The following is a 143,128-nucleotide window of genomic DNA, read 5'->3' on the forward strand; positions in this document are numbered from 1 at the left end:
CCCTCCCTCTCACAAACGTCAGGCTCTGCAGACACCCACCGCAAGAGGCAGTGGCTGGCGGCGGCATGAATAGAATTCATGTGTGAGCACCAATCTGTATCAGCCTGCCTCAGCACAGGGCTCAGCCCCCTGGCTGGATGCCTTAGGAATCCTGCTTTGCTGCCTGTCCTAGAACTTTCTGTGCTCCCAGCAGGATTGCTCCAGGTCTGGCCAGACGAGCACATTACGTGGGGAGTCCCCTTAAAGGGTCATCCTCTCGCCCAGCCTCCCTGCACTCTCAAGCCAACCCAGGAACTTCCTAACTGCATTGTCTCAGACAAGGGTGCCCCACGTCTGGTTGGCCCTGCAGATGTTCAGCAGCTGGTAGAGTCCCTGCCAAACACAAGAAGTCCCGGCTGCCTTTCCTGTCAGGGAGGAGCACTCAGCTCACAGTGACTGTCTGGCTGCCCTGCAGGCACTCCATTCCTCCACCTAGAAGACTGGGGAGGAGCCATGTTGGCACCCGCACCCACACGTGCAAGGCTGGCATATGGCAGAGGTATGCACGCCACCGCGGGTGGGTAGGTGATACAGCTAGTGTTTCCTCGACACCTCGGGAGGTGGGTTGCACACTGCTGTCTGACGGCGGTGAGCCTCACCACCTGCTGCACACAGGGACCATATCCAGTGCTACAGAGGCTTTTTGTTGTATCACCCTGAGTAGACTTAAAGCATTGTTCCATTCTCAGGAAGAAAGAACTACCATCCCCGTTTCCGGATCACAGGACTGAACTCTGAGAAATTGAGGAACTTGTCCAGCCACATGGCTAGTAACCAGACACAGGCAGAGACATCACTCCTAACTTGGATGAGGAACCATCTGTCTTCCAGAGGAAGTCGATTTCCCATGTGTCCGCTAAGAGCCAAACAGAAAGACCCCCCTCCCAGACAAACCCAGAGAGCCAGACAGGCAATCACATGTGGTTCTGTGTGTTAAGAGTTGTCCCAACTGGGCCATCCTTCTCTGATGTGAAATGCCTGGGGCGTGGCCACACGTCAGGCCACCAGCTCCTGATGCAGAGACATCTTCCAAAACTGTAGGGCTACAACAATCTGAACGTCCTGGACCCTAAAGTTCATATAAGTTCCTAAATAAACCTCGTCCATGAGCCACGCCAGTGGCCAACCCAGCCATGTGGGTGGACACCTTCATCCTTGAGCCCCAGTTTCTTTTTGTTAAAATTTTGATTTATTTTTATTTTTATGACTATGAGTGTTTGCTTGCATGTATGCATGTATACCACATGCATGCAGTGTTTGAAGAGGCCAGAAGGGGGCATCAGATCCCCTAAAACTGGAGTTAATAGATGGTTGTGGGTGCTGGGAACTAAGTGAGTCATCTGCAAGAGCACTGAGCTCTCTCTCCAGCTCCAAGTCCCAGCTTCTTGCTTCCAAAGGGAAGGGGTTGGACTAGGTGGTTCCTGTCCTCCTGCTCACCTCTGCTGCTAGGATTCCAGAAAGGATTATCCTGCTCAGCAGTTCCATCTCGGATGAAGATGCAGCGGCTTCCACACAGTCATCTTAGTCTCCCCAAGTACTTCTCTCTGTAGCTGGTGCCTCTGTTCCTCCCTGGTGGTATCACTCCCACTGAATGTGCAGTATCAGGAGACGTTTCACAGACCTGAGTGGGGTAGAGGGAAGCCTGTGGATCAGTAGCATGAACATAACTAGTCTCCAGGTTAGTAGGGCTACTGCAGTTGGCAGAAGCAGTGGCGAGGGGCTACCTGCCACTCAGGGAGCCTTGTTGTAATGCTGGAAGCCACAGCCTTCTAGATAAGAACACGGAAGGGTATATTTGCAGTGAACCCAGAGGTAAGGTCCAACATTTGGGAGAGGAGAAGGTAGTCAAACAGTGGGCACCCATCATATAGACTTATAAGGGACAGAGACACAAATGACAGGCCCATGAGCACTAGAAGACCTTCTAAGTCAAGGCAAAGGAAAGTTGCAAACCATTAAGGCTAAAAACAAAATGCAAAAGCTGATCCACCTCCTTGCCAAGCCGTCTCTATGTCAAGAGACCATGGCCAGCCCAAGGGAGTCCACACTGTAGCCCATGGCTATACCCTCAAGATGGTCCTGAGCAGAGAGAACATTCCACACTAATGTGAAGACTCAGGATCCAAAAAACCTGGGCAGTGTGGTTCTCCCGTGATAGCAGACAAAGGGGAGGAGATAATGTCACTCAGAGTCATATTTTAGCTTCATGGGTACAGAACAGAGCAGAACTCATCTCTCAGAGGCATGTGAAAAATAGATTCAAGATGTTGTTGAAAACTAACTTGACCTAAGAAGCTAATGAGGCCACTAGTGACTAGACAGGAGTACCTGGGCCTGGGCAGTACCAACAGAGGGACAGTCTCCCAGTAGAGGGGGGGTCAAAGTCTTAAGCTCTGAAGCTTTCTACTCAGTGCTGGGTCTGCCATCATAAAGTAGATAATGACAAGAAAGGCTGCTCGCTGCTCGGGAGAACCATCAGCATCTCTGGGGAGGCACTAAAGGCGCTGCACGCGAGCATTTACTATTGCAAATACATTTACTGCAGCCTCCGCAGCCTCCAGCATGGCTGCTCACACACTCCATCCTCCTGATGATGCTGCGAGGCCGCCACTGTCATCAGCCCCTTGAGATGGGGGTAGGAACGAGAATATCACAGTGCAGAAGCTTAAAGTTCTTGTTCAAGGTCACCTCCACTAGCAAACTGTGCAATCACACACACACACACACACACACACACACACACACACACACACACATCCTCCCCCATAGTGCTGTCTCCAGACCTCTCTGCTCTCCTACTGTCCACACTCCTCTTCCACATCCTCTTGCATTTGTGCTAACCCTTCATTCTTTTTAGAAATTTCCTCTGTACCTGTTTTTATCTCCCCAATCAAACTGTATATATTCCACAGCCAGAGAGTGCCTACCATGTCTCTCCAGAACCTGCTACTGTCTATTTCCCCTGTGGGCACTTGATTGAATTAAGGGATAGAATTGTATGATTGGAAAAGACATCCTTTAAAAAAAGAAGAAGAAAAGAAAAGAAGCTTCAAGTTCTGGGAGAGACCCTGCCACAAAAGGAATAAGGATAGAAGAAGATACCCAAAACTCTCCTCAGGCCTCTGCATATGCAAACATGGATGCATATAACTGCACACACAAACATGGATGCATATACCTGCACACAGATGTGTATATGCCATACATGCATACAAAACACACACACACACACACACACACACACACACACACACACATGCACACACAGGAATATGTATGAGCCCTGGTCACCCTCAGTGATGGAGAACTCAGTACTACTCCAAGTACTTGTTCTATCCATGAGTGGGCAGTTCTATTAGAATGAGAGCTTCCCGATATTTTAGGGCACACTGGGGGAGCGGGTAGGGGGGGTGTTACAAAGCAGCGTGCAGGGTCATATAGGCTGAGATCTGTTATGCAAAAGAAATATAGCACCTTCTATTTGTGGGAAAGCTGAGATAACAGGTTAGAGCCTTCTGGTGTTATAGAGAAAGGAAGCAAAATAATCCCCTCTCCATAGAGGAACAGACCACAGAAGCAATGAGGACCAGTCTCCGCTGATGGCCACAGCAGGAGGCACAGGCAGGATGGAGCACGAATCTGGGTGTTGGCTCCCCGAGCTCTCTTACCTACTGACACAGCACAGGGGCATGCAGTGGCACTTTCTGTCCCAGGTACTGGCTGCTATACTCTACCATATGTTGGTGGGGCAGGTGCCTTGAGTGGCATAGAGTTCTCCTCTGCTGCAAGGAACCCAGGCTCACATCTGCTCAGTACTGAGGCTGTTTAAATGCACTGTGCAGCCCACATAGACACCTGGGGCTCTCTGAGAGGAGAGGACTTGTCACAAGTGTATGATGCACCATGGGTCTGTCAAGACTACCAATGTCTCATTCAGAAGTTTTAATATTTAACATACAGTGGCTATTTTGAATATTTGAGGTTAAGTCTAATATACTGTAAATGTTTTAAAAAACTTTAAAGTATGGTGTGTTGGTCAGCAAACTGATAAGATAAAATACCTAGGAGTAGCGAAGTTAAAGGAAGAAAAGTTGGTTTGCGCTCACAGCTTCGGAGGTTTCACTCCCTGGTTACCTCAGTCACCCAGAATTCATTGCTTCTGGGTGTTGTGGTGAAGGCAGAACATCATGGCAGGAAGCATGTGGTAGGGCCTTCTGGGGGACAGGAGAGAGAGGAGAAGGGAGAGAAAAAGAGAGTAGAAGAGATAGGCTGAGAAAAAGAAAAAAAAAGAGGAAGAAGGAGGAGAGGAAGGGAAGGGGGAGGGGAGAGGAGATCCTTCAAGGGCACACCCGATGGTCCACTTCCTCCAAACATTCCCCACCACTTCCTACAATTCCCACCATCTCCCCATAGCCCATTCAGTTTTGGGGCCACCGGTGGATTAATCTATTGATGAAGTCAGAGCCTTCACGATCTGATTGCCTCCCCAAAGTCCCACCTCTGGGCACTGCTGCACTGGGTACCAAGCCTTTGACCCATGAGTTTTTGATGGACACTTCAGAATTGTACCGGAATACAAGGTCCCCAACATAGAACTGAGACACACATATGTACACCTCACGATGCCTCTTAGCGCTGGGGTTCGAGGAGCCAGCACTCTGGGAATTTAGGATAGAAGTGCTCACTGCAGTGGGGGTGGGGGGGAGTGGCCTCAGGAAAGCCTTGAAGGATGGACTAGTAGGAGGTCAGGAAAGGAGCACACACAATGCGGGTAGGGGTGAGGTGCACGGAGGATGCAACCTTGGCTGGGGAAGAAGGTTCCTGTAAGAAGGGGATGGTAGCGGGGAGACAGCTACCAGCCGAGGCCCTGGCTTTGCCCCGTCTAGTTCTGATACAAACTTCCCTCTCTGTGGCTATCTCCTCGGCCCTAACCAATAATTAACTATCAGGGACACTCAACCAGGGCCAGGTACTTTCTTAGTGTTGAGACCTCCCCAGTTCCTGTCCTCAAGAAACTCAGAGAGGGGAAAACCAAGAGCAAAAGACCCGAGTGGGGCTCACTGACCCCATGACAGTCCCAGCTGTTCCCACCCTGGGTCCTTCCTGAGGGACCACTCTGGTCCCGGGCCCCTTCCTGTTCACTAGTCAATCCCAGTCAAGTCTGAGCCCTTCACGAAATTCCTCTCTACCTAGCAGCCTGGGGCCCATCCCCTTAAATACCTCCCCCAAGCCCCAGAGTTTCTGGGCAGCTCTGAACTTTACACCCGTGTGGGCCTGGTGGTGGCACCAAAGGGCATGATGGGCCTCTCTCCCTTCTTAGGCCTGGCCTGGGCTCTGTCCAGGGTGCTGAAATTACTGCTCTGCCTGCCTAAGAGAACAGATTGCCTGCTCACACCCAGCCGTAAACTCAACATGGCCATGATCTTTCCCTGCATTCTCAGACCTGCCTGACATGTTTTCTGGAATCATATCTTCTGTTCCTGCTTCCCCCCTATTCAAAATCTCTGAAGGACCAAGTTATAGAGGGCAGAAAAAACAGGGTTGTGAGAGTCCCTTCCTAACCTCCCACCTTGGACTAGAGTCAGTCATCAGAGACAGAAAAATACCCCCGAGGCCCCTGATTTGGACTCTGTCACCCACTTATATGACTCTTGGGTGTCCTTGCAATATGAGATCAGATGAAGAGCCTGAGCTGTGTACCACAGGTCAGAAACTGAGCACCAAGCTCTGAGTGGGCATAAGCATGACAGCCATGTTCACTCTGCAGTCCTCCCCCATGCCACGCACACACGTGTACATGGAACAGTGAAGTGAATGTCCATCGTGCAGCATTGCCTTCCTGTCAGAAGCTCTGACTGTGCTAGTCACTGCGGCTGCAGGCTCCATCTCTCTCCGTAGGGAAGCTGGGCAGAGCTGCTCACAAGTGGCTGATGGGAGAATCCATCTTACGGTTGAAGCCTCTGTTTCTCTAAAGAGCTGACCAGCAGCCCTGCCTCTGCTCTGGAAGAAGGGAGAAAGTACATCAGGGGACCAGGAGCTGGATGTGAAAGTGACCTCAAGGAGGGAGCTGGAGAGACCAGCTGTGGGTGACCTTGAGGGAGTCATTTCCAGGCATGTCCTCAGCTTTCCAGTTAAGTGAGTGATGGTCAAGGTCTCCAACACTCATCTTCATGAGCTAAGCATGCTGGCAGCATGCACATTGGAAGTACAGGAGCCACATATATGTCTGCCTGCAGGAAACCAGCCTGGCACTGCCCTCTATGGGGACATGGAAAGAACACAGTCCAGTCCCCCTGCATCCCAGAACACCCCTCAGCCTCTCTCTATATGCGCCGGCAAATAAGAATAAATAAAAGAGCCTGGCACAGTGCCTGGCCCACAGCAGCTACCCCATAGAGCCTGATTCCTTCCCCCCGCCCTTGCCCTTGAACATTTATCTCTCTCCTTAGGGAATGATGGAGACAGGCAACCAGTAAGAGGAGGGGCAGAACAAGGTCAGGGAGGCTGGGAGAGTGCGAGGGACCACAGCTGCCATCATTAATCACCTTCCCTGGCAACCTGCATCTTGTGAATCAGCATCTGTGATACTGACAAGGGATGCCTGGGGGATGGAGATGGTACCGTCTTGGGTAGGATGTGATGGTGGGAGGGAGGAGTGGGCAAGGGTAAGTCCTGCATTCAGGACTAATCTCAGTTGGATACACACACTCACAGACTCATAAACATACACACTCACACGTGGGCAGACACACACCAACATTGCCATAGTGCAGATTGTGGAGCCCCTCCTCCTGCTGTCACCCCATCTGTGCCCACACTGCAGCCCCCTCTGCCTCGTCCCCAGAGCCAACCAGGACAGGCAAGGCAACTGCTGATTTACACATTAAGAGGGCTGCGAAGCCGGTCCCATTAGAGGGGCAGGGACTCTGTAATGAGGCAAAATGGTATCACAGAAAGTGCAGGAAAGGGTCTAGGTTCCATCTGCTCCTCCCAGTCCTCACCCAAGACCTGCTTGCAGGCAGGTGGGCTGGTTTCAGTAAACCTTACTATCAACCAACTGTGTGACCTTGCACAGCTCCCACGCCCTCTCTGAGTCTCGGATCTGTCATCTGTGCAATGCCTGGATTAGATTACAGTATCCCCAAAGCCCCTTCTGGCTCCAAAGTCTGTGGCTTTCTGATTCTATAAGCTATTTGCATGTCCCAGCAGATGGCTAACAGCAACAGTCATTGGCTGAGCGAGTTCCCACCAATTCTCTGTAAGAAATGAGCACATACAGCAAATGCTCTTTTTGGTTCTGATCCATGCTACAGTCACTGTTTATAATGAAAACTCTGAATTATCAACTGTTGTCATTATAAGCAAGGAAGGGAGAGCAGAGCAGAGCAGAATCCCAGGTGGCTCTTCATGACTCTGGTTCCACTAACAGGAACTAGCCCCAACTGTCCCTTCACCTCTAAATACCCAAGCATCTCTCTGTCTCTGTCTGTCTGTCTGTCGTCTGTCTGTCTTTCTGTGTGTCTGTGTCTTTCTCTGTGTCTCTCTCTGTCTCTGTCTCTGTCTCTGTCTGTCTGTCTGTCTGTCTCTCTCTCTCTCTCTCTCTCTCTCTCTCTCTCTCTCTGTGCATGAAATTAAATGTTGCAATATCAGAACTCTAAGCCAGCCCCCAAGTCCACTGTTTTCTCATGTTTCCACAAATAGATATGAATATATACTGATATATGTTACATATAATATGTATTACCTTTCTTGTATGTAGTGCAGGACAGGAATTTTTAACTATTACAATGAGGTCTCAAATCAAATTGACTTTGAGTCAATTGACTGAAGATTATTCTTGGTGGGCCTGTTTAATCAGGTGATGTCTCTAAAACCAGAAGCGGATTTTCCTGAGGATGAAGCCAAGTTCTCCCAGTTACTGTGATGAAATGAGCTGCCATGTGACAGTGCTCATGGGAGCTGAGCAGCAGGAAGCTGTTGATCACCACTGGGACTGAGAAAGGCCCTGGGGCAGTGGCCATTGTGAGGGGGAGACCTCCATCCTTCACAATAGGGCATGAATCCTGCCAACAACTGGATGTCATGGAAGGTGGATCCTGGATACAGATTGGACCCAAGGCTATCCAAGGCTGTAGAGACAGCAGCTTCGTAACACCATGAGCAGACATCCCCTCTAATTTAAGCTCAGGCTTGTGAGCAGGTTCTGTGGAGTGGTAAGATCCATGTTGTTTAAGTTGCTGTATTCCTTCTGTGGTCACTTGTGACAGTGCTATAAACACAACTACATCTACCAACCAAATAAAATTGCACACAAAGAGCATCTTCTAATAAAAATGTGCCTTTGTCCCTCTCTGATGCCACACACAGGTAGCCTGCCTCCTCTGCCATCTGGGAGCTATCTGAGACCCCTTTCTCTGAGTCCCTCATAGAGACTATGGCACAAAATAAGGAGCCACTGTACCGAGGAGAATTTCCTCTTTCAACATGAGGGCAGTGACATCTGTCCAGCTCGGTACCAACACAGGATGGTGGAGACCACCCCAGGGGACAAGTGCCCTTCCATTTGTCCTGGCCAATGTGGTAATGACAGGCAAATGACTCCATCAGCTTCCAGGCCAGTTGACAGCCGAGCCATGCATTCTGTCACTTGATTCTGGGCGGGGGCCCATCCCTAGCCCCACAGCAGGGCACCTTGGCACCTAGTTCAGAAACCCACCTCTTCCTTCCCATGTCCTTCTTCCTGCCCTCCCTCTCTGCCTGCCCTACAGGACACCAGTCCTTGCTTCCTCTGCTGCCACATCCTCCTTACTACAGCAGAAGCCTTATCCAGGGTGACACTGTGGGCGGGGAGGGCAGCCACCAGCTGAGGCTTCGGAACTCACAGTACCAGGCCCCTGGGGACAAGAAAGAGCTGAGTCCTGTGTCTTGCTCAAATGCCTCCCCCGAATGCCTCCCAACTCCATCCCAGACATCCCAGCTCTTTCGTAGCTCCATCCCTGATTTGCGCAATGGAGAGTGAACGGGGACTGTCTGCAGAGAAGGGTAAATCCAACGGCAATTTCCAGGACCTCAAGTTTCTCTGCCTTCTCCTCTGAATATACTAAGAGGGATGCTGTGCCCAGTCCCTGAGAGACACAGACACAGGCCATGCCTCTACCCTGGATATAACTCAGCATCTCTCCTTACCTGCTTCCTGCACATCTGCCCCACCTTCCCATAGAGCCAGACAGGAAATGAGAAATGGAGCTAGTAAGGTTTCTCAGACCTTCTCCAAGGAAATCCCTAAAACCTCTGCAGTTTGTGTATTGTGTTGAGAAACTCCACTAGTCACTTGGAAACACAACACAGAAGGCAAGAGACGTGGTTCATAAGCTGTTGACCTTACGCACAACTTGCCTTAGGGATTCTGATCTGTGCGCACGTGTCTGCACGCGGCCCATCCTCAGGACTGGTGTTCTGATGACTCAGATCTCACCCCTCCCTCCAGTGTTTCCAGGTCCCTTTGAACCAGATGTCACATCCCTATGTTTGCACAGGCTGAGTCAGGCATCTCCATGCACCTCGTGAAGATTACATCAAAATCCCTCAAGGAGCTTGTGCAAGGCAGGATGCCTGGCTCCTTTGGTAAGTTCTCCAAGTGAGTCTCATCCACACGACAGCTTGAGATTCCTGTCTAGTTTCTCTGCTGTATTAATCTTTTACTGTCCTATCAAATAAATACTAGCCGTAGAAAACCTATGTAATGGGTTGGGGAGATGGCCCAGTGGGAAAAGTGCTCCCTGAGCAAGGATGAGGACCTGAGTCTGCATCTCTAGCTCCCCAGTCAAAGCCCACACAACAGCAGGCATTTGTAACCTCAGAGCCAGAGAACAGAGACAGGGGAATTCCTGGAGCTTGCCAGCCAGCTCGTCTAGCCGAATCGGTGAGTTTCGGATTCATTGAGGGACCGCGTCTCATGTTTACACACATATACCCACCTAGATCATGTACTTGACCCACCCACTAGATTATGAAGTACTGGGAGGTTTGCTTCACCTCTCTAAGCCTCAGTTGTCATGGGTATAAAATGGGAACATTATGTCACAGTATTCTTCTATGGTTGTTTTCTTGTTGTTGTTTATTTGTCTGTTGGAGTCAGAATCTTGCTATGTTGTCCAGTCTAACCTCAAGAAACAGTCCTCCTGCATCAGTCTGCTCAGTGCTTGGGTTACAGGTATGCAACACCATACCCAGCATGTTGTAATATTCTTGTAAAGATTAAGATAACATCTAGGGCTGAGGATATAGCTCAGATGCAGAGCCATTATTAACAACATCATATTTAATGATGAAATTCTGATCGCTCTTCGCCTAAGATCAGAAATCAGGCAAGAATCTCTGCTTTCATCACCTCTGTCTGACATTGTCCCTGGACGTTCAAGACAATGCAATAAGGCAAGAAAAAAAAAAGAAAGAAAGGTAATTGGGAGTAGGAAAAATGGAGTAAACTCATATTTATTCATAGATGAGAGGATCATCTACACAGAGAATCTAATAGAATCTATAAAAACTAATAAGCAAGTCAGGTAATGTTATGGGCTACAAGATGAGAATACAGAAATCAAATGCATTTTTTTATCAACCAGTTGGAAACTAAAACCTTAAAAAATAATATGTTTTGCGATATATGAAATATTAATTAGGGATAAATCTGACCCACAGTGTGCAAGAAGGATGCATTGAGAGCTATAAACATTGCTAAAAGAAATGGAAGAAAACTTAAATAAATGTGGAGATATAATGTGTCAATAAATCAAAAGGCTCATTATTACTAGGACATCAATTCTACCCACGTTGATCTATCAGTTCAATATAATCCTGATCAAAATCCCAGCAGCCCTTCTTAAAAGCAAAATCATTATGCACATTCTAAGATTTATTAGGAAATACAAAAGATCTAGAAGAACCAAAAAGTTTGAAAATGAATAAAATTGAAGGATTCACATGATCAGACTATAAGGCTTATCATAAAGCCACAGTTGCTGTGACATTGTGGTTCCTGTACCAAGAAAAACAAATAGGTCACTGAACAGAATAAATAGAACAGAACAGAACACCCATGTCCCCAGTCTGGTCAGCTGCTATTTTTATAGGTTAAAAAAATGTGAACACCTATCCATATTACAAACTGTATACTCAAAATGCAAAATCATTTGAAAACTAAGTGAAAAACAGTAAACTAACTCAAAATACATCATAAGGCAAAATGTAAAATTAGACAGTTCCTAGGAGAAAATCTTTATGACCAATCTATTTCTTAGATATAGCACCAAGGATATAATCATGAAAGAAGAAAGTGGTCAGTTAGGCCTTAACAAAATTTGGAATTTCTGGAGTAGGAAAGACACTATGAAGAGAATGGAAAGGCGAGCAGACACAGGAAGGAAAGATTTGCAAATCACAAAGCTGATGTGAAAGGACTTGTATCCAGAAAAGAAACAAGCACTCAATGGCAAGAAGATAACCCAATTAAAATGGAAGACACAAAATATTTGAACAGCTCACCAAAGAAGCTATATGGGAAAAAAAGAGAGAGAGAAAGCATGAAAAGATCCTCAGCATTATTAGTCACCAGGGGACTGCAAATTAAAATCATAATGAGGAACCATGACACAGTTATTAGAATCACTAAAACTAAAAAGAGTGACTATGTTGATTCTAGTTGAGGCTGGGACAGAACAGGAATTCTCATATATATATGGATGCTGAGGGGAACATAAAATAATACAGTCAGTAGGAAAAGAATCTGGGCTGTTTCTTTTTCACACTGTTGGAAGTTTTGGCGGTGGTGGTGGTGGATTTTTTTTTTTTTTTTTTTTTTGACACAGAGTCTCAGTATGTAGACCAGGTTGGTCTCAAAATAACAAAGATTTGCCTCTCAGGGTCAGTGCTGGGATTAAATGCATGCACCATCACATCTTAGAAAATAAATAAATAAATAAAACAGAAAGTTGTGGTTTTGTGTGGTTTTGCCTTTGTTTCTGGGCTGGGGATTGCAGCCAGGGCTTCACACATACTAGATAAGTGCCAGCTACTGAGTGTAGAAAGGAACCAAACGTACGTGAGAAGACATTTTTCTTTGGGGGGGCAGGGTATGTGTGTGTGTGTGTGTGTGTGTGTGTGTTTTCACATGCACACAAGTGGGCTACAAATGGAACCTAAGGCTGCATGATCTCCAACCTCTTCATACACTGCCTTGATTATGGTTATGGTTTCACACAGTACATGTATGTCAAAACATACCCAAATGAAGATGTGATGTATGTGTGGTTTCTAATGTCAGTTATATCTCAATAAAGCTATTTTTGTTCAGTGTCATGACAGAAGAGTGTCTTATGGCTGCTTCAGGTTAGCACCAGGGAAGGCCTCTCTAAGCAAGCCATCTCTTCCTTGAATCTGAAATGACCCCCATTGCTTGTGTTTTAACTGCTTAGTTCCCAGCTTGCAGAGCTGTTTCAAAAGCTACCTGGAAGAAGCAGGTTACTAGGGTCTAGCCTTTGAAGATTATACTTACGCCCTGGTTCCTACCTAGTTTTCTGTCCCCAGTCCACCAAGATACAAGACATTTCTGTTGAAGAATATTAGTTTAAGATGTGTTACTTTTGCTCTTGCTGTGGAACATTTATTTATTGATACAAAGATGGGTTGCATTCTTTTCAGTTTCATTTGTTTAACTCTGTGAAGCTGTGTTACTGTGCATGTCTAAAACACCTGATTGGTCTAATAAAGAGCAGAATGGCCAATAGCAAGGCAGGAGAGGGATAGGCGGGGCTGGCAGGCAGAGAGGATAAATAGGAGAAGACAAGGAGCTCTAGGAGTGAAAGAAGGAGAAGGAGGAGAACTCCAGAGGCCAGCCACCCAGCTACTCAGCAAGGCACAGAATAAGAAGCTACAAAAGCTATAAAGAGATAGAGAAAGATAAAAGTGCAGAGGCAAAAGATAGATGGGATAATTTAAGTTAAGAAAAGCTGGCTAAAAATAAGCCAAGCTAAGGCCAGGCATTCATAAGAAAGAATAAGCCTCCATGTGCATTTATTTGGGAGCTGGGTGGCGGCCCCCCAAAGAGCAAAGAGTAAAGAGTAAAAAAAAAACCAACAACACACCTCCACTGCGTACTTCCACCAGCACAGATCTACTCAACCAATGCATCCCCTGCTCTGACATACTAAAATCCCTCAGAAACTGTGAGCCGAAATAAACCCTTCCTTCTTCTTAGTTGCTTCTGCTGAGCGTTTTGTCATAGCAACCAGAAAAATAACTACTATCAGGACATTAAGCTGGATCTGGTTGACAGGATGCAGCTCAGCCGAAGTCTGGGAGCAGCATCCCAAGCAGAAGCAACTGTAAATACAGGGCCCTTGTGGACAAGAAAGAGAATGTCCTATCTAAGAGGCACATGGTACTGGGAGGCTGCTGTGGGTCACAGAAGCCACAGATGCAAACTGACTTCAGGTCAGGGAGGGATCTGCGGCCTGGCAGGGAGTCTGGGCTTTACTCCAAGTAGGTGGGAAGTCATTTACTTGCAAGTCATTTACTCCGAGTAGGTGGGTAGATGTCATTCAACAGAGAGACACAATCTGATTCCTGTTGATTTGTTGTTCCTAATCATTCAACTCTGTACCGAGGGCATGCATTATCTGTTGGAAATAAAATGTATATTGAAAACAAGATTAGCTTCACGGTCATGTGGAGACTAGGTTCTAAATGAGTGAGAGTGGGAGCAGGAAGCCCTGACAGGTACCTGCAGCCGGGTACTGTAATCCCAGAACTCAGAAGGCTAAGGCAAGACAAGCATCAGATCAAGGCTAGTCAGGGCTTCATAGTGGCCTGAGAAGACTTTAACAGTGAGGAAGGTGAGGAGGAGGAGAAGGAGGAGAAGGATGAGGATGAGGAGGAGGAGGAGGAGGAGGAGAAGGAGGAAGAAGAGAAGAACAAAAGTGATGATTAATGACTGGGTAGAACTCTTGCCTAGCATGCCTAAGGGCCTGAGTTTGATCCATAACATCATGGGGTCAGGGGCTTAGGGACTACTGTGATCACTAGGTATGATGTTGGGACCATAAAGGCAGCAGCAGAGTGGAAGGACGCCTTTACAACTGATCTAGAGGTGGGGTCAAGAGTACACATGATAAGTGGGGTGCTTGTGAGCAGAAATTGGGCTGCTGAATTTACACAAGCACCTGCCCCTCAGGACCTCCATTGTCCCCTCCTCTGGGTACCCTAGAGCATCCAGTCACCACCCGGAGTCACTTTGGCTGGTTTTGCTATGGTTGGCTGTATCTCTGTCTCCTTCTCTAGACACAGATCTCTTCTTCCTATCCCAGCACCTAGAACAGCAGCTGCTATTTTCTGAATAAAGAAGTAAGAGGGAATGCCAATCGTGGTGGTGCACGCCTTTAATCCCAGTACTCGGGAGGCAATGGCAGGTGGATCTCTGTGAGCTTGAGGCCAGCTGGACAGTGTAGTGAGTTGTAGCCATAGGTTTCTCTAGTCCCACCTGGCCCCATGGTCCAATGTTTCTCCGGTCCTATCCAACCCCACAGTCCCACAACCACTTATGAAATAATCACTCAGAGGCTTAATATTAATTGCAAATTATATGGCCTATGGCTCAGGCTTCTTACTAACTAGCTCTTATAACTTAACTCAATATTAATCTATGTATCACCACGTGTTCTGTGGCTTTACCTGCGTCCCATTACATGTTGCTCCTTTGACAGTGGTTTGGCATCTCCCCTTACTCTCCTTTCTCCTTTTACTATCTCTCTTGAATTTTCCCACCTGGCTCCATCCCGCCCTGCCATAGGCCAATGCAGCTTTATTTATTAGCCAATGGGAGCAACACATATTCACAGCATACAGAAAGACATCCCACAGTAGTGAGTTCCAGGACAGCCAGGGCTATGTAGAGAAGACCTTGTCTCAAAAACAAGGAGGGGGAAAAAAGAGATCTGCAGAGATGGTTCAGTCAGTAAAGCTCCTGCCACATCAGCATGAGGACCTGAATTCAGCTCCCCAGAACCCATATGAAAGCCAGGCATGGTAGTGAGCATCTGTAACCCTAGAAGATGGGGGTGGGCAAAGGCAGTATCTGGAGCTCATGGAGCAATCAATCCTGCTGAATCCAGTGACCTCCAGGGTTAGTGAGAGACCCTGCCTCAAAGAATAAGGTCTCAGAGAGTGATAAAGAAAGATACCCCTGGCCTCCACATCCGTACACACACACACACACACACACACACACACACACACACACGTGTATGAGCACCAGCATGTACACATGCACATATACACACACACACATGTGCATACACACATGCAAAGAAACAGATGAACAGCCAAGTAGCTTACAAGCACTGGACAAGGGAAGCCTCTCACCCTGCCTTGACCCTGGCATCAGGCCTTCTGCGCCACCCTACATCTCCCTCCCCTCACTACTACACCCCACTCTAGCAGTCTCCCGACTGTCACTACCAAAAACTGCAACTGCATGGTCAGCATGCTGGGCAGTCAGTGCTAGCTGCCCCTGCCAGCAAGCCCTGACCTACTTTGATGCTGGTAGAGGCTGATGATGTCATCGTCAATGAGGTTCCTCAGACTGGGGCTTGTGCATCGGACTTTGAGGCTGGCTTCAGTTCTGAATGCCAGGAACCTGGGCAGAGTGCTATCCAGGCATGTCACAGAGTGGTGGGGACAGAGCACAGGGCTAGGAGTGGACAACAGCTCCCTGGAGACCCCACTCTCCTGCTGGGAAGCTGGCATCAGTTTCCAAATTCCTTTTGGGGGATCCTGGGTTATATGGTCTGAACCTCAAATGCCCCATCACACAAGGGATGGGGGTTAGGTAGGAACAGGGGACAGGAAGGATTCCAGAAGCACCTGTCCAATGTTCCTAGTCTTTGATGAGTGTGTTCATTTGAGCAGTTTCCAATCATCTATTAAGTATCAACCATGCTGACAGGGCACAGAGCTGTTGGTGAGGGTACAGGTGATTAAGATATTGTCTCAACGCTCAGCGGCTCCCTGTCAGGAGTCTGAGAGAAACATCAAGCAACCAAAACACTATGAATAATTGTGAACACGGAAACACAGCTGTGACCAATTGTGTGGCGAGCTCATTGGGCTCAGAAACCAGCCGAGGTTTCACAGAGGGGGTGTATCTTGAAAGATGAAGCATGGTAGGACTTTTCACGTGCAAATAGATTGCCATCAATCCCAGCAGAGGCATCAGCTCAGGCCAACACTGTATATCTGAGGTTGCTGGGTCCATAGCCCTAACATGGGAATGGGCAGGTGCAGAAGACAAGGGCTAAACCTGACCCATATGGGCTACAATGCTGTGCTCACAGGCTAAGATGTCATTCTGTCAGTGGTGAGGACCTAGTGAGGAATTTGAAGCAGGGGAAGGTTTGGACAACATTTTAGGGTGTCAGTACCCTGTTAGGTGCAATGGTGGTGGGGGGGGGTTCAGGCTGGAGACAGGAGAACACTGGGAACACTGACACTTTGGCGACAATGTTGAGGGCTGGGGTCCTTGCCAGATCCAGAGGGGCTAGCTGGGAACCTCATCAGGAGGGTGGGTATAGTGATCAGATGACAGCAAAGGCCATCTGCCCCCACCCCATGCCTCCACTCATCGCTGGGCACTCTAAGATGTGACCCACCCCCAACCAATGGCTTTTTTCCTTGCATGTGGCTCTGTGTATCTGTATGCTCATCTCGCCCTGACATTCCCACCTAACAATGTCTACAGAGGAAATAGGGAGACACAGACAGGCTGCAGGTAAATGAGGTGGGGCAGGGGATCATAAGCAACACAGGCAGTCTCCTCTTTAGGCAGGAGAGCCTGAAGCTTTCATCCACTCTTCACCAACCCTTCCAATGGACAGTGTCTGTGAGATGAGCCCATAGGAAGAAGGATCAAGTCCCTAAGCCCTGAGTGCTCCACCAACCACAAAGTGACAGCCTGGTCCCTGAGAAGCCAGATGAGACTGTCAGGGAATCAAGATGTCCCCAAGTTGGGCACTCAGCTGCTATAAAGTGGCCCTGACTGTCTCCCTAGGGTCAAGAGTGCCACTGAGCATGGGATTGAATGGGACAAGGGGAGGGCTAGCCAGCTGATCTCTTGGCTGGAAGGAGAAGGCCCTGAGTGCCATTTAATGCAGTGTGACACGAGGGCCCCCTGGCAGCACAATATTCCATGTCATGGTAATGAAGTCTGACATCTCCTCCCCAGTACCCCAGCATGTGTCTTCCCAGCCATCCCTACTGCAGAACCCCAGGGTCAGGGCCAAGCAAGGGAGGTCCCCAAAGCCCCACCCTCATCACCATGGGCTAGGTAGCAGGAGCCAGCTGCAATGTAGCGTCTTGGGTGGGCAGAAGGGCATTCCTGGAGGGGCAAGGAGGAGACAGATTCATGGGGAAACCAGAAGCAAATGAAGAAAGACAGTCAAGTGTCTACAGAAAACCCTGGAAGTAAAGAGATCACATCCTAGCTGGGCATGGTGGCTTGTACTGATTGTCCCAGCACTTCTGGGGGGCAAAGGCAGGAAAATTACCATGAGGTTGAGGCCAGTCTGAGCTACAGATTGAGACCTTTCCCTGGGACGGGGAGGGAGCGGTATGCTGGGACACTCTCTTTGAGTAAGTGACTTTACCTCTCTGAAAGTCAATATCTAAAAAAAATCAGGGAAGTGGCTACCATTCCTGTCAATATGGAGTTTGTTTAGGTTTTGGTGGCAGTGGGTTTTGTTTTGTTTTATTTTGTTTAGAAAGCAGGGTGTTCGTTGGAAAGAAAATGCCAAACAAAGACCCATAAAGGTTCCGGGAAGATGAAGCCAGGTCTTACACCAGTACAGGCCACTAGGGAATGAGAAGGTAGTGAGGCTAAGCAGCGAGGCTGGGCCTGCCCTTCTGGTGGGCAGACACGACAGGGAAGGCTTGCCCATTTTATCCTGCTCCAGGGGATGTCTGGGGATCAGAACTCTGGCAGTGCGCCCACCCTAATCCTTCCCCACCTTGCTCAGGCCTCCCAGCTGGAGAAGACAGAGTAGTTACGTTACCTAGGGCCACAAACACCTGTGATCCCACTCACCCTGTGACTCTCAAGGAGTGAACTGTCCTTATGGGAAACACCTTACCAGCTACAGCAGAACTAACAGCAGAACAGAGCTCCCTTATCTCCCACAGGAACAGCCCCTACAGCTGCCAGCATCTGAACCATGCTGCACACTGCCCAAAGGGCCTCTCATTAATGATCTCTTTTAGCTTTCCCCGGGACCCTATGAAGGAGGTACGGAACCACTCTCCATCTGCGTCAGGGGCAGGAACAAAGACTCTGGGAGTTCAGTTACTTTTATAATCTCACGGAGCCCAGCTCTGGGTGCTCCCTCCTCCCCCACACCCTTGAAGGTCCTCACAGAGCCCTGCACATGCCTCACTCACTACAGGCCAGAAAGCATGAAGGTGGTAGACTAGGAACAGGTGGAGTCTTCAGGAATGGGTATCACCTGTTAGAGTTCTGAGGCATCAAGGATGACCACACTCTGACATCAACAGTCAGCATCTGCTGAGCACCTGCTGTATACAGGGCTGGGGATGCTGATCTCCTGAGCACCTGCTGTATACAGGGCTGGGGATACTCATCTCCTGAGCACCTGCTGTATACAGGGCTGGGGATACTCATCTCCTGAGCACCTGCTGTATACAGGGCTTGGTATGCTGATGCTGGAGGAAGAACACAGTGAGGACCCTAGAAGATGAAGACAGAACTCCTTTGTCTTCACTGTGGTACCAAACTTAGATTCCATCTCACAGGTGAGGAAGCTGAGCTGCAGACAGGATTCTGGAGCAGAGGAGGCAAACATTTTCTGTGATGGCTTAAGCTTTGCAGGCCATGTCTATCTCTACAGTATGTTACTAGTCTTTAGTGGGTTTTGTTGTTGTTTTGTTTTGTGTAAGGATTTCTTTTCTGTTCTTTTTTAAATATGTACTGTGTTTATTTGGAGGTAGGAGGCATATGTCATGGAGTTGATGCAGAAAGCAGAGGACAACTTACAGGAGTCGGTTCTCTCCCTCTACCATGTGGGTCCTGGGATCAGTCTGAGCCAACAGCCTGGCAGCGAGTGCCTTTACCTGCTAAGGAATCTTGCTGGCCCTCTTTCATTTTTTTTTTCTCACTACAGCTCTTTCAAAACATAGACACTCCCAATGAATACATGTATCAAAACATCGCGTTGTACCCCCTGTGTATGTACAATTATTACCTGTCAATTAAGAGCTTGCTTTAAATGAAGCTGGGGAGAGAGCTCAGTAAAGTGCTCACTTTGAGTTGGATCCCCAGAACTCATGTAAGAAAGCCAGGTGTGTGTTTGTAATCCCAGTCCTGGGGGTCACGGATAGGCGGGTCCCTGAGCCCTGCCCACATTCTGACAGACATTCTGGCCCACTTGGTGAGTCCCAGCCAAGTAAAGTGGACAGCACCTAAGGAATGACAGCTAGGGTTGTCCTCTGACCTCCACATGTACATGCACACATGGGTACTCACAGCTGCACACACACAAACCCACATGCACACACACACACACCTATACACAAACGCACGCACACAAACATGTATGCGCACACACGTGCACACGTGCACACACATTTAAGTATTCTCAGTTTGAGGACCAGGTGAGACAGACAGGCTGGCCTACAGGTGGAATTTGGTCCCCAGCTACAGTCTGTTGGACCCTGTTCTGGAGAGTCAAGCAACCAATTGCTTCCTGAGCTGAGGTCCATCCAACCAACCAAGATTCCAGAGCTACTCTGCTCTGAGCCTATGCCCAGACCTGGAGGTGCTTTCATAGTTCATGTCCTGGGGGAGGTGCCTACAGCACCGGGAAGACTGATGGGGTAAGGAAATGCGGTCAGCTCAGTGCATGCTGGGAGGTGACTCAGGACAGGGCAACCAGAGACAGGAAGGGAAAGTTTTTCTGGGGGTCTCCTATGTGCCCAGGGTGGGGATGAAGAGGGGCATTTTAATCTTTCCCTGCTTACTTACATCTGCCCCTCCCACAATGGGTGTGGTCCATGAGGGCGATGACATGTGACCCTTTTTTTTTTTTTTTTTTTTTTTTTTTTTTGGTTTTTCGAGACAGGGTTTCTCTGTGTAGCTTTGTGCCTTTCCTGGAACTCACTCTGTAGCCCAGGCTGGCCTCGAACTCACAGAGATCCGCCTGGTTCTGCCTCCCGAGTGCTGGGATTAAAGGCATGTGCCACCACCGCCCGGCTGTGACCCTTTTTTTATTATTCCACCCAGGCACCTATGGTACCTATCCAGGACAAGTGCTGTCACAGCAGGAGAGGAGGGGCATCTGGTGAGAACCACTGAAGGAACAGGACAGTAAAGGGCTGCTCACCCTCCCTGTTCCAGGGTGGACAAAGCGGACGTGTTGTACCCAGGCCATTGCCACCCCAATCCCCTCATCCCCACCCTGGCCACTCTGCTGACTCACCCAGCACTGATAATCACACCTCAGTCAAGCATGCCTAATGAAGCCCCAGTTACCCACAGCCTCTGAGCGAGAGGAAAAGATGGTGCTCGATTTTCCCACGGAGCCGGAGCCAGAAGGAACTGAGTGGGCTTCGAATCTGCAAGGAGATGCACACATGGTGAGCACTTGCTGGGAACCTTCAAGAAAGAAAAGTCATAGGTTCTCAGAGCTCACAGCTCGACAATCCAGGCCAGGCCCTGTTCAAAGCCTTTTGTTTATCAACTTAAACCTCCTTGTACTAAACATGTGCTACCTCCCTTTTGCAAATGAGGACACGGATACTCAGAGAGGCTGTGACTTGGTCACACAGCTAGGGAGAAAGATTGAAGGACTCTGCTCTTTCTGTTTTGCTTTGCCATTAGGAAGAGGAAGAAGAAGGGAAGTCTGCCCTGAGGCCTGACCGCCCTGCCCTGTAACCTAGGCTACTCCAGGTAGCAAATCCCATCCTCATCCACACCCAGAGGTACCACAGCATTGTCATGGCGACTCCTCTTTATATTGTATCTCTATGTGCCAGGCCCTGGAGACATGAGTTAGAGAGTCCCTCTCGACAGACCAGGGGACAAAGGAGCACATACTCTGGGCTGTTAAGACACACTGGTACCCTGGAGAAGTAGTGTATGTTGTACCTACATGAAGCAGCTGCCAGGGGCTCCATGCCTTTGGCTTCCCCTGCATGTGCTTGTTGCTGTGCCTGACTGCTCAGCACACACTAGATTGTGCACTCCAGACTGTAACTAAGCAGATGTGGTGACTGGTGTAAAGTTAGGGCTTAAGCAATAGTCTGGAGTGAGTGAGTGAAAAAACGAATGAATGAATGAATAAATGAATGAATGAATGGTTGAACCATAATTCCTACTTGCCAAAAGCCTGACATTTAGGAGGGAGAATTAAGATATGCATGGACTCTTATACTATGCTATGTTGAATACCACAGCAACAAAGGAATAGATGATGTATAGGTCAAGGGAAAGATACCAGTCCCACCCAGGGAGGCTGAGCAAGGCATCTTGAAGACGGAGATGCTGTGGCCATGCCTTGAGAGTATCCTACGGCAGTGCAGAAGGGGATCCCTGAGCGGAGAGGACAGCCTTCACAATGATAAGGTTACAGGACCCCACCCTGGCTTTCTGAGCTCTGTTGGAGAGGCTCTATGTGGTTTTATGAGGCTGGGTTACAGGGGAGGGTGTGAAGGAGAAGCAAGGAGCCACAGTGAGAGATGGTGGTGGGGAGGAGCTGGGACAGATCCCAGAAGGCCTTCCTGCGGTGTCAGAGGACACAACTTACTCCCAGACAATGGGAGTTACTGGAGGGGCTTAAGCAAAGAGATATGTATGTTTCATTTGTGTGTTGGAAAACAGCCCTGCAAGGGTGAGAAAGACAGGGAGCTGAGAGAAGGGCTGAGAGAAGGGGAGCTCTGGCAGGCAGGCCATCAGGAGGCTGGAGGAGAGTGGGGACTGTGAAGAGCAGCCAACATCAGAGAGAGGGACAGGGCAGAAGCAAGCGGCCATTTGGCTGTGAATGAGGAAAGAGGTCACTTAGGCTCTCAGAGCCTCAGTCTGCTCTATGAAATGAGGATAAGATGAACTACCCAGCAGCGTCGTTGTGAGCATTCATGGAGGGAGACTGAAAAGCCAGGACAGGGTCTGGCAGGCGGAGGCGGCTTTTCCTCGCTGCACCTTGCTGTGCCTTTGTGCCACATCTTATACTATTGGGCTTTTAATTTTATATATATATATATATTACTATATACGCTATACCACAAAAATACACAGGACATACAACTTACCACCGTCAAGTGCAGTTCCACAGGACTCAATACATGAGGCTGTTCAGTCACCACCGTCCATTGCCATAATTGCGTTCATGTTACAATCTGAACGTCTGTACCCAGCAAACAGACTCCCACCTCCCCTTCCCCTAGCCGCGGCAACCACAGTTCTGTTTCCTGTCTCTATGATTTTTGACTCCTGACGTATCTCACATGAGTGGAATCATACAGAATTTGTCCTTTCGTGCCTGGCTTGTTTTACTTAGCAAAATGTCCTGCAGCTTATCCCTGTTGTAGCCTCCGCCATATTCCCATTCTTTGCCAGGTATGGTGGGTTACACCTATAATCCCAACACAGGAAGTTGAGGCAGGAGGACTGCTGTAAATACAAGGCCAGCTTGGGCTTTAGAGTATCCTATCTCAGATAGATAGATAGATAGATAGATAGATAGATAGATAGATAGATAGATAGATAGATAGATAGATGGATGGATGGATGGATGGATGGATGGATGGATGGATGGATGGATAGATACATAGACAGGTAAAAAATACTTTTTAAAGTTTAAATAGTATTCTTTTGATACCCACCACATTTTGCATGTCTATTTATCTCATAGCGGTGGTGAAATATGGATCACTTCCACATTTTAGCTACTGTACCTACTAAGGACATGAGTGTACAATAAGTTCTGATGACTCTGTTTTCAGTTTTTTTTAAATCTGTACTCAGAAGTGGAATTGCAGGATCACGTGATGATTCTGTTTGCCTTTTTGAGGCTCCACCATAGTGTTTTCTAGCTGCACCATTTCCCATCCCCATCACCAGCTGTGGAAAGGCTTCGTTAACACTTACTGTGGTCTGACTTCTTGCTAGAGGTTATCCCCCTGGGTGTGAGATGGACCAGCTTACAGTTTTTCACCAGTGAGCGGAGCCAGGCTCACTGGGGATGAATGAGCTGTCCCCAGATGGGAAGGCAAGATCCCCGGGGCTGGAGCATCACCACTTGCCAGAGGCCTGTGTTCTAGTCGTGAATCAGGGCTCCCACCAGGACAAGCTGCCACATCAGAAGGGTTCCATGTCCCCAGCAGATCCAGCGTACTCAAAGCTGGAAGCTCATGTGGAGTCTGTTTCTGAAGGGGTCACACAGTGTGCTCATTCACTCACCCCACCAAGTCCGCTGAGAAATCAGAAACCACTCCAGGCTTTCAAACAGAGGGATCTAACTGATGGGCTCAATTACTTCTTATGACAGAAGAGGTAGGGAGCCCACATTAGCAACACAGGAAGCTGTTCCCTTCATGGGGCTGGAGTTAAGGCCGTGTTCTAAGAGCTCAACCCAGACATCACCAGACAGGACATGGAGCCACTGTAATCAACCAGAGGGACCTGGGCTGTGAGAGAAGGGGCTTGTTCATGGAAGCCAAGGAAGAGAGGCAGATGCTGTAGAAATATGGCCCCACAGAGACGGAGAAAGATCTTGGCGTCTCTCTCCACCTACCTCCTTCCGGTGTCTTGGACTCATCCAGACGCCAGAAGGTAAGCGAGTCTGGGAAGTGTGGTTTCCTTGGGATATACAAACCAAAGCTGGGAACAGCAGGAAATGGTCAAGAAGCAACAACGGGCAAATGATGGGCACATTCATTCCTTCTTCCATCCATTCACTTGTTCATGTGTATTGAGCATCAACAGGCAGGGAGATGTAAATGAAGAATGCTGGGGCCTGTCCTCAAAGTGCTTAGGATTCAGCAGTACCAGGGCTGTATCCTGCATCATACCCTCAAAGCCGGCCAGAGACTTCTGTTCACCCATCCTGGAGCAGGATGTAGAAGAACGAGCAGGGGGCGGGCCAGGGGCTGGAAGCTTGCAGGGTACCAAGAGGCTGGGGCTGAGTTCCTCCTAGGCTGGGGATTAGGAAGGGCAAGTTGCTCAGGTGCTGTGTGTGCCTCCTCCCCAGCTGAAAGCTCAGCTCAGAATGAAATGTCTCTAAAAAGGAAAGAAAACCCTTAAATCCCACTGTTTGTCTTTGGAACCTGGGAAGTGAGGGTGTAATGAACATGAAACGCGCAGGCTGCTCAGAAGTTGCCTTTGAAACCTTGCAGGGCTGCTTTGTCAGGGAGCAGCCCTCCTTTTCAAAGCCTCCAGGCTCTGAGCTGCCCTCTCCTCCCTCATCCCTGGCAGGCACTGGTTAATTAGCTGGAGATGTTAGACGTTCCCTGGCTTTATGAGATAGAAGTCTCTGGTTTTCCGGGGACCTGGTAGCAGGGCTGACAGGCTGAGTGCCGCTACTACACTGTACCCCATGCCCGCCTCCCCTCTTCACCGTGCTCACACTAGGTTTCTCTCCATGCCCAGCTGGCCCCGGCACCCCCTCTCACTGGCTGTGCTAAAACACACTTCTGTTTCCTCAAATTTTATCTTCTCCTAAACACACCTCTTCCCAGAAGCCTTCCAAGAATTATCACATGGGTAACGACAAGCCACATTCTAAGACTTGGGCTCTTGTATATATACACCCCTCCTTAAATGACCAGGCCTGAAAGTATCCCTCATCAACCCCCATTCAGCCTAACTAAAGCAAAATGTCTCCAAACACAACAGGTGCTGAATATTCATGCCAACTCGGGGGGGGGGGGGCGGTGCACAGACAGGCGGATGACCCCCGGCCTCACCACTCATGTGTCACAAGTGGGCAACCTGGCAATATAGACTGTCCATGCATGCTGCATGATAATCCTGAGCAAGGCATGCCTCACTCCCTAGGTTTCTGGTCTCATCTGTATAGGGAAGGGGAGGAAGTGCTGTACCGACCAAGCCCATTGGCTCTCAAATGGGCCTATCCCCACCACTCTGATTCAACAGGTCTGGATGGGGACCTGAAATCTGGATCCTGTCTCCACCTCATATGTAGTCCTGGCTGGCCTAGAACTTACAGCAACCCTTCTGCCCATCTCCCAATGCTAGGATCACAGCCTTCCATCTATCACACTCTCATACACATTTTACACCTAAAAATCTGCATTTCTACCATGTCTCCAGGTGCTGAGGCTCCTGCTGAGGGAACTATGATGAAGAGCCTGGGGGAGGAGGGTGGACGGGGTTGGTAGATGGGTTTGACTATTTTGTCAGAATAAGGCTGTATTTGTAGGACAGTCAAGCAGGGGCATGTAGGCATGCAGATGGGAGAGACTGGGCAGGACCCACCTTACCACAAGCATCATGGCTTTTTGTGGGGTTTGCTTGCCTACGTGTCTAAGCAAGACTTAATCAGCATTGAGGGTTCAAGCTGGAAAAAGTTTGGAAGGCTGCCAACTAAAGGAGAGGTCAGGGAAGTCCCTTGCTGATGGCATTCTAGAATCCTGTGGTCCCTGCACGCCCTTCCCAGGCTCCCCCAGCCTGCCTGTGCTCACAACCAATGGGTGTAGGAAGCAAGGATGGGTGTTGAATTGTACGGGAGAGAGAGGACACAGGGAGGGGAGAGGAAACTGGTGAGCTCCAGACCATTGTCATCCCAGGGCATATTTCAACAGGGATGCACCATGAAGTAATGTGGATTATAAACACTCAGACACAGACACAGACCACATACACACACACACACACACACACACACACACACACACACACACAGCCTCCTTCCTCTGCTCAAACATCCCCTCCAGAAACAGTCTGGGGTCCAGCTGGGTTAGGCAATTCCTGCAAAGCATGACAAGGTTAAGCAGCATGTAGACATGCAAGGGAGTAAGCATGTACACATGTGTGACATCTGTGTGTGCAAAAAAGTCACCATGAAAGTTTTGATTGGAGTGATCAGGATACAGATAAATTTTAATGACAGGAGCCTCCTGGAAGCTGAGTACAGTGGAGCACGTCTTCAGTCCCAGCACTTGGGAGGCAGAAGCAGGCAGATATCAGGGTCAGCTAGTCTAGATGGTAAGTTCCAGGACAGCCAGAGCTGTATAATGAAACCCTGTCTAAAAGAAGAGGGGGAAGAGAAGGAAGAGGAAGAGGAGAAGGGGGAGGAAGAGGAAGAAGAGGAGAAGGGGGAGGAAGAGGAAGAAGAGGAGAAGTTGGAGGAAGAGGAGGAGAAGGAGGAAGAAGAGAAGGAGTTGGAGGAGGAAGAGGAGGGAGAAGATGAATTCTCCCCAGCTCTCAAAGTTTCACAGCTCAAGACCCCCAATTCCAAGCCTCTAGACTCTAAGCCTCTAGAGGATCTGATAAGAAGACAGATGTGCCTCTGCAACTGGAACCAGGGTTTCCTGCGGCCTGGGTCAGGGATCTGCCTTAGCTCTACCCAGATGTCAAAGGCGCTCCCACACACCACAGTGACATCAGCTGAAATGAATGGAGCATCATGGCAAAGAGACAAACATTTCACAGAAAAGAATCCAAAGCAGACAAATCCCTTCCAGCCATGCGGTCCCCACCCACGTCGCCATACCCTATCCAGCTGCTCCTAGAGACGCCACTTCCAGGAAGGAACCTGCCCTGCTTGCAGCCAGGCTAGAGAGTGGCCAGAGAGTTACAAGGACTTCAAGGTGAACAGCAGGCCTGACAGCCCCTTACAGTCTGCGCCCATGGGAAATCTGGAGACAGGCGGTCACAGAAAGAGAAACAACAGAGAAAACACCCAGGCCCTTAAGGTGGATGGGGTTCTCCAGAACCCAGAGCTCTGTGTGAATTGAACAGAAAGAGTGGCAGACAAGAGCTAAGAAACTGTGTGTGTGGGGGGGGGGGGGGAGATGTGGGTGCGCGCGCGTGCATTTATCAAATTGTATAAAATGTTTGTGCAAACTCAAAAGGGGCTAGCAGAGAATTGTGCAGGCCAAGGAAAAACACACAAACTAGGTGTGCACATACACATACATGTGCTCACACATGTGTACATACACATACACACACAGGGGCATACACATATACACATATGCACTCATACAGACACACACACACACACACACACACACACACACACACACACAGGCTGCGTGTAGGTGGTACCAGGAACGGGAGAGCCAAGAGTTGAACTGCTCTCAGAGTAAGCCAAGAGCAGACTTGTTTGTGTCTGTGACAGCAGGCTGTGACAGAAGAGGACAGAGCATGCCTGCGCATGTGGGCCACATGGGTGTGTGCCTCAGGAACCTGTGCTTGTCCCTGCAGTCAACAGTCCACAATGTGCTCTCACACTTTTAGGGGATCAGACACTTCCAGGGTCCCCTTCCCTGGGGTCTTCGCTCACAGCCCCCATCAGTTCCTACTCAGAATCTCTCTTGCCTTCAACCCCAAGATGCTCCCCTGCCTCTCTACTTCTTCCTCCATAGGGACTAATATGGCAGTCCTCAACTCTGGGACAAGCCCCTCTGTTCTGGGCACGGCAATGGCATCCCAGCCAGTACAATAAACATCAAATGCCTGTTCCGATCCTGTCTCATCCTCCTCATCTGACTCTGAATCTAAATAACAGACCTAATAAACACAGACCTTGAGTCACAGCCCCAGCTTCAGGGTTTGGCTCTTAAACCCTGTGACCTTGTGCAAGTTACTTAGGCCTTCCCAAGCCCTTCTTTCTCCTTTTTCTTCTTCTTTTGTTTTTTAAAGAAGAATAGAATTCTTGTAGGGGATTAAATGAGATAATGAGATAAAGAATGTGAAGCCCCTGGCATTGCACCAGCTACAAAGCAAACACTTCCTTTTCGGCCTCTAATTCAGTCTCCCGGGAACAGAGTGGTTCAAGCTCCCAGGGGCTTCCCAAGTCACACCTCCTGCCTGAAACTGGAGGTGACCTTAGAAGTCATGTGTTCTAGGCCCCACCTCACCGAGTTGTAAAAGAAGACTCTGGTTCCTGGAGAGGCTTGAGTATTGATAACGGAGCCGGAGCCGAGATGAGCATACAGATTCTGTCCTCACCTCGGCAGGCAGCCTTAGCATTCAGCCTTCAGCCAAAGGCAGAGAAGAATCACTCATAGGAGTGAGCTTCCAGGGTTAGCTCCCTTTGGCTTGGAGGTGACACTGAGCCACTCCCCCCCCCCCAACCCAGGGCGGGGGAGAGCAGAATCCTGCCCCTCTCAGGAGTTTTGATCAGTTCTGCTCTAGCCCAAACTTGCACGGCCTAAGTCAGATCCCCTCCGTTTCCTGCCCCTGCCTTGCCCTCACCTCAGCTGTGACCCACAGTGCTAAGGATAGCAGGTCTATGCTGGGACTTGTCCTTGCCTTGAGCAAGAGTCCCAGGAAGGAGGAATGCTGTGAGGACAACAGAGGTCATGTTCCTTCCTGAGTTTGTCACAACCCGCACGGGAGGTTTCTGAGAGAGGAGTCGGTGTGTGAGGCAGGGGTGATGAGGCAGGAAGCGATCTGGCTGGAAGAGAGAGCGCAGTCGGGGTACAGAGGTTGGATATGGTAGGAACCTAACTGCCTACTTCGAATTCCAGCCCCATTGCCTGGTGGCTGTGTAGCTTAGACAAGTCATGCAACCTTTCTGTGTTTCCATTTTCTGGTCCCGCAGCCATCAATTGCGTTAATAGATACTTCGTAGACAAACTGTGATTTTTATTTTGGTTTTGTTTTGAGAAATGGTCTCTGAACTTCACACTAGCCTAGAACTCACTATGTAGCCCAGACTGGCATCAAACATGCAGCAACCCTCCCATCTCAGGCTCCCAAGTGCAGGGATTATAGGCATAAACCATCACACATTGTGGCATAGTATGAGGTTTAATTTGATAGAGACCTATGAACACTTAGAATAACAGACGACACATAATAAAAGTTAAGTAAGTACTAGCTGTGATTATTATTTATTTAGCTATTAAAAAAAAAAACCCACCACCAACAAAAAAGGATTGAGTTCATCCGCCGGAGTTGTTGCCATAGGTGAAATGCTGAGGAAGGAACCCAGGACCTCCAGCATGGCATGCTAGGTAAGCACTATGACTGACCTCCATCCCTACAACCTTTCAATAATCATGTAAAAACTACATATTTAACAAATTGCTATGAAGATGAAGAATAGAGGACTGTGACGGTTTGAAAGAAAATGTCCCCCAAAGGGAATGGCACTGGCAGGTGTGGCCTTGTTGGAGGAAGTGTGTCACTGTGGGGGAGGGCTTTGAGGTCTCCCGTGATCAAGCTACATTCAGTGTTGACACACAGATGCTTCTTGTTGCCTGTGCATCAAGATGTAGGACTCTCAGCTCCTTCCCCAGCACCATGCCTGCCTGCACACCACCAGGTCCCGCTGTGAAGATAATGGACTAAACCTCTGAGATTATAATTAAATGTTTTCCTTTATAAGAGTTGTCATGGTCATGGTGTCTCTTCACAGCCATAGAAACCCTAACTAAGACAAGTACTCTGCGGGCCTTTAACTTAAGACCAAATGAGCCTGGAAGGTCAGATCAGGCTCTCTGGAAGGGGATAAGTCCCACAAACCCCCACTGTGTCTGCACATCTGTATGCACATCAGCATCCATAGGCACATGAGGTAGACAAAACCAGCTGTGCCCTGCTGGTCTAGCCAAGATGCATTCGAAGAACTGAGACCCTCTCACCTCAGCTGCTACTACTTCTCTTCTGAATCCCAGGGTAGCAGGGTTGGGGTTGGGATGAGGCAGAATCAGACTTTCTACTCCAAGGCTTCCTTCCCATTGTTGAGTTGTAAGCAAGTCCTCTTCCTGCAGACTTCCTGCACCAACTGGCCTCCTTATGGGTCACAGCTGTCTGTTCACTGCCCACTGTCCCCGGCCAATGCCCATCAGGAGGAAAAAAATCAGTGTGTTCTGCAAGGTGTGTTACTGTTTATCATTACAATTACTGTCTCCACCAATGGAAAAATGAACTCAGAACAGTGAAACCACTTCACCAAGATCACAGCTGATAGGGGAAACTCCTAAGTCTACAGCAAACCCTGCTTGCCTGGAAACTCTGCAATCTTCCTTTTCAAAAAAAATGTTTAAAATATATTCTTTGACAATTTCATACATGCACATAATGTATTTTGATTATATTCATTCCCCTATCTCCCTCCCCCAGACTTTGTGATCTTAAGCCAACATAATGTGTTTTTCTTTTTTCTGTTTTTTTTTTTTTTAATCTTTATTTTTATTTGTTTTGTTTTGTTTTCCGAGACAGGCTTTCTCTGTAGCTTTGGAGCCTATCCTAAAACTCACTCTGTAGACCAGGCTGGCCTTGAACTCACAGAAACCCGCCTGCCTCTGCCTCCTGAGTGCTGGGATTAAAGGCGTGCGCCGCCGCCGCCGCCGCCGCCGCCGCCGCCGCCGCCACCACCACCACCACCACCACCCGGCTTTTTTTTTTTTTTTTATTTAATTTGTGTGTGCATGCAAGTACCACAGTGTGTGTGTGTGTGTGTGTGTGTGTGTGTGTGTGTGTGTGTGTGCACATCGGGAGACAACTTGGGGAGTCCATTCTCTCCCCTCCCACACCATAGGTTCTAGGGGTTGAACTCAGGCTTAGGTTTATATGGGAAAGAGCCTTTACCCCCGAACCATCTCCCTGGCCTCATAATATGGTCGTTTAAATAGTCTGAGTAATAACTGTTATCACAGCTAATACTTTCATAGCACTTTCCTTTTTACATGTTGTCCATACTTAAATTACTTAATCTCCATCATAACCTGGGAGACAAGTGCTCATTTTGATACACAGAAAGGTCAAGCCACCTACCCAAGGACAGCAAGGTGAGTCTTCCTACACAAAATCAGACTGGAAGAACCAGGAGTCACTTAGCAACCCTAGACCGCAGGCTCAAATGGGAGAGGGGATGAGTCCTGGTGTGGGTGGGGCAATGATACCCAGGGCCCAGCCTGCCCCATCACAAGCTACCTCTATGAAGTATCTCCAAGAATCCGGGCATCTTGCTTTCTCTTGTACCTGGCCCCTTCTTTTTCCCTCCGGTTCTCCCAGGTTGATGATGGCTGGGGTACTACCTTGCCCAGCTCTGTCATCCAGAATTACAGGGCCCCTCTGTCCCCGGGGATGAAAATGAATCAGCTGAGAGTCTGCTCAGAGGCCTCTGAAAGATGGTGGTCAGACACTGAAACTCCCTCTTATGACTCTACTTGGGTTTATCTCTTCAGAAGGTAACTTCAACCCAGCACCATGGCTTGACCAGAACACAGGGCAGAGACAGCATGGTGCTTGTCTTATCTAACTCCACCTAGAGAAGAGTGTCAATGATCAGCTCAATTCAGTTTCCATTAGTCCCAATCCTTCAAGGGACCAGCTCTCTCCCCGAATTTCATAAGCCCAGCTCTGTTCCCCTCAACACAGAACGGGGGTGGGGGGGGTGTCTAATGAAAGACAAAAGCACTAAAGGACAAGAGTGAGAGCTGTAGAGGACTTGGGAACCTGGGGGATTAACTTGGATTTTTGGTTTTTAGCTGCTGGCACTGTCTTGCCATAGTCACACAAATGCAAAGGGTGTGCAGCCCTCCTTTTTCCTGGGAATATAAAACTAGACAACTGGTTTGTCCCAGAGTTATTCAGACAGGGAAGCAAAAAGAGCACTCCAGCAGGTTAGGTGATAGGCACACAGAGGGAGGCAGAAGCAGAGATAAGCTGACTGAGCCACAGCCTCAAGGTGATTGACATGGGCTCCCTCCCTCCTCCAGGTCCTCCAAGCTCAGCCCCCCATAGGTCTGAGTGAAAGACAGATCCAGTGTGGAAAGAAAGCCTCCTGTAGCAGGAGGCTAAGAAGAAACTCTCCTGAATGAAAGCTGACATTAGTGGTCCTGAGGATGTTTGAGAGAGGCAGCAGGTGGAAACTGTGGATTGTGTTGAGAGAATGCCCACCCCTGTCTCACACAGAGCATCCGAACATGGCCTTGTGCTGAGCTGGCATGTTTCTGCCTCCCAGTTGGACCACAAAATGGGAGGGAGCATCCATAAAGCTCCAGAGCTGCCTCTGTGGCCCTGTGCTCCACCAGGAGCTGCTGCTTCCCCCCTTTAATTGGCCATAATTTCTGTGATTTGCGGGTCCCAAGCTTGCCCAAGGCCCATCCTCCATCATGAGGGATGGCCAGAAACAGTAAGCCATCCCCATTAGCCTAGAGCTGACCCAGCCTGGCCACTCAGAGCTTATATAGCAGGGTTCCCTGGGAAACAGGCCACCCAGCTCTCGCCTCCCTTGAGAAGAGCCCGGCCTTGACCCTGAAGCCCAGAAACAGGTGCTCCCCCTTAACCTTTATCTGGTAGAATCTTTCATCAGACTTCTAGCCCTGGACAGGATTGTAAGATAGACACAGGGTGTTGCTGTGAGCCCTTGAGTTTGGGCCATTTGTTATAGCATCAATAGGAAACACATACACATGCTGAGCACTTTGAGAGTGTCTGGCACATGATAAAAGCTCAACAGACATCATCTCCTTGTCATTCTCATTATCTTTGTGGTTGGACAGGATGGCGGATGCACAGTTGCTTCCTATGTGAACTGCTCAGCACCTGTACCTCACTCTACTGGAGAGCAGAGGCTGGAGGTAAGCTGCCAGTGGGTAGGGACAGCCTTGAAGCAAAATGTCACTTGGCACAGCCACTCTGTAAATATAAGACAGATGATCAGCATCCCCGCAGCCCCCTTCTTTTAAAGAACAGGAATAGTGGGCACCCGGGAGAGAGGGGTGGGCCCATCTAGCACAGTCACAAAGATGTTCCTATACTTGCCCCTGCAGAGATGACAGCTGGGAGCTTAATTGTAACCTATTCCACTCTTTACAATGGCACTGCCAGGGAGACAGGGAGGCTGAGGAAGTCTTGGCCCCAGGAATGGTTTGGCATCAGACCTCGGACCCACTGTGCAGTGTGCAATGAAGAAGACATGCCGTAGGAAGAACTTGGAGTTAGACAAAAGGAGGACTTCTCTGGTACCCAGATAACAGAGGACTGACTCTGAAGACGAGAATAAGTGAGCAGGGCTGTTTATTCTCCCTTCCTGCTGTGAGCTGAAGGTGGAAATGAGGAAGGAGATGAGAGAGCCCCCACAAGCTCAATCTGCTAATCAATTACGGGTCATCCCACCCACAGACTACACCTCCTCAGTACCCCCTCCTCGGTTACTGCTCTGACCAGTGAGACTTTCCCCAGTACCTCCACCCTGTCTCACCTTCCCATCTGCAGAAGCCCTAGTCCCCAGGCTTCCCCTCAGTAACTCCACAACCTCCCTAGAGAGGGAAGAGATGCATGTATCTGTCCCCAATGGGTCTTCTACTTGGTGGCCTTTCAGTCCTTGGTTCTGAGGTAGGAGGCTTCTTATATAACCAGACTGAGCCCAGTGTAGAATAGTCTAGTGCTCATAAACTTCCCTGGGACAGGCACACTGGCCCTGTGTGATATGAGCTCACTGCGGACAGGGTCCAGGGCTACTTATTTACCACGGAATCCCCAAAGGGACTGCATTTTTGTGTTTGTTTTGGAGTTTATTGTTGTTGTTGTCATTGTGGTTTCTTGTTTTGTTTTGTTTTTTGTTTTTTTCTGAGACAGCCTCACTATATAGCTCTTGCTGTCCTGGAACTTGCTATGTAGACCAAACTAGCCTCAGACTCACAGACATCCACCTTTGTCTGCCTCCCGGGTACTGGGATTAAATGTATTCGTGATTATACACAGCCGGGACTGAATTTGAAATAGCCTAGAAGACACTTTTCTGGGCATGTCTGTAAGAGTGTTTTCAAAGAAGTTAACTGAGGAGGCAAGACTCACCCAGAAAGAATATGGGCAGCACTGTTCCATGAGCTAGGTCCTGTCCTGAATAAAAAATGGGAGAAGCTGAGAATCTGCGTTCATCTCTCTCTGCTTCATGACTGGAGATGCAACATGACCAGCTGCCTCAGTTCCCTCTGTCACAGCTAGAGTCACTCTCACCTCTGTTCCCTGCCATGATGGACCACACCCTCAAGATATGTGAGCCAAAATACCCCTCCCCCACCACGTGCTTCCTTCCTTAAGTTGCTACTTGATTTAGGTATTTCATCATAGCAACAAGAAAACTAACTAAAATTGGTACCAGGAATGGCGGGTATTGCTCTGAAGAACCTAGCAATATGGTTCATAGGCCTTTGGAATTGGTTTGTGAAGAAATATGCAAGAGTTTGGAGCACTGGGCTAAAGAAACCTCAGCTACTGTAAACAGAGCTTAATAGGTCATTATGCTGGGGATTTGAAAGCCCGAAATGCCCAAGGAAATGCAGGCCAAGATTTCATAAGAAAACAAGGACTCCATCAAACACTAGATTACTATTTGTGTTATGTTCTGGCAGAGAATCCAGCCACATTCTCTCAGTGTCCTGTTATTTCAACTAAGGCTGAATTTAAAAGTGATTGACTAAGTTATTTGGTGGAGGAAATTTCAAGTTAGCACATATATATATATATATATGCTAATATATATAATACATAGCATATACATATATAATATCCATTGTAGCATGACTACTACACACTGCTCTTAGTCAGATAGTCAGGGAGAGAGAACAAAAATATCTGGGAAAATACCAGTGTGATAAAGAAAGGAGTGTGAGCAAGTTTAAAGTTACAAAGAAGGCCAGTGAAGAGAAAGCAATGGTAATTGTTACAGAGAATGATGCTGTTAAAGATAAACCTCATGCTCTGAACTGGTGTAATAGGAAACATGCCTCAGAGCAAGACACTCCCCCTCCCTCAATTAAAGGCTCTAAGTTGTGAAAATGCAAATTAGTTTATAAGGAGTGAGCCTGAAATGGGAATGTCATGAAGAGGGTTCCCTGCCAGAAAACAAGCAAATCATGCAGGAAAGTGTTTTTCCGGGTTAGTTTGTGAACGTGTACTACAGCTGTGGTAACAGAGAATCAGAATACTCCTCAAGCTGGCAGCAGGATTTGGCAGCAGCATCCATACAGTGCTGGCTTTGCAGGCATATCAAATGCAAGGGTTACAAGATCGTGTGGATTTGCACCAAGGTTCCAGAAAGCTGCCGAGCGCACACTGAATAGCAGGGTTGGATTCCCTGGAAAAGAAATCCCAGGAGGCAGTTGCATGAAGCTACAGACATGAACCTCAGGTTGTAGTGAAGATTCCAGGTTTGGGGGGAATTCCAAATGTGGGATATCTGCTGAGGGATGCTGGAGGTACCGGGTGGAATCAAGCTGACAGGGTATTTATGAGAGGGCAGAAGAGTTAAGGAGGCAGTACAGCACACAGCCACTGGAGCCCAGATGATGCTGTCACAGCCCCAGATGCCACAGAGCTGCAAGGTTTGATGTTTGCATTGCTGGGTTTCAGTCTTGCTTTGGTCCAATCTTTCCTTCTGATTCTTTTTGCGATGGGAATGTTGATTCTGTGTCAGTGTATATTGGAAATATATCAACTCTTTAAATATTCTTTTACAGGAGCTCACAGTTAAGAGATTGTCTTGAGACTCAGAGGATACTTTGAACAATTTATCATGAGATTTCCATGAAGCTCTGAGGACCATGGGTGAAATGTTATGATTTTAAAATGGTATGTTTGAGTATCAAGTTGACAAGGGATAGATTTGCAATGGTTAATCTTCATTGTCAATTTGACTAGGTTTAAAATTACCAAGGAAACATCTGGAGCATCTGTAAGGGCATTTTCAGAGAGATTTTTACTAAGGATAGAAGGCCCAGCATGAATGTAGGTAGCATCCAATATATTGGGGTCCCCGACTGAATAAAAAGGGCACAGGGAGGAAGCCAGATAAGCATCAACATTCATTTCTCTCTGTCTACTGACCAACTCTTGCCACCATGCCTCTCCAACCATGATGAACTGCACCCTCAAATTGTGAGCCCCCAAAATACTTTCTTCCTTAAATTGCTTTGGTATGGCATTTTCTCACAGGAAGGAGAACAGTAATTAATACAGGCCCCAAATCCAGGGGTTAGAGTAGGAAATGCCCATTGAAGAGGAACCCTAGAAACCCCAGCACTCCTCCAGCAGAGAGCTGAGGGAAGAGCCACTCTTGCCACAGCAGATACCTGTGAGAACAGAGCAGGAGTGAGCTAGGTTGCAGGGTGGAGAACCAGCCCTCCATGGGGCACACTGATCCATCAAAGGACCCATCCCATGCAGGAGCCACTGGCAGCCTAGGTGGCCTCTCCAGCCCAAGTTTCCTTACTTCTGAAGTTCAGCGCCATTCCCATTGTCCTTGCTCAAACCCCAACTCACACCTCACCTTCTGATAAGCCCTCCTTAGGACTTCAATTCCAATTCCACCTGCAGGAGGCCAAGCTCAAAGAGGTCACTCCCCAGGGTCACTCTTTGCCCAAATGGCACCTCTCCATTATTAGAAAAGGTGTTCCTTTTGCCAAATGGCTGCAGGCCCCCAAAGGTGAATTCACATAGATTGGTGCGTTCACAGACGAGATTCAGCTCCTGTCTACTCGTTGGCCGGGTATCTTGGCACAATATACAGCCTGCCTATCTGTACACGGTAGTCGTATTTGACAGACTTCAGGAAACATATCCACTAAAAGAATCAGCTCACCGTGCTTTTATATTGATATCACAAACGAGGACGTGAAGATCCAAAGAGGGGATAATTTATCCAAGGTCATGTGGCTATCTGGTCACAAAATCAAGGTGAAAAAAAGTGACAGATCTTGACTATAATTCCATTGTTCATTCTCTCGCCCCTCTCCACCCGAATCTTACTCTTGGGGACAGATGGCAAAGCCAAGACAGCAGGAGAGCTCCCGAAGCAGTGCCTGGGGAAGCCTTCCTGCACTAATTAGAGAAGTGATAACCTCATCCCAAACTCTGTCTAGACATAAAATTGAACATAAAGCTCCCTGAACCGTGCACAGCCCAACTTGTGGCTGGCATGGAACATAAATACAGAACCCCCTATTTATTTCCCATCTACCAACCACATTCATCCCACACCACCTCAGTGAGTACGCACGTAATGTCTGGATAGACCAGTGCATCTTGCTTGGCCTGGCGGCTCCCAGGTAGAGTTACTGGGATTGGGAAAACCTCAGAGCATACACGCTGAAAAGAAGATTTTCAATTCAGCTGGTGGTGCGTGCCTACAATCCCAGCCGAGGCAGAAAGATTGCTTTGAGTTGAAAGTCAGCCTGGGATACAAAATGTGTTCTAGGCTAGCCTATGCTACAGAGGGAGACCATGTTTTTGTTTGTTTGTTTGTTTGTTTATTTGTTTAAAGTGCTTTGTGGTTTTTTGTTGTTGTTTGTTTTTTGGTTTTTTTTAGATAAAGGTGACAATGAGGGAGGTAGATAAAGGGGGTACAGAGAAGAAGTGCAAAAAGGAGAGAGATCTGGCTGGGGTACTCAGGGATAGAACATTTGTCTCCCATGCATGAAGCCCTGGGTTCATCCTTGAACAAGGGCAAAGGATAAAGGAAGAGAAGATGTGGGGAGGAGGAAGAGGAGGTGGAGGTGATTCCTGGTGTCTTAGTTTCTTATCTGGGGTTCCTACTCACCCATTAAGCTCTGCTCCTTGCAACAGTGGTGAATGTAAACATGTGTGTGTGTGTGTGTGTGTGTGTGTGTGTGTGTGTGCCAGCTTACACATTCTCTGGCCGTCACTGAGCGTGAATATCCTGTCTCTCTGTCCATAGCACTGAGATATATATAATGTGCTGATTAAACTCAGACAGAACCACACTTCCTGGCTTTGAATTGAAGCTTAGCTACTTCCTAGCTATGAGACTTCAGGTAAGTGCCTTTACGTCTCTGGGCCTCAGGTTCCTCTTCCTCTACCCCTTCAATCACCCTTTATGACCACCATGGGTGTGAATATAGGTTCCTACAGCAACCTACTGGTAGCAGGCCTCAGTAAATTCTATCCATCCCTTCCTCCAAGTTACCTCCAAGTAAGTACTGTTTCTTGGCACCTGCTCCTGGCCCTGTGGTCCTGGCCCTGTTTACTTTGGGGAGTTGTGGGAGTGGGGTGGGGAGCTATTGTTTAGGTAGCCTGGCAGTTTCCAGTTCCGCATTCCAACCTATACCAGGATGGGCTATCTGGGAATGAAGTGAACTTCCAGTCACCAGGAATAATCGAGAAGAGTCAAGATGAGTGAGTGAGTGAGTGTGTGTGTGTGTGTGTGTGTGGTCCTTTCCAATCCTGAAAGTCTGTGACTATATGGGAAAACTCTGATTCTCAGCACCCGTATGAGGAAACCTTTGCTTATGAAATGGGACACTCCCTCCACAATGGCTGTGGATAACAGGAAGACACATTATAAACCATGCCAGCCGGCACCTCCCAGCCAACTTCTGTGTACACATCAATGGCAGGTGGCCAGCAGGAGCTGGGGGAGGGATCAAGGAGCTCGTCCAGGAGCCTGTGCCCCACCACTCCCCCAGCTCTTTTTACCCTAACCAGCTGCCTGGCCCACCCCCACCCCAGCTGCCCAGCTGGAGGCAGTGAGGGCAGGGACCAGGAAGGAGGTCAGTTCCTTGGGTATGTAGATAGACCTAGAGGGAACCAGGCCGTCCTGGGGCCCAGAATGTTGATGTTTTACTATTTCAGCGCGAGTCACAAAGTCCTCTGTGGAAAGCCCCACAGACGGGCACAAATCCAGTGCCATCCTTAAGCCTTGGCAGTTTCCCAGTTAAAGGACTCCTGCCCCCCCCCCCCCCCCCCCCCCCCGCTCTCCTCCATTCTCTCCCTCCGGTCCTCCACCTCGCCCAGCCTCAAGACTTCCTCCTGTACACAGCCTCCTGGGCATCCCTGGGGAGGGCCAGGTGAGCCACAGCAGCCGACAGGCTTTGCGGCATCATATTTGTCTTTGCAGCAGCTGCATAGCGGCTCCTCTTTCCTAACAGTATCGGCTTTGCCTGGTATTAAAAGGGGCCCCTAAGTGCCACGGAAGAGCTTTGCAGGGAGTGTAGAGCCGGCGCGGGAGGGGTGGGATTGGCGGGGGTGGGGGGGGGTGGGGGGTGGGGTGGCTAGCTGGCCAGAATGGAGGTTTAGCGCTGGGGATGCATCCAAAGGCGCGTGCAAAAATGAGGCGTGGAGGGTGAGGGCGAGGAACCTGAATTGCAAGGCAGATCTCTTCCCCCACACCAGGTCCCCACTCTGCCCTCCCCCAGAGTGATGGGGCTGCGTGCATATGTGTGCGTGCGTGTGTGTGTGTGTGTGTGTGTGTGTGTGTGTGTGTGGTGTTTGTATGTATGTTTGTATGTGTGTATGCGCGCGCATGCGAGCACACGAATATGTACGTGAATGTGTGTGTACACGTGTGTGTGTGTGTGTGTACGTGTACGTGAGTGTGTGTGCGCGCACGCGTGCCTGGCTGTCCCCCCAGCGTCCCTACCACAGCTTGGCTACTCTTGCTAATCAATGGTCTCTTTGTGGCACAGAGAGGAGGGGAGCTAGGACACGCAGTGTGGGGGGAGGGGTACATGCTGCCTCGGGGCACCGGACCCAGGCCTACTGCTCTCGAGGTGCCCCCCCGCAACCCGGGAAGAGTTCGTCCTGGAAAGTCTATGCACTCTCTGGACGCAAAGAACACGAAGCCAAACCAGGCAGTGGCCAGGGTCTCCCCTCACTGCGCTGTGCCCACAGTGGTGAGCAGTCCATGGTCCCATACACCAGGAAAGACCCGGACATGCAGTCCCCGTGCCCCGCACCCGCTAGGTGGCGCTGGCCCCACTGTGCTCAGCCCACTTGGGGCAGGTCCAGCAGTTTGGGAGGCGTTTGGAGCACCTGGAAGCAGTGACCACAGAAGGATGAGAGGGCCATAGGAAGCCAGACTCACGAAGTCACTCGTTCCTACGTCTGCACATGTCCATTAAGTTGGACAGAGGAACAGTTACACTTCCTTGAAGATCTAAAAGCCTTTATCCTCAAGGTCACAGCCTCAGAGACTAGAGACGCACACAGGATATGGTCACCCAAGGTTGTGTGGGGAAAGCTGCCAGAATTACAGCCAGTGCTGGGAATCCAGACCCAGAGAGGAATGAAACCTTCCTGAACTCCGATGGGTTATCCTGTCCCCTCTGCCCTGACTAAGCCCTAAGTTCTGTGATCTGGCAGTCTATGCTCTGGAGCTCATGTGCTGGGGGAGAAAGCCCTCAACAGTCATCTCCAGGGACAAGTGCCCTCCATGCTCAGCCTAGACTACATGCTCCAATCCCTGCCATGGCTGGAAGGAGGGGCGTCTGCATCAGAAAGAATACCAGCCGAGCCCCTCTTAGATCAAGGCTGAAATGAAAAGCGTTGCCTGACATCCAGAAGAACACGGTCTAGGCTGAAGTCGTCTTCCTCTGTAAACTGGAACAAGAAGTGTAGATCCTGACTCCATGGGAAAGGCATAGTTGAATATCTTCTCCTTCCTCCTTTACTCCACTCTGGAGTGGATGTTTTGACCACTCCAGTGAAGAAGTCTGAGGCTCAGGGAGGTTTAAGGGACTGGCCCAGAGTACCACTAGACCATCTACGGCACAGTGAGAATTGGGATCCATGACAGGCTGAGTTCCACACCTCTTCTGCTATAGGTGCCGTCTGATCCTGGGCCGAGACTAGATGGCTTGCACCAGAGGACTGGAACATCAGAGGGGAGAAATCAGAAGGAGATTGGGGCCAGCCAGGCTACGAAGCAGCCTTCGGATGAGATGCTTAGCGTTTCTCATAGCTCTTCCAAGTCAGCCCTTTCCCCGAATCTCCTGACCATGCCACCACCCGCTTAACATTCTGCTCAGTTCCCTCTGCTCTGACTCCAAATGTTTATCAACACATGCTGTAATGTAATCAGCTCCTGGGAAAATACACACCAGGTAACGGATGCTGACAGGAGTGTCAGACAGATGTCTCCTCCCTGCCTCTCCTTCCTCCCTCCTGCCCAACCCCAGCAGGCACACCCAGGAGGCTGGTGATACGCTTCTCACCGGGTCACCTCCCAGCCTTGCCAGTGGAGGCATTCTTAGGGAAGCTAGCAACACAGAGGGCGAGGTCCGACCGACACTGGGGTTCAGCAGTGTAGCAGGCACCTTACCAGGCTCTGCACCTCTCATTTCATCTGGCCCTCAAGGCCCCACTTCACAAAATAACCTGAGGTCTACTGTGATGACCAACCAGATGAAGCAGTAGTGATAATAGTCACTCTCCTGCCTTCCCATCAGGCTACCTCCCTACTGGGCACTGGCTTCGAAAGGGAGCTGCCCTTCGTGGCCTTTTGAAGGGTCTAAGAACCCGGCTGAACTCAGAGACTATGACAAGCAGGAATTTGGGGGTTTGCAAACTGTCCTTCATTTTAACCAAAGTAAGTGTGGTGCAAAAGAGGGCCCTGAGGGAGGGGACATCCCTTCTCTGTCTTTCCTCCTCTCTTCCCCTGAACCAGAGCCTTGAGACTCCTGGACAGCCTAGACAGAAGGGCAAGGAAGTATGTAGAGCTTAGGAGAGCCCAGGGAGGGTAAACACCTCCCCCTCCGGCCCTTCCGGGGCCTCTGGGATCAGCTGTGTGAGGCCGGGTGTCCTAAAGGAAATCGGTATTTGCTTTCCCCTCCAACACATTCAGTCACTCCTTTCATCTGACAGGGACTGTAAATGAGACTTTATGGGATTTCTAATGATGGCAGTTTCCCTTTATCAGCCTCCAATTCCCACTTCTCTGCTGGCCTGAGTTGACTCCAGGAAATGTTTTGACCAGGAATCAAGACTCCAGCAGGCGCTGCCCTGGTCACCGCTTTCCAGAATGAGGGCTGGAAGTTGTCAAACTGGCATCCAAGGACCATAGGAAGCTCACTACCAAGAAGTTCACCATCTGCCGGCTGACTGCCTCCCAGATAGGGAGCTTCACCTCCCTGGTTCTGTTTCTTCAGCCATAAATGCGGGGCAATAATGCCTGCTCCTCCCATCCACCCCAAGAGCTGCTCTTAAGGCCCTAGTGAGATTCCAGGCCTGAAAGGCCTTGGAAGTATATAAAGTGATCTCCCAACCTGAGTTTGCTATGAGTATCGTTGCTGGTGAGATTCTGTGTAGGTGCAACAGGGGAGGAAATGATGACTTTAACAGTGAGGGTGAGCTTATTTGTGTGCACAGAAGTGTACCCACTGTTCTGGGGAAGGGTGGGGCTCTCCTCTTTGTACCTGCTTCCAAAAGCAATAGATGAAGCAATATACGTGTGTCTGTGAGTGTGTGTGCACCCACTAAAGTGTCTTCGTGTAATGGCAGATAACAGTATCATATTAAAATACAATACAAACTCCCACATGCCAGGCATTGACGTGGATGTTCCTTTTAACCTCTGTGATGTGTCTTTAAGGACATGAGGAAGGCCCACAGGCCAACATACTACACAAGCATCTATTGAGGCTGTATAAGAGTGTTTTCCAACACAGGTATGTCAGTGTTGGAAGAGGTATGTCTCAGACGAATCTAATGTAATTGCAATTCATCTTACCTAACTAGCAGGGAAGGCCTCCATGTGCTTGCCTGACTTTCAGTACACATGTGAGTTAAATGCCAGGCAGACTAAATGTGCATGCACTCGTGTGTATGAATGCATGTGCATATGGATGCACACCCACCTCCTGACTCCTGGACTGATTAATATAATCGTTCCTTGTCTACTAGCTGCCTGATCTGAGTGAGCCCCTGGAAGGCTCCGAGCACTACTGTTGTGAGCCATCCAGCCCACACAGACACAATGTGGTGACAGCAATATGTTTGGGAGAGGTAGAACTCAGCGCTTTGGAGTCACTCTCTGTGAAGGTGACAGGACCCCTGCCAGAGGAAGGTGTAGATTCATGCACCAGGTTAGGAGCAACAGGGGTGTGCAGCAGGTGGAAAAGGCTCAAAAGCCTTCAGAACAAGACAGACAGAGCCAGTTCTGCTATGTTCAAAGGACCTGGAGATGACAGGACAAAGCAATGTCTGAGCAGTCTTGGGGCGAGGGGCTGCTGAGTGGACAGGCCTTACCATAGCTCCTGGCTGCCCTGGGAGCTCACTGTAGACTTCAGGAGGCAAAACACAAAGCCCACACAGCGAGGCACGTGTCTTCGCAGCCTCTCCCTCATGCTCTCCTCTTGCTCAACCCCAGTCACCCTGAACTCTCACGGCAGTACCCCCCATAGCATCCCCATCCTCCTCCATCCCCAGGCGCCCAGCCTGTGGCCTCCTGCCTTTCATCCACCCGTCTTGGCTTCCAGGTTCACACACCTGACTGGACCATCCTCAACCTCAGAGCGTTTAGCTCACCACTGCAAGACACTTCCCAGCCTTTCCCAGTCTCCTGGACTAGCAACAAGTCCCACACACGGCATTCCCACAGATTCCTAATTTCCCTATGATCCCACTTCCTTTTTGACTCCTGACTACTCTATCAGACTTTGCTCCCAGGAAGGAAAAGGGCACAGTACCTGGTTGTGGATGGGCTGTAACTCTTTTCTGGGTTCTAGGAATTAAACCCAGGGCCTTTAGCATGTTAGGCAAGTCTCTGCCACTGAGCTACATCCTCAGTCCCCATAAACATAAACTCTCCACATATAAATTGTGCTGTTAATCCAGACAAGCTTTTGAGCTATGGGGTCTTAAGGCCAGAGAGAACCATTCTTCCCCCATTCTCTCCTCCTAAACCCACCCCCACCCCAGTAGACAAACATCCCCAACAAGTAGGAAGAACTGGAGTTTGCAGTGCACTTACAGAGATTCCTGGAGTCACCAGCACCATCTCACAATCGAGGCTACTCAGAGGTCTAGTAGCTCATCAAGGTGAACGAGGAGCTGGCGAGATGGCTCAGTGGTCAAGAGCAGTGGCTACTCATCCAGAGGACCTGGGTTCAATTCCCAGCACCCACATGGCAGCTCACAACTGTCTGTAACTCCTGTTCTAGTTACCCTCACACAGACACATCCAGGCAAAATAACAATGCACATAAAATAAATACATTTAAAAACAACAACAAAGAAGGTGAATGACTTGTCCTAGTTTGTCCACGACCATCCTAGTTTTAATAAAGGGAAGTCTCAATCCCAGGCATACCAGTACAGTAGGCCACTCTTGTTGTCCCAGGCTTCACAGTTAATAAAGGGCTGATCCAGGACCCTATCCCTATACTCTTGACTCCATATCACACCCTCATGCCTTGGTCAAGCCACCTCCCAAGCAACAGAGCAACACATGATCCCTGTTCCTTTAAATCCCAGTTACCTGCATGGGCACTGTCTACCCTTTGGCTGCCACCCAGGCCACTTACCACCTTCCTCGAGCACCTCTTCCCAGAGGCATGTGCTCAAGGAGCACAGGGCATTGATATTAACCTAAATCAAATATAATTCAGAGCTCATTTCTGCAGGAAAAAGCACTTCTCATAATACAGAAAAAATTAAATTATTAGAATAACTTTATAATGATATTAAAGTAAAAATTTAAATAAAATGAAAATAAAAAATCTTCACCCACAGATTATTTTCATTTCTCCACATTGCCTTCCCTATAGCTGCCTATTTTTGAGAACTGTAATACAATATATGAACCCTGCTTGGTTGTTCCAGTTTCGTACCATAAAAACCTGATATGGATTCTCTTCTTGCCAGAGTCTCTGTGTCACTAACATCTCTTATTAGGTCAGATGACACAGGGCAGCACCTCTGCAAAGGATTCCTTCTTCAGCAGGGCCAGCTTACCATACCAACATTGTCCTTGCACAGATGTGTGGGCTCCCAGACAGAGGGACACAGCTTTTCTCCATCCTTCCTGGAAAAGGTTGAGGCTAACAAGTCTAAAAGGTCTAACTCTCGGGACCAGCTCAGAGTGCCCAGGACAAGTGTCCACAGTGGACCCTTCTCCGCTGGATGGGAGCCGAGCTGGACACTTCTCTACTCTTAAGAGCTCTATTGCTTAACTTCACACAGCTCTTGAAAAGTCTGCTTCCCAACTACGAAGACACCCCCTTATAATTTCCTTGACCCATAGATGGAAGGGAGATGACATGTCCTCTTCCTTTCTCAAAATCTTCCGTCCCTCGGTCCCTGCCACCAGAGTTCTGTCCTATGCTTCCTATCCTCATGACCTAAGGTCACTCGTCTATGCAGACCCTCATGCAACCCTCTTCTAGACACCACGGTGGAGTTTGAGAACCCCAACTCAAAGCAAACAAGATGCCTCCAGTCACATACAGAACTCACTGTGATTCAGGGTGGTAAGTGGCCGGAATGTTAGGAGGGCATCTGGAACAGAAGTAAGGACTGTATTCATCTCTTCCAGACTCCGTTCTCTCTGGAGAATTGATGGTTCAAAATGAGACAAGAGGTAGCTCAGTTGGTAGAGAATTTGCTTAGTGTGCATGAAGTCCTGGGTTCAATCCCAGGCATTACAGGTACACACACACACACACACACACACACACACACACACACACACACCTGTAACCTCAGCATTCACAGGGTAGAGGCAAGAGGATTGGAAGCTTAAAGTAACCCTTGGCTACTGTGGTAGTTTGAAAGAAAATGGCCTCTAAAGGGAGTGGCACTATTTGGAGGTGTGGACTTGTTGGAGGAAGTGTGTCACTGTGGGGGAGGGCCTTGGGGTCTCTTTTTCTCAAGCTTCCCTCAGTGTGACAGTCAGTTGACTGCCTGCTGCCTTCTGATCAAGATGTACGTAGCTCCACATCTGCCTGCACGCCACCATGCTTTCTGTCATGATGATAATGGATTGAACCTCTGAAATTATAAGTGAGTGCCCCAATTAAATGTTTCATTTATAAGAGTTGCCGTGGTCATGATGTCCTTTCACAGCAATAGTAAGCCTTAACTAAGACAGAAATAAAGTAAATTTGAGGCCAGCCTATATGAGCTTGTCTCAAAAACAATACCCCTCCCCCCCCCCCCCCCCCCCCCCCGAAACGAAACCCTTGGACTTCAGTTCCACCAGCCATTAAGGTCCCTGGAACATCTCCTGAGGTTGCCCTTCAGCTAGCCATCTTGGTTCCCTTTCGACACATTAGATCACTGGACCTGGGGGTGGGGTGCAATTGTATTCAGCTGGTTGTCCCAAGAGCAATGGCAGCCATGGCAATGAGGAAGCTCTGCGGTGATCTCTCTAGGAATAACAATAATTAAATGCTGCTAAGCACTGTGGGATACAGAAGCACAATCATAATCACCACAGCTACCATGGTGATGATAACAGTAATTAGGGGCTGTGGTTTCCAGCTCCCCCCAGGAGCACAGTCTAGGGTGATGTTGGCCTGTCAGGTGAGGGAAGGGAGTACCTATAGTGGGTGGGGCATCTCTGGGGCATCTCTGGGATTGGCCAGAGCTTTGGGCATGCTTTCTCCATGGGATTCTGTCATCTGGTCCAGCTGTGTGCTCCCCCTCATTATCATCATCTTCCTCCTCCTCATCTTCCTCTCTCTCCTCACACCTCAGCCTCAATTGGCCTTACACTGAGGGTTGGAGACCCTGGATCGGGGTAACCTTTTATTCAGAGTAGCACTTCCAACGTATCTTCTGCCAACAGATTTCAGGGTTTGAGGGAACCTTGGGGATTTCATAAGGTTCTCCTCACATCAAAGTAAGCTTTATTAGCTAATTACTGAATGACACAGAGGGGCCTGGGAGATGGCCGGGAGGGGAAGTCATTATTGTGTTGACTTTGGGCCTTTTCCAGGCCCAACAGCTGCCTGTCTGAAAGGGCCTGTGGAAGTTGAGAGTGTGCCCCAGGGAGGGTTTCCTGGGAGTGCCGCTTTCTCAGGGCTCCTCTCTGGCAGATCAGTTACCACCTTTTCTACCCCTATGGCTGAGAAAGGGAAGCCCAGCTGCCTGCTCTTGGAGAGCCTGTCACACTGAGGCACGTCAGGTCTCAGCATCAGAAAGGGAGGTCGGACCCACTCGTGTCCAAGCCAGAACAAAATTCCATCAGGAGCATTCCCGATGAATGGACTGCAGCCTCAGTGGGAACATGACCTGGAGTTCATTCCCTGACCTCTTAGCTCAGATCTCGAAGCAGTCTTTGCCAGATTAAATTGAATCCAACTTCTCTTAAGCAGATGCCCTGGGTCCTGACTCCCAAGGAAAGGCACACCCATCACGTGTATTCCTTTCCCCTGTGGTGCGGGGAGACTGCTAATCACACCTCCCTTCCACTCTCTCCAACCTTCCTACTTGTGAAATCTGAAGCCACCTTCCAACCTCTCCCTGCAGGTAACTCCAGCCCTCACCTCCCTGCAGTGACCCTGTTACTCACCCCTCCTCTTCTGTCCCTCAAATTATCTTCACCCCTGCTCAGAAACCCGTGCCTCCTCTCTTTTCCACCCTTGATCCCACCATCCCCCACTCCATTCCCTCCCCCTTCCAGGGCTTGCGCCATAAAGGATTTTCACTTTCACTTGCTTCCCCAGCCCCTCGCTGCCCACCGGCACTTGGTAGCCTGTGATTTCCCACACTAAGGAGAAAGTGAGCCCCTCAATGTGTCTGGCCAGCTCTCTCTGAGCTTCTGATCATCCTGCTTACTCATCACACCACATTTCTAGGAAGCAGGACACCTACCGCTCCCCCTCGCTCTTCCTCTGACCCTGCTTGGATCTGGGTTCTGCTCCTACTTGGAGGTCAACACCGTTCTCTCAGAGGTCACTGGTGCTTCAGCCACCGTTTCCAGAGAGCCCTCTGATCCCTGCCTGCACCTGCAGAATCACTCACTATTGGTGGTGGCCTTCCCTGGCTCCCCCGCCCCTCTCTCCCCTTCCTCTTCTTCAGTTAAATCCTCTTCTCTTCTTACTGGCTTCCATGACAACCCACTCTCTCTGCTCCCCTCCTCCTTCACTGACCAATCATCATCTGTCTGTCCTACCCACATCTTTGCCAGATTCATCTCCTGAAAGCCCAGCTCCAGCAGTTCCCAATAAGCACTTCTCTGTTCAAAAATCGTCAATGGCTCACTATTGCCTTTAAAAAAAAAGAAAAAGAAAGAAAGAGAGAGAAAGAAAGAAAGATTTAAATCAACCATCATGGAATTGTGAAATCATGAGCCTTTATGCAATCATAACTTAAAGTGCAACAATCAGTCAGGAGTCTCCAACTTTTTTGAACAGCCAAACCTTCAAACTCCATTAAGACAAATAGTTTTTAGAAGGCCAATGTTTACAGTCGTATGAAAACAACATGTTCTTTAAACGTGGCCCTATTGAAGCAAGGAGCCGGGACCCAAGGACATTGTAGGGCTCTCAAAATACAATCTGAAATTCAGGGGGCACATTAGCCTCCTCAGTCCGCAAATGAGAAAAAGTGAACCCCAGAGGGACCGTGGGATCGGCAGAAGGCGACAGGAGGTACAAGGGAGAGGACACGGCGTTCTCATTAAGTGAGCGCTGAGGGGGTATGAGGCGCGTTCTAGGGCCTAGGGATGTAAGAGAACAACGTGGGTATGGTAGAGTAGATCATGCATTGTAAACAATCACCAATGAGGCTGCAGGAACACAAAAAAAGAGCTGTGGGAAGACACAGGGGACCAGCCTGGTCTACCATGAGGACTTGCCACAAGTGAACTGAGGCCAAAAGAAAAGGTCTCTGACCAAAAGAAGGTGGGTGGGGTTCACAGAGGAAATGAATCTGACACCCTGGACAGTGCAGGCTCTCCTATGCAAAGCCCTAGAGCAGAGGAATATAAGGCTTCTAATGCTGGCAGGACCCCAGAGGCATCGCTGAGGCCTGACAATGGCCAGGGAAGGGTTCTCATGTTTGGGGCTGATCATTTGCATTAGAAGGTCACTTGCGTTAAATGCCAGGTGGTGTCCTGATTTGGATCCTAGAAGAGAAAATAGACTTTAGTGAGGAACTTGGGGAAATCCAAACCAATTCTTTAGTTCATTTAATAGAGACATAGTAATGCTAATTTCTTAATTTTGCTACATGGTTCATACATAAGTCATTAACATTTAAGAAAGTAGGTGAGGTCAAACGAAAACTATACCATCTTTTTTGTTTTTAAAGATTTTTTTTTAAATATGCTTGTGTGTGTACATGTGTAAATGCAGAGAAGTACATCATGTCTCTCGGAGCTGGAGTTGCAGGTGTCTATGAACCACTTGAAGGGGGCTTGGGGAATCGAACTCAGGTCATCTGGATAAGCAGCAAATACTCTTGATGTTTCTTCAGCCTTTTCTATACCTCTTCTGTAAATCCAAACCTATTTCAAAATAAAACATACTTTAAATGCACAGAATGGGAATGCAATGTCTATATCAAGCTTTGTATATAGTGTATATCCCTCTGGCAGAGAAGAAAAACATTGTATGTGGAAACACAGATTATAGGACTAATGATGACCAACATAAAAACATCTTTCTCTGTATACCAGGCGTTGTTCCGAGTGTGTTGTACCATGTTTAATCCTCACAATCCTAAAGCATATGTATGCTATCCATTCCTATTTTGCAGATAAGGAAGCTGAGCACATGCAAGTTAAGCTGGCAAATTGACTGCAAGCCTGAGGGATGGATCAGATTTGAACCAAGGGAGGCAAAAGAGAGAATTACAGGTTGATAGGACAGCTTGTGCAAGAATGGGGACAGAACTTGTCTAAAGACACACAGTTACTGAGAGCTGGAGCTGGTATTTAAGAATTTTTTTTTTTTTTCCTTCGAGACAGAGTTTCTCTGTGTAGCTTTGCGCCTTTCCTGGAACTCACTTGGTAGCCCAGGCTGGCCTTGAACTCACAGAGATCCGCCTGGCTCTGCCTCCCGAGTGCTGGTATTAAAGACGTGCGCCACCACCGCCCGGCGCATTTAAGAATTTGAATCCAGGGCTGAAGAGATAGTTCAGTGGTTAAGAGTGAATATTGCTCTCCCAGAAGACATGAAATCAATTCCCAGCACCCACTTGTAACTCAACTCCAAGAGATCTGATGTCTCTGGCCACTTCAAGCACTGCACTCACACGCACAAACACATAGTTAAAAAATAATAAAATAAGTATTTTGAAAATAATTTGAATCCAGAGCTGGCCATGGTGATTCACAGCTATAATCCTAGTACTTGGGAGGTGTGTGTGTGGGGAATCTCTGTGAGTTTGAGGTCAGCCTGATCTACATAGCAAGTTCAAGAACAGCCAGGGCTGCATAAAGAGATCCTGTCTTTCCAGGTAGTGGTGGCTCATGCCTTTCATCCCAGCACTTGGGGCAGAAGTAGAAGGCCAGCCTGGTCTACAGGGCAGTTACACAGAGAAACCCTGTCTCAAAAAAAAAAAAAAAGAAAAAGGAAAGGAAAGAAAGTGTGCCACCAGCACCCAGCTTGTGGTCCCAACTCTTAAGCTAGGAGCCCAGGAGTCGTTCTTTCTGACTACTTGTCGCATCCCAGCTTGGTTCTACCATGCTTATGCCAGAGGATGTTGTGAAGACCATACAGAAATCATGAGCACAGAGAGACCAGGCTGAGGAGAGCAGACATGAGGTCGTGTCATCCTGGATAGGACATGGGTGCACGCCTTTAATCCCAGCACTTGGGAGGCAGAGGCAGGCGGATCTCTGTGAGTTTGAGGCCAGCCTGGGCTACAGAGTGAGTTCCAGGACAGCCAGAAATACACAGAGAAACCCTGTCTCAAAAAAAAAAAAAAAAAAAAAAAGAGTCAGGACCACACCCTGTGCCCTCCTGGTTCCTGGCCTTATTTTCCTATCAGCAAAGGAAATCTTCCTGATCTTTTGCAATCCCATTGCACACACCTGCCCCTCTCTCACACTCCCTCAGACTGCGAAACAAACCAGGCCACTTGCTATTTTCACAAAGGCAGAACCCTTACCTTCAGACATCTCCACACTCTTGCACAATAGTACTATTTTCCCAAAATTCTCTCTCTGTCTTCCTAGGTTCAAATCTGATCCATCCTTAGGAGCAGCAGTTAACTGTTGCCTCTTCAAGCAGCCTTCCTGCCTGTTTACAGCCGAAGGTAGTGTACTGCCTTGTTCCCTTGCCTACATCTTCTCCACCCTGAGGCAGTTTGTCCCTCCTGAAGACACACACCCTCTTTATATGCCTTGTTTTGTTTTGTTTTTTGTTTGTTTGTTTTTCAAGACAGGGTTTCTCAATGTAGCCCCAGCTGTCCTGGAACTCGCTTTGAAGACCAGTCTGGCCTTGAACTTGGAGATCTGCCTGCCTCTGCTTCTGACTCTCAAGTGTTGTGATTAAAGACATGTGCCGCCATCCTGGTTTTAAGACTTCTTAAAAACAGCAATCTCCAGCAAGGGTGGGTGGAGAAGGTAGGACAACTGACAGAACTTGGTGTACCTGGAATTACCCCCTTGAACCCAATCATTCAGCTCCTATGATGCGTCAGGCACAAGCGAGAAACTCATTTTGGCTTTGGCAAACTTAAAAGCACTTGCCAGTCAGATGGGAGATTCCTGGCTGGGATCCTGGCCACCACTTGCTAAATTTAACAGGGCATTCCCCAGTTTAAGACCCTCCTGTGGCCACTACCTGGCATGATTCTGATCTACAAACTTGACCTTGCCTCTAGCTGAGGCTGGGTTATGACCATTTATTTGTGAGCCCCCTTCCCTAATACCTTAGCTGTGGCTCACCTTTGTGGTTTTCTCTGTGCTGACCCCTACCTTAAATCCAGTTGCAGCCAGGCAGTGGTGGTGCATGTCTTTAATCCCAGCACTGGGGGAGGAAGAGGCAGGCGGATCTCTGAGTTTGAGGCCAGCCTGGTCTACAGAGTGAGTTCCAGGACAGCAAGGATGAAACAGAGAAACCCTGTCTTGAAAAACCATAAATAAATAAATAAATAAATAAATAAACAAACAAACAAACAAACAAATAAATCCAGTTTGAGGGACTGTGTGTGTCTCATTGAGACTTTCAGTGAGCCCCCAAGGATGAAACAGAGAAACCCTGTCTTGAAAAACCATAAATAAATAAATAAATAAATAAATAAATAAATAAATAAATAAATAAACAAACAAACAAACAAACAAATAAATCCAGTTTGAGGGACTGTGTGTGTCTCATTGAGACTTTCAGTGAGCCCCCACCTCCACCCGATCTCCCTTCCCACAGGAGGGTCCAGTCCAGCCCAGCCCAGCCCAGGCTAAAGTAGATGTTTTCCTGGTGATTCTGAAAAACTACTACACTGTGGTGAATGGTTCTTCAGAACTTCTGTTTCTGTGTCTCTCCCCGGACTAGACCCAGCTCCTGTTGGGCAAGGACCAACGACGAGACCACGCAATGCATTCGCAGGTCTGGCGGTTAGTGTGTTACGAAGTCGGTCCTGAGTTACACATATGAAATTTAAAAGGCTACAGAGAGTGAGTGTTCCTGTGAGTGGAGTGACTTCTTTAGGAGACTGAGGCCAGGAGCCCAGGAGTGGGAAAGTGTCACCCTCCTCCACCCTCAGGCCCCTCCCACTCTCGGAAAGGGAAATTTACATTTTATCAGAATGTGGCTGCTTCCTATGCCTCTGTGCCCTTGGGGTTGGGCAAAGGGCAGAGGGGGCGTTGTCTGGTCAGACCTCCTGGGAGTGTTCAGCTCTCTTGACTGGGAAACCCTGTCTGTCTGCCACTCCCAGGCCAAGGATGGGGAACCGAAGGTCCAGGCTTCAGACTGCTGTGGGCCCCTCCGGCTCAGTCACCTTGGCAAGAAGCCACCCGGATGTGGTGGGTGGCGAACAGGATGGGGCGGAGAGTCCTGGCCGTTCTGGGACACCGACTGGATGGGCCACTTTCGCGGGAATCCCGCAAACCGCTCAGAAACGAGGTGCGGGCAATGGGAGCCGACTTGCTTTCTTGCTCTTTGGGGAAAGCAGAATGCTTCAATTTCGGGACAAGGACCCCCTGAAGGCAATGAGGATTATAAAAGAAGTCCCACTAGAAATCTGAGTGCCCTGATCTCATCCACCAATGCCTTCCCTCCGCTTCTCCACAGCTTTCGCGGTTGGGTCTCCGCTAAGCTGGTTCTGTCCTGTGTCCACATCTTGGAGCAGAAGCTTTGACAGCTGCGTTCTAGACTGTTCTCTGCTTCTTTCTGCCCCGGACCACTCTCTACGCCCTCCTCTGGGCCTTTGTTTCCTCATCTGCAAAATGGGTCCAGGGTTGGAGGAGAGGGCTGGAAAAGCCCTCGGAGCTCGGACAATGCCAGATCCAGCGTTCACACGGCTCCCCACGGCCGCCCCCCTCCCCATCTTAACTCCACCCCTACCGAGCAGCTTCTCTCCCTTGCCGGCCGCTAGGGGTCACTGCCTCCCTTTGTCAGCGACCGGGTAGGGCAGCCCGCCCTCCAGCCCTCTCCACGGCCGAAAGGCGACTCAAGGGGCATCTCGCTAGCGAGGGGGCCTGAGCGGGACCCCACGGCCACGCTCGCAGCCGGAGGTGCCTGGGGTTGGGAGGTGCAGGCGCGCGGGCGGAGGCCGGGCCAGGGTTGGGCCGGGCGCGTGGGAGCCAGGAGGGGGTTAACGCTAACCCCTCCCCCCGGGCTGACATCACGGGAGAGCGGGTGAGAGGCTGGATCGGCGAGTGAGAGAAAGAGAGGGAGAGCAGCAAGCGCGGCTCGCCTCGACTCCCAGGCAGCTCCACATTGTTGCGGATCGCCCGCACCGGGCGCAGCGGCAGTGGTGGGGACCCGTGGCGCACCTGGCTCGCTCCCCTTGCTCCTCCAAGACCGCGCAGCCCGGAGCCTCGAGGGCAGCTGGCCGCCGGAGCCACACACCACCGCCTGGGCCCCGAGCCCTCCGCACCGCCCGGCCACCCTCGGAGAACGGCCGGCCATGGACGCCTGCAAGTTGGAGCTGAGCGGGAGGGTGTGAGCGCGCCCAGGGCCGGGAGCCTGCGCCGCGCTAGCCGGGCAGCCGGGCGCGCCGGGGGTGGGTCCCTCTCCCCAGCCCGGCTCTGCGTGGAAGAAGAGGGCGGGGACCGGGGCGAGGAGGAGAGCGGAGGAGGCGAAGGGGGCATGACTCGTGCAACTTGCGGCGGGCATCTGCCGAGGCTCTGAGCCGGCGGCAGCCCGGGCCCGGATTGTGGCCGCGCGGATCCCACCCAGCCCATCCCGCCCAGGCCGACGGCTGCGGCTGACCTGGATCCTCCGAGCGCCAGCCGGCCGCCAGCGATCCGCCCTCGTCTTCCAGGCTGGTTTCTGGAGCGCGAGGAGCGCCCTCCTGCCCGCCCCTTTCGCCGGACCCCCGCCCTCCGATGGCTCGGATGGGGCTTGCGGGCGCCGCTGGACGCTGGTGGGGACTCGCTCTCGGTTTGGCTGCCTTCTTCTTCCCAGGTAAGACGATCGCCTCTGCCTCCCCTCCATACCTCCCACCCAACCAGAGCCTCCCCGGGACTGGGAGCTGGATGACGGGCACGACTGGGTTGTAGGGAGCGAACGGAGCCAGAAAAGTTGGGTCACGCTTGGATAAGGAGTGGGGGCTGGAGGTGGCACCGTGGAGAAAGGGGTTGAGAAGCCGAACAGCCTGCCCTGCAGGGAAGCAATCGGATGCACGTCTCTATGTAGCAAGAAAGCACTTTCTCCGCTCAGTTCTTCACAAAAATAATAATATGTAATAGGGTTCTATTTATTTAATAACCAGTTCTCAGCTCGAGAAGCAGTTTGGAAACACTGAGTGTTACATAAATGCAAAATAATCACCGTAATCACAGGCTCGGGGTATGAGACAACAGCCCCAGGGGGAGGGCGTCAGTCTCCGAGCTGGTGGGCTATGGGCTTGGAGGGTTGCAGGGGGCTTCGTTTCTTTTGGCGGCCTCTTGTCAGATGGTTTCGGGCTCGCGGGGGGCCCCCTCTTGCCCCACATCGCCCCACAGCGGGCGCTCGGAGCGGCTCCTGCGGCACAGGCAGCTTCTTGCTCACCTGCGGTTCCTTTTCTGGAGGGTGAGGCCGGGCCGCCTGGGGATCACAAACTCCCGGCCTTGCGCGGGACTGGGCTCCACCTTGAAACTCCACTTCTAAAGCGGAGGGCTCCCCCAGGAGGAAGCTCCATGGGCTTCATGCCAGCCAGGTGGCCGCATGACCCACTTTCCCAAGAGGCCCCGAGGGTGTCCCGCGAGTCTTCCCTCAAGGTGTGAGCTGCCGGCAGAAGAGGAGTTAACTCCGCGCCCGACCCTGGGGTGGCCCGTGGTGGCCCATTCTGACGGATGAGGTGGGGGCGGAGGCTGAGACCGGCCCAGGCATATTGTGCTGGGGAATGAACTGGAAAATGCGTTTAGGAGGCAAATCCTACCGAGTCCCCTTGCCTGGATTTAACCCCTTGTGTCCCTGGGGAAGCAACTGGGCTGCCAGCAGGACACTAATGTGGGCCAAGGTGGGGGAAGTATCTCTCTAGCCACCCCCCCCCCAAAACAAACCTGAGATGAGCTCTGGCCCTAGCAAGATGGGGCCTTGGGGGGCTCGGGGAAGCTTGACTGTGGCTGGTGGTCGTCAACTCGGGGTGGCAGAAAAAGGTGCGGAATTAAGAATATTGGATTCCCAGCCACTGGCCACTGTGCTTCTGCAGGCTTGCCTGGCAGTTTGTTCGGAAGAGGCTGGCCTGACTGTCCAGGTGTGGTTTGAATGCACTCCTGGAAGACAAGAAAGAGCCTGGCCTCTTTACTTCCTTTACTGCCTCCTCCTCCTGCCAGCTCACTGCTGGGGCACTGCACCTCTCCATCAGTGGTGGATGCCAGCCGCAATTTGGGAAAGCGGGGATGTGGGCCGGTGTGGAGTGCTCCCCTCTTGGGTGTCCCAGGAGGGGACATTCCATGTCACTGTCCACAGGAGCATGCTGAACCTTCCACCAGTGTGGTCTGGGTGGGAGTGAGAGGACTTCATCCACTTTCTTGCCAATGATGTCAACTGCAGTGCACACACAAAAACTCAGCCTCTAGAATTCACCTGGTCAGCATAGGTCGGGCTTTAGAGAACCTTTTAAACCCCTAACCCTTCCCAGAACCCAGAGCAAGGAGAACTTGCCAAGAGCCCTAAGGATTCCTACCATAGGGGTTAACCTAATCCTGGGAGGGACAAAGGGCCGGAGGGTTTGAGGAAGGAAGCTCACCCCTTTCTATTTGTTACTCTATTTCCCATTTTGGGTTGAAGCACGTTTAATTCCATCCTTGGGGATTAGAGGCCCTGGTATGCTCCGCCCACACAACAACAGGGAGACAGGGAGGTGACACTCACCTGCCTCAAAGCAGATGCTCCCCCACCAAAACTCCAACGAGGAGCTAGGGTGCCCAGAATGGAATCACAGCCAAGGGGCGTTTAATAAGTGCTCTGCCACTGACTGTGACTGGATGGGTGCATCTGTGGCAGCCGAAGTGCCTGGACTGCCCGAGCTCCTGGATGGAGCCTGCTCCTGTGTGCCTGCTGCTCCGCCTGGTTTCTGGGGTCCACTGTGACAGAAAGCAGGTAGGCATGGCTACACTCAGCCTCATCCTCGGGCCGAGAAAATAGGAGGCGTAGTTGGCAACTCAACCCCACCGTGTGCACCTCCCTCTCCCTCGGCTTCTTCCTGCTCCGGCCTCTCACTGGGGGTTTGCCGGTCTGCTGCTCTTTCCTGGGTTCTCCTGGGCTGTGACAGGGAGGGAGCATCGTAGAAGTGGAGAGGAAGGCGCCCCCGGTGTGTGCGATGACTCCTGACTTCATAGCACAGCCACCGATGTGGCTCTTGAAGTGTACACAGAGAAGTATGGTTCTCTATGACAGACAGTACAGGTAGGGTAGGAAGGGCCCAGGAGTCTTTGTTTCCTGAGGTGCCAGGCTTCTTCTAGGGTGCTCACTTAGAGGAGAGGGTCAGTGTTGTCCACAGAGGGATGGAAACCTGAAGAGGAAGGGCTGAGCAGCTGCCTGGGAAGTAGGTGTCCCACCTGTACCACACCCTCTCTAATTGGCTTCCCCACACCTTTGGTCTAGAAAGAAAACCCACACCCTAGGTGTCAAGCTCACCATGCAAAGACCTGTCAGGCCACAGCATTCATTCTCTTTAGGCCGCCTGTGCACAGCACCCGCTCCTGGCCTTTTCCTTTGAAGCCCCCAGAGCTAAGCCGTTTGGGTTCTTTTTCTCAAAGACCAAGGTGGGCTTGGATTTACTGGGCCAGGCATTATAGCAGAATCCATTCTCCTGGCCTGGGGCTTGCAGTGTAAAACACAGCAGTCTCCAAGCCTATTAGTCAGGCAGCCTTGTGGAGAACATCTGAGTCAGATTCAAGGCCTAACCCTCAAGGCTGGAGGGTAGGCTGGACACTGCAGAGCTTGCACCCAGCAGGCCTGGCCCGGTGGCCTAGAAGGTTTCTGAACCTGGACTCGTTCAAATGTGGGACATGTAGCCAGTGGTTCCCTAAAGCAAGCTGGGACCAGCTGTAGGTTGCCAGTTCCTTCCTTGGCCACTTGGCTTTCACAGTGAGTCCACCTGGGCCATCGCCGGGGCTGCCTGGCCTGTGGGCCCAGTTGTAGGCTGCCAGCATGGCTGTACCCACAGCTGAGCCAGTGGGCTGGGATGGAGGGCCAGAGGGTCGGCTCCCATTGCTGCATCTATGATGCTGCCATTGTTTAGCAGCTGACTAATGTTCATTGTTCAGCACAAATAGAAAACACCCAAGGGAGGTGTGACTATAGCGTCTCCTCTTCTGATTGTATCTTTCCTGGTTAACTTGGCAAATTGAAAACCTCCTAACTGAGGAAGGGGCAGAGAGGTGTCTGCATCACCTGTTGGGCTTTGAACATTAGCCAGCACTACAGGTAAGCATGGGACAGTAGCCAGTTGTGGGACTTGGACTCTAACACTCTGACAGGCTCGCCTTTGGTCCAGAGTGGGTGTATATACACATGTGTCCAGGGCTTTGTGTGATGATATTGGTCACCCACAATTCACTGTTACAAGCACAGGTCTGTGAGGACTAGAATTAGGGAGTATATAAACTCATATTTGCAGTCACCGTGGAACTGAGGCTGTAAGCACCAAACGCATGTTCACGCATAACTGATTTTTTTTATGGCATTCAGATGGGTTGCATGGGTGATCTCGAGCCTTGACAATGCCCGTGTCTCTGTCCGTGACTTGAGGGTGACTTTGGGAGGGGAGCCAGAATTTGCTCTTAGCTAGCTCGCACCAGGAAGCTGGGTCCCAGTCCTCTGGGGTACAGGAAGCCTTGGTGCTGCTTTCTTGCTTCTCTGTCCTTGGCTTTCCACTAGACCTTGACAACACCTGGGAAGGCTTCCCTCTCTTATCAGCCTTCTGTTGTCTCCTCGGCCAACAGAGCGATGCTGGAGCCAGATGGGCCTGGCCTGCTCCATAGGCTCACAAGATCCTGAAATGTCTGGAAGGGGCCACGGGATATAGGTTTTCAGTTCCTCCTTAGGTACCTTTGCTTCCTGCACGGGCACTTGTGAAAAGGAGTTTGGGGGAGTTAGGTACCACACTGTCCTTTTTAAAAGATCATAAATGAGAGCTTTGGTCCCCTTAAGAAGCCAGGGGGGTGGCCAGGTCAGCAATGAATGAATGCACGTGATATAGAATCCTAGGCTTGAACAACAGAAGGAGAGAGCCCACTTGTTAGAAAAGGAGGTGGCATTGAGGGACAAGGAATAGGGGAACAGCAGTCCCTGGGGGCTTAGCCTCCTCGCCCTAGCCTAGCAGACAAGTATTCCCCTGGGCTGCTGACCGGCCGACCCCACTCCATAGAGAGCAAGGCTGCAGAGCCAACAGCAGATGTGCTGGCTGGGGCAGGAGGTAACTTAAGATCTGAGCCAGATCATCTTGCAGAGGGAAATGCCCTAAGCTGGAGATAACACCCCTGCATCCAGTTAACCCTTTAAGCTCCCCGTGCCTGGTGAAGCTGGAAGAAGAGGAAAGGGCAGAAATGGGAGTCAAGACGTCAGACCTGCTACCAAAACCTTGACCCGTCCACACGTAGAGGCGAACCCAGTGTACCAGAAGAGATCCAAGACAGACCCAGAGAGTCTGTGAGAGCAGAATGCAGGGTCTTGAGAGCAATGGGTAGGTAATCTTTGTCCCGGGAAATGCAGAAGGGAGTAGGTTTTTATTCTCCAGGGGTAGGGCATGGCAGCTGCACCTTTCTCAGACTCTCAGTAGAGGGCAGAGAAGCAGGTCACTTAGCTGTCCTTCTCCTGTAACCAGGTGTTCACCCCATCTTGGTAGCCCGGCATAGTAAAACTGGCCAAGCTAGGTTGGAGTCCCAGCTCTACCAATGACTAGTTGAGAAACCCTAGCAGAGGTGCTTGCTGCACGCACCTCAGTGTTCCTATCTGCAAAATGGAACTTTGTTGATATGATATTCAAGATTTCAAGATGAGGTGGAGAATGATGAATGGAAAGTCCTTTAGCTCAAGGATAGCATGTGATAACACAAAATAATGAAGAGCCCGGGAGTTCTCTCCCCATGTCTTTCCTCTGAATGGCCCTGCCCTTCTGGGTCTGCTCATTGGGCATTCCAACCTTTATTTCTCCTAAGGGAGAAAGTCCCTGCCCCTATTTGGACATGATGCTACAGCCACCTGGGAGCTGCTGGCATGGTGGGAGGACTCGGGTGGCCTGACTGGCTGAAGGTACCTGCCCAGGCCAGTCCTGTGGAGGCCAAGTACTACACAGGCAGCAGGTGCTGGGCAGCCTTTGTTCTGTAGCATGTTGCCCAGGGCCCTCCAGGCACCGGGTTCACTCCCTGGCTGCGGCCCAGCTGGGGCGCCATTGCCCATCTGGAGTGCTTGCAGAGGCAGCAGCCTAGGGCTGGCAGGGAGAGCCTGGGACTCTCTGCCCCTGCTTTTCTTCAGATTTCTACATCTGAGGGGAGGGGAGGTAGCGGCTCTTGGTGAGGTGGTCGAGGCCAGGTAAAGAGAGTCCTTCCTGGGGTTCCCTCCTTCTCTTCCGAGTCTCCTGTTGCAAACCGAACACTTTCATTAAATTGTCATGAAAATAATGCAGATGGAACCCTTGTGTTATGTGGTCAGTACCACTCTCCACTCAGAACTTCAGCTAGAATTCACACGAGTTGTGTTAGAATTAATATTGTTCCCTTTTACAGACAAGGAAAGTGAATCTTAGTTTGGTGACTTATTGCCTATCCCATGCTCGTGTGGCCAAATCAGGGCTTCTGAGGGTAAATCCGGTAGACCAGAAAGAACGAAGAAGCTGGGATGGGCACACAGAAGGGGTTGAGCCAGGTCACCATTGTGTCCATGGTATAGTCATTGACTTTGTCAGCTACCACCTCCCTGCAGCAGATATGGCAGCTCCGGGCAGAGGTAAGTGGAAAACAGGAAAGTGCTGCTGGAGAGGACCACAGAGCTCAGGTTGGCACAGGGTATGCCTAACAGTGGAGCGGTGAAGGAGAGGGAGACAGTGAGCATCCTCCCCTGGAAATGTGGGCTGAGATGAGGGCAGGGCCCTGAGGTGTGAGCGTGGAGCCCCAGGGCATGGGCATGCCAGGACAGGGTGTGGGCTTGGCTTAGGCAGAAAGCAGGAGCCCAGAAAGCATCATGGGATGGATGGAGCACCCAAGAGGGTTTTGGGGGTACAATTTGGCACTTTGAGTCAACTCCCTTGCCCGGGCAACCCCCGCCACCCCTAGCCTGCACAGACCCCAAATCACTCCCAGTTTATGAGGAGTCTCATTACCCAGCCACAGACAATAAAACCCGCCTGACCACTCTGGCCCGACTCATTAGAGGACATTAGTTCTGCTGGCTCGGGGCTCCTTTGGGACCCAGCTGCAGATGTGGTTCAGGAAGCAAAATGGGCCATTGGCCATGGGCACAAGAACGTCCCGTTGAGAGATTGAGGCCCATCAGTGGGCTTAAGTGGAGGCCATCCCCCTAAAGTCCTGGAATGCATGCGCCTCCGAGCTGGAAAACAGCTGAACTCTCAGTTCTGTCCCCTGCCTGTGGGGGGAGAAGACCCAGCTTCCTCCCTGGGGCTGTTCTCTGAAAGGAGCTGACTATAGGCTCTGCCCATCATTATTCCATGGATGAGGGGCCTTAGGGACAGGGACATCATACCAACTCCACATGCAACTGGAGCAGAGATGCAACCTGGAGCCTTCCACGGCCTTGGCCTAAATCTTGGCCTGTCTTTCTATCCAAAAAGCAGAGAATAAAGATGTAGAGACCCTGTGGCAGAAGCAATTCCCCCATCTCTAACTGGAGTTTCATCCAAGACTGAAAGAGCCCTCTTCGACCAAGAACCATCTAGTAGCCTTGGCAAGGCTTCATGCTCCACCTCCGCCCTGGAGTTGGTACCTTGACCAGAGTCTACCTTGAAGTTCCATCCCCCAAAGACAGGTCTGTGTGTTTCCCAGCAGGCTCTAGTGACTACAAACAGCCAACCTTGTTCTGCCCGTGTTCCTGTGTTAGACTTCCCGCCCGAAGCCCAGCATACCAGAACACCAGCATGGCTCCATAGATGTCACAATGGAGAACAAACAAGGTCCTTCTTGGCGCCCCAGGCTTATTGGGAAAATGCAGGCCAGACCCAAATAACTGGTGTGAGCACACTGGGGCTCCCGGGTCTGCCCTGCCCCTATAAGAGGGTCATGCAGGGTAGCCCACGCTTTGGCAGGTGAGCTGGTATGGCCGCCAGATGAGTCAGTGTAGATGGAAGCCTGATCTGTTTGGGCAGACACAGTCAACTCTGCACTGAGGGAAGAGGCCAGTAATGGCTCCAGGGTGTTCCCTGTGAGCCCCTCCAAGCCACTTGTGCAATATAAGTGACACGGGATGGGGAGGCACCACACCACCGGTGTCCACCTCCCCCAGTCAGCTGCTACAAGGAGTGTTAGAGAAGGTTCCTCAGGGCCAGGCCGGTGCTGCAGACACTGCTGTGGGCCCTGATGACAGCACATCCTTGGTGAAACGGTTCCTGCAGCTCCTGGCTTGCATCGGGCCCCAACTCCCGGCTCCAGTGTGCCCACACACCCAGGATACACCTGAGAAGGACACTCATAAGCCCAGGGCCCAGGAGCGTATGATGGCTGCTCCCTCCCTGCAATCGCCCGCTGGCCTCGCCTGCACGCTTCACGCTCCTCTGTTCATGCCAAGCGTGTTTCCCACTTCAGGGCCTTTGCACGTGCTGTTTCTGCACCTTATCCACTCTTTCCTTTAAAAGATTAATTCTAAACACTAAATTTGAGCTAATAGCATCATGAAACCTTCATGGTCTGCCCTCCGGCTGTGTATAACTTCTCTCGAAGTCTTCCTGTACCTCATCAGTGCCTCGTAGTTATTTGGACCTGGGATTTATCTTCTTCACGAGGCCAAGAGTACCTCTTGGTCTTCCCATGGCCTAACACAGCCAGCTCCATAATTGACTAGGAGCGTTGCTGTGTGGACAGAGAGGTGCATGAATAATAATGATGGTGAAAGCACTTGTATTAGAGATCCTTGGGTGCCGGACACTGCTGGCAGCACCGGTTAATGGCTTAATGACCATCACAGATCATGTGAATATTCATTCATGGTAGATGTGGTGTGCCTGTTTTTATATATGTAAGGACGAGGCCCAGACAGGTTAGGTGACTTGCCTGTGGTCACTCAGCTGATGAGTGGCAGAGCCAGAGTTCAGGTCTAGGAGGTCGGACCCAAACGTCCGTGATGCTTCCACTTGGCTAAGTTGTTTCTCCTCCAGGGCTTTGTGGGCAAATGGTGGAGGAGCCTGTTTGCTAAGCCTGGAATAGTCGCAAGGCAGTGCATTAAGAGTGGTTCAACTCCTGTGCATAGCTCTCCACTGCTTACATCTGTATCCCTTTGAAGATCCCCACAGAGCCTGGTTCTGTGGTTGCATGGCCCAGGAGTGTTGCATCTTCAAGAGTCCTGGTGTTATTCCTGTGGTGTCCTTTAGCTACATTGGAAGTTTTAGAAATGCAGTCAATATGTTCCTGGACCATCCTGCCCCTTCTCATGTTCCTCCCTCTCCTGGACCTCAGGAGTGTTCATTGGCTGTGCTAGAATGGAATAGACATCATGTTATTCTTTCATCCCCGAGTCTACACATTACCAGTGAGTGCCATCGTGGGGGCCTCCCACCATGCTCCATGCAGACACATGAAGCAGAGCATTGGCTTCTCCCAGGGAACTTCCCAACAGGTATCAAGGTTCCTGGGTTTGGCACAGATCATGGGTGGGTCCAGAAGTTTATAATATGTCTTGCTGTCTCCTAGGGATCCCAAAAGATGGAAAGGGAGGGGCCTCTGCAGGGGCGGATTTAGGGTGTTCACCTGTGTAGGAAGCTTTGATCTCTTGGGATGAAAGGACCAGTGCTTCCACTACCCCAGGAAGGCTGGGGACCAGGAGCTGGAGTAGAGACAGTGCATCCCCTGGGGCCTGGGATCCTCAGCCATGCAGCAGGGTGTAGCAGGGTGCAGCAGGGTAAAGAATTGGAGAGGACCAGCAGAGACAATCCTGGGAGCAGAAGACTCAGACCTTTCCCCATGTTGTGGCTGGGGACTAACCATGGCCTCTGCACAGGGCATGAACATATCACCCCTCTCAGGGTCACTCCGATCTAGAGCTTTTTTCTGGCATTCATGACCCTACAGGTCACCCAGTGGACTCTGGCCTCACAGCTCCACTGGCTTAATTAGGAAGTTAGCTGGGCTGAAACACAGTCATCTGATCGGCTTCGAAGCCAAAGAGAAATTCCTCCTAGACCCTTAGATTGTCCATGCTCCATTAGCTTGAATCACAGTGTGGCCCCTGTGGCCCAGACACCAGCTGGAATCATCCCAGACTGGGATCTACTTGAAAGCCCCTAGAAGAAGCAGGCTTAGGGCTTGCTTGGATCCTCCCCAAACCCAGGGGTTGCCCAGTGATCACAAAGGGGCCCCCTACCCAGGAGAGTTTACATCTGTGGTAGCTGTATTCTACAGTCTCTCTGGAGGTCTCAGTTGGAGCACAGGCAGGGACAGGCATCTCCCGAGTGTAAATAAGATACTGACGGAGCATCCACACAGCACACGAGATGATTTTATTATTACTGCCCACCACCCCCGCCCTGAAGCGTCGACATCTCATTGGCCTAGATTGCTGCATCTCTCAGAATGATGGATGGGCCTTCTCTCCCTTCCCAGGCAAGGCAGCAGCCCTGCTACCCAGATACCTCCTACACAGCCCCTTCCTAAATTTATTCTTTGTGTCTGTGGTGCCCAGAGAGTCATCAGTGTCCTGAACCAGCTGAGCACTGATTATCTCCGATGGTTTGATGGATGGGCCTTTAGGGGGACTTAGGCGACAGACCCTACTCCCCTGCTCCCTCCTCTGTCCCTTCCACAGCACCCTTCCCAGCCCTCCCAGGAGGCAGATAATGGGCCTGGGTCTCTGCTGAAGAGAAACAGGGGTGATAAAGGAGAGAGGCAGTGACAATCCTTGGCGCCCACCTCCCGGTGCTGCCGCCGCAGGGATAGCTGGGAAGACTCCATATCTACCCCGCCCCAAGCTCTGCATGGAAGCATCATTCCCAGGCAGTGTTTCTTACCCTGTCTGCCCCCTGTGACTCCATTACCCCATCCCCTCAGCACTGTGGACACAGTTTGCGCTGTGGTAATGATCTGTGTGGTTTATGTGTGTTCTTCACGAGTGTTTTTTTTTTAATGTCTTCTCTGTGTGTGTGTGTACTAGGGAGGTTTATGGCTGTGTGTATGTGAGCACACATGAGGTCATGTGCATTTTGTATATGTGTCTGCTCCTCCTGATGTTGGTTCAGAGTCTGGGTTCTGGAGGTGAGAGGTAGCAAGAGATGCTGACTCCTCCCCTTGCCAGGATCTGCTCTGCCCCCAGGGCCACATAGAGACACTTGGAGGTCACTTGCAAAATTGTTTTGTCTATAGGATCAGTAACAACTTATTTCACTATTTTTCTTCTGAACACTGAACCCACAAGTTATTTTAGGCTCAGGGTTTTATGAGTGACCTGTTTGGCCTGTGGATCGACGCCATATGACCTCTAAACATGGGTTCCCTTAACTGTTAAGTTTGGGCGGAGAGTTTGAAAGAGAAAGGAACTGAAAGCTGATAGAGAGCCTGACATTATGCCATGGGCCATCATTAGCTCTTCACTAAGGACCCTGAGTTTAAAGAAGGTTTAGTCTCCAAAGGAGGAACCCCTCCTAGCAGCACGGTCAAGGTATTCCCTCCTCCAGGCTAGGGGCAGAGATGTGCCCTTAGAGGTGTGCCTCCCACCTCGGATGGTCGCCTGGTGCCTGGTAGCTCTTTGGGGCCATTTGGTCTCCTTTCTTAAGAAGTTGGAAGCCAAGGTTGAATGAGAGAGACTCAAGATTCTGACTTTCCCACGGACTCCTGACCACCCTTGTGCAAGCGTGGTGGGCAGGTTCATTCATACATTCCCTTGGAGATGGCAGCCAAGGACACAGCAGCAAACATAATGTCCTGGCCAGCAGAGGATGGCATCGGCCTTCTGTCCTCTGTCCTCTACCCTCACACATAGCACGTGACACTTCAGGTCAATTCTCCTTTAAGTGAGAATTCTCACAACACAGATGCCTAGAAGGCCGTGAAGACAGTGTTGCCGCCTGGTGGGTCATTTCAACACTGATCTCCCTGAATAATCCCTGTATAGAACTTAAGGACAGACGGGCTAGGCCAGGTACTGTGTTCTCCTTCACCCTTCTTTTTGGTTTTTCAAGACAGGGTTTCTCCTCGTAGTTTTGGTGCCTGTCCTGGATCTCGCTCTGTAAACCAAACTCACAGAGATCCACCTGCCTCTGCCTCCCAAGTGCTGGGATTAAAGGCCTGTGCCACCGCCACCTGGCCTCCTTCACTCTTCAAGGAGAGCCCCTGCTTCCCCACTAGCCCCAGGACTAGAGAGAGCCTCCCAGTACAACTGCAGCTTAAGGAGTTGCCCTTCCCTGTAGGGAAGGGCAGAGCAGGTTGGTCAAAATCCTGGAGTCTCAGCATTGCAGGCAAAATCAAATAGAGTACTACCACGTCCACATCCTGAACCCGCTCACCCAAACTACTACCAGTTGGTAGAGCTGCCAGCTTCGGTCTGAACCCCTCTGAGGACAGGGGGCGCTCCCCACTCCTTAGAAGCCGTACATCCCCCCGCAACTGTGCCACGATCTGTGTCCTGACCCACCAGCTCTGTCACTGCCCCTTGGGATTGCCTGGGGGCACATTGATGTCCTTGTGGTCATCTACTCAGAGAGGCCTGAATGCATGGCTCTTCCCCCCGTGTGCTTTGGTGGCCCAGGGTCACACACCTCGCCATCGCTGGTGCTGTCTTGGGGAACACGCTGTCTGGATATCTATTAGCAGAGGTACTGCCCCAAACCGAACCCAGTGCACCAGAAGCAGACTGAGCATTTTGGCCTCAATTCTCAACCAACTGTGAGAGAGTTAAGAGGAGGTGGAGTGGGCAGGCTGGCTTCACACCTCCCACCACCCTCACCCCCATCCTCTAGCCCAGCCCTCACCCCTTCCCACCCCTGTTTTCTTTTGGATTAACTATAAATTGCAGTGAAAGATCGGCTTATCTCCAGTGGGAATTAAGGAATTAAGTTAGTGATGGGGAGAGGGGAATGGTGGAGAGAGCATATTGCAGAGGATCAGGGTGTGTGGGGCGGCTCCGAAGAGGCTGGGGGCAGCCAGGGTGGTGGACAGGACCCTTTCTGCCTGCATCTGTTACCTGGGAGGTTGGTGGGGTGGGGTGGGGTGGAGTGGAGGTGGGTGACCGGGTTTGGGCTCCAAGCTTCCTCTGCCCTCCTGGGGACCAAATTCCTGACTGCTTTGGAGAGTACGGTGACTCCATGGGAAGGGGGTGCCGCAGGGGGTACCGCAGGTGGCGTGATCTCCCAGCAGCCTCTTCTGTTTGCGGGTGTTTCATGGCCCGGTAGGTAGCACAGGAAGGACCAGACCCGGCACATGGCAGGGTGGGGCCCTCTACTTTTTGGAGGCACTAGGATACTGAAGCAAATTCTGCAGGCGGAAGTTCAGGGGCAGGGGTAGAGCTGACCGAATTGTCCTTGAACTGAAATGACTCCAGGTGGGCCTCACTGCCTGTCTCAGGGGTCCTTACCAGACAACACCTGGAGTTATGCTGAGACCCACATGGCCACTGCCCCCCTCCCCCGCCAGCTCCCCAAAGTGAAAGTTGAGGGGGACAATCAGCTTCCCTCTACTTTCAGGGACATTCAAGTGAGAGGTCAGGGGTCACCCAGGATCTCCTCCACCTGCCTCCCCCTGACCCAGCTCCTGCTTCCCTGAGGTGGCCCTGTCTATACCCCAGACTGCTGCTTGTCATCCTGCCTGGCATCAGCCCCCCTCTGTCAGAGACAGTGCCCGATGGTGCTTCCCTCCTCTCCTTCAGCCTGAGTCTGAGCTTGGGGCGGTAAGAAGCTAAGGGCGTCCAGCCAAGCCAGCCGTGGGGGAGGTTGAACATGAAGACTGGACAGGGCCGAGGGCCTCCCTGTTCACTCAGACAAGCTGGGGACCTGTCCCAAACAACTGTCAATCCTGGGTGTAGGGGTCGTTGGATAGTAGCAGCCGTCAGGGCACCAGAAGATAAGGTCCAGACCCAAAGTAGCCTGGGGTGGGGGTGGGGTGGTTCAACTCGGATGATAGAGGAAGCCAGGCCTAAAGGTCCAGGCATTTGGGTTAATCTTTGGCAACTCTGGTTAATAAGTCATTGGCAGTTTTGTCCCCAAATTTCAGCCCTCAATCCTGGAGGTCTTTCTGGCTATGTCCAGATCCCAGAAAAGAGGCCCCGTGTACCCTATCCTGGAGCCCCCACTGCGCAGGCAAGAGTCTCCCATCATGCCTCAATCCCCTGGTCTCTGGCACCCAGAATCAGCCTGCTGTGTAATCTCCAAGAGAGATTAGTGACCTGCCTTCCCTGCCCTCCCCCACAGGCAGTGGATGCCCCTAGATACTTCCTGCAGGGAGGGCAGGCCACCCACAAAGGGTCTCCAGGTGCCCTAGTGAGCAGGGCCACCATTATATGTGGGCCCTTTCCACAACCCTATGGTACCTATAAGAGGATTGAAGCCAACGGATTCTCCTCAAGCAGCTCCTTTGTGCCAGGTACCGTGTGTTAAAAAGAAACATGATTAGAAACTTTATTCAGCTGGTGCATGTTGGGGGCACCTGAGACCAGTTACACCAGGTCCTGCCATTTAGGGTAAAAAGAAGAGGGAGTCACATGTTCTGGGGTTCTAGCATTTTCTGCATCTGACTGCTGGGGCCCTTGCTGGCTGGAGGTTGGCCAGGTTTCCCACCTCTGACTTATGATCTTGGGGATAAGCCTGTCCTGGTGGCCATTAGAACAGTTTCCCTAGCTGGTTTTACCAGCCTGGCATCGGGACAGAGTGGTAGAAAGGGAAGCAAGAAAAAGGCCAGAGTTGAAGCCAGAGCCCCGGGGTGGGCCCTCCTACCCTTCCTCATTTGGTGCATACAAAAGGTACAAAGTGGTGGGCTATCCTCCAAACAGGTGGGGTTCCTGGCCCCCGGGAGTTGTGCAGAACGTGAAAAGTGCTTGAGTGGATGAAGTATGCAGAGGCTGGGATGGAGACACGAAGAGCTGGCCTTCATGAGGGTGGGTCCCAGAGGCTTCTCCAGGACAGTGAGCTTGACACTGAGCCCTGAAGGCTTAGGAGATGGACCAGGACAGCAGACTTGTGTCTTCTGGGACTTGCAATTGGAGGTGGGCATGGAGCCTTGGAAGGCCCTGGAGAAGGGGGAAGGCTAAAGAGAAGCCCTCCGTGTCTTATTTCAGCCTGACCTGTGTGCAGTCCTGCACCCCAAGATCCTCACTCACCTCTTCCCAAGCTATAGCCCACCCTGGACTCTTCCCATTTGGGCCATTGGAACACCCAGTTCTGTTCCCTGTCCTTCACTCTTTTTCCTTGACTGCTGCAAGGCCTGGCAGTGTCCTCCATGGGACACCTCTGAGCTCAGTACTGTGGTTCTTCCCCAGAGTCTTTCTCCATTCCTGAGTAGCCACTCAGCACTGGCAGAATAAAGAGAAGTTGGAGCGTATCACTGTCCCACGCCGAAGCCCTCATGGGCTCTCTCTCTATTGCTGCCGACCTCAGTTCGTGCTCCATGATCTAGGCCATGCCTTTCAACCTTAGCACTGCTCACTTGGAGCCAGACATCCTTGGGCTTGGTCCACCCTGCACACTGTGGCATGTTTAGATTTTCCCTGGCCTCTACTCACTAGAGGCCAGTAGCATCCACCCCTTTATGACAATAGATGTCTTCAAGCCAGGCATGATGGTACAAGCCTGTAATCCCAGAACTTGGGAGAGCAGGGGCAGAGGCAGGCAGATCACTGTGGGTCTGAGGCCAGCCTGGGCTACCTTGTCTCAGACAAACAAACAAAACCAAAACAGAACAAACCACCCAAAATATTGCTGCAGTTCCCCCAGGCAGCATATTGAGCATCATTGGTCTAGCCTTCTGCTGTAGCCAGATCTGTTTTTCCAAAGCTACTTCCTGTACTGTTAGTTAGGCATAAAGTGAACCACTCCAGCTCCTGTTCCTGAGCCTTACTTCCTGCTGATGGCTGAGCCCTGAGCCCTAGCACATCTGCCTGTGAAACACCCAGTCTGCTCAGTGTGACTTTCTCTTCTCCCTTCCTCTAGACCCTTAGCTCCTCAAGGAGGGCCTTTACGCAGCCCAGCTCAGAGCCTTGTAAGCAGCAGGTGCCTCATGAATGTATGATAACGTGCTGGGAGCCAGCTGGCTCTGGAGCACCCCCTCTCTATGCTGCTCTTGGCACCCTCTCTCACCCTGTAGCCAAGAGAGAACTTCGGATGCTCCGTTTTTCCTGACACCTCTATACCCACCTCGCTTTTTTTCACAGCAAACAAAATCATCTTTTTCCATTTGCTAAGTACTGGGGTACTGTGGTTGTGTGCGCAGAGCTGTGTGTGGCTGGGCGGCTTTGCAGGCGGGAACCGAGTGGTGGCATGTTTCTGTGTGTCGGATATTGGTGTTTGCGTCAGAAATGATGCCGTTTGTGCCAGGCCTTGTCTAGGGGGTCTTCTCTGCCATGAATGGCTCTACACACCAATTCCACTCAGATGTATTTATTCCCCTGCAAGCTACATTCTTTCCCAGCTTTGTTCTGGCCATCTTCTCTCTTTGGAGAGTCCTGCCTCACTACCTAGCAAGCTCCTACTCACCCCTCAAAGCCCAGTGCACCCTCTGCACATGTCCTTTCATCTCCGGTCGCCTTTTCCGAATTAATCATTTCTTTCCTCTGTGGCCACAGCACTCTGTGAACCGTCTGGCCGAAGCTGTGCTCGTATTATTAGTTCATTTGTCCTGTGTCTTTGAGGCCAGGGACAATGTCCAATCACAGGTGTGTGTTTATATCCCTATTTGCAGGCTTTTGATAAGAGTCTTCCAAGATGTTAATTAAATAAATGGGAATAAATTGCTTATTTTGTCTCCAAAGCATTTTCTTTGTACCGTGTTAAAAGTGTGTCTCTGTAATGACTTTGCTTAACCTTTCTGCACCGCTTCTGCGTGCTTCTGTTCGTGTAGACGTGTTTCGGTGTGCACAAGTGTGCTTGGATGTATGTGTATGCACGGATGCGTGTGTGCCTCCATTTTGATGCTCCGAATTTAAAGGTGAACCCCCCAGTGCTGTTCCCCACAGCTGACATTTCCTTGACCTCCTTGCCCCACATCTTTAAGAACTGAAGGCATGAGGGCAGGGGTGCCTGGCAGTGAGACTCGGTGCCCGAGTCTCCTGTCCATCCTCGGGGAGCTCTGGGTATGTGCGAGGTGGGTTGGGGGGCAGAGCCCTCCATGGCCTCATCAGATCACACCCCCTTTCCTATCTATCTCTGCCCTGTTTAATTGGAATTTGGCTAGTGGAGACCATCTGTTCTATTCCATCCTGTTTCCATGACAACCAAGTGGCTTGAGACTGAGGTTTGTGGTGAGAGAAGTGGCCTGGGGGATGCTGGGAAAAAAATAGCTAAGTCCTCCCCCTCAAACCTGCTCTGTCTCGTCCCCTTGTCTTTGCCATGCCTTCACCTCCGAACTCGAGTGACATAAGAACCGCCCCTGTCCCAGAGCTGGAGTCCCCCGCATCTCTCTGTCGTCTCCCCAGCCCTTTCCCAGGCTTCCTTTGGCCTCCCACACACACGGCTCCCCCTCCCTCCACTTCCATTCATAAGTACTTCCCATGCACGCACACTGCACACCGGGGTGTGCAGGGTTGCCCTTGTCCTTCGCCCCAGCAGAATGAGAGCCGGCCTGCAGCTTCTGCCACCTTCTTCCAGGCACCTTTTCTGTCTCCCTGCCCACCCCACTTCAAAGCATCCAAAGTTTCCCTGTGGGGGCCTCCCCACTTCCCCACTCTACAGCTAGTGTGAGGGGAACCCCAGCTCCCACAGATGAACCACCTAGGGATCAGGGCCTTTTACATCCCCCATTGGGAAGTGAGTGTCTTCAGAGCATGGAGTGTGGGACTCAGTGTCCTACAGCAAGGACCATCTTTAGAAGGGGTCCGGGCTTCCTCCGAATCCCTTCCCCTCCCGCCTCAGAGAGCACATTAGGCCCCTGCTGTACAGTGGCAGACATAACTCTGACTCCAGGGAGACAGTGTGGCAGTCTGAAGTCAGGTGACCCTTGGTCTCCCAGGAGCTCCGACAGGCCCCACACACCGGGATGTGGAAGGGTGCGGGGTCCCTCTCATATCCAACATCCAGTTCTGTTTTCAGGATGTTAGTTTCTGCCCTAATTTCCTCATCTGTAGCAAAGCCTTTCCGTGCCTGCTCAATTGCCAGGGGACCTGCCTGTCTTCAAAAATAAGTGTGACCTGTGTGTTGTGCTGGTCCCAGACATCATGTGTGGGACATACATGAAACATTTACTATAGCAGGGCGCTTGTGGTATGCCTAGAGGTGGGGTCCTGGGGCCTTTCCGGTACCCACCCCCAGCAGAATCAGCCCTGGGCTGGGGAGGGAGGAAGGTGTCTCAGACCTTCACCCCTCATGGCTGGCACTCTTTGAATAGAGCTCCCCACCACCCAACCTTCTCCATGTATTTTTTTATTATAATATAATTGACATACTATAAAATTCACCCTTCTAAAGCACGCAGCCCAATGGCCTTTATTATATTCACTGAGTTGAGAAGCCATCACCACCCTAGCATTCAGAACATCTGTACCACCTCAGAGAAAAACCCTAGACCAATCACCCCTTCTCCGCCCCTGCCCACGTGCCCACTAATCCACTGTTTCCTCTTTAAACACATCACATAAGTGAGACTGTACAATGCCTGGCCCCTTCCACTTAGCCCTCCACAAGCCTCCTCCTGAAGTGACTCTGTGACTTCTCTTCACAGAGAGCACTAATGGTACCCAGTGGCTCGTAGGTAAGGTTTATAACCTTGTCTAATACAAGGACTACTTGTTTACTTACTTACTTAGGGGTCCCATGTAGATCAGGCTGGCCTCGAAAACACTATGTAGCAAAGGCCTTATTGTCCCGTCTCCACTTCCCAAACGCCGACATCCCAGTTGAGTAATCAGTGTTATGCTGTGCTAAGGATTGAACCCAGGGATTCAAGCATGCTAGCGACACAGTTACCTCCCCTGCCTCCTCCCCCCACCCCCACTCTCCCCTCTGCCACAGATCCCGATGTCCCTCGCCCACACACACTTCTAAAGATACCCTTTCTCTTCTGTCCCCTCTTGTCTTCCTTACTGAGGGACTCCCATGAGACCCACCTAAAAGCCTCATCTTGGCTGTAGTACCCCCATCACTCTGGGCAGCATCCTCTCTCATTCAAAACACCCTCGGTTTTGGTTCATACTTTACAAAACAAACAAAACCCAGCACTTGGCTTGCAGTAATTGTTTGTTTTCGTGTCTGGGGCTCTTGTTAGCCTGAGTTTCCAAAGAGAAAGAAACTATCTCTGCCTTTCTCATTCCCCTGTCTCCTAGCGGTCACCACTATTGTTGTCTCCACCTCTAACAAGCAGGCACAGTGTTGACATGACACACGGCGTGTGGTCCGCGTGTGGTCCGGAGTGTCTTAGGTGAGAGTGAGGGACACAGGACAGGGGAGGTGGCTTCTGTGATATGTCCAGGTTGTCCGTAATAGCATGGGAGATGGATTTGGAAAATTTGGCAGAGATGGGAGCAGAATGGGGATTAACCACAAAAGATAGGGTAAGGTGACTTTCAGCCAGAAAGTAGGAGTGGTGGGCATAGGGGCAGGCACTCCCTGCAGACAGGGAAGCTGTGCAAAAAGCCCAGAGGGAGGAGAGAGCCAGTGCCTAAAATAAGCTGGCATAGGGCCCAGCACAGGAGAGGGAAAGAGCAGCGGTGAGTCTGGGCAGGTGGAGTGAGAGGGCCAGCTGCCCATTACACCTGCACCTGCTGGGAACCTCCCTGCGTGGCTGCTTGTCACACAGAACACCTGGCAAATGCAACTCAAAGGAAGAAGGGCTTATTTTGGCTCACAGTTGGAGGGGATACAGTCCATCTCGGCAGGAAAGACATAACAGCAGGTGTAGAAGGTGGCCACAGCCACGTTCAGGAAGAAGAGACAGACAGACCGAGACAGAAAGAGACAGACTGAGACGGGCTGGAACTCTGCCTGCCTTCTCCTTTTTATTCAGCCTTGGACGCCAGTCTATAGAGTGGGTTTTCTCACATCAATTAACCTAATTTAGAAAGACCGCCCCTCTCCCCTGCGGACATGCCCAGAGGTTTATCTCCTAGGTGATTTTAAATCCTGTCAAATTGAAGATCGATATTACCCATCACACCCCTCCCTCATCCCTCAAGGTGACTTAAGGATGGATCGCTTGATGGAGACTACTAGAATGCAAATGGTGGGTCCTGATCCCTCTCCTTCCTCCCCATATAGCTTTAGGTAGAAGAATTAAGGGGTTGGGATTGGAGAGATGGCTCAGCAGTTAAGAGCACTCGCTGACTTGCCGACTTGCAGAGGACCCAAGTTCAGTTCTCAGCACCATGTCAGGTGATTCACAGCTGCCGGTAACTTCAGCTCCAGGGGCTCCAGTGACTTCATCTGACCTCCAAGCCTATGTGTACCCACATGCACATACCCACATGCATGCACAAAAATAAAAATAAGTCTTAAAAAATAGAATTGAGGAACAAGGATGGATCTGGGGGGTCCCTGGCACCTGCTAGCCTGTGCCCTTGGACTTTAAGCCAGAACCCTGGCCCTCAGTTTCTTCTTCTGAAGTACCGACCGGCTGGCTACAGTGAGGCATTCCTGTCATCCCAGCACTTGGGAGGCTAAGGCAGAAATATCAGGAGTTCAAGGCCAGCCCGAACTACATCGTGAGACCCTGTCTCTCAGTCACCAAATAAACAAATAAATAAGTTAATTTATTTATTTTGTTATGCCACCAACTCCACAAGTTTTCATGAGGACCGAAAGAAATGGTGGATACCAGTGAACTGGAAGGGAGTGCCTGTGCTCGCCCTCAGGTGTGCCGTGGACACCATTAACTAAATGGAAGAAGTAGAGGCCACACCAAAACCTCTGATGTCCTCTATGCCATTTCCAAGGGTTTAAAAGCCCCAGTGGGGGCAGTTCTAGGCCGTGCATTTGAAACAGACTGGAGGCAGCCCACGCTGTGATTTCTGGGTATGGGAGCGTGTGGGTTTTCTGCCCCCTCTGCTCCCAGGGTTCAGATGTGCAGAGAGAGGTGCAGGTCCTCGGTTTGCAGGATCTTCCTGGGCTGTGCAAAGGCCCAGAGGCAGAATTTCTCAAAGCGTAGGGAAATCTGCCTTTCCATACTCTTTGACACTGAGGTAGGGGTTGGCCCAAGGCCCAGGCTGCTGCCTTACAAGCGGGTTCAGTTCCCAAGCAAGGTGCCAGACAGACCCCTGTCCTAACAGAAGCCAAGCCACCAAATTGCCTCTTAATCTGGGTGTGGGCCTGATGATGTGGTGCCCAGTGGAAAGGAGAACTTCACCTGAGTATCGGGGAAAGTGTAAGGAGAAGGAGGAGTGGGGCCAGGCTCCAGACCCTGGGAAGGCCACCCCAGAAGGCTCTGTTCTCTTTGTGACAGCTGACCCAAGGCTCTTGTTTATGCAGTGTGCTTCCATCCCACCCTGTTCCTCCTGCCTCAGGCCAGGATGAGCGAGACAGCTTGTCTGCAGGGAGAGGGAGCGGGCCTCCAGCTGTCACCTGCACAGGTGGGAGAGGTGGCCTAAGAAGAACTGAGGCTTCCCCATCAGGCCTGGGGGGCTCCCGTGAAGTGTCCTAGTTGGTACAGCAGCCTGGGATGTACAGCTCTCTGCCTCCATTCCCTATAGGTTTATTCCCAGCAGTTATCAGTGATCTTGTGATAACAAGTCAGATCAGTTGCCTCCTCTGCTGTCTCCCAGTGCCTCTCCTCTCACTCAGAGGAACTGTCTAGGCCCTGTGTCATGTGGCTCCTGTGTTTCTCACCTCAGCAACACGGGCCAAAAATTCCAGACCTCTTGCTTCAGGGCCTTTGCACCTTCTGCTCTCTACTGGAATGTTGCTCTCCCTGGTAAATGCTTGTCTTGGTTGGTGTTCTGCTCAAATGTCTTTTCTCGGTGAGAAACCCAAATCCCCTACAGACACTTCCTCTTTCCCATCATTAGCATCTAAACTTCCCAGGAACAGAGAATTTTTATGTTGTATCTAGCACTAGATCCCTGGACCTAATGGGAACCCTGTGATACCAGTAATATTTTCATGAGACACCCCAGAGGGACGTCACTGCCAGTGCCTTTGCACACTCACTGACCCTCCCGTGCATGCTCATGTTGCACACATGCTGCATACATCTCCCGCTCACCTGGGCTGACCTCAGGAAACTGCCCCTGACATCCATGTGGCCACAGTGAGCGTTCCGTCCCTTTCCTGAGTCTTACATTTGCCCCAGTCTCTTGAGGTACTTTGGGAGCAGAGAGGTCTCTACTTCTCCAAGACCCAAGCCCTACTCCAAGAAGGCAAGAACTTACTCCCAGCCCTCCTGACACTTAGTCAAATAGTTACAGATGGACACAGGACCTGGAAGGGTCTAGGAATCTCTCCCTATGCTAGAGCAAGGAATTTAGTCCACAGCTTCTGGCCCTATCCGCCCTCCCTCCTGAAGTCCTTCTCTCTGGCTACATCTGCATCTCAGGGAACACTAAGGCTGTTCCAGAAGGCCAGAGAAAGGAAGAAGACAGGCCCCACCCTCAGGTGGAAGTTCAGGAAAATGGAACAATGAATGGTCTTAGTTAGCCACCTACCAGAGGTGGCTCCTTCCAGCCAGGAGAACCATGTCCCCTGGATGCTCGGGCGGGAACCCTAAGAAGAGGCCCCTGCCAGGAGAACTAACTGGAAGAGAGGAAAGTAGCACAGTAAATGTGTGATTTGAGCCTGTTTGGAAGGTCAGGGGTAAAGAAGGCTGATTGCCTCTTCACGTGACGAGCGCCTGTGTGCTATCCCAAACACGTTCTCCACTCATGTGGCAGAAAGCTGCCTTGCTGGTTCCATGATCCACTTTGAGGCTCTTAGTGTTTGAGGTCACTGGGGTACTTCAATGATAAACCGGATGGTGGACATACAGAGTGGGGATCATACAGGAAGTACTTTGCTAACGGGGGCTAAGCATGCTCATATGGAAAGAGTGTTACCTCAGTCACCAAGCAGAATAATCACCCTGGCTGTCCTCAGGCCTTGCTGCTCCTAAGAAGCTCTTAGAATCTTCTGTCCCATGCTCTGTGCACAGCAGATATATGTGAGTCTATCACTCATCCCTACCTCCTGTCAAAGCATTAAAAAACTAACAAGCAAGTTGCACACGAGAGAGGGGCTGAGACTTCCGGGACCTCTGGAGATGCCTCCCACCTCTTGTGTAAGACCTTTACTTAGCCATCCCTTTGGTATGCTCAGGAGCCCTTTGTGACAGTTGGGGCCTTCTGCATGTGGGCTCCAGACAGCCAGACAAAAGAAACCTGAGGTCAAAGATCTTAAACTAAGCCCCAGTCCTTTCCACGGGGGCCGGAGAATCGTTAGGATGCCCTAGTCTCCTGGTCACGCTGCTCATCGGTCAGCTCTTCACTGTTGGTCTCCCGTGTGAACATCCTGGCAGCCTCCAAGCACCCACTGTTAGCAAGGAAGGGCCGTGTGTTCACGAAACTTGTGGCCATTACTTAGCACTTGATTTGAGCCAGGGTCCGCTTCTTAGACTCAGCTTAGAGAAGTCGTTTGATCTTTCGGAGCCAGCAAGATGGCTCAGTAGGTAGAGGTGTCCGCCACCAAGCCTAAGGACCCAGGTTTAATCTCCACATGGTGGACAGAGAACGGACTCCCACAAGGAGTTCTCTAACCTCCATATGTGCTGTGGCACACACCTACCTATACAAACGTGCACACAAAATAAATAAAAAGTTAGTGAATTTTTTTAGTCATCTGACCTTTCCAACAGCTAATCAATGAATAAGGAAATGACAATCTTCTCTTCTTCTCCTCTTCTTCTTCTTCTTCTTCTTCTTCTTCTTCTTCTTCTTCTTCTTCTTCTTCTTCTTCTTCTTCTTCTTCTCTTCTTCTCTTCTTCTCTTCTTCTTCTTCTTCTTCTTCTTCTTCTTCTTCTTCTTCTTCTTCTTCTTCTTCTTCTTCTTCCTCCCTCTCCCTCCCTTCCTCCCTCCCTCTCTCCCTTTGGTGAAACAAAGTTTTTCTAGGTAGTACAGGCTAGCTTAAAGGCATGATCCTCCTGCTTCAGCATCTTCAGTAGTGGGATTTCAGGTGGGTGCTACCATGCTCGGCTCTCTTTCCACGGTCATAAATGAGGACACAGGTGTCAAAAGTGTCGTCACACAAGCTAACGACGATTATAGAGGCGGACTTGGGATCCAGTAACTGGAGAGAGGGGGTTCTCTGCCACACAGCGAGACAGAAGAGTCCCTGATTTGGTGGAACAAGAAGGCAATGACAGAGAGAGAGAGAGAGAGAGAGAGAGAGAGAGAGAGAGAGAGAGAGAGAGAGAGAGAGAGCGCGACCCAGCCCTACCCCAAACAGAAGGGAATCTCTCCTTATTTTAGCACTCTCACTTATTTTAGACGTGGCTGGACAGTGTATGGACAGTATCCACGTCTAGCCCTAGCCTGGGTGGTGTCTGGCAGTAACAGATCCACTCCTGGGCTCGGTATCAAAAAGCATGAGGGAAACGGACTTCCCCTTCAGCAAAAAGGATGGAGATTAAACAGCAGGGAGGACTTCCCAGCTGTCAGGACCATACGCTTTTAAAACAGGCAGCCCTGGAAGGTGGAGGCCCTTGCCGAGAAGGTTAATGCTGCCGTTGCTCAGAGCTGTAGTCAGAGGTGAAGCGAGGGAAAGGTATACCGACGGACCTCCCTAGGGTCCAGAGGTAAGACCAGGTCCTGCAGACCAAAGACGCTGCCCCACAGAAGAGATACTGTTGGCTCTCCCCACGCGGGTACCACCCTCTTCCTGGGACCCCATCTGCCCCAGCTCTGCCATTGGACTGCATTAAATTGCGTTTTCCCAGAGCAGGGCAGGCCAGTGACAGAATGAGTCAACACCAGCTTGCTACTACTGTCGCCCCTGGAGCCGGCGGGCATAGAGGGAGATAATTGGGAGCGGTTTGACAGCTTAATGTCTGAGGCCGGCTTCCTGGAGCAGAGCAGGGTGGGGTGGGGGCGGGGCATGGAGCCAGAAATGGAGTGGTGGGAGATTGGGCTGTCTTCAGACCAACCCCACCACCACTGCCCCTTTTCCCACTCCATTTCCCCAGCACCAGCTTGTTGGGCAGGAAAATAAAACACAGAAAAGGAAATTAGATACGGAAAATAAATTAAGGCTTCTTTATTAATTTGTCAGAACTAATTAACATCTCCCTGAGATTTGTCTCCTCTCCAGATCCCCTCAGAGCAGGGATGAGAAAAGTCCGCAAGAGGTCAGTCAGGCTTGGGCTTCGGGGGTCCCTGTCCTAACCACTCCTGACGGCACCCACCCCTGGAGGAGAAGACAGAAAATGTGTATCACTCAAAAGGAGGCCCCTGGAGTCCAGCTGAGAGATCCTACACCCTTGTCCATTTCCCTGGGTCGCTGAGCCCCAGAACACCTCTGTCTCGTGTCACAGAGTTACCGCCTGCTTCATCCAAGGCTGTGGGACGGTATCTAACGTCAAGTGCCATTCTGGGCGAAGTCAGGACTCGGTGTTACTTAGGAGACAGGACTTAGGAGAAATACTGGAGCCTCTTCAGAATTCTTTCATCCTAAACCTATACGTGGTAGTTTTCGCCTGTAATCCTAGCACTCCAGAGGCTGAGACAGGAGGATTGTTGCTAGTTCAAGACCACCCTGGGCATAGAGAGACTGTCTTTAAAAAAAAAAAAAAGTCTTCACCCTCAAGGTCCTTAGGGCTTCACATTGGCAGTCGTCTCCAGAGTACAGATTAAGTGGTTAAATGAGCCTTAGTGGCTAGTGGAGGGGGCCCGAGCTCCCAAGAGCTCCCTGGCCGTGCCTCCCGAGCCCTGTCCACCCATCTCACCCACCACTCAGCCTGACTCACCTCAGGGAGTCTCATTAACAGTTGCCTCACTTCCTGGTTGTGAGTGCAAATGCTCCCAGCCAGGAAGCCACCCCAGCTCCCCCTTGATTTGGGTGAGAACCCGGTTTTGTTTCCCAGAGTCAGGCCCAGCCCTGCTGTGTCAGAGTGAGTTTTGTGAGAAAGCTCTCCACGGCCACACCTTGTATGTAGTAGACACTGCCTGGGAGGGTTGCAAAATCCAGTCTGTTCTGTGGGTCCCACAGAACTGACAGCATTTAGACAGTGATGCTAGACATCGTAACATTGACACCGGCCAACCAGACCCCAGAAGCCTAGGAGCTGTGGAGCTGAAACTCACTCTTCTCCCCAGGCCTGTCACCCCTGGAGTTGGCTGGAGGTTGCGGAGCTAAGACTCCCCAGGCTGGCCAAGCCGGAAGAGGCTAAGGAAGAGAGGGCTGAGTAGCCTTTCCTGTAGCTCAGAGGAGGACACTCCGACCTAGAAAGAGAGAGCCATAGCTTGCTGAGTCAAGGCAGCCCCAGGGTTAGCCCTTGTGTCTCCTGACTTCCAGGCCATACCTCTCAGGAACAGGTGTCAGGGCTTTAAAAATGACTTTGGAAGTAAATTAATTTGTCACAAAACCTCTGGGGGGTGTGGGGGGCATATGCCCAATGAGGTTCGACCACAAAATTAGTGTCCAGGGGCAAGGTCACAGTCCCCCCCCCTCTGACCTTGGGAACATTTAGGGCCCCGCCATGTCTCTTCATTAGCAGTATGCAGTGTCTAGAATGAACAGACCTGGGTTTGCATCCTGGCTCTCCTGTAACTGTGACCTTGGCTGTCCTTGAGTGCCACGGAGACTCCGTTTCCCCGGCTGTCTTAGAATAAACACCTGCTTTGAAATGTAAAGACTCCATGAGCCTTGGGTGTGGTGCTCTTGGGGTGGCTCCAGTGCCCAGTAATCTCCAGAGTGTCCTTCAAAAGGCTCCGCCCAGCCTCTGCCACTTTCTCTCCACACTAGGCGGAGATGGAATGGGGCCCTTGCGGCCATCCTATGATTCTAACCAGGGCTGCCCTGCTGTGCACCAGCCAAGAAGAGGCGCTGGAGTGCAGGAGTGGAGCAGGCAGCTGGGATGGGGGCCTCTGTTCTCCAGGTCTCCAAGTTAGGCAGGAGGACTTTGGGTGGCCAATGGGGAGGGGGCTGGGGCCGGAGAGAGCCTGGCAAGGTTGGTGTCTGTGTCTGTGGGCTGGACATGGAAGGGAGTCTCAGAGTTCCCTTGAGGCCACTTGGAACTGTCTTAGACTTGAGGAACTTGGGGAAGAGACTGAGAAGCCCCTTAGCATCATGAAGCCACGCCCCCATGCTTCTTACCACACCCTTGCACCCTAGCCAGGACATTAAGATTACTTGCACTTAATCTCCGCAGGAAGGATGCCCAGGGCCTTGTGGCGCTCTCTCTGGTCACTAGCCCACTGGCCGTGGGACCTCAGGACCTGGCCCGGCTCTGTAGGTCCAAATGGGAGTGTTAATCTGATGGGGAGCAGAGGAGCTGCCAGCTGTGGGACTTCTACAAGACAGCCTAGAGAATCGGGACAGACGAACCTAGATGCCACCTTAGGGAGCTGGAAAAGGTGCCACCAGCCCTGAGGGTTGGTGTCAGGTGGCAGCTCTAGCCTTGATCCCACGGCAGCTCTGTGATGCTCCCGCTCCCGAGCAATTCCTTGGCCAGGCAGCTGGATAATCATGTCTGTATGTTGTTTTATTTCAGCTATTTTGAGATAAGATACCCACTTTGTGGGTAAGGCAACTGAGGCTCCTGGGATTGAGGCAACTTGCCAGTGAATGGAAGAACCCAGACCAGGCTCTGTTTGCCTCCCAAGCTCTCTCTCTCTCCTCCCCCACTACTCTCCTTAGGAGGAAGAGCTTAATGCTCCTTAGCTTTGCTGCCTGGCCCAGCAGGTCCAATCACACCGTGGGGCAGGGTGTGCTTCCTCTGCAGCAGGAAGAATTGGGGACAGACAGACTCAGGAGTGAAAGGGTGTAGATCCATCTAGCAGGTTCCCAGGGGCAATGGTAAAGTACCCTACTCTGGAGACACCGAAGGGAGAAGGGCCTTAGTGACTGGGTGGGGGTGTGGAGGTCAGCCTTGCCATGGGCTGTGGATGACAGCCCCTCTCTGAACCCTCCCGGTGGGAAGCTTCTGGGGACTGAGAAAGGCTTGACTTCTGTCACTTTTCCAAAGACTTCTGTTCCAGTCCACTTGGGGACCCTTGCTAGCCAAGGCCTGGGATAGCTTGTCAGGCTGGGCAAGTCTGGCCCAGCTACCTGTTTGGGTACCGGCTGACTCCCAGCTGAGAGCACTGCTACCACGTGCTACCTCACTTCTCTGTCCCTGAAGGGGACCAAAGGGACCCCAGGCTGGGTCTGTTACCGAGGGCTTCAGCCTAGGATGCCCTCGTTCCCTTAGGAAAGAGAATTACAGACTTCGACATTGCTATGCCAGACAGGGAGCAGGACTCCAGGACCCAGGACATGGCTCGGACAAAGGACCTAGGGCCGAGTCCTGCCTGGTTCCACACTGTCCTAGCTGTGAAACTTGGTGGATTTCTCACCCAACCTCGGGCCACAGTTTCCTCCTCTATAAAATGGGAGTGTCAAGACTTGCTCCCGAAGATGGCAGTGAAAGTGGAAGATTCCAGAAGAGAAGCACTTCTGGGTGCCCAGGACATAGAAGGAGTCCGGAGAAGAGCAATCAGTTCTCCAGTTACAAGGGCCAAAAGTACAAGCTCTGCCCACCGGTATTTATTTTTTAGGGTTCAGAGAGCCTGAAGGGTGGGGGACAAGCTTACTCAATCTGTGTTTAGGAAAGGCAAGGTTGCTGAGAACCGCTGGTCTTCTGAGGGGGCCAGGCCTGGAGTGCAGATGAGGGTCTAAAGTCAGATGCATGTTTTTAATTGCTTGAGTTCACATCTCATAAAAGAGGGAGAAATAATAATAATAATAATAATAATAATAATAATAATAATAATAATAAGGCAGGAGCCTTGCCATTCCCCACCCCCCCTTTCTCTGCCATGAGTCAAGAACCAGTTCCCACCAGTCTTTCTGGGGTTCAAAGCATCTCCCCGCCCTAATCCTCACTTGGACCTCCCCGCCCCCACCACTACTGTGGGCAAGAGGCTTTTCTCTGGTGGGGTGTGAGCTCTGCCACTCCCAAGGCCAGACCGTGCCGCCGCCGTGGTGGGCAGTGCCCGGAGTACTGGCACAGAGGGGGCACGGCCAGGCTTCCTGTTGATTGAAGTGCATTGTGGGAATCCAAGCCTCAACTCTCTCGCTTTTATCTAGCCCAGGCCTGATTTCTCCCTCCACAATGGAGGCAAGAAGGTGCTCCCACCTTGTCCCTGTCTACCAGAGGCTGCCTTGCTGGACAACCTGAGCCTTACTAGGGAGGCAGAGGTCTGGGAGGAGGGACCTCTGAGCCTAAGTGCTGCCTTCCGACCTGGGGGTGCCAACCTGGCCTGCTGCCTGATGCCCCTCGATCCTCTAAGGTGGACAGAACTTCATCCCTCCCCCCATTCCATCCCCCTCTACCCCACCTCCAAGCCCTGACTCACTCCCTCACTTCCCACTCAAGCTGTGTCTCCAGGACATGTCAGGACAATGTGCTGGGTTCTGGTCCTACAGGCTTGGCTGTGTTGCTCTTGCTGGGGGTGGGGCAGTGGGGAGAGTTGGCTTTGGCCTGCTTCTTCAGGCCTCCTTCCCACCCCCCCTTACCCTGGGCGGGGGCAGGGCTGAACTCTAGAGCACCTCCTGTTTGCACCCACAAGAGGCCCTGCTGGGGCAGCTGCAGCCTAGGGGTGGCGGGGGATGGGGCACCACCCTTCTTCACCCTGATCCTGCTGTTCTGAGTCTCTCAGCGTGTACATGGGATGCCAACCTGCTGCCCAGAGACACTCTCAGAGTGCTATTTCTCACCCAGTGGCTGGCCCTGCTTCCCTATTTTTCTACAGTCAAAGTGAAAAGGGTCTTGGGTTCTCCTTGGTTCTCTCATGTATCGTATAACTGTAACTATACCGTGTAAGTCACTTCACTCTGCTGAGAACCAACTTTATCATCCTCGAAATGGTCAGTACTTTCTCCTTGATTGCTTCAGGATTCTGGATCCTAAAGTCAAAGAGGCTGGAAGAAGGAAGGAGTGGTACGATGCCCCCTGGTCAGCCAGCCTAGCCAGCAGTGGGTGAGAGGGGTGCGTCCATTTCTCACTGAGAGAAGGAATGCTCCCCCACCTCTGTGGCTCTCAGCCCTCCTCTCTTTAGACAGTCCTCTCTTTTGGCAAGTAACCATGGCTTTTGCCAGGGAGCCTGGTCCTCCTTTGATCAGTCAGCTTCCTAAGAAGTCTGGATTAAAAGCTCTCAGTCACCTGGGACGCCAGTGGGGACCCACATCCCCGAGTCTGTTCCCTAGGGTCGGACTCCAGTGCAGAGTTCATTAGGGAGATCAGATGGAGTGCGTTCCCAGTGCAAGCATCAGGCACCAGGCTGGGGAGTCTGGTGTTGGAACAGCCAATCATGGAGCACCCAAGGATTGCTATTGAGCTAGGTGGAGCTAGGGGCTGTGGGAATATGAGAATAGAACAGGTGATTCTGTGGGACCTGAGTGTTGAAGTAGGAGTTTTCCACTTCAAAGAGGTGTGGCGGGTGGGGACATGGGAGGGGTAGGAGAGGAAGCTGGGAATTTAAGCAGGGGTAGATTGAAGGCCTGATACTGGTTCAGATCTGCCCCAAGGCAGTGGAGCAGGCAGGAGGCTGTGTCGGAAGATCTGGTTTGTATTCAGATCCACCTGTTAGCAGTGTCGCTTGAACAAATCACTTTGCCAGCCTGAGCCTCAGTTTCCCAGCATGACAGTGGCACCTGCCTTAACAGAGTGTTTGTGAGATGCGTTGCCTAACCTCGCACAACTAGACGTGGATGCTTCTCAGGGAAGGTTCACCGTCTTCAGAGTTACCCACAGATTTGTAAAGACAGGAAGCTGAAGACCATATCTAGAACTTCCCAAGGAGAGTTAAACCGCTGCACTGCTGTGACTGAAGAGTTGAGTCTTGTGGGTGGTAAGGAAGCAACTGGCAGGCAACATGCTCAGTAGTATTTTTTTATGTCCGTGAGCATTGGCCTGCATATATATGTGCATCACGTGTATGATGGTGCCCACGAAAGCCAAAAGAGAGTGTTCCGATTCCCTGGACCTGGAGTTGCAGACCATTGTGAGCCACCAAGTGGGTGCCGGGAACTGCACTTAGATCCTCTGTAAGAGCAACCTGTGCTCTCTCTTAACCACTGATCTATCTCTTCAGCTCCTGGTTGATTGGTTGGTTGGTTTCATTTTGTCATTTTAACTTTCAAGACAAGGTCTTGCTAAGTTGCTCAGGCTGGTCTTGAACTCACAATCCTACCTCAGTCTCCGTCCGAGGCTGGGATTACAGACCCAGCTACTGTCTGGCTACCCACTCCTCTATGATCTTTCATTCCTTCCCCAGCAAGTTCCAGGAGCTGATTCCTTGGCCTCCTCGTTTTCCCAGTTCTCTTGAACTCTGGTCGCTTCATGCTGCAGCCTGGCAGAGTCAACCGAGCAGGAAAGAAATGGGAGGCCAGGAGTCTTAGGAAACATTTGAACCTGGAGAAAGAGGCCAAAGGGGGAGAGAGATGTGTGGCTGGAGGTGGTGGCCTTCTAGCCACCCACCCACTGCTCTTGCTGCACCTGGTTTCTTAGGTGAGCCATTGCTTATCTGTGACCCAGGGGCAAGGCTTTGTAACCACAACAAGAGAGACAGGCGTACCACTTTTCTAAGGTCTAAGGCTGGCTGATAATTCTTCCCCAGGTGTTCTCATGGCCATTATCACCGTATGGAGCCGTCACAGGCCATGTCATGCCTGCCCACCCCTCTCCAGCCAGCTCCTCGGTTCTAATCCCTACCAACTTCTTTACAACTGTTGGACCAGTTAATTCCTCTATGTTTTTTTTTCTTTTCTCCTGGACAAATGGGGAGCCAGTACAGTTGGTCCCCAACTAAGGGGACCACTGAAGGAGCCACAGCCTGCTGCCTCTCCACCCTAGACTTTCCTTGGATTTCAATCTAGGTCCTCTGTCCCTTTGACTTTCCTATTTATGTACCAGAATTCACCCTCCACATTTCAGTTTCCCAATCAAATCATTAATTACCCCAGTAATTAAATCCAATTAGCAGTTGTAGGGGCCTTTCTGAGTGAGGAACCATTAGCCAGGGTGAAAATGCATGGGAGAGGGAGAGAGAAAAAAAAAAAAAAACCACCCCTTCCCAGCTTTAAAAATGAAAACAGGAGTCAGTGCTACAAAGCCCAGGGCCCCAATTAAAGCTGGGGCCTCGCTCATTAAGCTAATTTGGCATGCTATCCCAGCAGCCTCTGGTGGGAAGGCCAGCAGTGGAGCTGGCCAACATTTGGTGGTGGTGGAGGTGGGACAAGCCCTGCTCACCTTGAGGGTTGCCGTGGAGCTCCAGGCCCACGCAGGGAAGGGCTGGGGTCTCATGAGCACCTCTTGCTTCCAGCTTCCTGGACTTTGGGGCTGTTGATGGTAGGATGGACTGGGGTAAGATGAGAGGGAAAAGAAGACCAACACCTTCCACCTCCAGCCGTGGGAAAGGACAGCTTGGCAGTCACTCACCTTTCCTTTCTAGATCTGCAGCTGAGGGGAACTCCCCTCCTGGGGTGGTTGTGAAGATTAAATACACACAGAAATATATACACACACATACATACATACATACTACATTCATACATTCATACATACATACATTCATACATTCATACATTCATACATACATACACATACTCCGACTTTAGCTCCTTGGTGCCTGGTAGCCACCTATTACCCTCCACTCCATGATTCCTGGAAATCCTCAGTATTTTGTCTCTGTTTCCTTACAGCTCACACCGCACAGTTTCCAGGTTGAGAAGGGGAAGGTCAGAAAAACTCAGCCAGAGTCAGGCAGCATGGAAGAATAGAGATGATGGGTGTTTAGAGTCCTCAGTCAGGCCTCTTTGTGGCTCCACTGACCTGCAACCCTGACAGAGGCAGAGGTGGGGGTAGGGGTGAGAGACTCAGCCTCTTCCCAGGGCTGTGTGTGGGGCAGAGGGGATGGTACCCACACTCCCTGTATTGTAGGGACCCCGTGCCCATCCTGCATCAGACAGGTAGACCACTGCTGCCCCCAAAAGGGACAGGAGCAAGATATATACTTATCAGCAGGTGCCGTAATGGAAGGCATAGCCTCCAGAGACACTGTCCAGATCAGAACTGGCCTCACAGGCTGTTTGGCCTTGGACAGGTTACTTGCCCTCTCTGAATTCATTTCTACAATGAGAATGGCAAGGACACCCAGCACCTAGGAGTTTTGAGAATTAACAAATTACATTTAGACTCGGGTCTGACACACGCATGCTAACTGTTCTCGCCATCTCCAGGAGGATCCCAAGAGGGAACATGACCCTCTTGTGTCTTCTCAGGAATCCGAAGGCTTCTGTTGCTCAGGGTAATGTCCAATCTTGGGGTGGTTGAAGGGGACAGGCGATACTCCTCCCACACTTGTGGGTTACCTACACACACAGCACATCCCTGCCACAGGCTGCCCCGAGGCTCTCAGGCCACTCTGGGCAGGGTCAAAGGAGAAGGGAATGGGAAGTGGGGGTAGTTGAGGGAAGCAGGTGGCGGCAGAGGCCGGCTCCATCTCTGCAGCTGGGCTCCATGCCCTGTGCCTACGTGCTGGCTTCCTCTGCAAGGCAGGATGAGGAACAGGCCCTGGCATGCCAGCCCCTACCAGTGACTCCTGAAACCTTGACAAGTCTCAGCTGGAAGAAGGACTGGGTGAGGCTCCTGACAGACTCATGTTGGGCAGAGGGATGGTCGGTGTGGGGAGGGAAAGTGGGAAAGACCCCACACTTGAAACTGTGACACCCACCAGGGGAAACTGGGAACGAGACTCAGGAGGAGCCGGGGTGGCGGCTGGACTCGGAGCTTTTTCTGACTCTGTGACTCTCAAGTCCCCTCACCCCACGGGTCCCTGCCAGGCAGGGCAGGAAGAGGACAGGCCACCGTGGCAGCAGGGAGGTGTTCCCCTCAGCATTTCGCCAAGTGTAAGGTGATGGTTTTGAGTGCTGTGGAGAAAGAAGGAACAATGACATGTCCCGTGTGCCAGGGACAGAGGAGGCTGCCCAGTGCTGGGGAGGTGACCTCACCCCAGCTGAGTGAGGCTGGGACTCGCTGTGTCGGTGAAAAGGCTGGGTTTGGGGATGGGTGTGAGACTTGGCCATGGGCACTGACACTGGAAACCACTGAACTAACTCATCCAGGTCAGACCGGAAAACCTGGACCCACCACTACCACCTTCAGCCTCCCAGGTGCTGGGGGGAAAGGCCACCGAGGGACAGTTAGTTGTGCAGAACCTGGACGTGGCCACAGGCCTGCTGAAGGTAGCAGCAGGGTGCCCCAGTGAGGCAGCCTCCTTCTCCCTGAATTGCCACGTCAGGAGCCTCTGAAGATCTTGTCTTCTGACGAAGTTGCCTGTCCCATGGCTTGTCACTTTCTTACCTGCGTCGTCTCTGCTCTCCTCTGGGATCGCGTCCTGTCTTCTCCACATTGTGCGGGGGGGGGGGGGGGGGGGGGGGGGCTGCTAGGTGAAACACACACACACAACTGAGTCATAAGTGTCCTGCTTCCCTGTGACAGTAAGCTTGGTTGACTTTAGACCTGGAATTCCACAAAAGTTGAAAGGAAGCCAGCATGGTGGCCCCCACCTGTAGTCCCAGCTCTACTTCTCAGAAGGCTGAGGCAGGAGGATCCCTCAAGCTCAGCATTCCAGGCCCAGCCTGGGACACTGTGTCTAAAAAGGAGCGGCCAGGGCTGCCGCTGTAGGGTTGGAATGCTGGGTTTGCTGTGTGCTGTGGAAGGCCGGGAAGAGGTTAGCACTCAGGTTGGAGGCACGACCCTGGTTTTGTTGTGATCTGGGTTGCGTGAAACTGGGCTGGAACTGCTGTGAGGTTTTGTGTTGGGGGAGGATGGTTTGGAGGGCTACATTGGGTGTGTTAGGAAGTTGGACTATGATTCCTAAAGCTAATATTCTAAGGGCATCCATGCCATATATATGAGTTTGGGGTCACTATGGTTCTGGGCTACAAAGCATCACCCTCAAGTTATGTATTTCAGCCTCAGGAACTGCTAAAACAATCCCTCCCAGAGGGGCTGGAGCAGGAGCAAGGCCTGCCTTCTACCCTATCCCAGCATCCCTCAGTGGCCCTTGGCACTGGTGTGTGCTCAATCCTGCTGCCCACTTGGATCATGGGAACTCAGTCTCCGGTGTAGTTAGCTGTGTTTTCCACATTGTACTGTCCCTGTCCCTCCGCTGGTGGGGCAGGCCCACACTCAGCAGTCTGGAACACTCCTCTGACCTTCAGCCTTTCCTATAAGGTAGCTCCAAAGGTAGGGCAGGACCAAAGGAGAGCTGCCTGCCACACGCAGGTGCCTGGGGGTATGGACAAAGGGCTAGGAGGACAGATGCCAGTCCTGGGTGGGACAGCCATCAGGGCTGGAGCAGTGAAGTCTGAATGCCACACGATGCATGTGTACGTTTGTGTGTGTGTGTGCGTTTGTGTTGGGTGTGTTTGTGTGTGTGTGTGTGTGTGTGTGTGTGTGTGTGTGTGTATGTGTGTGTGTGTTTGCATGAATACCTCCTGAGCCCACCACGCTGGAGGGACCTGGGTTCCTCCAGTCAGGCCTTCCCACATTAAAGCAAAGGCAGGAGAGCCAGGCCCAGGGTGAGGAGAGCAAATAGCAAAACTTAATGACTTTAATATGAAAGAATTTGCCACTAATTAAGCACAAACACTCCACTAATGCAGAGAACACATGTTGTGGATTTCACTTAAGCAGGAACCAAATGAGGTGAAAATCCTTCCAAAATGATAGCAGTTTACCCTCGAAGGAAGATGCTACCTCACCTCGGTTCTGCCGAGCACAGCTCTGAGTGTACCGCGGCCCTCTGCCTTCACAGCCTTCCCACCCTCCCTGACTAGGGGTTCTGGCCATGCTCCCTCAGCAGGTCTCCCTGCTGGCATCCATTCCCCCTGGCTGCCCTTCTCTGTGTTTTTGCATCCTCTGGAGACAAGAAAGTCTCTCCACAGCCTGTGTTCTGTCAGACAGCAACCCTGTGAGCCCACTGCTCTGATCACCTGTCTCCCCCATGCAGAGCTCAGCTCAGGCCTTCAGGCAGGAAGGCCTGCATCTCTCTTCTTACCCAGGACATACAAGGAAGATTTCCCCATCGGAGTGTCCTGCCGTAGTACTCCTCAGCCCCTGTACCCCAGCTTGCCATGGCTGGTCCTGCATAGCCATCATGCATTTCACCTCTCCTGCCTGAGCTCATCGTCCCTTCCTCTAGTCCCTTGTTCCCCTGGGGAGCATGTGGCTGGATATGATTTTTTTTTTTTTTTTTTTGTCCTCACAGGTGAAGGTGGTGTTCCTGACGTCTAGTGTGTAGATGCAGGGATGTTGCTAAGTGTCTTACAGGGCACAGGACAGATCCCACCAGAGAGGATTGTCTGGCCCCAAATGTCAGCAATATCTAGGTCAGTAGTGCTCTTGCTCAGGAAGCCGGCTCACCTGAGTCTAGGCAGGTTTTTCCCCCACGCGTCCCCAATACCAACACTTAGGCAGCATCTCCATGTACCAGGCGCCATGCTAGGAACCCATAGGAATGGTCTCATTTCACTCTCCTGTCAGCCCTAGGAAACAGTACTGTCATGATCCCCACTTTACACGTGAGAAAACTGAAGCCTGGAGAGATCCGTGCAACTTGAAGTTGCCCAGTTCACGAGCGGCCCATGCAAGCCCTCATCTTGCCTGAATTGAATGAGAAGCCGGTGCTCATGGACTGATTACTTCATGTACCCCAACCCCCTCTATAGATCCCACCCTCTAAATCTCTCAGCCCCTTCTCTAACCTGTCACTCCTTCCACCCAAGCCCTTTCTCTTATACTGAGCCTTCCCTGTAGGCAGGCAGCTGTACCCACCGGATAGTCTCCCCTCCCCCAGCCATCTCTGCAGAAAGAGCATCTGCGGAGCTGGGTGCTGGGGTGACCCACCTTCCCCTCCTCGATACAAGGCAGACCCGAGAGCCCTCCAGATGCTGAACCTCGTTGTATTTGGAACTCTGAGCGCTGAGGCAAGGAAGACACATGTCAATGCTGAGCCTTGTGAAGGTTCCCCTGGGGAACCCTAGGGAATTCTTCCTCTGCCTTCTCAGCAGCCCCCAGCCTCTCCCTCCTCAACAAGAGTCTTCCAAAGAGGCTGCTGCCTGCCTACACTTTCCCAAATGTGTCAGTAGCCGTGCGTGCTTGCTCACGGAGGGAAACCCGGGCTGTGTCTGCTCTGAGACAATGGCGTTCACTACAGCGTCAGCTGCCATCACGTCACCGAGCCTTTCTGAATCTTGGTCTTGGAGCCAGAGGCTTCTCGGCCTGCAAGTCAAGAAAGGCCTGGTCAGGCAGGAGCTGCCCAGGGCTGTGGAGGGAGGGGGTGGAGCTGGAGAAGACAGAGACATAAACAGGCTTAGGTGGTGGGAGCAAGGCTTCTCTGCAGCAGCTGAGGTGAGAAAACAATTTTTCACCTTATTCGCTGGTGTGAGGAAGGAAGGGAGACTGGGGTGCTCGGAACTAGGACAGAAGAGGGAGAATCAAGACCACCAGCCAGGAAGCGAACAGGAAGGTATGGAATTGAAAGGCGGGCAGGTGGTTAAGCTGACCCACCTCCGCTGGGGATGTTGCTGCCCATTTCTGGACAGCGAAGAGTCATGCCTTAAGCTGTGTCCCCTCTATACATATGAGGGCTCACCTTCCGTCTCTGACCCTTGGCTAATGCACTTCCCAGGAAGTTGCCACTGGACCTGAGACAATGTCTAACCTTGGCCCAGGACCACAACTAGCTCACAGGCTTCTCCACCAACCAGTGGGGGTGCCCTGTGAGTTCTGAGTGCCAGGCTTTGACTAACGTGCTATGAGAGGAACATGCCCATGTATGCACTCTGAGTATATAGTACCACCTAACCCCTGACAGAGCCAGGAAAGGGCTCCAGGAGCCAAGTCTCAGGGAGTTCGGGAAGGACAGAAGTCACATGTGTGTGTATGTTTTTAGTAGAAGTGGGTAGCAAGCCAGACCTCTAGCAGTCTCTTGTGTCCTCATTTTCTCAACATTCCTAATCTGGGACTCTTCAACCTCTACCCTTGGGGCACCGTGTCTCACACTTATAATCCCAGCACTCAGGAGGCTGAGGCAGGAAGCCTGCCATGAGCTCAAAACCCACTTAGGTGACCTTGGGCTTGATCTTGAGGAGCTCAGGAAGTCTATGACATGGGAGCTTCAATCAGGGGACTGTACACTCAACGGTGTCCTGCAATGGACCCCTGAGAGGTGGACTGGGCACAGGGGTGAGGCATGAGGAGAATGAGGGAGGCATAAGGCGTGAGCGTTGAGGTGACTAAGGAAGGGGGTTGTACATGGGGGCCCAGCCCAGGAAGGTTGATAAAACGAAGTGAGAGACTACTGGATATAGGGGTGCTGATGAGAGGGGCTTAGGGGGAGTTTAGATTTGGACAGATGCAGCTTAGGGAACACAGCTGGTAAGGACCTACTGTAGGCTGGACTGGGTAACCGCTTGGCTGTGGAAGAACCTGCTGTACTCCAGCTTTGCTGTGGTGCAACCTGGATTTGATCTGGCAGGACTTCCAGAAGTCTGCCAGCCTACCAAGACAGAGAGCCAACTGGTCAGTACACAGGTTCCCAGAGGTAAATCCGGAGGAGGAGCAGAGCTGAGGCAGGGTGAGCTGAGCAGGTTGGAGCCACAGAACCCCTCCAGGATCCTCAGGTCCGCCACTCCCGTTTACAGAAAAGGACACTGGCCCTACCCAAGCCCAGGTGACAACAGGGACCAGGGAGTAATGACCAGAGCCCACCTCTCCCAGTTTCCAGTGGGTACCTTCCCCTACCCACTGCCCAGAGGAAAGGTGACAGGTATGATACCAGAGAGGAAGTAGAGTGGACCAGGAACTAACACTTTGAAGGCTGGAGATGGAGACAGACAGAGCCAGGAGCGAGGCTCTGTGTTCTTGGGCTACCAAAGTAAAGTCCTGGCTTGCCAGAGTCCCTGGGGTGGGGTGACAACAGGAAATGGACCTGCAAGGGGGTGGTCCAGACACCCCCAATCCCTTATTCCTTGATGGGAGAGCCAAAGCCCAGCTCCCCGATTCATCTCTGTCCACCAACCTGTCCTGCCAGGTTTCGGGGAGAGATAGGGTTTGTCAGAGCCTTCTCATGGCTCTGCCACCCCCGGGGCTTCTGCACTGCCCGGGGAGTGGGGCTGGCCCAGTCTGTCTGGAAGATCCTGGGCCCTGGCTCCTTCTGGGTCTTTTCCCAGGCTGCCTCGCCCCCTCTTCTCCCACGCACCATGCTCCCCCACCCAAGGCAACCGGCGCCAGCCCCACAGCCCATCATTAACCAACTCCATGTGGGGAGTCGGTGGGGGGGGGGAGCATTCAGCCAAGAGGATAACATGGGCAGTTTCTGTGACCCCAGAGCTGGGGGTGGAGGCGCCTGGGCTCAGACAGTAGCAATTAGCCCCTGACTGTGGGATCATAGGACATTATCACTACTGCGAGTGAGTGGCCCGTAGGGAGAGTGGAAGGAACACAGAGCCCCTGGAGTCATCCCAGAAGCTCTGTCCCCAAGAGAATTCCCCAAGGCCTTCTCACCAGCAGCGGTCCCTGAACTGCAGGAGGTGGGAAATGGAGATGTGAACCACCATGCGGGGCCAAGGCCAGGACATGTGCTGTGCCTTCATGCTGTGCTTCCTCAGGGAGGGCTGGCTGGGCAATGGGACAAGAAACGGGACACTTCTATCTTCCTAGTGCCCTCTAAGCCAGGTCACCGGTGGCCCTGTCCTGGGTGCGAAGGGGAGTTTGGAAGCGGGTGATGCAGCCTGGGAGCCAAGGAGCTCCTGAGGTAATGGAGAACCATGCCTGGGACATAGATACGAGAGAGGACAAGTTCAAAGGGCTCCAGCAAACGCCCCGCCCTGATGGGTTCTTGCTGGCAGAATGATCAGGTCCAGATGACAGGTTGGCAAAAAAAACCTTCCAAGAGGCGATGACCCCAGGAAGGGAGTTCCCTGCTGGTCTCACTTCTTCCTCGCCAGCCTCCCTGAAGTGCTTCCTGCCTGGACTTCCTGAGAGGTGACATTTGGGAAAGAAGCCATGCTGAGGGGAGGGTCCCAAAGTTGTAAGTCACCTTGCTGACTCAGCAGGCTTCCGGGGACCCTTCCCCCTCCCCACAGTGAGTCATTCCCGCTTACACTTAGCTGTTTCTCACCCCCGGAAGTCCTGTCCTGTCTGCCCGTTCCTGGAGGGGAGGGAGGGAGCGTGCCTAGAAAGCTCTGGAAGCAAAGGGTATTGGTTTCAACTGGAGATGTACCTTGTTGGTAGAGCACTTAGCTAGCATGTGAAAGGCCCTGGGTTGGATTTCCAATACAGTCCCTGACCTAAACACACATACGCACGCACGCACGCATGCACGCACGCACGCACACACGCACGTCGGGGGAAGGGGGGGTTGATTTCTTCTAGCCAGGTGTCATGGTCATGGTAGCTCTCACATGTAACTAATCCCACACTGGGCAGGAACCTTAGTCAAAAGGTTAAGACAGGAGAATAGCCATGACTTTGAGGCTAGCCTAGGCTGCATAGTCTTGTTCTAGAGTAGCCTAGGCTACAGTGTGAGACTTTGTCTCACAACAAAGTAAAACCAAAAGGAGAAAGAGATGTTGTTTTGGCACAGGTCCTTGTCAGAGAGCCCAGCACCCCACACCTGTACACACAGACTTATTCTCTCTCGTGTGCTAACACTCTGCTCCAGCCACTGCTGGAGACACTGGGGCAAGTTTCAGAAAATGAAGGCCTGGAGAAGATCTGCCCAGCCAGGTCAGGACACAGTGGTCCTCACAAAAGTACCCATTTACACACCCACCTTCTGAGCCCAGACCCAGCTTGCCCAGGAGTTCTGAAGTCAAAAAGGGCAGGAGGAGAAACTGCTCGTGTGGCCACGCCCGATGCGTGGGAACTCTTGCCACCCCCCTGCAGATTAGCTCCATGGCAAGCAGGGCAGGGCCCTGGGGAGCAGGTTCGTCTGCCACAACTGAAGAGCCTTTGTGTTTTGTTGCTGAGTTTGGGCTTTTGCTGCCCTGTGACGTTGTGGGGGGCTGGTCCGATGCTTGCCTTGCTAGCTCAGCACTTCTGAGAAGCCAGGTTGCCCCAGCTGCCTTGCCTGTGCCCTGTTAAGGAAACTGAGGCACCAGAGCACAAGTCCCAGGGACCTGTGTCTTGGACCTTGACCGTGTAGGGTGGTCAGGGAGGATCTAGGCAGTGATTAAGGGCAGGGCAGGGAAAGACTCACTGTGTACCCTAAGATGTAAGAAACCCTCTTCTGTGGGCGCAGGTTCCATGATTTCTGCACCCCCTGTCCTCTCTCTACTCCACTCTTCCCACTGTGCACATAATAGACTTCTGTAGGCACTCCAGCCTGAGCTCCCTAAATTCCATTCTGACCCACAGTCACTGGACTCCAGCACAAGGCACCTATGAGTACTGTGGCTGGGTACTGTGTCATTTTCTAAGGTTTCCTAGGGTATCTCCCAGAAGGTCATCACCCAGAACAAGGACCCTAGGGAGATAGATTGAGCCAGACTCTCGTTTAAGGTAGGAATTACATTAGGCCATGGGGCTTGCTAGTCTATGTCCTTGGGCAGATGACCCAACCCCTCTTGACCTAGTTAGTGCTAGGTTGCCTGATCCATTGAGCCCTGATGTGCTACTGTGTCATAAGCCCCAGTCTATAGTCTGCAGGGGAAGGGGGCTTTCTTATTGCTTGGGTAACCAGAGCGTCAGCAGATTCCCCAAACTTTGGGCCTACTATGTCAGGTGTAATGTGGCTGACACAGCCCAAGGTCAAGCATGTCCCTACTTTTCCCATGGTAGCTAGACATCCGTTGAGTGACAGGATACAGACTCCGCACAAGCGCAGGAAATAGTAATGGGTTCAATTGCATGGTTCTATGCCATTGGGGTCCTCGTAGAAGTGCCCACCAGAGAGTCAGGAATGAGAACCATCTCGGTGTCCCAGAAGAGGGGGCCTGTAGCACCCCGCACAGTGCCTAGTGCCAGGTAGATGATCAGTAAACATTTGTTGAATGAAGTCCTAGAAAGGGAGGCCTATTGCTTCACAGATAGTGTTGATGGTGATGGTGATCATGATGATGATGATGATGACGATGACGAGGGTGGCAGCAACCAACGTTGATTATTTATTTGGTGCTCATGCTGCTTTCTGAGTTTCCCGTGTATTCCTTCATTTCACCCTTACAATGGGGCAGGCATTAACTATTAGAATCCCCACTTTGCAGATGTGCACCCTCAGTGTAAACTGAGTCGCAGAGAGTTTAAGTCATTGGCCCCCTGGAAGGCACAGAGGCCGAATGCAAACTCATACTGCAGACTCTTCCCAGCCCCACTGTGCACCTCAAAAGAGGCCGCCAGGAAGGCCGTACAGAGCTTGGGAGCCACCCGGGCCGTTTCCCAGACTGTGAAGCTGGAGCGGGCATGGAGAAAACTGAGCGTACTCTAAGACCTCCCTTCCTGCCACCTGCCCCTGCAGGCACCCTATCCGTCCTGTTCCTCTTCTCAGGCTTTCCAGGTGAGGCCGAGGAAGCCTACCCACCCCCGCCCCTCCTCTCCATGTGCAAGAGTGAGCCCTTTTCCCTTTGGAAAGCCACCCAGTCTAAGAGCTGGATACTTAGATCTGGTTTCACATGCTTAGTCCGAGCCAGGGAGCCCCGACAGAAGCTTGGGAACCAGGTCTCTCAGGCTGGAGTGTTGAGGCGGGGCCTGATTTTGCTAATCTTTCATCCCCTCTCAACTCCAGGACACTGAGGTCTTTACCCTCAATTCTCCAGGAGCCCCACATGCCACCCATGGACTACCTCCTAGGCTCTGTTAATAGCCAGCCAACTATGACAGAGGCCAAGAGTAAAAGTGAGGATGCCCACTACTGAGAGGTCCTCCTTGTCCCCACCCAGCTCATCACAGGGCCAGAGAGGGCCAGGAATGCCTTTGTGTACAATGAAGGGATGCCAGGAATTTTCTCTCTACACAACCATGAAGCTGCTTCTGGGAGACCCCAGTGGAGAGAAAAATGGCCTCTATCCAGCACACACACACACACACCTGCTTTGGCACAGAAACCTCCCCAACTTACATGGGGCATCAGCAGCAACCTCCCCCTTCTGGCACCAACTCAGCCCTGAAGGGTGAGGTCACTGCTTGGGAAGCAGCATGGGAATATCAGCCTGTATATCAGCGCCTCCCCGCTGCCTGCCCCACTGCAGAAGGCATTAGAGGAGGTGGGTTAGTGGGGCTCAGTGGGCCATGTGTCTTTCCAGGCCCACCATACCTAGCACCAGGCTTGTTCCTGATACCCCATGCCCCTTCCCCCAACTCTCAAATTGTGGCCCAAGCCCTCCCAACTGGCTTTTCCAGTTCTTGGCTTTATGTGGTGCAAGTTCCCCAATTATGCCCACATTATCTCAGCTGCTGGGCAGCCTCCAGCAGGCTTGGGGAGTGGAGGCTGGGGGAGTATCAGGGAGCACCCATTTTTATCCTGTCAGGGAGGATGGAGGAAATTAGTTGCTTGCCAGCTGACCAGTCAGCAAGAGGGCTAGACCATCTGACCCACTGACCTCCTCTCTGGCTGCTTCTGGGTGGGGCGTGGGCTGGGCTGCCGTGGGACAGCCAGAGCCAGAAGGAAACAGGACCCAGGGCAGCCAGCCTGCTCCTTTACAGAGGCAAGGGACGTGACTGCCAGGGTCTCACAGGTAGGCAGATATTCAGCCCCCAACTATGTGCCGTACTCCTCCCCCCCCCCCCGCCCTGCCAGCTCCCCCAGCTTCCAACACCTCTGCTTGAGGTATCTGGTGCTACCAAGGGCCAGCTGGGGGGCGGGGGGGGGGGGGAGGAACACTCAATGTGCTTGTCAAGACTGTAGTGTGAATGGCAAAAAGAATGGGAATATGGATGAAATTCTCAATGCCAAGGGCATGGCTTGGGAAAGCCAGAAACATATGGTTTCAGCATATCCCTCTCTCTCTCTCTCTCTCTCTCTCTCTCTCTGTGTGTGTGTGTGTGTGTGTGTGTGTGTGTCTATGTGTCTGTATGTCTGTGTGTCTCTGTCTCTGTCTCTCTCATCTCTCCTTTCTTCCACATGCCTCCCAAGGTCTCACTATGCAATCCAGACTGGCCTTGAACTTAAGATCTTTTGACTCTGACTCCTGAATGCTAATATTACAAGCGTGTCCCACCATGCCCGGCCTAGCGTGCATTTCCTAAGAACCTGCTGTGTACTAAGCCCCAAGATCCCACAGTCAATGTGATCCCTCGAAGAGTGGTATGGGGAGCAATGTGCTGAAGTGACCATGGGCTTTGGGACCTTCCCAGGAGCCCCTACTTCTCCATCATGCAGAGAAGGCAAGGGGAAGCCCCTGCTTCCCACTCTTGGATCTTAGACCTCTTGAAGCCATCCTCCTGCCTCTGGGTCAGTAGAGGGCTTGGTACTATTGATGGTACTCAGTAAACTGAAGGTGTGGGATATGAAGTACACCAGTGTCGTTGCTCATCAGTGACAGGAAGCACATACAGTCATGTGACAAAGATGCAGCCTTGGGGACTTGACAGACTCAGAGATAGACAGAAGTGGAGGGCAGAGCCTGGTCTGGGGTGGTTGTCTCGGGCTAGTGCCAAGTTCGGACTAAGGAGATGCAAAGGAAAGGACTTCCTGGATGTGGAGACTGGAGGGAACTTCCGCCTTGCCCCCCAGCTGCCCGCTGCTTCCTGGGAGTCTCCATTCTCTTGGCTACCACTGCAGTTTGCCCAGCAATAAATATTTGCTACATTAGAGAAAAGGAAACACAGAAGCCTGCTGTGTAAGCCAGATGCTGAGCCGGGCTGGGCTTTGGGGACTCAGGAAGGGAAAGAATTCCCTGCAGGAGTTCACAGTCCATGAGAGAAGTCAGGAATGAACAGCTGTTTCTGAGACAGGGAGACCTGTCCTGGGAGGAACCTGGAGGACCAGACCACAGCTTCCTAACAGAAGGGCTTGAGTGGGCTCCTCACAGGATCTGAAGGGGAAGGGCTCTCTCACTGTGCATCCTCAGCAGCTCCTTCAATTCCTGCCCTCCACCCCCGTTATACCCTTGGCTCCCCAGCAACGGGTGAAGTAGAGAAGACTGGATTATCTGGCTCATTTGTCAGATGAGGGAACCGAGGCCCAGGAGAGCTCCTAGCTAGAGCTCTTCTTGGAAGGCAGAGCTTTTGACCCTCATAAAAAAGAAAAGAAAGACAGCATTCTAGATATGGTGCCACCACCTACAATCTTAAAGTTCTGGCGGCCAAGGCCGGAAGGTTAGTCCAAGATCAGATTGACCATTTAGCCAAAAACTGCCTTCAAAGACATCTTGGTGAGGGGAAGGGGAAGCAGAGTTTGAATGTAGCTCAGTAGTGGAAAACTTGCCAAGCATGTTGTCTCCATCCGCAGAACCAGACAAAAGTGGGGAGACTAGAATCCGTGGATGTATGTTTACTAACATCGAACACTGACCTGTATCACTAAGGAAAAAGCAGCATTTGAACAATCTGTACAGTATGATTCTGGTTTGTTTGTTTTTTTTAATACAGAGAGCTAGCGAGATGGATCACTAAGCAAAATGCTTGCCATAAAAACATGAGGACTATATTTAGGGTCCCCAACACCCACACAAATGCCAGATGGACATAGTGGCCTGCCTAGGAGGTAAAGATGGGATCCCTGGAGCAAGCTGGCTAGCCAAATTAACACAACCTGGGTCCAACTGAGAGATCTTGCCTAAAAATGTAAGACAGAGAAGCTCATGCCTTTAACTCCAGCACTGAGGAGGCAGAGGCAAGCAGATCTCTGCAAATTCGAAGCCAGCCTGGTTAACACAGCAAATTCTGGGCCAGCTAGGGATACAGACTACAACCCTGTCCAAAGAAAGAAAAATATGGTGGAACTCAATCAAGGAGGATAACTTAGCATCAACCTCAGACCCCCATGTGCATGCATAACACACATACACATGCAAAAAAAAATAATAAAATAAATACAGATAGTAGCCAGGCATAGTAGTGGCACACATGGAGAATCCCAGCACTCAGGAAGCTGAGACATCAGGCCATGGTGGCACACGTCTTTAATCCCAGCACTCAGGAGCCAGAGGCAGGTAGATATCTGTGAATTCAAGGCCAGCCTGGTCTACAGAGCGAGTTCCAGGATAGCCAGGGCTACACAGAGAAACCCTGTCTCCAGGGAGGGGAAGGAGAAGAAAGCTGAGACATGAGGATCATGAATTCAAGGCCATTCTGAACCACAAGTGAATTGATGTCATTGTCTTCTTGGTATTTTTTTTTTCAAAATTATCTAGAGTATGAGATTTTAGTATTAAATTATTTATTTTATGTGTGTGTGTGTGCATATGCTGTGGTGGGTATGTGGCGGTCAGAGGACAATTTAAAGGGGTCTTTTCTTCCACCATGTGGATTCTGGGGATCAAATTTAGGTCATCAAGCTTGGTGGCCAATGTCTTTACGCACTGAGACATCTTAACAGGCGATTTTTATATCAAGTAATTATTTAATTAATTTTGGAGGAGATTGGAAATGAGTTTCACTTGTATCTCAGGTTGCCCTGGAACTTACTATGTAACCAGGCTGCCCTCAAAGTCTCGTAGCAATCTTTCTGCTTAGCCTCCCAAGTGCTGGGGTTATGGGCACAAACCACCAGACCCAGTGATGATTTTCGTAAGAAGAATTATCAAAGTAGTGACTGCTGTAAAAGCTAAGACCGTGGTAAAGAGAATGGTAGGGGTGGGCAGCAGTGCCTGGCACTGACCATTTCCTGTCTTCCCCTCTGCCAGGTACTCACACGCAGGTGGTGCAGGTGAACGATTCCATGTATGGCTTCATCGGCACAGATGTGGTACTGCACTGCAGTTTTGCCAACCCACTGCCCAGTGTGAAGATTACCCAGGTCACGTGGCAGAAGTCCACCAATGGCTCCAAGCAGAACATGGCCATCTACAACCCAACAATGGGCGTCTCCGTGCTGCCCCCCTACGAGAAACGAGTGGAGTTCCTGCGACCCTCCTTCATCGATGGCACCATCCGCCTCTCCCGCCTGGAGCTGGAGGACGAGGGCATGTACATCTGTGAATTTGCCACCTTCCCTACAGGCAACCGTGAGAGCCAGCTCAATCTCACTGTGATGGGTAAGCTGCCCTGGGCCTCTTTCCTTTGCCTGTCTAGAGGGGTTGACCATCCTTAGCATGTGCCTCGGTAGCCCCAGACACCCCTGTTGGGTTGGCATGCTCCCATAACTCCATGTATAGTGCCCCTCACTTGACTAGCCAGACTGTCCACAGTTCCCCAAGAATTGAGGGTGGGGCCTTAGCTTTGGGCAGGGGCAGTATTTAGGCTGGAGCCCCCACCAAGGGACATTGTGTTGGAGACTAGGATGCGGGCAGGTGCTTTAGACACCATAATAAGGAAGAAAGCTACTTGGTTTGAGCATGCCAAGACCCTAAGAAGCCTAAAAACAGGACTGTTTGTGAAGCAAGAAGGATTTGTTGGCATGAGGAACTTCCCAAGAGAAATTCTGGGAAGGGCTTTGGCAAGGGTGACAGGCAACTTCAACTGATGCCATGGTGTTGTGCCCACAGCCAAACCTACCAACTGGATCGAGGGTACCCAGGCAGTGCTCCGAGCCAGGAAGGGACAGGATGACAAGGTCCTGGTGGCCACCTGCACCTCAGCCAATGGGAAGCCTCCCAGTGTGGTGTCCTGGGAAACACGGCTAAAGGGCGAGGCAGAGTACCAGGAAATCCGGAACCCCAATGGCACAGTGACAGTCATCAGCCGTTACCGCTTGGTGCCCAGCCGGGAAGCCCACCGGCAGTCCCTGGCTTGCATCGTCAACTATCACCTGGACCGCTTCAGGGAGAGCCTCACACTCAATGTGCAGTGTGAGCCGGGGCCGGGGGCCCTTCCCACCCATTGCCACCTGCCCTCCTCTTCTGTCCCCTAGTCCTTCCCCGCCACTTCCTCCTCCAAGATGCTGCAATTCTCCCTTCCTCTCCCTCTGTCGCTCCCCACTCCTTCCAACCTTCCTTTCCCCTTGCCGCTTCTGCTCTGAGGTCTTGTAATGCCGACTAGCTGCTCCCATGTCCTCACCGTCTCCCTTCCTTAGCTGTTCCTTCCACCCCTTCCCTGCCTGCTCCCCTGACCTCACCCTCTTCCAAAACCCTCCCTTGCCTCACAGATGAACCTGAGGTGACCATTGAGGGCTTTGATGGCAACTGGTACCTGCAGCGGACAGATGTGAAGCTTACGTGCAAAGCCGATGCTAACCCCCCAGCCACCGAGTACCACTGGACCACGTGAGTGCTGTAGGCTGGCCCATCCCTAGAATACCCTTTGCTGGACCACACACTGGAAGTAGGGAGGATTAGAATCTAGCCTCCGATTTTTCCATGGGGGTTAGTTTAAGAGATCCCACATATACACACATACTATGTACACACACCTCTGCATTTGAGTGCTAGGATTTGGGACTAATAATCCTGCCAGCGGGGGTTTCCCTCATGACCTGCTTCCCTTCACTCACTAATAAAGGATTTTGTCGTTTCCCTTTGGTGACTCATCCCACCCCAGTCCCCATTATTTATTTTATCAAAGTGTCCCCTGGGAAGCTGGTGTTCTGGAACACCCCAGGCTTTCTTTGTTCCTAGTCCTTCTGTATAGCAACCCCAGGTTCTCTGGGTGGAGACAGCAGTGGACCCCCATGTCCCACTGTCCCATTCTTGGCTTTACAGGCTGATTCTTGACCTTCAGAAAGGAACATATCCTCTCTAGCCAACTCGAACATCTCAAGCCATCGTTCTTTTCACAGAAAACTAGGTGGGAAGCTAAGAGAGTTGGCATGGGTGGCCAGAAGACAGCAGCTAAGTCTGCATCTAAACCATTGTCTAGGGAGTAGAGGACCCTGGCAGGCCCTCCCTGGCAGCCTGAATTTCTAGGCACAAAACTGCTTCCGAAGGTGAGGTAGACAGAACCTGCTTGCCAGTCGGCCCTGTAGCCAGAGCAGCCGCTGGCTTAACTGAGGAGCAGCTAACAAGGGAAGGAGGAAGGAGCAAACTCCCAGGATGTCCCCCACGCGACAATACCTTGAGATATGCCCAGCAATGGCAAGATAATGAGTAGGTGCTCAGCCGTGCCTGTTTCCCCATCCAAACAGCTCCTTCTAATGCACTTGGCCTCAGTGGCCTCACTAAGGGGAACCGGGGTCAGGACGCAGGTGTCTCTGTTGTCGACCCACTACCAAGGAGACGAAGGACCAACCAGACCCAGGAGCAGTAGGACGAGCACTCCCCTGAAGCCTGCAGACCCAGCTGGTCTCCACTCTGCTTCCTAGCCGTGTGTCCTGGGCCTTGAATCTCGGGTTTCATCTGTTAATGTGGGAGTGGTACCCACCTGCCTTGAATACATTTCAGTGGCGTGATGATCAAACATGAACTGCCAAGCACGATGGTCCAAGCCTTGTCATCTCAGCACCAGAGAGGCCCAGTCAGGATTGCTACAAGTTCAGCGCCTACCTGGGCTACATAACAAAACCCTGTCTAACAAAGAAAAAGAAAATCATGAATTACTGAATAATAGAAAACGGAGATGCAAGACATTATTATTGTGACTATTTTTCCTCCATCTCCAACATACCCTAATATATGCACTCAGCAAAAGGGCTGGTAGATAGCATTAGAGCCAAGTGGATGTCCCGGGAGCTAAGTCTTGGAGCTGAAGAGTCATAAACCTTTACTGTGTCTCCCAATACCTACAGGTTGAATGGCTCCCTCCCCAAGGGTGTGGAGGCCCAGAACAGAACCCTCTTCTTCCGAGGACCCATCAACTACAGCCTGGCAGGAACCTACATCTGTGAGGCCACCAACCCCATTGGTACCCGCTCAGGCCAGGTGGAGGTCAATATCACAGGTAGGAACCTTCATGCTCCCCTGCTGCTCCCCAGCTTCGGGTTCCTCCATAGCTGCACCTGCTGATTTCTTTGCACCTGGTGGGAAGTTTGTCCCCCCCACCCCCACCCCCATTGCTTCTCTGCATCTCAGGCCATGGTTCTTTCTTTACATTTTTCTCTTTGCTTTATAGGGCTATAGGGTACAGTCAAAGTGACCTTCGGGGGGCGTGGGAGGAGGCAGGAAGTGTTGTTTTCAGCAATGGCTGAACGCTTGCACCAGGGAGTCATGCTAGCTTACTAGCATGGATCGGGTCTACAGGCAGAGCTCATGTCCTCCAAGTTCTGCAGCTGGAGTTGAGGAAACCTATAGGGCTGCAGGGTGAGGCTCGCCTCAAGCGGAACACAAGACAGACAGTAGAGTAGAGACTGGAGTGAGCAAGCACCCCGAAGGCACAGGATACTTATGTCTCGAGCCTGAATTGCTCTCTTCCCAGATCTTTCTCTGTGATCACACGAGGGGTGAGTCCATCAGGGGAAGTGAATGCTGTGATGTTCCACAGGGAGACTTCACCCGGGATGTGACCTGAGCAGGCCTCATCTGTAAAATGGGGGTAGGGTGACCCGCCTGGAAGGAAGGGCTGCTGTCCAATGACACATAATGTAGGTCACATAACCTAGCACAACTCAGTCTGTCGTCTGTAAGTGGCCAAGGCTCTGTGATTATTGTCGTGACCTCCGTCATTATCATCGTCATTAACAGTGGCATCAAAACAAATGCACCGAGGAGTAAATTGCCACCAAATAACTTCAAAAGGGGGAGTGTTTTTAGTATCAAACCTGAGCCGGTTGCCGAGTGAGAAAGGGACACAAAGAGCCTCCCAAAACAGGAAAGGACATCCCACTGCCACCAAAGGAGACAGGATGTAAAATACACAGAGTGACCTTCAGCTTCCAGGAAACTAGGCAGTGGTAACAGATGCTAGCTAGACACAGGTTTGGGGGAGCCCTGAGGATGTGCTGGCTCTGAGAGAGAGCCGTCATCCATCATCCGTGGGTGCATTCCAAACACACCTGCACAAAGGGCAGCTGGAGCCATCCACACTGACCTGTCCTTGGGGCTTCCTGTCACCTAGGAACAAGAGGGTGTGGTCACTTACTATTTTCCTCAACTCCCTGCCCCTGACTCTGAGAGTGTTTAAAGAAGTCGAGGTGCCAGGGTTGGAGCCCGATAACAGCCAAAAGGACCTGCCGGGGTAGGGTTTGGGAATTCCTATAGGGTGGCAGACAAGCAGAAGAGGACTGCACACACTTCTCCCTTCTGGAACAAGTTGGAGACACATGAGGGTCCTGAGCGCTGGCCCTGAGGCGGTGGGGTTGATGAGGAAATGCACAGCTGCCTCCTGTGAGGAGTCATCATAATGGGTGTGGTAAGCGTGTCACTTGAGGGCCAGGAATGTGTTCGTGTAAGGACTTCTTGGCTGTATGGCCTTGAATAAGTTCTTCACCTCTCAGCACCTCAGCTTCCCGATCTGTAATGTGGAGGAGGTAGTCCCACTTACATCCCATTGTCCATATGACCATGAAGTACTTTCTCCAACAGGAACACCAAAGCCACCATAGCATCCCACGGTGCCACCCAGGAACTCTGGGAAAATGGCTGATTGGAAATTTGGAGGAAGTAGGGTGCCCCAAAGCATCCTCTCATTGATGTTACCTCCCAGCATGAGACTGACCAGAGACTAGCCTCAGGGTCACAGGCAGCAGGAAGGTGCATCCTCCCTTCCCCAAAAGCCCAGGAGTAAAGGTGCTGGTCTTGAGGGAGGGCTGCTCTGTGGGGCTCAGGTGCAGGAGCAGAGAGAAGGAGGAGGAGGAGGAGGAGACTAGCCATGGGGAGGAAGCTGCTGTGGGTACCCAGTGCCTGCTGTGGGACCTGTGGTCAGGTCTATCTAGGTGGTGCTGTGTGCGTGTGCTTGGCTGCACGTAACTTCTGGAGTGTGTTCAAGGACAGGTGGTCTAAAGCTACCCAGAGCTCCAGTTGGAAAAGGGTCACACCATGCCAGCTCTGTTGCTGGCAAATTAGCCAGAAACCAAGAGCCAAACAAGCATGGCATCCCTTGATCTCCTGATGGGCTCAGGAGCTGTGCCCTCCCTCCCCCCAGGGAGTAGCGTTCATCCTTTCTGAAGGACTCAGCCAGATGTTCTAAGCCTTCCCAGTGCTGTTTATTCTCTAAGTGGCAGATGACCTCATCACCCTTCTCCCCACATCAGCAAGTGGCCTCTGCAATCTCTGGGAACCACCCCAAGGGGCACAGCTGGGCCCTGTGCTCCCAACCTCACTGGTCTGAAGGCAATGCATGAGTGAGAGGGATAAGTGGAAATTTAATATTTCATCCTGACCATCCTTTCAGGTAATAGCTTTGCCCTGGGCACATCTGGAGAGTGGAATGAAGAGCAGCTGGGGTGGGGTAGGCAGGGGGCACATGTGGAAGGTGAGGAGCTGGAACGGTGGGGGAAGGGGGGGGATGAAGAAGGACCCAAGAGCCTTGGGAAGGCTCATGGTGAAGCAGCTGGAGGTTTGACTATGTTCAGATTGCTGCATGGTGGCACCAGGACACTAGTGCATCACTGTCACAGTGAATGACCCCTGGTGTGAAATAGGCCCAAGATATGGCCATAGGAATAAGAAAGCTGAAGAAACAACCTAGTGGAATTTGTGGGTGCATTTAACAGCGTCTGGCCACTCAAAGAAGCACATTTCCAAGGCCCTTGTGCTGAGAAGCAATTTCGAAGTGTTGGGTCAGTGGTCCCACAACATAGTAGATAGTGTATCTACCTTCTTCCACGAGGGCTAACACTAAGGGTGGGGAGGGGTCCAGGATATGGCCTTGACCAAATAGGATATAGCTTTCACCCCTAAGGATGTTAGGAGGAAAGTGGCAGATTGGCCTGTTGCCACTCCCAAGAGCAGGGCAGGGAAGCCACTCAAGCTCAGTGTGTCTGTCCCAACTCTTACTTCCAGTGAAGTCTAGGCTCATCCCATGGGCATGCCAGTTGGGCCAGTTCTTTGGACCAAGGATGGTGGGCCTTCACAGGGAGTGTCTCTGCAGGTGTGCATGCCTAGACACGAGTGTGGGTGTGTTCTTCTGTAAGCATGTGTAAGCCCGTGTGAGCAGGCAAGCCGCGGTCTGCATGCTGAGCATGCAGATGGAAGCCTGGGGCTATGCTGAGGGCAAATGTGACTGTCTCCAAGCCAGCAAATGGCAGTGCGTTTGGGAGTATGAGGATGCAGCTGAGTCCATACCTCTGGGAGTTCCTCTCCCAGCTTGCAGGAGCCTTGTCAGACAATGGAGGAGCTACACAGCTGCTACAGCTACAGGAAGACAGCAGGGCTTCTCAGGGTATGACCCCAGCCTTCCCATTCTCCCTCTGGCTGGCCTCATTGCATGCTGGGAAATGTAGTTCTCGCAACTTCCTGGCCTGATCGGATGTAGGTCATTTCCTGCCTGCTGAAACCTTCAGCCTTGGTTGTGGAAGCAAGCCTAGACATTCTCTTTGACCTTAGATCAATCTAGTTCTAGACTCTAAACCCTAACTCCAGTTCACCTCATATCTATCCAAAGCCCCCGACACTGGGCCACCCATCTTACTCTGGAAACTATGGACCCAGAACGAGAAGTCTCATTGCTCTGAGGTCCTGCCCATTCAGGTTCCCAGAGGGAAGCCTGCAACCCTTCAGAAGCAGGGCCAGGTGGGCCACTTTGTAAGAGGACCTGAGAGGAACCAGCTGGGCCCCCAGCAACAAGAGCAAATGACACCAGTGCTTCTCTCCCTAGCTGTAGCACTTGTGTTTCTGCTCCTAACACAGAGACAGAGGTGGCTGGCCGACTGTGACAAGTGGAGGGGTGGAGGAGAGGGGCGGGACGCCCCTTTCTTCTGCCTCCCTCCCTTGATGCTTGTGTTTTGACATCTTAGCTATCCCGTTGCTCTCCACAGACCTGACACTAAATCAAAAGGGACCACAGGGACAGTAAACCTGTGTTAGAGGACCTGGGCTGCCCTGACTCCTAAAAAATGAGGTCCCCAGGGTGTCCCAGGCCCACTTCATCTGTGGACGGAATGCTTTTCACTGCCTGGAGTAAGCCTCACCTTTAAGGCAGAGCCATGGCGTGAGAGAATATGTTCTTTTACTCAACAAAGATTTCTTTGCCATGTGAGCTAGGCGTTGGGGATAAATAAGTGAGTAAAACAGACCAAACTCCATCCTTACAGGGTCCAGAAGGTGATACAGGAAAAAAAGAACAGTGAGAGAAAAGTCACTGTGCTGGAGATGAGTGCCTTGTACATTTCAGTTTTAAAGGTGGTGGGTGGGGAAAGTGTTCATGAGTAGGTAATGTTCAAGTCAAGCCCTGAAGTAGGTGATGGCCTGAAGCTCCAGTCCATGGCAAAGAGGTCTCAGCCTTCAAGAAAGCAGGGCAAGATGGTGTCAGAGGTAAGGCAGGGCACAGGTCATGGAGAGCATTCTAGACTCTGTGGCTTTGGGTTTTCTCTGGAAGTAAAACAGTCGTTAGGAGCTCCGGGCAGGGTAGCGATGGGATGTGACTTAGGCTTTAATGGGCTCTTGCTGGCTGCTGTATCAAATATAGTCCGCAGAAGCAAAGGGTATAAGCAGTTAGATATCGATAGCAATAAATAATCCCGGTGAAAGATGGTAGTGTCTTGGATGAGGGTGGTTGGGATGGAGTGGCAAGAAGTGGCTAGATTCTAGATTTATTTCAAAATATAATTTACAGAGTAGTTGGGGACACCAACCATTCTCATCAGACAGATGATACAGCAAACCCTGTCATCCTGTGATTAGTGGGGCCAGAAAATCCAATCTAGCTGAGTTAAATGTAAGAGCACGGTATTTTTCATTGGTTCTTTGCTGGGAAAGCAGGAAAGTAACCGTGGTGGGGCTTAGGTTATGCACAGCGGTCACACAGCAGTGAGTCAGCTCCAGAGGATGAGTGGCTACTTCCCTCAGCCCTTCCCTCATCCCAACTGAAAGGAGAACCAGAACCAACCGTGGTTAATCCTAATTTGCGTTCATTAGCAATGAATTTGCAATTAATACATTGGAATCTGAGACTGTCGAATAGAGTGAAGGGTGCTGGCAGGGTGTGGGGTGTAAGCAAAGGCTTACTTGTTTGCTTGTGATTAGGGACTCACTTGAAGCCGGGTCTGGGAAGCTGAAGCCAAAGGATCATAGGTTCAAGGCCAGCCTGAGAAACTTAGTGAGACCCTATCTCAAAATATGAAGCAAAAGAGAACTAAAAATATAGCCTGGTGGTAGAGTACTTGCTAGCTTGTGCCAGGCTCTTTGTTAATCCTTACTTAGTAACAGAGAGAGAGAGAGAGAGAGAGAGAGAGAGAGAGAGAGAGAGAGAGAGAGAGAGAGAGAACCCACTTAGATAGCAAGTATAATGTGTTGATCAGCTTGCTGTTACTATCATAAAATACCTAGGATAAAGAGGAAAGGTTCACACACCTTTGACTCCAGCACTTGGGAGGCAGAGGCTGGCAGATCTCTGTGAGTTCAAGGCCTACACAGTGAGGTCCAGAACAGCCAGGACTACATAGTAAGACAGTTGTCTCAGTGGGGGTGAGGGGATGGGGAGGGGGGATTCAGTCTAGCATACTGTGTCAAAAGTTGCAGTCGCCGGGCGGTGGTGGCGCACGCCTTTAATCCCAGCACTCGGGAGGCAGAGCCAGGCGGATCTCTGTGAGTTCGAGGCCAGCCTGGGTTACCAAGTGAGTTCCAGGAAAGGCGCAAAACTACACAGAGAAACCCTGTCTCGAAAAACCAAAAAAAAAAAAAAAGTTGCAGTCCATGGGTGTTTGACATAGACTTTAGGGCCTGTGCTGAAACAACACCATGGAAAGAATATGAGGTAGAGTAGCTCATTCATTCTGTGGAAACTAGCACACAGACAAGGGACAGGGTCCCCATATCCCTTTCAAGGACACACACACACCCAATGACTGAACTTCCTCACACTAGGCTCCAGCTCTAAAGGTACCACCACCACCCGGTAGTGCCATGAGCGAGCGACCAAGCCTTTAGCACCCAGGCCTTTGGTGGGGACAGCAGTGAAGGTGTGTGACAGAGGCTTGGCAGGCCAGGTGCTAAGGCCCAGCAGGCAATGGGGAGTTGCTGCTGGTCATTGAGATAGAGGGTGGCCGTGACTTCACAGTGGGAATTAACCTTGGGCGGGGCAACTGAGACCCAGTGAAGGCGAGAAGCCCAAGAACCTTCTTCACACAGCAGAACCCAGAGGGAACGGTGACATACCAGGCGGGAGTCAGAGTAGACAAATGCTGGTGGCAGTGGGAGCCCAGGGAAGGGCTGGTGAGTGGAGAGAATGAGGAAGGATGGACAGCCGCCATGTTGGAACAGGTGGGATTTGAGTTGGTGATTCCAGAAGTTTCTCGACTCTGTAACCTTAAACGTTAGTTCCCTGGGATGGTCCTGTGGGCAGGAAGATGGGGTCAGGCTCCAGGAAGCTGGGACATACTCCATCCTGTATCTGTATTCTCTCTCATAGTCCAGGGTATGGGAGAAGGTGAAGGGCTCCCGTGTGTCATCTAAGCCAGTGTTTTTCTGAGTGTTTGTCCTCCTGTTTCTTTGCTGAGCTCTGAGTCAGTGGCTCAAGGTTCTGTGGGGTACAGTTTGGGAAATTGTATCCCAGAGGCCTTCAGAGATTCAGCTCTGCAGCTGGGCGAGAGCTGTGTGCTTGACGTGGCTTGGGAAGCCAGGAGGATCACAGTTGAGTCATGAAATGGAGATGAGCTCTGTCATGAGCAAAGATAAGGGCCAAAGGGCCAAAGACAGAGCTCCACTGGGAAGGCTGGAGAAAGCCCAGCAGTGCAAGTGGTTCCAGAACACTGAGGAGGGAAAGCCACGCACCCAGGAGTTCTCATCTCAGCAGGCTAGGGGCACAGTTCAGAAGCAGCAGGCAGGTCCTTCCATATGGACACCTCGATTACTATCTTGGCCTCTCTGAGACCATACCATCCTTCGAGACTGGGCCAAGTCCAGCCTCCAGGAAACCTTTTCTAAGTGCACCCCACAGCGTTCTCTTTCTCCTGCACTCCTGAGCACTTCCCTACCAGCTGCCTCGATGTCGGTTGCTGCTGTGACTCCAAGCATGCCATTTGGTTCCATAGCAATGCTGTGACTAGAAAGAAAGATACTTGGGGTTTATTTGCTAACTGAATAAGGAAGTAGACAGGTGAGGGTGGGCCAGGAGTGGTGGTGACCTGTAACCTCAACGCTCAGGAAGCTGAGACAGGAAGATCTCAAGTTCAAAGCCAGCCTGGGCTGGTGGGGCCTTGTTTGAAACCAACCAAGCAAAGAAAGACATGGAGGCAGATGTAGAGGATCAGATCTGAGGAGATCTGAAGTGGAGGAGGTAGGCTGAGAGTACAGATGTGCAAAGTACTTCCTTCCTAAGGGCAGTGAGCAGATGGGACCCAGGAAACCCAGAGGAGCTTGAGACTGCTCCCAGAGAGTGTTGCAGAGATAGGCAGTCAAGACAGATGTCAGTAAACATTTATGGACCAGCTCCTCTGTGACCTGCGCTGAGGACACAGGAGTGACCATCGGGGAACCAAGTCTTCCTGGCTTGTGCTCCAGCTCCAGGCTTAGGAAGCCTCTGGGTGGCCACAGCTCAGCCATGTGATCTCAGGCAAGTGCCCCCCCTCTTGGGGGCCCCTGTGTTTTCACTAGCCTTTCCAGCCCGAGCCACAGGAAAGCCTTTCCCCCAAGCAGAACCTCCGCCCTGCTCCTGCCTGCTTGCCAGCAGCACCCCACACACTCACATGGGGCCCATGGGAGGAGTGTGATTCCGATGGAGTGAGTGATGCTGAGTCAGGGAGTGAGCTGGCTGCAGTGGGTTCCCAGGAGCAGACACACACACTGGCACAGACAGACCCAGTACCTTGGCCTTGGCCCTCTTGGGTCAGGCTGGAGAGAGCACCGGACAGCAGCCTTCCAGGCTTGCCCTGAGTCTGCACCCCAGCGCCTTACCAAGACCAGTCATGGTCTCCGGTGCCACCCTGTGGTAGTGCTGGGAACCGTCTCCCTGTGTCTTGCCCTGGGACCTCTTGGCCTCTGGCCTGGCCTGGCTTCACCATCTCCCATCCACCTCCCAGGCCTGGGAGAGAAAGGAAAAGAGACAACAAGGTTGTCAAAAAAGGCACCCACCTAATGACTCTCTTCCTTCCACCCTCTTAGTCTTCCCCAACCTTTATTACCTTTTATTTCTACTCTGTCCACATTTTGACTTTCCTTTTTCTTTTTTTTTTCTTTTTTTTTTTTTTTTTTTTGACAGTTTTACTCTATAGCCCAAACTGGCCTTGAACTTACAGCAATCCCCCTACCTTAGTCTCTCAAATCCTGAAATTACAGGTATGAGCCATTATGCCTGGCTCAGTCTGTCCTCATTATGCACTCTGCATCTCTTTGTGCACACTTTGTTGTGCCTGGCGAGGCCTGTGGGCCATGAAACATGCTCGTACATGTTTATGTTCCTGGTCTGTAAACGACATGTGGGCCTCTACAACCTCTTTCTGCCTGTACTGACTTTGTGCCTACCATCTGTCCGTTTTGGTGTCTCAACCCTGTACTCCAAGCTGGCAATCCCAACAGGTCTCCACCTTGCCCTGCAGGGCCAGCCCACAAGAGTCACAGCCCTGGTTTGTAGCACACTGGCAGATGACTGGCACTCACAGGGTATCTACTGAGTCAAAACTTGGAAATCCATGTTCTGTGCATCCGGGAGGCAAAAGAAATCAGTCCTGGAATTCCTACCAGGCTCCTGGTGTTGGGACAGTGGCGTCTACATGTCAGGCAAAGGGACACTGGTGATGTGCACAGGGTTTATATTCAAAACAAACAAAAAGCAGCAATGTTCTATCTGATTGGCTAAGTGGCTCTGGGTAAGTTAACCTCCCTAGTGGTCTCCTGCATTGAATAGAAATGAGCAGCAGACTACCCTTGGAGAGTGGTGACAGTGAGGGGCACACAGCTGGGTACATGCAGATGTGCTTCTGCACCATGATGGGACAAAACAGGACTGACACTAACTACCTCCGGGGATGGTCAGGATGGGAAGGTTGGGTGCTCTGGGTACTCTAGCTGCCTCTCTCCTCTCTCCTGACTTTTTCTAGCTCCCAATGCTGCAGCTGACATGACCTCAGGGAGGTGGGGTGCTAGGAACCTCTGGAACCAGGACTGCTCAAACGTGGGGTGTGGACATCCTGTCCTGGGCCTTTCCCTCCCCTGCCTCCCTACACCCCTGCTGACTTCCGAAGAGCAGACACTGACACTGTCCCCTCCATCTCTTTTCCTCACCCAGAATTCCCCTACACCCCGTCTCCTGAACACGGGCGGCGTTCCGGGCAGGTGCCCACAGCCATCATTGGGGGCGTGGCAGGGAGTGTCCTGCTGGTGCTGATTGTGGTTGGAGGGATCGTAGTGGCCCTGCGCCGGCGCCGGCACACCTTCAAGGGTGACTACAGCACCAAGAAGCATGTATACGGCAATGGCTACAGCAAGGCAGGAATCCCCCAGCATCACCCGCCCATGGCACAGAACCTGCAGTACCCGGATGACTCAGATGACGAAAAGAAGGCCGGCCCACTGGGCGGGAGCAGCTATGAGGAGGAAGAGGAGGAGGAGGGCGGTGGAGGGGGCGAACGCAAAGTGGGCGGACCCCACCCCAAATATGACGAGGACGCCAAACGGCCCTACTTCACTGTGGATGAAGCTGAGGCCCGTCAGGACGGCTATGGGGACCGGACTCTGGGCTACCAGTATGACCCTGAACAGCTGGACTTGGCTGAGAACATGGTTTCTCAGAACGATGGGTCTTTCATTTCCAAGAAGGAGTGGTATGTGTAGCCCCGCCTTCTGGAGCCTCTGTCTGTGCCCACTTCTCCCTGGCCCCTACCCGCACGACCCCTGCCCACCCCCACAGCCCACTGCCCCAGGAGCTCGACAGAGACTTGACCAGCTGCCCTCAACCAGCCCCAAACTCCTGGGGAGCCAGGGGAGCTCAGGGCAGACCCCACTTGGCTTCGTTTTTTTTTATTTCCTCCCTCTCCCACCCTTCCCCACGGTGTTGTGTTCGACTGTGACTTCGGTGTTGCTGTATCGCTCCCTTAAGGACCCCCTCCACTGCCCTCTGTGCAGGGAGCCCCGTTCTTGTCTTGTGTACTCGGGCATCCCTCCAGGGCTTAGGGAGCCAGTCCTCTCCTATCCCCCAACACTGGAATTCGTTTGTGTTCTCTTCATTGGGGACGGAGGGCAGAGGGGGCTTCAGGATGAAGAGCACCCTCACCTCACCCCATATGCTGCTCCTCTTCCCAGAGAGAAGTCAATGTCCCCCGACTCTAAGCTGATGCAGCCAGTGCACCTAAGAGGTTTTAGGGGAGTTCTCCATGGTACCCAGGGGAGTCTTGTCTGTGAAACAATGGAGCTGAGGTTCCTCCTGGGGTCCTGGGCAGTGTGTTTTCCTGGTGAGGGGAGCTTTATGTTTTCTTTTTTTTTTTTTTCCTTCTAGCCTACAAAATGAGGTTGGCCTAGCTCTCATATACCCTTTCCTTTACCCCTAGTCCCTTCTCTACACAGTGGGTGACCCCGGGTGGACTCTACCCACAGTTCCTGTTTGCCTCCACCAACACATGCATACACACACACCACTGGGTCTATGCCAGTCTCCCACAGTGCTCTCACGCCTTGCCCAGGCTAAACACTGCCCCAGGCCCTACCCTCTGCTCCGGCTCTCACTTCTTCCCAGCTCAGGGAAGTCCACAGAAGTGTCCAGAGACAGCTAGGATGGACCACCCAGCTGCTGCCGCTCTAAGATTTCGGTGTATCTCCAACCTTTCATACAGTGTGCACGTTTCTCGGATTTCTCTTTATCTGTCAAGAGCTCACAACACTTGACTCTTCTGGAAAGCCGGGGCTGGGACCTCAGGAAGGAATTTGAGGCAAAGAAGTATTTCTATGGTGAGGGCAGCCTCGTGGAAGCACCTCGGCAAGCGTTCTGGTGACTGAAGGGGACTGCTAATGTCTCACACAGGAAGGCCAGCATACGTGTCACAGGTCTCCAAGAAAGTGCAGGGGCACCCAGGAACCTGCTGCTTGTCCACAGTCCGACCCCTACTCAGTTCCTCCTGGTGCCATACTGAGATGAGGGGGACCGTGGAAGGGCCCGCCTTTGCATGCAGACTCCCTCTTTGAATGGGACTCTGGCTTCTTCAGCCATCTGGGGTTGGGCTTTCCCTTGAGTGCACGGAGAAAAGCCCCCTCCCAGCCCTCTGTCCCGAAGCTCAAAGTGCCTCAGTTTTCCATCTGTGCCCCCAGACTCCCCACGTTCTAAATGGGCATGCCTATGTCCTGGGGTAGGCAACGTGGCCTGCAAGCGCCTTAGGGCCCGCCTGCTAGGATCTCCGCTAACAGCCCAAGGCAACACTCTGAGGGATAGCAAGTGTGGGGGAGAGGGAGGCAGACCATTCTGTGCCCCACGGGCACTGACCCACCCTGCCATAGGCTTCCTAAGGGAGCCCCAGTCCTCAACCTGCCCCCCTCCCTGGTGCTGCTATTGAATTCCCAGTCCAAGCGCCATCTCTGGCACCCCTCAGCCCCCCAGCTGGGGCCCTTTGGCCAGGCCCTCACTGCCCTAGTCCCAGCCCAGGCTGCCCAGTAGCCACGTAGCAGAAGTCTGAAGCCATGCTAGCCCTGTGGCGGCTCTCCCCTCTTGGCATTTGGGGACACTGGATGGGGTAGAGTTCGGGGAAGAAAATTCTTGGGGCCTTTCTAGCCACAGGGCGGAGGAAGATGGAGGAGCTGGGCTGCTTCTCTCAGCAGTATTAATGTCCCTCCTGTGTCTCATTTCCCCCCTCCTCATGCCCACTCTGGCCCCTCTGCTTGGTCCCCTTACCTCCAAGGCAGGAGGCGGAAGCTTGACTGCCCCATAGAGGCGTTTCTGTCCCTGTGGAACCGTAAGACTGAAAGGACTCGCCTGTCTTGAACCTTTCACTGTCACCCCCTTGTTCCTTATTTTGTGACGGATTGAGGAGGCCCTGGGCCCGGACAAAGCACCTAAGCTCCCCCTTAAGACACCTGCACGCCTTCCCCACCCCAAGCAAAGCACAATTTATGGGGTCCATGCAGCAGGATCCCGGCTGTGGCCCTGCTACCAGGCAGCCGCTACCTGGGCTGAGAGAGGAAATGAGGCGGGATCTGTAGCTGGGCCTAAAGAGGACGGGCTTTCTTTGCCCTGTGTGAGGGGGGTGGGGGGTGGGGGGGGACGGACAGGGGCCACATCCTGCTAACAGTGGAAAACCCAGAGCAGCAGAGTGGAGGGCATTCAGCCTCACCGCCGTGCCCCCAACCCAAGCTGAGCACCTGCCTTACTGCACAGAGAATAAACTTGGTGTGTTAACTGTGCCAAGGCCTCTCGGGTTGTCATCTGTGCTGCCCCTGGACTCCTGTGTCCCTACAGATTTTCATAGTGTTCTGAAGTCCAACAACCCTCTGAGTCTCTTTTGCCCAGATGGACCTGGAAAGAACAGAGCAGCACACAATCAGTGAACACATACCCAGCACACTGACACACGCCTTCCACAGAACAAGCACAGGTGTGTGTGTGTGTGTGTGTGTGCACAAGTACACACACAAGGAGTGAGAAGCCCTCACTCATGCTCAGGCCCAAGACAGATGGACGGGGGCCCAAGCCCTGGGAAGGTGCCCCTCTGCCAGCCACCCCCATGTGCCCCAGTCACTGGTGCAATAACTTTGCTGCTGCCCTCGAGGTGGGAGAATCAGGACTCCTGTCAGGGGGGTGGGGCCACTCCTCTGAGCCCAGCAGACACTGCATTCCCTTTCCTGGGAGGAGGGGGGTGCTCCCAGGCCTCTGGGGGTCCAGGTAGAGACATCCCCAAGCCTGACTGCCAACTGAAACACCCTCTCCTGGTGAGGGCAAGTGGCTCAAGTTGACCTGGGCCAGAGATACCCAGAGGTGAGGAATCCGGTCTCGCTGATGCTGCTTTCTGACCCTGGCTGTGAGGAATAGGCTTGGGGGCGGGGGTGAGTCTTGTTTTTGTTTTTGTTTTAACAAATGGAAACAAAATCCAGGAGAAGCTGCCACGCTCACCCACCGCTGAGTGTGGCCAGCTTCCTTTGCTTCAGTTTCTTGTCACTGTTTTCCTCTTTGGTCCTGGGGACAGCCCAGCAGATTCTCCTGGTTCTGACCTGGGGAGGGGGGTGGCCCACCCCCTTTTACTTGTATTAAAAAAAAAATGGGTTGAAAATGTACTGAGAAAAAAATGTACTTTTTTATAAATAAAGTGTTTAAAACAAGCCCATTTGCCTCATATCACTGAAGTGGGGTGTGGGCAAAGCTGGAGGAGACACAAGCCAGATCATCGGGGAGGACAAAGGAACACTACAGATAACCAGAGCACCTGATCCCATGTCAGGTACTCACTGGGGTGCCCCACCAGCCACCTTGCAGGCATTCCTGAGTGCCTGCTGGCTGCTATGGAACCAACCTTCCATGAGATGTGAGCTGTGCAGAGCAGTAGGGTACAGGGGGATGGCTGGCGTCTGCTGGCCAGGGCCAAGGCATGTTGGGGCCGGGGGGGCGGGGGTGGTCAAGAGAGGGATGACAGAAATACACAGCTGGGCAAGGCCTGCTCTGGCTAGAGCCACAGGCAGCCCCTGTTCCACAGCTCTTGCCTGGTTGGTCCCCTCTTGCCCACTTGCTTGGAATCCTGTTCCTCCCTGCTGGGTCCCCTGTGGCTCTGAGAAGAAAACCCGCAGTGGAGCACCTGTGTGTTAGACAGATCCCTGGAGATCCCTCTTCTGTTCTGAGGGTGTAGCACAGCCCTGTCCCCCAACAGCTCTCCCAGGTCCCAGCCTTACCCTGCCCTCCCAGGGGGCTGGTAGGGGGAAGGTCTTCTGGTTCCTCCATCCCTTCCTCCTTCCCATGCCAGCAACATCTGCTTCCCATCTCCTGGGCTGGAATGCAGGGCAAATCAATCCTGGGGGGGGGGGGAGAGGACAGGGGGCTTCAGGGGCTGCCCCCTCCTATCACCCCGGTGGCATCTCGTTTCACTGAGATCCACACCACAGAGCCTTGGGCTCTAGAGAGGGCAGGGACCGTAGAAGCCAAGACAGCTGCTTAGCAAGTCCTCAGAGCCACACGGGAGCAAGGCCACCTCCTCCACACCTAAGATTAAGTCTCCTAAGAAAGGCAGGATCCAGCATGAACGAGGAGCCCGCAGCTGTTGGCAGCTGGCTGAGCCCCTCGCTGGAAGGCTAAAACCAAGGCACCCAGGACAGACAGAGCTGTGTTTAGATGTTGATATTCGAATGAGATGCAAATTGGTTGTCTAAGCGGTTATTTCCTCAGTTTTTCAGGCTGTCTGTTTAAGTTAATTTTTAATTTGTGCGAGCAATAAATGCTTAATTACATTATTAATATATTGGAAGAGAGCAGTGGACAGAACATCCTAATTGGCATTTAACTAGAGCGTTCCGGCAAATTAGCCAAGACTTTCTCCGGCTTCGAGGAAGGAGGGCAAGCCAATTAGTCTCAGGCACAGCCTCTGTGGGTGGAGCATTGCCCTGGTGAAGCCAGACCCACACCTTCCCCAGGCCTGAGGCAGGTTGCCCAACTCAGGATACCAGCATCCACTCTCACTTCCTAGTTTAGTTAGGCTTAGGAGAAACTTCCTGCTCATTAGGCCACGGCTCCTTCTTCTGTCCAAACCCAAAACCCTTGGCCTGTGCCTCACCCCAGACAGAGCAGGGAACCCAAGGCTGGAGGGCCTGAAGCAGTCCCAGCCCCAGTAGGGCTAAGTCTGCCTCCTGCATGCCTCCATTGCCCGCTCCCAGCTGGTACCCTGTTCTCTAGAAACCATTCTCTGAGCAAGTTTCCTGCTGTATGACTAAGGGAATAGACTTGATGTTCGGGATTTGTATATTTGCTCACATTATTTCACCTAGGTCTACTAGTCTGTGATTATGGCTACTCCAAGAATTCAGAGCACCAAGGATCCTAGATTCCAAATGAGTCATTGGCCTCCTGGTCCTAACAGTGTGATGCTAGTTTTGTTTGAAAGGGGGTGACATGACCTTCTATCTTGACCTTAAAGAATACATAGGAGTTCTGCAGATATTGGTAGGTCACAAGTACTCTGGGCAGACCAGACATTATTTGTTCCAAAGTGACCATGCCAATTCAATCCCCTCACTCTTCAGCTGAAGTCTAGAGCCAAAACTAGGAGCCAGGTACACCCCAGTAAGCGTATGCTGGGCTTGCTCATGCAAGTGAGGTGTCAAGAAACTGAGGGGACGGGAAAACAGTAGATCTAGAACAAGTTTCTGTTGACCAAAAATCAATACAAGGCCCCAGTGGAGCATAAGGTAGGCATACCTTATGCTATATTGAGCTCGAGTAGAGGAACCAATCATATTAGACTCATTGAGGAAGACTTCTTGGGAAATATGCCAACAACTGGTTTAAAACAATGAGGGGAATGTGGATGGTGGCACAGTGGGTGTAGGGAGACTTCTGATGGCTGGAATAAGCACCAGACCTGCTTCTGGAAACACCTCTATACCTGCCTTGATGTCCAGCAGCTTCCAGGAAACAGTCCTCAGGCTTGACCTCAGTGCTAACCTCCATGGTCCTCAAGCCCTCTTTTCTCCCCCTGGTTAATAGGCTTGATGACAGCCATGCCCAGGTCTTCTGGGAGCTGCTGTCTCACGCCTCATCTGTATCACCAACTCTTAGATGACAGTCAGAGGCATTGTCCCCTCTTTTTCTCCCTCTGACAACCACTCCTACACACACACACACACACACACACACACACACACACGCACGCGCGCACACACACACACACACACACGCACGCATGCACACGCACACACACACGCACGCATGCACACGCACACACACGCACGCATGCACACGCACACGCGCACACACACACACACACGCGCGCGCGCACACACACACACACACACACACACACTTCACACCCCATACCCTGCCCCACCTCAGGCCACATCATATCCAGTTCACCCTGAACTCCAGGCTAAGGCTAGCACAGGAATCGTTATGTCTGCCTTGCGAACCAACATAACAGCATCATCTGTGTACATCACAAGTGCCACTGAGCACAGAGCACTTCATCCAGAATCACCCAGTGTATCAATTACTTGCCTTGTTGCTATGACAAAATAGCTGACCAAAGCCACTTAAGGAAGGAAGGGTTTGTTCTGACTCTGATCATTCACTCTTCGATGGTGTGGTTTGTCTCGGTGAAGAAGTCCTGGCGTCAGGAGCCTGAGGGCTGATAACTTTGCATTCATAGTCAGAAGGCGGAGAGGAACGAGCGTTTGTGTTCAGTTCTCTTCTTTTCTTCAGTCTGCCGCCCGAGCCCAGGGAATGGAGCTGCCCACATTTAAGGTGGATCCTCCCAACTCAGTTAACCTAATCTAGATAATCCCTCACAGAAGAACCAGGAGATTTGTTTCCATAGTGATTCTAAATCTCATCAAGTTGACAGTCAAGATAAACCATCACAGTTGAGCAAGGTTTTTTGTTTGCTTGGTTGGTTTTTTGTTTTGTTTTGTTTTCTGAGACAGGGTTTGCTTCTCTGTGTAGCCCTGGCTATCCTGGAACTTACTTTGTAGATCAGGTGGCCTCAAACTCACAGAAATCCACCTGCCTCTGCCTCCCGAATGCTGGGATTAAAGAAGTGCACCACCACGCCCGGCCACAGGAGGCTTTGAAACTCCAAACCTTGCCCTAGGTAGATATAGACAGAACCTCTGGGGCTTGGGAGCTTCTAACAAGCTACCTAGGGACAGTCTAAAAGACATTTAGATTCAAGCCTCCAACCTCAGGTTGGGACCATCCTCAGGTGTCAACCATGAAGAAGAGGGGGGTCCTGAGATAGGATCATGACTAAGCATGATAATGCTTGTCTGTAATCCCAGAACTCAGGGAGCTAGAGTGGGATTGTGAGTTCAACACAAGCCTTGGCTAGAAAGCAATACCCTAATTGGGGGGGGGGGGGATTGGCCAATAACAAGTGTCGTTTCTGGAAGGGCAAAGTAGATGGGTAGTTGGATGACAGAACAAAATAGTGCACATAAGACTTGGGTACCAAATATGCTATTTGTTATCCTTCTTAACCACCTTCATCATTACCCTCCAAGACACAATGTCCTAGATGATGATGGCTGCCACAGAGGCCACCACCTGGAGGCAAGTAGGGGGCCAGGAGCTAGCCAGAGCTGTAAGCAGGTGTTCTGATGTTACACCACTCCTAGATGAGAGGGCTCTGGGCAGCCTCCAGAAGAGAACAGGGGTTCCATAGGCCCTCTGTGAATGAAGATTCTTGGTCATAGGCCCTCTGTGAATCAAGATTCTTGGTTCACTGTGCTAGAAGAAGTGAATACCTTCAAGAAGGAAAATGACATTCCCTTGATAGGAAAGGGAACGGTGGCAGTGTTTATACCCTTTAAGCCCTTTTCCCTGTCTGAGAACTGGCCCCATATGTCCTGAGAAGGCCTATATTCCACAGTGAATGAAAACTTTGAGAGGATGGCTGATTCAGAGCCCTACAGGTCCCCTGACCTCCTCACACCCAATTTCCTCTCAACTGAAGGATCTAGCTTGTTTTGGGTAGGGTTTCTATATGATAAAAACACCATGCCCAAAAGCAACTTAGGGAAGAAAGGATTTGTTAACCTCATACTTCCACATCACAGTCCACCATCTAAGGACATCAGGGCAAGAACTCAGGCAGGAGCCTGGAGGCAGGAACTGAAGCAGAAGCCATGGAAGAGTGCTACTTACCAACTTGTTCCCCAAGTCTTGCTCAGCTGCTTTCTTAACATCTCAGGACCACCTGCCCATGGGCAAAGCACCCACAGTAGGCCACTCCTTCCACATCAGTCACTAATTAAGACAATGCACCACAGAGTTGCCCACAGGTCAATCTGATGGGGGCATTTTCTCATTTGAGATTTCTTCTTCCCAAATGACTGTAGCTTATGTCAAGTTGACATAAAACTAGCCATCACATAGCTCTTTTGCATTTTACAACATCCTTGGGACCCTCAGCCTCAGGAGAGCTCAGCCTACAGTGCAGGAGCAACAAGTAATAGAGTCACACAAGCTGCCTTCCTCACTTGACTGTAGATCCAGGAGAGGAAGAGAGTACCTTCCTCATCCCCAGTGCTAAGCAAAGAGGGACATACCGTTGGTGCTCAGTAGAACTGAAGACAAATTGAATTCGTAAAAGTGACAGTCAAAAGAGACCTTTGGATCACACAGGCCAACCTCTCCCAAGGCATGGCTATCCCCAAGCACGCCGAAGCATCTGTTGATGGATAGTTGATTAGCTCAAGGGTAACCTGGCCTTCCAGGGGTTGTTCTGACCAGCAGAAAAAAAATTCCCTCCCCAAGCCTCACTCACTGATCTGGGCACACAGAATAACTCAGCCTGCCTCCTAGGACAGCCCTTTGGGTATTGTGAGATGGTCACTGTTTACACAAGTATGTTTCCCTGACCTGAACAGCAATCATCGGGCCACTGAGCATCACGGCAGTGAGGCACCTGCCCTTGGGAGTCAGGCCAGGCTGGGCTTAAGTCTTGGTGCAATTGGTCAGCAGCTCTGGAAAAGCATGATCAAGGCCAGTATAGAGCCAGCACTCAAGCGAGCATCACCGAGCCCCGGTCACCTCCGGACTACAGGAGATAATGAGGTGTCAGTGTGGGTTCGTCCGTTGTAACAAATGTACCACTCTGCTGCGGGACTTCTGAGAGTGTAGGAGGCTGTTTGTATGTAAGGGCAGGGGGTCTCTGGGAATTTTCTGCCTTCCATTTAGTCTTACTGTGACCCTGAAATGACTCCAAAATATAAAGCCTATTTTTGACGAGCCCCCAGTTATCCCAGTGTCCCTGGGTAAACAAAGCATCATCTCCCTCTCATCCCCGTGAGCACAGATGAAATATTGTTGCCTACAACTGTCTGACCAGGAGATAATGAGGGTGCAGGGGTGGGAAATTGTGTGTCCTCCCTGAGGCTGACCTGCCCACTCTTATGCAGTGGGCACAGCCAAAGCAGCTGTCTTCACAGTGATGGCATGGACCATAGAAAGGTTCAGTCCTGATGGTTGAGTTTCTGAGTAGATGGAGAAGGAAACAGGAGGAAGACTGGGGGGAAGGGAAAAGGGGAGGGAAGGAAGGGGGGAGATTGGGAGGGTGGATGGATGATGGATGGATGGACGGATGGATGGATGGATAGGTCAGGAGGGAGGGAGGGAAGGAGGGACAGGTGGGCAGGTGGGAAGGAGGCAGGGATGGATAGAATGGGTGGGTAAATGGATGGGTAGGGAGCAAGGAAGAAATGATGGATGGATTAGATGAGTGAGTGGGTGGACAAGTAGATAGGGAGAAAACAGTGATGGGTAAATGGACAGACATGTGTGCTCACTCTAACCTGGTCTCCTTGCCCTATACAGGCCCCCAGCCACATCCCCTCACCCCAGACTGTGGTGGTTTTTCATGTGGCTCTGCTATGTTTTATCTCAATGATTGGAGTCAGAACTTCAGCCTGTTGCCATTTGTTTTGTTTTGTTTTGTTGGTTTTTGTTTGTTTGTTTGGATGCCTGATTTTATCGGCAGTTCTGATCATCACAATCCTTACTGTGAAAGGATGTATGTGTGGATGTACGTGAAAGGAAGGAGACAGAATTCAATCCCTACGTCCAAGTGTCCGCTGTGTGGACCTATGTACGTTGCCAGCTGTCCTTGAGATTTGTCTCTATGTCAACAAGTTGCTAGGATGAATAAAGATAGTTCAGAGTTAGCTGTTTGGAGAGCCAGTAAGAGTGGTACCCACCACAGGCGGCTGCTGTGTGGAGCAAATGAGAACAACTTCCTTGTCAAGTATTCAGCATATATTCCTGGACAGATGGGGTGCTCAGTCAGGTTTAGATAGCCGAGAGGGTATCATTTTTAACATAACTTTTAGTACTATGTGTCTCTCTAAGTAGGGATCAGTCATGAAAACATCAGCTATCAGGACACTTGTCAAATTATAGATAAGATGCCAACCCTACACCATAGGAGCTGTGGGGACCACCACCCTCCTGGTGTTTTCCTCTTGCCTGCCTCATTGCAGCTTCAGGCAGGGTGTAGTAGCTGGCATACGTAGCCTTGTCTAGGATCTTCACCTTCACTAGTGAGGGACTGGAACCCACTGCAGGAACAGAAGACCATGCTTACCTCAGAGCAAAGACTTCTGGGTGCCCCTCCACACGTGCCAGTTTCATCTGTAGAAAGAGGGGCTGTAGCTCATGATGGAGCCCTTGCCTGGCATGCCGAAGGCCTTGGGTTTGATTCTCAGCACTGCCAAATAATTAATTTTAAAAAGAAACAGAAATATCCTAGGGGAAGCAAGAGACTAGGTCTCAACTTTGGTCTGTTTACTTATCAGGACTCTGTGTATGAGTTAGTCACTTTTAATTTTTAAGCTTCCTCATTTGCCAAGGGTAAAGTGCTCAGACTATCAAGGTCCAGCTTCATATGCACACACACACACACACACACACACACACACACACACACACACACACACATCAACTCTCCATCAAGACAGAAGCTCACACACACCACACCTCCGGGCAAGACCCTCATCTGGAGCCATGAAGTGTACCTTTCCTTAATGTTTTCAAAGATTTTTTTTTATTATTATTATTATTATTATTATTATTATTATTATTATTATTATTATATGTGTGTGTGTGTGTGTGCAGATGCACATATGTGCATGTGCCCTGGCATGTGTGTAGAGGTCAGCCGACAGTTTGCAGGAGTCAGTTCTCTTCTGGTGCCTGGTGCCTCTTTGTGTATTATTCCGTTGTGTGTGCCGGCCACACTTTATTTATCCTGTGGGCAGGGGTCACCTGTTTGACGTGATCACACGTCCAGTTGCTACACACAAGTATGAAACTGTGGGTCCCGTCACAATTGTGTCTGCTGGCACCTGCCTGAGAGTGGAGTAGAGACAGACATGCAGCTGGGTTTGTTTAAGGGGAAGTCCTGCCAGCAGCGTGCGAGTTCCAGTGGCTCTGCTGCCTGGCACACTTGCTGTCACCTCTCCTTTTAACTCATCCCAGCAAGGACCTAGTGGTGTCTTATGGTGGCTTTAATTTGCATTTTTCTGATGACTAGTGATGTCTGGATTGTTTTTTCATGACTGTAAATGATTGGGACTTTCGAAAGAGTCCTATAAAATAAAATAAAATAAAATAAAATAAAAAATAAAATAAAATGAAGAAGGTTGGCACCCACCTGTCATCCCAGTGCTGCAGAGAGAGAAACAGGAGCATCTTGGGGGATTGCTGCCCAGACAGTCTGGCCAAATCAGTGATCTCAACATTCAATGAGACCCTGTCTCACAACTTAAGGGAGAGAGTGACAGGAAGGTGGACTCAATGTCCACCTCTGGTCTGCAAACACATGTGCACACACACCTGCACACACACGAACACATACACACACACACACACAGTTTGGAAGCTCATTGGCACGTGTTTCCCAGAGCTCAGAAGGAGGACTGATGTCTGCCCATCTAGGTATACTGCAGTCTTCTTAGGACAGGTTCCTGTTAGGGAACTTAGGAAGTCAGAAGAGGATAGAGGGAGTCAAGATAGAGGGGAATTAATAAGTGCTGTGGGGGAGGGGCTGTCCCAGAGTAGACAGGAATCACCAGTAGTAAAGAACCTGACAGCTGGAGCGGCTGGCTGGCTTGAGGTGTTAATGGTGCCACCTTAACTGTCCAGGTAGAATTTGATGAGAAACTTTCTTCTGTTCCCACCCCATCCCCCACCACCCCGACCATGGTTGACTCCTAAGTAACTCAGAGTTGTTGTTTTGTTTTGTTTTTGTTTTTGTTTTTTCTACTCTTTGGGGGCCTGCCACCCAGCTCTCAAATAAATATATGGAGATTTATTCTTACTTATGAATGCCCAGCCTTAGCTTGGCTTGTTTCTAGCCAGCTTTTCTAACTTAAATTATCCCATTTTCTCTTTAACTATGTTTTGCCTCTGGGCGTTTTAACTTTTTTTATCCTATATATTTTTCTTTCTTTCTTACTCTATGGCTGGCTGTGTGGCTGGGTGGCTGGCCCCTGGCATCCTCCTCTCCTCCTTTTCTCATCCCTCCCCCTTATCCCTAGATTTCTTTTCTTATTTATTCTCTCTGCATACCAGCCCCCACCTATTTCTCTCTCCTGCCTAGCTATTGGCCAGTCAGCTCTTTATTAGACCATCAGGTGTTTTAGACAGGCACAGTAACACAGCTTTACAGAGTTAAACAAATGCAACATAAAAGAATGCAACACATCTTCGCATCATTAAACAAATGTCTCACAGCATAAACAAATGTAATGCATCTTAAACTAATATTCCACAGAACAGAGTTCCTGGGGGCGGGGTAGCAAAAGGAAGGCAGTGGACCGGGAGGCACACCTCTCATTTCTTCTCCAATGACTAGTGAGTGTCAGGGGAAGAGCATTGCTTAGAACTGGACCCCAGGCAGGAGGCAGGGAAAGCATTGGGGAGGGCTGAGCTGAACCCCAGGGCTGGGCTCCCCTCCCCTAATCTATGTCTCACCAAGTGACCTCCTTGATTGCATGACAGAACTGACTAGAGCATGGCCCCTGTCTGCAGGTGGAACAAAGATCTGGGGACATGGGAGCATGGTGGCTTCTCCTGAGGTGCTCCTGGAGACAAAGCTGCAGGGCCAGGACAGCAAATCCCCAAGCTCCTTACAGCCTGACAATGATGAATTGCCGTGCCCCGTACCACAGCCTATGTCTACTTCAGTGCATGCTGAGGTGGTGCCTGGGGTAATAGTGTGACTGCAGGCTTGCAGAGGAATCTGCTGCAGCAGCATTGGAGGAAGGAACAGCCCAGTCACACTGCTTGACCCGCCTCATTAGTGACAGCCCCCCTCTGTCTTCCCCTGCAGAGAAATGAAGGATCTTCCCTGGTAACAAAAATGATCCAAGCCCCCTTTATGACAAGATGAGCAGAGCAGCCCTTCCTACAGGGAAAACCACGGCAGGAGTGACTTCCCATGCTGTAGTGGAGGCAGAGACGGAAGAGTGTGCCTTTACTCTGTCCCCAGAGTCTTCCTCTCTGTTCACTGGAGGAGGAAGTGGAGTTTAAGCAATGAAAAGTGAATTCCCTTAACATGAAAATCGTTCAGGAGACATCCCTAAACCCCGTGGTACTGACAGCAGTTGGTTGGTTGGTACTGGCTTTCCTGGAGACTCTGAGTAACTAGGGAGCTCACCCTCCAACACCTGCCACCAGCCCTTCTCAGAGGTCAGAGGCTTCTCCCAACGCTGAAGCCACTGATGTTCTGCCCTGTACTCTATTGTTTGTCCTCAGGGCTCAACTCATGAAAATCCCCAGCAAAAGATCTATCATCTAGTTTTTAAGAGACGGGCATCCCTTGATCTTATTAGAGTCCAGGACTTCCATATCCCAGAGTCTGTAGATGTTCCAGCCGCTCGTATAAAGTGGCACAGCGTTTGCACAGAACCCACACGATCCTCCACCATAGCTCGCACCATCTGTAGATTACATACAACAGTGGATACAGCAGAAGTGACATGTAAATAGTTGTCACGGTACATTGTTTCAAGAATAAGAACAAGGAAAAGAGTCAGCGTATGTTCAGTACAGAGATGGTCTTAGTGTTTCCACCAATGTGACCAAATACCCGAGAAAAGCTTAGTGGGGGGAAGGTTTCTTGTGGCTGTTTTGAAACTGTTCACCTGCTCTGTATCCAGGCTCATGTGAGAAAGACCAAACACCACATGGTAGAGGAAGGCTGCTCACTTCACGGCAGTCAGGAAGCTGGGGGCAGTCACATTGTACCTTTCCAGAGCACAGCCCAGTGACACACTTCCCCTAACCAAGCCACACCTCCTAACAGCCCATTCAGCTGTGAACTCCTCAATGGATCAATTCATTGTGAGGTCAGTGATACAACTGGCTCTCAGTCAGCACCAGGGACCAGATCTTCAACATATGAGTCCATGGGGGAATCTATCAGATCCAAACCACAGCCAATGCCTTGTTTTCTTTTTTGAGGCAGAGTCTGAACACACAGACCAGACTTCATAACCCTAGCCTTTACCCTGATGGGAATTCCCCTGCCTTAGTTCCTCAAGTGTTGAGATTACAGCCATCCACAATCACACTCAGCTACAATTACTTCTGAATATTTCCTTTATTCTTTTTTTACATTTACATCTCCATTTGTGAGGATGGAACTGCACATGTGTGAAAGTCAGAGACCAGCTTGTAAGAGTTAATCATCTCCTTCCACTATGTGCGGTCCAGATATCAAACCCAGGCCACTGGGTTGTGTGCACAAACACTTCTACCCACTGAGCCATCCCACCAGCCTCCTGAATATCCTCAGAGACTGGAGATCACAGATACAGACACAGAGAACTCATGGTATAAAGCATTAGAACCTCAGCAATCATTTTCCCCAGTCCTCAAATGAGGAAACTGAGTCCCAGGAACATAAACGTGATCATAAATCCTTACATTTATATAATATTTGGAAATCACAGAGTGACTTCAGATATATTAATAACAGCTTGACCTCCAGCATCACTCACTGAGGACTGGATCTGGTTCAGAACACTTTACTCTACCAGCCCCTCACCACAGACCTGGGAGACATTAGTATTACAACCATCATCCAAAGACACTGGGAAATGAAGAATGGACAGTTGTCCAAAGTCACAGAGTCAGCCGGTTAGGAGCTGGCCTTCCACTCCAGCCAGGCTGCCTCAAAGGTTATGTGCTCCTCTAAACTCTTGGCTGGCCACCACCATCATAAAAACCAAAGACAGAGGTTCAGTTCATAGACGCTTGCTAGCATGTAGTCTAGCTGGGTTCAATTCCCAGCACTGTATAAACCAGACATGATGGTACCCAATCAGTCAAAAAATTCCAGTGCTCAGGAAGCAGAGGCAGCAAAATCAGAAGTTCAGGGTTAGCTTCAGCACAGCTACATCACATATTTGAGGATAGCATGGGCTACATGAGACATGAATGTGGGAAAGAAACTTGTAGGGAGGAGGGGAGGCTACAGGGTGTGAGAGGGTGAGCAGGTACAGGAGTCAGGATGTACTTTATACACGTATGAAACTGTTAAAGAACAAGTTTAATAAAAGAGGGAAACAGCAAAGAATAAAGGCAAGAGCAGGTACAGTGACTAACACCTATAATTCCAGGACTAAGGAGTCTGAGGCAGGAGGATTGCCCTGAGTTCAAGACCAGCTTGTCCTACATAGTGAGTTCAAAGCCAGACTGCTACCTAGGAAGATTCTGGGTGTGTGTGTGTGTGTGTGTGTGTGTGTGTGTGTGTGTGTGTGTGTCTGTGTGTGTACACTAAGAGAGACAGGGCAGAGGTCCAGGAAAGGGGGAACACACCAGCCTTACTTACTCTTGGGAGGAGAACGTGGGCCCCATACATGTTTCTGTTCATCCACAAAACAGTAAGTGCCCCAGGCAGGCAGGTACAGCCTGAGCTTGTGAGAATCATGTTCAATATCAAATTGAGTTATGAGAGGCAGGCAGGAATCATGAAGAAAGATTTCTTGGAAAAGATGGTATCAGGGTGACTTTGTAAACCAGAAGTGATCTGGAAAAAACAGTAGAACTCACAGAACTAGAGCAGAGCGAAGCCCTATGTCGTGTCAACAGCAAGCAGGGACTCGAAGGACGCGGTCCTTTGGACTTCTGAAATGGGAACCTATGTCCTGTCATCTCCTTAGCCCCCTGGACAGGTAGCAAGAGGCAGGCCTGCCCAACCCTAATTAACTGAAGATCATCCCTAGGCCGGGGATGTTTGACATCTTGCCCAAAGCTACAGAGTGATGCGTAGCTGATGTAGACCTCGCACCCAGGCCTTCTAACTCCAAGTCAAGCACTGCTCAACCCTCTGTACACACACGAACAAAAAGAACTGTCATTATGAAGAACTAGGGGATTTTATGGACAATTCAGACCATACCGAGGTTTAATTAAGCACACAAGGAAGGTCCTTGAAACAAGTGTGTTCATTTGTTGATTCGCTCATTCTTTTAGTAACTTATTTACATGCCCTCCTTCCTTCCACCTTTCATGTCCTTCCTTAGAAATGTTCAATAGAGATCTGAGGTAATGCAGGTATAATGACTTATGCCTGTAACCCAGCACTCAGTCGGGAGGCTGAAATAGGGACTGCAGTAAGTGCAAGGCCAGCCTGAGCTATAGAGTGAAACTCTGTTGTTTTTATTTGCTTGTTTGTTTGTTTGTTTGTTTGTTTGTTTTTAAAGACTAGGCCTGGAGAGATGGCTCACTGGCTAAGAGCACTGGCTGTTCTCCCAGAGGAACTGGGTTCAATTCCCAGCACACACATAATGGCTCACAACCACCTATAACTCCAATTCCAGGGGGTCCTCCACCCTCATACAGACATACATGCAAGCAAAAACACCAATGCACATAAAATAAAAAATAAATGATTAAAAAAAGACTTGAGCTAAAACTATGGCTCATGAGTTTCCATTGCATAGAAGAGCCTCAGTCCTGTCTGAGGCAGTAGTCAAGAATCTTGATGCAGCCGGGTGGTGGTGGCGCACGCCTTTAATCTCAGGAGGCAGAGCCAGGCAGATCTCTGTGAGTTTGAGGCCAGTCTAGTCTACAGAGCAAGATCCAGGAAAGGTGCAAAGCTACACAGAGAAACCCTGTCTCGAAAAACCAAAAAAAAAAAAAAAAAAAAAGAATCTTGATGCCCAGCCTAGACACGAAAGCCCAGAGGTGGGGCCAGGTCTGAGGCACTTGGAGTCACAAGGCTACCTTTGAGGAACCTGAAGACCTGGAGTCAAGAGAATAAAGAAAAGACACTGATGCACACTTCCAGGGTCCCTGTGAGGTCACCTGAGACATGAAACAAGGGTCCTGTGCCCAAGGATATCATCTTCACATGGAGTTCCATCCCCAGATCCCAGATGGTAGAAGGAAAAAAAAACAGTTCCTCAAAATTGTTCTCTGACCACCGCACCCATGCTGTGATGGGCCGATACTCAAGGATCTTTTGATCAAGGTCCTTCCCCACCAAGAATACCTCAAGATCTGCTTAAAGTACCTCAAGGGTCAGGAAGCCCACAGCACTGCCTCAGAGGAACCCAGGGCTTAATTCAAGCTAGGCAAGTACTCTCCTAACTGAGCCGCATTCTCAGCCCTCAGCCCCAGGAAGGTAGGCTATGAGGATATGAGCCCTTATCAGGCTAAAGAGGTGCTACCCTGGAGATTTCAACCCATATACAAGGGTTTTCCAGGGCACATGGAGTCCCTGCTCAGTACCACAGCTGAGCGTAGAAAGGTGAACGGAGATCCCAAAGACCCCAGACTCAACCCCAAGACTCCTGGACCTGACTCCAGTGATCTTAGCCAGGTCTGCTATTTACATTGCTCCCAGGTGACCCCAACCCTAAGCCGGTGAGGTTTAGTTTCTATGAGGTCAGTCTTGCGCCCTTTGCTCTACCTAGATTTCCTGCTGGGCCCTGAATGGTGACTCCAGAACTCAGGTTCCCCCTCCTGCCCACTACTCTTATCCAGAAAATGTGAGAAGTAGGACTTGGCAGTCCATTGCTGTTCGTGGCCTGCTCCTGTTCACTCTCCAGATTACAGTGGCCATCATACCATGAGTCTGTTCCTTCCAGAGAGGCACAAACAGGCTGTCTCAGTCCAGTGAAGGCCATGCTACTAAAAGTGGAGAGTCACTGTCCTTCCACTTTTTCCAGTTTGGGTCCGTGTCCCTAAGTCAAGGCAGCTTTTTGAGACCAGCTGGGAAAGAAACAGGAGCTGACAAAGGAGAGTGCCCAGTAGGGTAGGGGATGGCCATGAGACACAAATGGCTTCCCCACTTGCTCATCTCACTGGGCTGGGCCATACCCTGCCCCTCAAGAGGCTGAGGGTCAGGTCCCTGCAGGGCAAGGTCCCCACCGGGAAGATAGTTCCTCCTCCCCCAGGAATGTGCATGAAATCCCAGTAACTCTCTCCAGCTGGGCCTGATGTTGGAAGGACTCAGCTTAAGTTGTCTCTTCTCTCCTAATGACAACTCAAGGTGCAGTGGTTAGGTAGGAGGGGCTAGGGGGCCTGGGGACACTGAAGAGAGCTTTCCAGATAGGAGGAACATCATAGGAACAGTAGAAAGTGACTGTCCTACACACACACACACACACACACACACACACACACACGCACGCACGCACGCACGCACGCACGCACGCACGTCAGTCCTCCATCCTGAGCCTACAAAGGAACTCATAATGGTGCCCTTATGAGTGGATCATAATGGTGAGGAGACTAAGGAACACTAAGGGCAAGAGAAAGACTAGCATGCATATTTTCCTAAGGGGCCCTACGAGAAGAAATGCTTGTAAATAGTGTGTCCAGGCACTTGCGCTAAAGCTTCAAACATGTGTGACCTGACTAGCACCTGAAACCTATGTACCACTGTTTCCATCTTCCAGATGAGATGCTGGCCTTTGGAGGTTTTGAGTGACTTGCTAAGAAGGTGGGAAACTCAAGGCTGAGCTGCCTATCTCCTTAGCAGAGCAACTGAGAGCTAGAGGCAGGTCCAAAGGGGGAATTCAGGTAGGGGCCTCCTTTGTGCTACCCAGAGTACTGCACTGAGAATCAGGACTCCTCTCTCATCTCCACCAGCAGTGTGACCTTGGCCGCGTCATGAACCTCCTCTGAGCTTCAGTTACTGATCTGTCTACAGAGGTTAGGCAGCGGAGATGTCAGATGAGATCATTTAAGTCAAAGTATATGGAAGACACAATTGCTGTGATGATTCGGTGGCAAGTATGATTTGGCTGAGTGTCACTTCTGTCAAACTCTGTTTCTAAGGCAGGCACTGTGGCACACACATGTAATCCCAGCACTTGGGAGGTAGAGAGGGGATGATCAGGGCTTTGGAGCCAGCTGTGACCACACAGTGGGTTCAAGACCAGCCTGGACTTCATAATACCCTATCTCAAAACATCAAAAAAGGAGGAGGAAGAGAAGGAGGAAAAGGGGGAGGAGGAAGAGGAGGAACCATCTCCACCTCGCTTCCAAAGAGGAGAGAAGCAGTACTAATGTGTCCCTTATCATCATCACCCCCATCACCACCACCACAACCACCAGCAGCAGCCTCGTCCCGGTCATCAGCGACTTCAGCACCACCACCATCAATTTCTACGTATTGAATAGCTAATAACAAAAATAGTAACCATTTATTACATATTGACTATGTGCCGGGCATTGGGCTGAGCACTTTACATCATTTATGCCTGCCTCAGGCAAGCAAAATGGAAGTCAAGTGCAAGGGAGCGAAGAGGTGGGGACTGTGGAAGGCGACTGTAAAGTGGCCTCCTGCCATGTCCCAGGCCTAAGCAATTGCTATGCCAAGGAGAAAGGCTCTTCTCACTGGAGGGCCCACCAAGGCAGGCGCAGACAGCCCAGACCTTAGGGAGCGACAGAGGCAGAGCTCCAGAACGAGATGGTCAGAGGCTCTGAGCAGCTCCAGCCCAGGAGCACTGTGGTGGTAGAACAGAGGCCATACCTAGCCCTGTAGCCAAAGGGAAGGGCAGAACAGAGCTTGGTTGTGTCTGAGTTCGGTAGCCATTGGCTGCTTAGAACAAGAAAAGGATACTGTGGCTGCTCCACTTCATGCCTCTAGGTGGGTTCTACGCCAGCCCTGGGTCCAAAGGAAGAGCCTGGAAGAGTTGGCTCCTATAGGCAGAGAAGAGATGCAGTCACCTCTAGTCGGAAAGGGGGGATTCCTACAAGCCCCAAGTATGCTGATACAGCAGCCAGCTACACTTGGGGTCCTGGAAGACAGAACTGAAATGTGACAGAGAGTTGGAGAGAGCAGAACAAGCAGCAGCAAGCTGCAGGGCTGAGTGGGAAATGGCTGGGGTCGGGCTAAGGAGTTAGCGCATGGGCTTAGGGACCTGACGAGCTCAGTCCAGTTGCCAAAGCCACAGGCCTGTAGGGGCTGTGGCTGCTGATTACTGATGGCGATGTGCCACACCAGAAGTCCTGATGCCCTGGGATGTCACCTGGCTCCAGCCTGACATCTGTTGTGACCTGTGCCGCCAGAAGCTTCTTGTCCCTGTGGAACAGGTCATATGACACAGGCTTCCATACAATGGTGACATTAAAATGAATCATGAGCTAGGTGTGGTGGTACAGACCTGTAATCCCAGCACTTAGGAGGCTGAGGCAGGAGGATTACATTAGTTCGTTCAAAGCCAGCCTGGGCTACATAGCAAAACCATGTCTCAAAAGACCAAGAAAAAAAAAATTGTGAAACTCCTGCTCTACCTAGACCTAGAGATCTGGGTGATCCTGTGGAATGCTGGATTTTGCCCTCAGATCTTCTAGAGTTGTCCCAGAGCACCCTCAGCCCAGCCCTCCCTCTAACCAGCAGACAGAGGCCACCTTGTACATCTGGGCTGGGGGAATGGCCATGTGACCCACTGGATGGGCCCTGAGTAGAGAACTCAGCCAGCCCTTCCTCCATCTCACCCTCTCCTATGCCCAAACAAACAGGCACCAAAATGAAAATCCCGTCTTCTTCTCTCCCACCAGGGCAGCTACTTTCCCATACAATCCATAGACTCCTCCAGAAAGTCTGCTCCACCGGAGGTGACCCACCCAGGACGGACCTGGGTAAAGGGCTCTCGAGGAAGTTACGCTGGGAAAGCCTAGTCAGTCAGTCCAGCTGCTCAGAAAGGCAGGTCTCTGTGCCCAGACAGGGACAGCATGAGAGGCTGTTAGCATTTAAACCTCTAAGCACGATCTGCCCTGTCCCCACCACCAGTCTCCTGCCCCACCCTATCGAACTGGAGCTCGTTCCCCTGCCATACGCAATAGTTAGGCTTCCTCTCAGACCCTCACACTTCACACACCCGTCCCTGTAGCACAGTCCCCCTGCCTATACTGCTGTCCCTTTCTACATCTAGGGACTCTTATTAGACTCTCAAAACCCCATCAAGGGGTCCATGCTCTGTGAAACCTGAACTCCCAGAGTTTATCACTCTCTTCTCTGTACTCACCCTGAGCTTTGTAAAGACTTCTCAAGGCAAGTACCTTAAGGTAGGGTACTTGCTGTGTCTGTGTCTGACCCCACCTTCACCAAGGAAAAGCCCCTGCCCCAGCACCTAGCATCTAGAGCTGAAGGTATGCTTGTGGAAGAGGAGCAGGCCAGCGAGCTGGGAGGCAGGCTGTAGCCCTGACTCAAGAACACAGTCACCTGGACAGGCACAGGGGGAGGACAAGATCCCAGCTCCCCAGGGAACCCCTCAGGCTGGCGCCTGAAGGAGCCTGGAGCCCCAGCCGTCACTGTTCCAAGATGCCAGACCTGAGCCCTGGCCTCTTTTACAACTCACTGGATTTCATGGGCTCGTTTTGCGGGGTGAAAAAAGCGGCTTGTTGTCAACAGGAGCAGGAGTTCAAAGTCAGCCTAGGCTACGTAGTAAGTCCAAGTGTCCTGTGCTACACGAGACTGGAAAGGAGGCAGAAGAAAGGAGAGGAAAGAAAAGGAGAGAAGGAGAGGAAGAGAGAGAGAGAGAGAGAGAGAGAGAGAGAGAGAGAGAGAGAGAGAGAGAGAGAGAGAGAGGGGTCAGGCTGGATCTCAGTGGTGATCCTGGTTGTGGAACTCTGGACAGTTGACTTAACCCCTCTGAGCATCCTCAACAGAGCAAGAGGCACACAAGCAGCCTCGCGACACCAGCAAAGACTGGGCCTCATGCTCAGGGTAGGTTCATCGAGGAAGCCTTTGCTTCTCTTCCACATGCTTTCCCAGGTCCCTCCGGCCCCTCATTGGTTCTCCTCCCAGCCATGTCCGGCTGCCTGCAGGTGACAGAGCCTGCTTTAAACCCCGTGGAGCTGGGACTAGGGAACAGATTTGTCACGGTGTAACCAGAGAGTGTCTGGGGGTTGATGCCAGCGCTCCAGCTGGGGCCAGCGCCAGGCCCCCTCCTCACAGCTGTCAAGAGGAGGCTCAGAGACAAAGCAACCAGGGGCCCTCACTGGGGGCAGGGGCTGGGGGGGGGGGCTGTTTGCAAAGGGACAGGGAGGCCACAGCAGGTCCATGTGGCCTAAGGGAATCAGGATCTCTAAGAAACCCTGACAGTCTGGGCCAGGGAAAGTCACACACACCTGGGTCCCAGTGTACCCCTGACCACCTGGAGAACTTGGAACAAATGACTTCACTTCTCTAAGCTGGACTTTGCTCATCAAAAATAACATTATCTAATTCTGCAAGCTTAATGTAAAGATCAAATGAACCAGAAATCAGCCAAGGCACTGGGCAGAGAGCCTGGCAAGCCACAGATATATGCCAACTTCTTCTCTTTTCTAGATACCCTTTCGTCTCTTCTCTCTACTAGTGCCTATTCCACTGAAGTGGGGCGGGGGGATCCTCCAGGTCGATGGGGCAAGGCCCAGGGACAATGGGGGTAGCTCTGCTTTGAGGGGGCAAACCTAGAAGAAACAAAGTCAGAGGCCTTCACCTCGCCCTGGCTCACGTGAGGCCTTGCTCAGAGCCTGCCACCCTCTATGGGCCTTGGTTCTCCTAATTCCCCCGACCTACCCACCCTAATGCATATGCAAACCCTTCCCAGGTATTTTTTTTTTATTTTGCTACAGTTTGATACCAGGCCCCTGGTTGGGACAGCTGCCACCTTCCTTGCTAAAGTGATCCCAGCGGGTGATGGGTGAAGGCCCAGGAGACAAGGCCTTCACCCATAAACAGAGAGTGCAAATGAGCCGGAGACCCCAGGCCTTGGTCCTAATGCTCTCCCTCCCTTCTGCCCCATCGCGTAGCTGCTGCCCCACAGCTTGACTGGTAGAAGGGAAACCTGAACGCTGAGTGCCAAACAGAGGATGTGTTCATTCCCCTGCGGCTCCACCCACCCAGCACCTCCAAAGTGCCAGCCTGCTTCAGCTGGGCCCAGGCAGGGTACCAGATATAATTGGGCCTTAGCTAGGAAAACTTAAAGGCGGCTCAGGGTGAGAGCACCCCCTGGTGGAAGGTAAGATTCCGGTGCTTGGGCCCACCCTCTCCCAGAACTGCCCTTTGGGGACTGGCCAGCCAGGCTCCACTAAACTAGTTGACCCTGCACGTGACAGCCATGTCAAACCCGTCACCCAGGCTCTCACCGTCCATAGACAAGACAGTGAAAGAGTTCCAGGGATGGAGGGTAGCCACTGGGTGGAAGAAACAGGAGGGCAGCAGATGCCAGGCTGGCCTGGCAGAGAGAGGTGTGCATGAGAGAGACCCCTGTGAAAAGCAGTTCCCCAACACCTGAGCAAGCAGGGAAGCAGGGGTCCTGCCACGAGGATCCAGCACAGTCAGGAGAGAAGGACACAGAAACATCAGGACCACTCCTCAACAAAGCCTCAACAGCCCTGCCCTAAGACCCTGTGCTGAGCACCCTGAGCCCCTGAGACTGTAAGTGGGGAGGGGACTGATCAGATCTGCAGTTTAGGAAGATCACTCTGAGGATGGAAATGTAACTCGGGCAGTAGAGTGCCTGCTTGCCTCGCTTACGCTAAGCACTGGGTGTGAGTTCCAGCATAAAGTGACTGTGGCGGTACACACCTGTAATCCCAGAATCCCAGAGGCAGAGACAGGAGGATCAGGGGTCCAAAGTCTCCCTTGGCTACATAGTAAGTTAGGACTAGCCTGAGCTACATGAGACTGTGTCTCCTCAGAAAGAAAGGAAGCTGGAGGTCATGGCATCCCAACACTCGGGGTTGGGCAGAGATAGGCAGATCTCTGTGAGTTTGAGGCCAGCCTGGTCTACAAAGCAAGTTCCAGGATGGTTAAGGCTGTTATGCAGAGAAACCCTGCCTCGAAAAACAAAAAGAAAAGAGAAGGAAGGAAGGAAGGAAGGATAGAAAGGTGGAAGGAATTAATGTCACTTGGGATGGAGGGTGAAGAACAGTTTCAAGGGGACAAGACTGTCTGCAGAGAGACATTTAGCCTGTGATGACAGCTGATGACACAAAGGTAGCCCTGGAGGTAGAAGAGTCCAGAGGCACGGCCATGTCCTCTCACATCTCTGTGGCCAGCACTAGTACAACTGTGGAACAATCCAGATGCTCCTACCTGTATGCGTCCACTAAACGCAAGGAGAAATGAGAGTGGAGAGTTAGGAAAAGGTGGGAAAGAGCAGGGAGGTTGGGGATATAGATGAGAGGTACTCGTGCAAGATGCCAGCATTTAGAGGAGAGGAAGTCAAGAAGGTTTGTTTATCTGGTTCTAGTATCCCAGTCTAAGATGTCTGTGAGCAAAAGATACGGTGCTGAGGCAGAGGGTCTAAGGAGGAGCCTGAGGCATCTGAGTCCCTCTGAATAGATGCATACACCACGCACACACATGTACATCCCAGCCCCAAGAGCCTGTAACTGCCATACAAGGCCTCCCTTCAGCAGACACAGCCCTCCCAATGGAGCCACAGGCCAGCAGCTGTGTACAGATGGAGGGATGCTGAGGCTGGGTGGAGCCGACGTGGAGAGACTGTCCTCAGAATACCAGAAGCTAGAACTAAAGAGGATCTACAGATTGTATGAGAGCCAGGCTGTGCTGGGGTACCTGCTAGACAGCCCCCATCCTCCTCTCTCCTTCGTAGCATTGGGACTGGGGGGGGGGGGTGGCGGTACTCGTCAAATCCACTTTAGGAAAATTGGCTACATGATGTTTATTGCAAACTGCAATTTAGCATCTCTATTCAGGTCCTCTCCATGTTTAATTGGGTATAATGTGGTGGAGGGGAGGAAGCGGAGAAAGGACTCCGTATGACTCCCTCCTCAGTTTCTCCCTCCCAGAGTGTTACAAAGATCAGAGGTGAGACATGGAGCCTGGGACATGATCAGAGGACCAAGGGCCTGGCCCTTTCGGTGTCCTCACATGCCAAATCCGCAGCTCTGGAAAGCTGCTTGTACTCCTGGCTGCAGGACGGGCTGGTGGCTTTCCTCAGACTAGGACCTAGCTCCCCATGCCCCAACAAATCCCAGGCCCTTTTCTTTCCATACCCCATACAGAGCAAGTTGAGAGGGGCCGCTCCCACACCCCAGCCCAGATAGGAGGTATACTCAGCCCCCATACCCTAGACTACAGATCCCTGTGATTTCAACCCCTCCAAACTGAAGAGACTAGAGTTCCCTCAGGAGCCTCCAGGCACCCCTTTCCCATCTAATCTCCTAGCCTTCTTCCCCTCAGGATCCCCATCCTCTCCAGAGCTGTGAGGGCAAGGCTCCAATTAGCTCATTTGCTTGGTTAATTGGGTGGGGAGGGGAAGGAATTAAACTCCTCATCAGGGATCTCCCCTGCAGGGCCAGAAATGGAATGAGGGGGTGGGGACCCCATCTCTGAGCACCCTCAGCCAACCCTGGATTCCCCCGCACACCTCCGTGCCCTAGATCTGGATCCAAGCATGGACTGAAGCGACAGCTCTGGGAGAGATTCTGACCTCCTGGCCGACCCAGGCAACCACCCTCCTAGAACCAGAGTGCAGTGGGGGACAGGGGATGCCTGCCTCAGGGTCCGCTTCTATTAATTTCTAGGTTTGCTGGCCTTACTGACTCTCCCTGGCTCATGAGCCTCTCTCTCTCTCTCTCTCTCTCTCTCTCTCTCTCTCTCTCTCTCTCTCTCTCTCTCTCCCTGGTTTCTTGGTTCCAGAAAAACCCCTCCCCCAGGGGGGCCCAGGAAGTGCAGCCAGGCTTCTTGGGGGTGCATTGGCCATGGTCCTCGTCCTTGGTGTGACTCTGGCTGTCTTCCTTCTGTACCGCTGGCAGCAGAAGAACCGGCTAGGAACTGACATAGACGGGTGAGTGTGGACAGGCCTGTCTCCCTTGCCAGTCCCCTATGGCTCTTACACTCTCAGCAAGCACTTGCCCTTTCAGGGGTCCAGGTGCTCAGGTGCTCCTCAACCCATGTGGGAGGGGACAGGCTGGGAACAGGTCTCAGCTGGAAGAGCAGTCCTGTGTGCAGGGCCCGATGCCTACACTACCATAAAGATGCAGTTCACCCTCACAGCAGCTCAAAGTAAGTGCACAATTCCTATCGAGGAAGACTATGGCTCAAAGACGCTGCTGTATAACTAATACAGTTTTACCTTCTCCTAGCCCAGGTTCTCAACCTCCCTAATGCTGCGACCCTTTTTTTTTTTTTTAAATATAACCAATATCTTTTTATAGTCTTACCCTTTTTTTTTGAAGCTTTTTTGTTTTTGTTTTTGTTTTGTTTTTTTTTGTTTTGTTTTGTTTTTGTTTTTGTTTTTGTTTTTCGAAACAGGGTTTCTCTGTGTAGCTTTAGAGCCTGTCCTGGAACTTGCTCTATAGACCAGGCTGGCCTTGAACTCACAGAGATCCGTCTGCCTCTGCCTCCAGAGTGCTGCCACCACCGCCCGGCATGCTTCGACCCCTGAATTCAGCTCCTCATGTTGTGATGACTCCCAACTATAAAATCATTTCGTCACTACTTCATAACTGTAATTTTTCTACTGTTATTAATTGTAATGTAAATATCTGATATGTGACCACAAAGGGGTCACAATCCACAGGTTGAGAACCACTGGACCAAGCCACTGACCAAGGGTGAGCCGGGGGCCAGAGACCATTGAGGTACAAAGTTTATGGAGGAAGCCAAAAGTCTAGTCATCACCATCAATAATGTTTTAACTCTTTTCTTTTCTCTTTTTAGATAGGGTCTCATTGTGTTGCTCAGGCTAGCCTCGAATTTCTGGGCCCAAACTGTTCTCCTGCCTCAACCCTCATGCCAAGCTTGAATACAATATTTTTTTTTTTTACTAAAATCAGTATGAAAAAATCTAGGATGAACAAAATATCCACATTTTAAATAGAGACAGAATTAGAATGACTGATTTCCCCCTTTGCCTCGGGCTCCAATATGGCTCAGCATGCTATTACTGATCCTCTCTTTACTTAAAATGTTACTTTGTTTGTCATGGATTTCTGCATTAACTTTCATTTGAAAAATATTGCATTAAATATGATTTGCTGTGGTGGCTGAGATGGTCGCTGGCCCACGCTTTGTCCCTGTGTTCTCCTTCCCCCGGCCCTGGGTGCAGCCGCTGGACTTCTCACTGTTGCTGGGAGCTAGGAAAGCTGAGACTCACAGGATTCCCACACTGTCTGAGGTGGGCTGGGCTGGACTATGGCAAGGACACCTGGGAAGGATGGACAGGTCACCCTCGGCTTCTCCTCACCATGCTGAGTAGCCATCCCTCAGACTCGGCCCACCTGCGGCTGCCTGGGAGCAGAACTCAGGGCTCTGGGGATGGTGATGTTCAGGTGTCCTGATGGAGACAAAGGTCCCCATCGAGCTTGTCCTGAACTCACCTTCATTCTCTTTCTCCAGCTTGGACCTGACTCCCTCCCGGAAGCTGGAGCCACCTCCAGACAATGCACCCGAGGACGTTCAGGTGGGCCTAGGGGAAGCACAGGGCAAGATCGCTGGCCTGAGGAGACAGGGGTGGGGGAAAAATGAGAGCCAGCCTCAAGGAGGGGGGTCTACCCTGAAGAGAATATGGTGCCTTCGTGAACCAGTCAGTGTCCCCAGGTTGGGTCAAAGCCTCCCATAGCCCCACCCTCAGAAGTGACAAACTCAGGCTGTCCCAGCCAGAGCCTTAGAGGAAGGACCCTTTCGCTGCCTCTCAACCACCCACTGGGATGTAGCTCAATTGGTAGAGCGCTTTCATAGCAGGCATGAGGCCCTGGGTGAATGCCCAGCACTGAATAGACTGAGAAAGGTAGTGTGCTCCAGACGTTTAGGCAAGAGGATCAAGAGTTCAAGACCAACCCAAGTGTGGTGGCACATGCCTTAATCCCAGCACTCAGGAATCAGAGGCAGGCAGATCTCTATGAATTCCAGGCCAGGAACTACATAGTGAAACCCTGTTTTTAAAAAGAGGAAGAGAGTTAGGGATTTTTAAAAAAAAAAATCAAATTAAGAGAGAGAGAGAGAGGGGGGGAGAGAGAGAGAGAGAGAGAGAGAGAGAGAGAGAGAGAGAGAGAGAGAGAACTCAAGATCAGCCTTGGCTACTTAGAGGCTACTAAGAAGCCACGTGAGACTGTCTCAATACCAAAACAAAACTTTCTCTGAACACCTGTGAGGTGCCTGGCCTGTGCTGGCTCCTGCTAGGCTGCCTTAATCATCTCCAAACCAATCACCACTATGGTGAACATGGGGCCATGAACCAGGAGGAGCATGAACCAGGGCAGAAAGGATCACCTGGAGCAGGGTGTGGAATGGTCTGTGAAGATCCCTCTTTCCTTCCAGGGTCTCCATCTAGAGCTGGGGAGACAGCAGGAAGAAGATCTGCCCCTACAGCCCCCCTACTATGACCTGGGGATGTCCCCCATCTACCAACCCTTGGTAAGGATGGCTGAACCCTAGGACGGTGCCACAGCCCAGCTCCCCCACAGCCTAGCTGCCTTAAAGGGAAAGAAGACAGACAAAAGAATGAGACGCCAGGCTGGGGATAAAGCTCGGTTGGTAGAGTGCTTGCACTAAGTGCTTAGCACTCAAAAAGCACTAGGTTTGTGCTCCAGCACTGTATAACCCTGGCACGGTGCTGCACTCCCATAATTCCAGCATTTGAGAAGTCAAGGGGGCAGGGTCGGAAGTTCAAGGCCATTCTTGGCTACATAGGGAATTTGAAGCAAGCTTGGGATACATGAGACCCTGTCTCAAAACACACAAACAAACAAACAAAGAAAAGGGCCAATAAGATGCCTCAGCAGGTACTTGGAATGGCAAGCCTGGTGATCCACATAAGATAGGTGAGAAGTGACTCCACACCATCCTCTGTGTATGCTGTGGCTCATGTGGTTCATGTTTTTCTCGCTTGCTCACATGCGCGCACACACACACACACACACACACACACACACACACA

General features: G+C 51.2%; 1 protein-coding gene across 1 annotated transcript; it reads left to right on the top strand.

Moving 5' to 3' along the window:
* Nucleotides 1-54,365: 54,365 nt before the first annotated feature.
* On the top strand, nt 54,366-116,301 carry Nectin1 (nectin cell adhesion molecule 1). The gene is made up of 6 exons (XM_059267685.1): nt 54,366-54,555; nt 100,880-101,230; nt 101,681-101,983; nt 102,280-102,397; nt 103,855-104,006; nt 113,385-116,301. Exons 1-6 carry the CDS (start codon nt 54,477-54,479, stop codon nt 113,927-113,929), a joined length of 1,548 nt encoding a protein of 515 aa, XP_059123668.1. The 5' UTR covers nt 54,366-54,476; the 3' UTR covers nt 113,930-116,301.
* The last annotated feature ends 26,827 nt before the right edge of the window (nt 116,302-143,128 follow it).

Source organism: Peromyscus eremicus, chromosome 7 (genome assembly GCF_949786415.1).
Source record: "Peromyscus eremicus chromosome 7, PerEre_H2_v1, whole genome shotgun sequence".
NCBI lineage: Eukaryota > Metazoa > Chordata > Mammalia > Rodentia > Cricetidae > Peromyscus > Peromyscus eremicus.

Excerpts from the sequence above, each read along its gene's own strand:
- Nectin1 (XM_059267685.1), top strand. The coding sequence starts at position 54,477 with ATGGCTCGGATGGGGCTTGCGGGCGCCGCTGGACGCTGGTGGGGACTC. Across the intron at positions 101,984-102,279 it reads CCTCACACTCAATGTGCAGT|ATGAACCTGAGGTGACCATT; the intron begins GTGAGCCGGGGC and ends CTTGCCTCACAG. Across the intron at positions 104,007-113,384 it reads GGTGGAGGTCAATATCACAG|AATTCCCCTACACCCCGTCT; the intron begins GTAGGAACCTTC and ends TTCCTCACCCAG.